The sequence below is a fragment of the Neovison vison genome, chromosome 12 (assembly GCF_020171115.1).
Source record: "Neovison vison isolate M4711 chromosome 12, ASM_NN_V1, whole genome shotgun sequence".
NCBI lineage: Eukaryota > Metazoa > Chordata > Mammalia > Carnivora > Mustelidae > Neogale > Neogale vison.
In genome coordinates, this window is record NC_058102.1 from 327,846 (window position 1) to 449,970 (window position 122,125).

Below are 122,125 nucleotides of genomic sequence, written 5' to 3' on the forward strand. Positions count from 1 at the left end.
GCCACACCCACAGCTCCTGTGGACTCAGGGCCTGGGCTCTCTCAGCTCCTTCCCGCGGGACCCTTGATGCTTCCTCCAGGCAGCCTTTCCTGCCTGCTGTGCTCTGCTTCCCACCCTCCCTGCAAGGCCGCAGCCCGCCTGAACTGTCCCCTTGCCGCCTAATGGAAGGACAACGATGCCTTTTCTAGCCAGGCGACTCCCAAGCCAGGAGAGCCAGCGCCAGGTGGGAGCCCAGACGGGCGTTTCCAGGAGCCGCCCACCCTCAGGGGGCCCAGGGTCTCTGAGGAGCAGGCCCGCCGGCAGCCCTGAGCACCCGTGACTTCTGTGACTGTGGCTTCTGCTTCGAGAGGTGGGAGATGCTGGTGCTGTCCTCTCTGGGTGACTGACAGATGTCACAGATGAGGTGCGGTGACAGTGTTTGCTGGTGCGGAGTACTAGAACCCCCCTTTCTCCAAGACGCCCCCGGGGTTAGCCCTGGTGGTTAAGCATCTGCCTTCTGCTCAGGTCATGATCTCAGCATCCTGGGACTGAGCCCCGTGTCGAGTCTCATGTCGGGCTCCGTACTTGACTAGGCATCTGCTTCTCCCTCTCACTTTCCCTCTGTGCGGTCTCCTCTCTCTCTCTCTCTCTCTCTCTCTCTCAAATAAATTAAAAATACTGGAAGAGAAAAGAAAAGAAACCACCTTTCTGAACCCTGGGTGATGCCTGCCTGACGGGAGCGGGGCGGGGGCGGGGGATGGCTATCAGTGATACGGAAACAGACGAACAAAGAAAGGCTCAGGAATCACGAACCAAACCTAAAGGCCCAAGCTGGGGTGAATATACGCCAATGCGCCAGCGATCTTGCTCAAACCTTTAAAGATTTTATTTATTTATTTGACAGACAGAGATCACAAGTAGGCAGAGAGGCAGGCAGAGAGAGGGGCAGAGAGGCAGCTCCCTGCTGAGCAGAGAGCCCGATGCGGGACTCGATCCCAGAACCCCGAGATCATGACCTGAGCCGAAGGCAGCGGCTTAACCCACTGAGCCACCCAGGCTCCAACCTTTAAAGGGCGGTCTGCCTCCCGAAATCCTTGAGAAGCCTGCTCCAGCCTCCCCTTGGCCCCGTGCCTGCCCGCCGTGGGTCCCCAGGCTGGGCAGGGTGGGGTCAGGGAGACTCTGCTGCCTGTGTGCCCCCCACCTGTGTTTGGCCATCCTACCCCCAGCTGAGGTGGTGATGGTTCCGACTTCGTGGACCTTTTTGGGTGGGGAGAGCATCCCCCAGCCCCGCCCTGCCCTGAGGGATGGGAAGGGGCCTTCGCTGGGTGCTGCCCTGCCCGGGAACGCCCCAGTGCACCTCCAAAAACTCAATGCCTTCTCCCAGGGTCCCCAGCTACTGGGCTAGAGATCCAGGGAAGGGTCTCCATTTTCACCTCGAGCCCAGGCCCCAGAGTCGGCAACTGGAGGAGCACAGTTCCCAGCAGGGCCTGACCTCCCTTTACCCTGGCCCTGGGGATGGGGACCCCACTGTGGGGTCCCAGTCTCGAGGGCACAGGGAGTGGAAGGGCTGGGGACCTGGGACAGTCAAAGTGCGTGCCCAAAGTCAGGGTTGAGTCTGATGATGTCAGGATGCGGCGGGGGGTGGGGGACACCCTGGCTTCTGCTCCACATCCTTGGGCAGACCCTGCCCCTCTGAAACCCTCTTTAGAGGTACAGACTCTGCCCGCAGATCCACTTGGGTCCACACACGTGCGTGGGTTTCCGCATCCGAAGCTGTTTAAGGGCGCTCGCTACAGAACCTGGTGGGGTAGGGTGGGAGTTGCCTTGGCGCACCGTTCTGGTGACTGGGGTGTGCAGGAGGTCCAGGGGCTGCGGGGGCTGGGGGGGACAGGGGGCCCAGGCGCAGCTCTGGGACGGAGGTACAGCATCCTGGCGGGGCCAGGCGTGGGGATGGCCCTCTCCACCTCAGCCATAGCTGTGGGGGCTGCTGGGGTCCATAGGGGCTGAGTCCCGTGGGCCGGCTGACCCAACCAGCTGCCATAGGCGGTGGCTGAGGTTCTGCACTTGGCAGGTGCCCAGCACACAGCCCACCCGCAGGAGCTGGGCTCGGGACCTGCGGGGGCCCAGGTGCCGGGGGGGGCCGCCCCGGAGAGGCCGCCCCAGAGCGGGGGCTTGGCTGGCGCTCTTCTCCGGATGCAGGGCCTGCTGTAGCCTCCAGACCACACGTCGAGGTGTGGGGTGACGAAGCTTCACGCCACTGGAAGGGGTCCTGGCTGGGGGCGCCCTGCAGAGGGGGATGGAGGAAGTAAACCTGGCGGCCCAACTTTTCTGAGACCCCCACACCCACCAGCTCTCCCCTCCACGCAGGCCTGGGGTCATGGGCAGGGGAAGCCCAGTTTCCCCAGCAGCCTGGAGCGCGGCCAGGGGAAGCCCACAGCACCCCTCCACGCACACACACAGCCTGGAGCCCGGCCAGGGGAAGCCCACGGTCCCTCGGGAGCTCTGGGCTTGGGTCCTGTCTCCCAGCCACCTCAGCAGCCCGGGTCACAAGGTCATTCACCTGTGCAGGGCACATGCCTCCCTGGGCAAAGGGCAGTGCTAGCCTTTATGGGCCACTGTGTTCATGACCCGCATGACCGCCCACCTTCCCAGCCCTCCTCTCGGGGGTTGGGGAAAGGTGGGCAGTCCTGGGGATCCCTCCAGCCTCCCCTCTCTTAGCCAACCTCTCCTTGAGAGGGTTGCTCTACCAACGGGGTAAGGGAGCGCCCTTACTCTAGAAGGGAGGGACACAGAGGGGCCTCTTGCCCTGCTCAAGATTTGCTGAAGGCTTGTTTTCTGGCCCTTGATTTGGGAGGTAAGCCCTAGCAGCAGGTGGGGGGTTTCCCCAATGGAGTGGGAGGAGGGGGGTTCCGGGGAGGGTGATGGAGGGTCCATGCCGGGGCATTCTTGTTTCCTTCCCTGTGGGCTGCGGTTTGGGCTGGTGCGAACCCCACTCACCTGGGCGGGGCAGGCCGCTGGGTCCTGCCTGGGCTGCGGGGCAGGGTGCCTGGGAACAGCAGGTAGAGGAGGCTGATGCAACCGAAGGCAACAGTCAGGAGCCGGGCCATGGCGGGCGGGGCTGGAGGGAGTGTGAGCCAGGCAGGTGTGGGGGACTGATGGCCCTCACCTCCGCCACCCCTTTCCCCAGCCCCGCTGGGAAGCCCTGGTGACCAGGCGCACAGGCGTGGGGACTGGCAAGCTCCTACCTGAGTCCGGTCAGTGGCCAAAAGGGATCAGGAGAGAAGGAGCCGGTGGGTTTGGTGTTGGCTGGTCAGGGAGCACCTGGCAGGTGGGGAACCTCCCCAGTCAGTGTGTGGTCTGCGGTTGGTGGGTTGGTCTGGGGCTTGCCTGGGACCCGGCCTCAGCACCTCACGAACTAAATAGTTTTTCCAGGAGGAGGCGGAGCCGGATGCCCCAGCTGGGCAGGAAGCCCGGCCCTCCAGCTCCCTACTCCTGCCCAGCCCGTTGGGCAGCATGGAGGGTGCAGACAAGGGGGCAGACTGACAGAAGCCCCATCCCGCTGGGAAGGGCTTCGACTGGCCAGGGCCCCCACGGCGACCAGCCTCTGGTGCTGTCTGGTGGAGAGGACTGTTCGGGAGCCTGGGGATCTCGCCCATGGAAGGAGTGGGTGTGTGTGCCCTGCCTGGCGGCCTGGGGATCTGGCTAGAATCACAGGAGTGGACAACAGCACTCTAGCTGGTCAGTTCCGCACCAAGGTGATTTGGAGATCCTCCCTCCAGACGCCCCACAGCTGTGTTCTGAAAAACCCCCACCCTCTTTCCCTATTACTGAAGTAGTAAATGGGTTTTGTATGAAATTTAAACATTGCCTTTCTCTTCTGCACACTAGTGTGTTATGCGGGGGGCCGGTGGTGGTGTGTGTGTTACACAGTGTTTGTGAGTAAAAACATACGTATGTAAAGAGAGAGACCTCCAGGCCCTCCTCCTGTATGTGGGTGTTCTGTAACTTTTTTTTTTTTTAAGATTTTATTTATTTATTTGACAGAGATCACAAGTAGGCAGAGAAGAAGGAAAGCAGGCTCCCCGCTGAGCAGAGAGCCTGACGTGGGGCTCGATCCCAGGACCCTGAGATCATGACCTGAGCCAAAGGCAGAGGCTTCACCCACTGAGCTACGCAGGTGCCCCTGTTCTGTAACTTCTTAATTGATCTTTTATTAATGAAGAATTAGGCGATGTCTGGTCTTTTCAAGAGCAAGAACCCTTCTGTTAGGAGCTCAGAGAAGTGTCTAGGATCCTTTCCTAGGAGGGGAAATTCTGCTCGAAGGTGAAGGTGTGTTTGTGTTGACAGATAGTGCCAAGCTGTTCTCCACAAAACTTGTGCTGTCCACTCAACTTATGATGGGCGTGGTGTTGGCCGTTCTTTGGGCCTTTGTCAATCTGAGAAGGGACAGTTACCCCATCCCCCCCCCCCAGATGTTTCTTTGATCATCAGAGCGTCTCTGCGTCCATTCCCATTTCCTCCTCTGTCTTAGCTGCTCCAGTCCTACTGCCTCTGTCAAGTCGCCACGGATGATGTGGTCACTCTCTGTGCCTCCTGCTGCGTCCACTGCGGGAGCTCAGTAAACATTTGCTGGGTGAATAAATCGACAAGTGTTGAACGCATGGCGTGTTGGAGAGTTTGGTTTACATCCTGAAGAAGGTAGGGAAGCATCAGCAGCCATTCTGCTTATTTATTTATTTATTTTTGCCACCTGGGGGAGGAGAGAGTGAAACCATCACCATTACAGTAGAAAAGTGCCATAGGGCAGGAGGGGTTCCTAGGGGCAAGCAGATGGGTCTGAGAGAAACTGAGTGACACTGGGGGCAGGCAAAGAGGGTAGGCCCTTCCATTTGCCGAAACAGGAAGCCCCTAGTGAGATAGGGTGGGTTTGGCCGCCTGGGGTCATCCTGGCAGAGGGGTCTGGCTGCCCTCTAGCCTCGTGGGCCTGGGGCTGAAGAGAGAGCAGAGCTGGATGGAACACAAGTCTGGGGGTTTCATAAATGGCAAGACTCTGGGAGGTGAGAGGTGTGGTGAGCTCTGCCCCCAGACAGCGCAGAAAGAGGACAGAAGCCACATGCTAGCTCTGGAGGGACAACCCGGGAAGGGGGGAGCAGAGGACCCCGGGACAGCCAGCCCCTTCCCCACAATCTGTCCGCTGCAGTCTGCCATCTTTCCAAAACTCAGAGGTGATCGTACCACTCACTCCTCCAAGAAAGAAAAAATTAGATCAAAATTCCTAGCCTCTGGGAGATTTTTTTAATCCAGGAAAGTGAAGGTAAACTCAGCTCACAGGCCTGTGGCTCCGTGCATTCTCTCTTTCAGAGTACTTGCTGCCACCGTGGGCGTGTGCTCCCATCTCCCCCCAAACCCCAGATGCATGGGGTGTCCCCCTCCCCCAAGTCCCTGCGACTGGATGAGAGGCCCCTCTGTGGCCCCACAGCCGTCTGGACAGCACATCTCACAGTCCTTGCTGTGTGTAACGGTGCGTGTCCTCCAAGGCCAGACCCGGGGCTACCTTCAGTTCGCTCAGTTGCAGGAGCTGCTTGCCTGTGGAAATTCGCAAGATGCCCAGAGGGGTCCCCAGTGAGTGGGGGACTGACGGGGCCACAGGAGGCAGGTGGTGCTGGTGACCCTGGCAGGATGCTTTAGAGAAGCAAATTGGGTGGGACAAGGAAAGCTAGCGTGGAGGCTGGCTGGGGGAAGTGCTTGAAAAGAGCTTTTGCTTGAATGTTTTAAGGTGGGGAGGTTGAGTGTAATCCTCATGGCCAGGATCCGTAGAGAGGGCACGAGTGAGGAGGGGGCCACTGAGAGGGAACGGCAGGCAGTGGGGAGGTGGGGGGGTAACCACGGAAGGAGGAGTTGGGGTGTGAGTGGGCAGAACTGGGGTTCGGTGCTGCAGCAGAAGGCCTCCCGTCTGACAGCTTTGTTCTCTCTGTGAAGGAGGGGCAGTGGGGTCGTCTGAGACATAGCAGGTGGGGTCAGAGGCTGACCAGACGTCAGCAGGCTGGGCAGTGGGAGGAGTGTCCGTGATGTCATCATGGCCACTCTGCACTATAGGGGATGCGGGGCTGTGCATGGCTGGGGTTGCCAGATGGGGACAGTGAAAACAAAGTCAGAGAGGCGGGGGCTGTCGAGGACATGGGCAGGATGACAGGCGATCAGAGCCGCAGTGGGTGGGAAAAGGAGTGAAAGAGGAAGCCAGGGAGAGTCATTCCCTGCAGGAGGGCTTAACCTGCTGGAGAGAAGAGGTAAGGGGGGGGCACAGTGCCCCAGAAGAGGGGGAAGCAGGTAGAAGCACGTGCCTCTGAGGGTGACATGGACAATACAGTGGTCAGGAGACTTGGATGGTGAGAAACTCAGTGGGGGGTAGCATGGTCTAGAAGGGACCCCAAACCTACCCTGGACCCTATATAACCTATGAGACGGCAGCAAGGAATGGGCTCCTTAGGGCCTGAGGTGGGGGGGACTGGGGCGCAGGGTCTCCACAGTCTCTGAGGGACAGCTGGCCCTGGGCTCAGGCGCCAGGACAGGGGACTTTCCAGGGACCCTGCCTGCCCATGCACAGCTCCCTGGTGTGGTAATGTGGAAGTGAGGACCTATTTGGGTATAAGTGACAGAAACCAGCTCAAGCCACCTGGGGCCAAAGGGAGGGTTTTTCAGCCTGTGGACCCAATACCCAATACCCAACAGAAGCAGAGGCGTGGCAGGGCCCCTGGCCCAGGCAGGGGAGCAGGGGGAGCTCCTCAGACCGTCTCACGCCCTCTCCAGCCGGCTCCTGCCGGGGAGCGGGGAGCGGGGAGCGGCACGTGGATGGGGGCGGGGGCTGCCTCCCCGGGTTCCTGCGCCCCAGGCACCAGAGAGCAAGCCCAGTCCCGCCAGCCCCACATCTCCAGCTCCTCTCCCAGCACGCCCTGCCCGAGACCCCGCGGCCCCCTCGGCCACCCCTGCGCACTGCGGGGAGGCCCCGGCCGGCCCTCGCCCTCGGGGTGGGGGGGGGTGCGGCCTCCTCCCAGGCACCGCACCGGCCTGCTCCGACGCGGGTCCTCACAGCGGGACGGGCAGCGCACCTCTTCAAAGGACACCCCACCCGGATGGGGCTTCCAAGTGGGGCCCGAGCCCTCCTCGGGCCGCGAACCCCAAGGGCGAGGGCTGAGTCCTCCCCCGCAATCGCCAGGCTGTCCGCTCCTCAGGGGACCGCCCCGGGCTCGTACTGTGCCCTGGGCTTGGGAGATCCGGGGGCAGGCCGGGCCCTTCTGCCGCCCTCCAAACTGACCACGCCGGGATCCCCGGCGCTCACAGGAGCGAGGCCCGGCCCGTCTCCACCGCCGCGTAGGAGCCCGGAGCTCGAGACCCGCTCGGATCCCAGCCGCGCCGGCCGCTGACCCGCGCGAGCTGCCGTCGCTGTCAGCGCCCGGGGGGGCGGGGCCGGTAGGGTTCCCGCCCCCCGGGAACCGAGCCCGCGCCGACTGGCCCAATGGGAGCCGGCAGCTCCGGGCCCCGCCCATGACGGGGGCGGGGCGAGGCCGCGCAGGCGTACGGCGCGGCCGGGCGGGCCGGCTGGCTGGGAAGATGGCGGCGGGATCCCTGGCCGCCGCCGCGGAGCGGGCCCGGGGTGTCCGGGGAGAGCGGGCCAGGGCCGGGGCCGGGCCATGAGCGCGCCGCCCTCGCGTCCCCGAGCCGCGGAGCCCGCCCGCGCACCTCGCCATGGCGCGGCTCGCGGACTACTTCGTGCTGGTGGCGTTCGGGCCGCACCCGCGCGGTGAGTGCCGGGCCCGCGGCCGAGGGCTGCGGGCGGAGGGCCGGAGCCGGGAGACCGGGAAGGGTCGGCCGGGGCGGCGGGAGACGCGCGCTGGGGCAGTCGCGGGGACATGTGAGGCGGGTGGGCCGCGGCCGCCGGGCCAGCGCAGGGGTCGTCCGGGGCACCTGCCGGGCTGGGGTCCCGGGTCCCGGGTCGGGGGTCGGGGCGGGGCGGCCTCTCTGAGGACAGCAGGGCAGCGCCGCACGGCGAGCCGAACCTGCGCGCCACACGCGGGACAGAGCCGGGTCAGGCAGAGCTTTGGCGTGGGCCTGGGAGGTGGGAGGGCCCCGAGGCGGCTCGGCCCCCGGTTGGGTGGGATGGGCCGTCTGTGCCTCGGCCGACTGCCGGTAGCTGTGCCTCCAGGGGCACGGATCCTTCGGCTGCAAGCCCCTCCTTGGACCCCCGGTGCCTCTGGTCTGGAGCCCGTCCTGTGGGGTGTCTCAGGTCCCGGAGGCTTGGTGCGATGCAGCAGAGGGGTGGGATGCAAGGGCCGCTCTGTGAAGACGCGGTGTTGGGGCTGTAAGTGGGGCTTCGGGAGGAAATGTGCCTCCTGAAGATGCATGGGGTGTCCTCTGTCTGTCCGGAGGTAGAGAAGAGCATTCCTGGCAGAGGGCCTGCGGTCCTCATGCCTGCAAGCCGAGCCTGGGTGGGGGATCCTTGTGGTGACTGGGGCCGATGTCCAGGAGGTCCCTGTCTAGGGCCGGCGCCTGTGTCTGAGAGCCCTTCAGCCCAGGGGGTAGGAGAGAACAGAGCCTGACAATGACATCAGCAACAGTCATGGAGACCGGGCTGGGGAGCGTGCTCTGTGTGCCAGGCCCTGCACGGCCCTTTGTATGTGTGATCTCATTTCTTCCTCCCAGGAGCCCACCAGGGTTTCCCTGCTCTCTCCCTCACCCGTGGAGCGGAGTTGGGCAGAGAGGTTGATTGTCTGGTCCGAGCCCCCACAGAGGCTGACGCACTACCAGGCTGTGGGCTCAAATCCCAACTGCAGAGAGGCAGTACGTGTCCTCGGGGGTTCTTGTGTGGTCAGGCTGGGGCTTAACCTTGAGATTGAAAGTGGGGTTGAGCCCCCAACCTGCTGCTCATTGTCAGCGCGGTGCCACTGTCATCCCCCAGGAGCCAGACTTCCTCTCCTCTTTGCCTTTCTTGCTGTGTTCCACCTGCTGGACCCTGCTCTCCAGACCCTCTTCAGTGCCCTCGTGGGACTCGCTCCTGTCTGTCGAAGGGTCCATCCCCTGACACCCTCAGGGATGAGCGTATCTTCCTCTAGAGAGGGAGGTTTTGCAGCAGGAACCAGTCTCTCAGTCTCCCAGTCTGCATGAGGCGGGCTCACTCTCAGTGTTGCATGGGCCCCCAGAGGGAGGACCGTCTGTTCCAGGGTGCACGTGGGGGACAGTGAGGACGCCATGCCACCTGGAGCAGAGGGCTGCATGCGATCTTTGGGAACAAGGTTGGCCGAGGGGCTGCTCCAGCATGAGGGGCCCGGGGCTGGAGCTGCGTGAACAGAGTGGGCTTGGAGGCTGACCGTGCTGAGTGGTTTGGGAAGGGTCTGGGGAGGCAGAGACTACAGATAGAGGCAGGTGGTAGCAGCAGGGGTGGAGAGTTGAGGGTGAATTAGGGAGGTGGGAGGCGGCATGGGTGGGCTCCACGGCAGTCTGGCCATGACGCTCAGGGGATGGGCACCCCTGGCATTTGTAGCCTCTGATAAAGACAGAGGAGAAGGCTGGAGTCCATAATGTCTGCTTACCCCGAGTGTCCCTTGCAGTAGGGGGGCGGGTCATGGAGCCCCTCACCACTGTCTCCCAGGGCAGGAGCTGGTCGATGCAGGCCGGTCACCCAGTTTCGGGGTCTTGGTTGGCAGGACTCCTCCATCCCCGTGAGAAATAAGCCCACAGGCTAGGTCCCTGGCCATAGGGCTGAGGGCAGAGCCAGGTGGTTGGGGGGAAGCCTGAGGCAGAGGAGCACTGCAGGGGGAGTCAGTGGTACCTGCTTTGCCACTTGATAGTTCTTGACCTTGGGCCAGTCTTCCAGCTCCCTGCACTTCAGCTTTTTCATCTGGAGTTGGAGTGAGTCACACAGACCCCCCAGGCTGCCATGGGCATGAGGTGGACCCAGACGTGAAGCTGTTCACACGGGAGGCTCCAGGAAGTAATGGGTGTCTTATTAGTGATGAGCAGCAGGTGTGCAGACACCCATGGGCACTGATACAGTGGGCAGCGCTGCTGGAGGGGGGACCCTGTGGGCTGGCAGGCCTGGGACATCGGGACTGGGGTGCAGGGTCTTCGGGGTTCAGTGGAGCAGGTAGGAGAGGGGGATGTCTTGTCCTTGGCCTGGATAGCGACACCCTGACGGGAGCTGGTGGATGCAGGGCCGGGGTGCCGGAGCGCCGCCTGGGGGCATCTGGTTTTAGGGTTACCGTCTGGTGGACTTTTCCAGGCAGGAGCGTGGGGAGGGGGCTGAATGGGACCCCAGTGCAGATCCTTCCCCTGGTGAGTGGGGGAGCTCCTTCACTCAGGATGTGGGTTCGGCACCTTCTGGACCCTGGGACCAGCTCTGGAGACACTGTGGGGGCCCGTCGGATCGTACCTGCCCAGCTTCTGGGCTGGAGGGCCCTGACAGTGGTCAGCTGATTGAACACAGCATGGCCAGTGCCAGGGCGTGCCTTTGGGAACAGGAGACACACTTGACCTGACCAGGGGGCTGAGTGCATGGGAGGAGGGGCTGGACCCCTCCTGGTGCACCACCCCCCCCACGCCCAGCCCCTCCCATAGCATTTGAGAAGACCTTCTGTCCTGTGGTCTGGCCTCTCAGACCTGACTCTGCTGAGCGGGCCACATTCCTGGGCCCCATCGACTCTCCCCACCCATGTTCCTGCCCTCTGGAGCAGGTTGGGGCTGTTTGGAATGGCCTCAGCTGGCTTCCAGCCCCCACCCTGGGAGCCGGTCTGGTCTGCCTGGGGGAGAGCTGGGGAGGACCCCTGCGGAGGCTGCAGCCCCTCCGCACACATCCTGTTGCTGTGGCTGGGGCTGGGTGGGTGGAGCCGCAGGGAGGTCCTTCCTTCACCCTCTTCCTGTAGCTGAGCGGGTCCCGGTCCCAGGGCGTCTGCGCTGGAGTGTGTGGAGGAACAGGAGGGGCAGGCAGAGGAGGCTGCGGCCTCCCTTGCCTCCGCTCACAGTGTGTGCTGGCCTGGGCTGGCCCTCCAGGCGTCGGAGCCTGGCACTGGTGACGGCCACTGCCAGCAGATGACAGAACGCGTGCTCTGTGTTCTCCCGCCCTGCGTTCAGGCCTGCAGCCCACACAGGGCTGGATGTGGGGACATGGTTGCAAGAGGAAGTGCTTGTCCCCATCTGTGTCTCAGGGGACTTGGGTGCCTTTCCTCCAAAGGCCTCCCCAAGAGTCCTGCCCTGGGACGTGGATGGTGCAGGCTAGACTAGTTCTACCCCGGTGGGCTGATAGGGGGACCTTCCTCCTCCGAGGTGGGGGAAGCTCTGATGGGGCAGGTCACCTTCATCGCCGCAGGGGCTCAAGTGGGTGGGGAACACAGGGAGGCGTGGCAGAGCCCCCATCTCTCGCAGGGTGCCTGCCAGCCAGCAGCCAGATTGCAGCCTAGCCCCTGCTAGCACGGAGCTGGGGTGTGGGCCGGGTTTCAGAGAGAGCTGGGAAGAGACCAGGAGTCAGGCCCTCTCTATGGTGTGCCCTTCCCGGGAGGGCTTGCCTGTCCTGGAGCACCCCGGGGCCCCCAAAGCTGTCCTTTACTTCTGATTAAGGAACCTGTTTCCTTGTGGGGTGTGTGTGGGGCTGGGCGTGGGAGGATGGTAGTGTAGCTAGCGGTCTGCATTCAGGAAGCCTTGATGAGGCCGGGGTCTGTGCCAGGCACGGGTGCGGTGATGGACACAGAGACGTAGCTCTTGCATATGGAGTTCCCGTGCGGCCCAGCCAGCCAGCAGGTGCACCAGGAATCACAGAGGGGTATAGTGGAGGGAACGAGGTCCTGGGGGGTCCTGCTGTAGGCCCCAGGCTCAGGCAGGGTGCAGAGGGCTGCCTGGAGGAGGGGGCACTTCTGGGGCTGAGACCCGAAGGCCAAGTTTGGGACGTCATGGCCCAAAGAAGGAGCTGGGCGTGATGAGGGAGATGCTTACTGCCACAGGCTGTGGGGGCAGTTGAAGGAAAGCCTCCCGTTGGTTCTTCAGAGGCGGAGCCATACAAGTGGGAGTTGATGTTTCACAGGATGAATGGGGTGGGGAGGGCGGGTGGTGGCCAGTGGCCAGTTACCTTGTCTGCTTCCCCGTGGGGAGAGGCTGCTGAGAACAGCCTTCTGAAGGCTGTCTGGCCTTGGGAGGGAGGCTGTGGGGCAGAGGCTGCTGTCCCCGTCTGCACACACCCCCTCTTCTTCCTCCGCCCGCTGCCTCGTGGCAAGAACTGGGTGAGCCCTGGGTGCCAGCCAGGCACCAGATGGTGGTTTGGGGCTACGCACAAATCAGCCCTCGGGGGAGTGGGTGGGGAGGGAAGCTATGGCTCGGGGTGAGCTGGCCTGGGCCTGTTGAGGGTGGCCCTTGGGAGTGGGCCTAGAGGGACCCCAAGGGGCTTTGTCTGAGTGGGCCCTGTGCGTATGTGTGTGCTCGTGTGTGAATAGATACGGTACCAGCAGACACCTGTTCCTCCTCGCCGCCTCCTCTTGTCTTTTCAGGGCGTCAGTGTGGGAGGGGGAGGGGAACAGGAAACTGAGGTTTTGTGAGTCAGAGTCATGGCCCCTCCTCGCCTCACCGGCAGCAACCTGCCTGCTGCCGACCTCCTTGACCTGCCCTCCATGATCGCAGAGCGGGGGGTGGTCTCCCGAGCTTGTTGCCGGGCTCCTCCGTTGTCGAGTTGCCGGGCTCTGCTCACCGGTGCCCGGGCCCCTGGCTCTGTCCGAGGCTCCTGTGCACATCGGGGTGGACCAGGCTGTCTGCACAGGGGCGGGGGCGGCTGTGTCGGGCAGGTCCTCAGACGCGGTGCAGCTTGGCTTTCTGGGCTTTGGGGTGAACCTGTAGAGAGGCTTCATGCTCAGTGCCCACTCCTTCCCTATTTGCTCCCCCTCTTCTACCGGTGCGGGCAATGCTACTGAAGCTGGTTCGAGCAAAGGGTGGGGACGTCTGCACTCAGGGACCTGCCTGTCGTGTGTGGGAGGTGAAGGTAGGGAGGTTTCTGTCTCACTTGCTTGGCCCTGCTGCCATGCTGGGTGGGAGCTGGAGGTGGGACAGAGACCTGTGTCCATCATCTGCTGGTCTTGTGGGGTGAGTGGTCCCCTGACAGGGCCCTCATCATTGCCTCCTAGTTTGGCTCGAGGGGGTGAGCAAGAGGCAAGGGCCTCTGACTCCACCCATGTGGCCCAGAGCTGGGAATGGTGCAGAGCAGCCCTGAGCCTCCCGCCGCGGCCCTCCTGCCCAGCCCAGCGTCCCCAGTCCGTGTGGCTGTGCACAGTGCTGGGTGCAGACAGAGAGAGGACGGGCATGGATGCACCACCTTCAGTGGTCCTGTGGCCGGATCCCCAGCACTCAGGAGGGTTCTCCTTCTGTGGGTGTCCCAAGACCTGGTCCCTATCCTTCCCACCAGTTACCACTCCTCTCTGGGTCTTGTGCCGGGCCTGACCATCTCTGAGGCGATGGGGCTGGCAGCGGTCTGGGCCTGGGTGTTTGCTCCCCAGGCACAGACAACAGGTGTGAGACTCTGCCTCTTGAGGGTGCTCAGAGCTGGCTGGTGAGGTGAGCCAGGGACTGGGGCTGGTCCTCGTGGTGCTCCCTGCCGGGCGGGGGCAAGCGCTGAAGCTGGCCTTCGGCTGATGCCACAGTCCAGAGCTGCACTCCGCTGGCTGGAGGTGCCTTCTGGCTGGGGGTGTTGGCGTGTTGGGGAGGGGCACGGGAGTGGCCCCAGCCCGAGGCTTCCATGCTTTTGGTGCCTGGTCTAGCCAGAGGCTTTCAGGACTCCCTATCCATACTGGGGGCTTCTCTGTGTGCCCTCTGGTGGCCCTGGGGTCCGTGGCTGTCTAGTAGGCACCCCTCACAAGACGATTTTTAGGGAAATGATAGGTCTGGGAACTGAGGCTGGTCTGATGCCACACGAAGTCCAGGCTGGGTGAGCGCTTCCCATCTAAGACCCTTGAGGCTCCTGGCTGGGTGGGGGCTCTGCGGGGTGGGAGGCTCCCTGACTACCTGTTCCTGTCCTCAGGGAGTGGGGAAGGCCAGGGCCAGATCCTGCAGCGCTTCCCAGAGAAGGACTGGGAAGACAACCCGTTCCCCCAGGGCATCGAGCTGGTGAGTGTGGGGGGTGCTCATGCCCGGGGTGGGGGGGGCGCAGGTGGGCCCCGGTTTCCCCAGGACTGTGAGGAGCCTCTGCGGTGCCCGGTCCCCGGGGTGGGGGAAGGAGCTGTCTGCGCCGCTACAGGGGATGGAGGGGGGAGATGGCAGGCTTGGCTGGCGGGGTCCAGTGCGCACATCACAGCACGTCGTCTGTCCCTTGTGATGGTGGAGACCATGTCCTGCATTACAGGGTTCTCCGGCCACACAATGAGACCAGAGGCTGTGACTCCCTTTTGCGGGGGAAGGGCCGAGGCCGGGGAGGCGGGATGCACCTACGCTTGCAGACCCCGATGCTGCCTACTACACTGGGCCGCGGTGTCCCTGCCCTGGGTGAGGGCAGGGAGCCAGAGGGAGCAGACTGCTGACCCCTTCCCCTGCCCCACCCGGCCCTGCAGTTTTGTCAGCCCAGCGGGTGGCAGCTGTGTCCCGAGAGGAACCCACCCACCTTCTTCGTTGCTGTCCTCACTGACATCAACTCTGAGCGGCACTACTGCGCCTGCTTGACCTTCTGGGAGCCGGCAGAGCCCACACAGGTCACTGGGGATCCTGGGGTCCAGCCTGCATGGGCTTTTGGCTGTGGCCCACTCCCTCTGCCTCTGTCCTTGGGTGTGTCCCTGTCTGTGGCTAGTCCCAGTGCCTCAACCCCACCGAGGCTTGAGTTCCCAAAGGGCTGCTCCCGTCTGAGTCACCTGCATCCTCCCCCTGGGCCCGTGGGACTTGTCTGAAAGCGAGGCGGATGGGGCTTCTGTCCACAGGAAGCCGTGTGCACTGAGGACGCCACCGAGCGGGAGGAGGAGGTGGACGAGGGGGGCCCTGCACAACTGTCACCTGCGACACCTGGCCCGCCTGGCCAGCTGTTCGCACCGAAGACACTGGTGCTGGTGTCTCGACTGGACCACGCGGAGGTGTTCAGGGTGAGGCGGGCAGCCAGGGTTCGAGGCAGGACGTGGGGTGCCCCTGCCAGTGGGGCCACCATTCCGCAGTCTGTGGTCCTTGCAGAACAGCCTGGGCCTCATTTACACCATCCACGTGGAGGGCCTGAACGTGGGCCTGGAGAATGTGATCGGGAACCTGCTCACGTGCGTCATCCCCCTGGCTGGGGGCTCCCAGGTGGGTCCTGCGGCGGCTGCCGTGCGCCCACAGCCATGGCCCTCCTGCTGTCCCAGGCCGTGAGGGTGGGGCCTGTGGGCCCTCAGAGTCCGGCGGGGCTCGGCACGGCCCGGACCGGGGACACTGTACTGCGTCTTGGTGCCGCCGTCCCCTGTCTTCCCTTCTCGGCCCTGCCTGCTCACCTGCGCGTCCATGTCTTGCCTGGCTCCCTACCTGGCACCCTTCTGTTTCTCTGTTCTCTTGCTCCTTGGGTGTGCCTGTCTCTGGATGTTGGTGTCCGCGTGTCTGTCTGCTCTGCTCCCTGGTCAGTACCCCCACGTGTGGGTGCGTCTAACTGTGTTTCTCTGCCCGTCTGTCCTGTGCAGCTGGACTCCGTGGAGGACGGAGTGGTATGGATTCTTTGTTTCTTCTGCCTACCCAGGCCCCACCTTGCCCCAGGTCAGAGGCCCTGAGTCTCCTCTGCAGTGCTGCGTGGGCCGGCAGGCCAGGAATGGCCGTTCCCTCCCGTTAGCAGGCCTGCCTTGGCCAGCTCACCTCGGCTCACGGAGCTCTGGGCTGACGCGGGGCTGGCTGGAGCCGCTGAACGCTGGTCCCTCTCTTTCCACAGAGAACCATCTCTTTGGGGGCTGGTGACCGGCAGGTCATCCAGACCCCACTCGCCGACTCGTTGCCCGTCAGCCGCTGCAGTGTTGCCCTGCTCTTCCGCCAGCTGGGTGAGCCCGGCCGTCCCCACCCCGCGCTCGCCGCCCTCTCCTCCGCCCGGGGGCTGCTGGTCAGAGTGGGGTCCTTACTCCGCCGGCCCTGCGAGCCCGTGGTCTCCCCCGCAGGCATCACCAACGTGCTGTCGCTGTTCTGCGCTGCGCTCACGGAGCACAAGGTGCTCTTCCTGTCCCGAAGCTACCAGCGGCTCTCAGACGCCTGCCGGGGCCTCCTGGCGCTGCTGTTCCCTCTCCGATACAGGTGCCCCTGCTGCCGCCTCGCCCCTCCTCCCAGCCCTTCCGCTCTGGCTGCCCGCACTGAGCCCTTGCCCGTTGCAGCTTCACCTACGTGCCCATCCTGCCGGCCCAGCTCCTGGAGGTCCTCAGCACCCCCACGCCCTTCATCATCGGTGTCAACGCGGCCTTCCAGGCGGAGACCCAAGAGCTGGTGAGGGCTGTGGCCTGTGCCTGCCTCCCTGTTCCAGGCCGCGCTGACTGGCTGGTGCCTCCCTGACCGCTTGCTCCCTGTGGTTCACAGCTGGACGTGATCATTGCTGATCTCGACGGAGGGACGGTGACGGTCCCGGAGTGTGTGCACATCCCGCCCCTGCCGGAGCCGCTGCAGAGTCAGACTCACAGTGTGTTGAGCATGGTGAGGCGGGGCCGGGGGCTCCAGGGAGGCTGAGAGGGGGGTCACTTGGCAGCCAGGGGAGCCCCAGGCCCTGGGTGTGTGGCCATCCCCACTCCTCTCTGCTTACGCAGGTCCTGGATCCGGAGCTGGAGTTGGCGGATCTTGCCTTCCCACCGCCTTCGACGAACGCTTCCTCCCTGAAGATGCAGGTGGGGGTCCCTGCGGTCCCAGCACAGGGCGTGCGCCAACCCTATGCCCTCTCATCAGGCCTGCTGCCCCCGACGGCCTGCGGGCAGTGCCAGTCACACTGTACGGCCAGCCCTCCTGGGCCAGTCGCTGGGGGCCGTTGCGGGGGCATTGTGAGTCTCTGGGGTCCTGTGCAGGAGTGGTTGTCGGCACTGAGCCTCAGAGGGATGGCTGTGGCTTTGTGTGAAAGAAGGTTGGAGGGGCAGGACGGGGCGAGGCGCCCAGGAGGCCTGGGCAGGGCGCGGATTGGTGTGTTTGTGTGTGGGGGGGGTGGAGCTGGCGAGGGGCGGGGGTTTGGAGGGCTGAGGCGTGCAGGGGCCGGGGCAGGCCTGTGGCCTGGTCCTCACCGGCACCCCCCGGGCCCAGGACAAGGAGCTGCGTGCCGTCTTCCTGCGGCTCTTCGCTCAGCTGCTGCAGGGCTACCGCTGGTGTCTGCACATGGTCCGCATCCACCCGGAGCCCGTCATCCGCTTTCATAAGGTGCCCCGCAGGTAGGGCTGGGGGTGGAGGCGGGCAGGGAGTCAGGCTGAGGGGCTGACCCCCTCGTGTTGCCCCCAGGCAGCCTTCCTGGGCCAGCGTGGGCTGGTGGAGGACGACTTCCTGATGAAGGTGCTGGAGGGCATGGCCTTTGCAGGCTTCGTGTCGGAGCGTGGGGTCCCTTACCGAGCCACGGACCTGTTCGACGAGGTGCACCCCCGCCCCAGTTGGGAGGAGCCCCTGCCACCACTCCCAGCTTCGCCCCGCCTGCCTGACCCTGCCTCCTCCCACAGCTGGTGGCCCATGAGGTGGCGCGGATGCGGGCAGATGAGAACCACCCCCAGCGCGTCCTGCGTCACGTCAGAGAACTGGCAGAGCAGCTTTACAAGAACGTACGGCGGGTGACGCGGGGGGGGGCCCTCCAGGCCAGGGCACGGTGCCGCCTGGCCCCGCGCGGCTCGCCCACACTCGCCTGTGTCCTCTGCAGGAGAACCCGTACCCCGCCGTGGCTATGCACAAGGTGCAGCGGCCCGGGGAGGCCAGCCACCTGCGGCGGGCGCCCCGCCCCTTCCCCCGGCTGGACGACGGCGTGGTGCAGTGGATCGTGGACCAGGCGGCAGCCAAGATGCAGGGCGCGCCCCCGGCCGTGAAGGCTGAGAGGAGGACCACTGTGCCCTCGGGGCCCCCCATGAGTGGGTGACGGGAAGGGGGCCAGGGCGCGGGGCCCAGGGTGAGCGCGAGTCCGAGACGAGCCTGTCGTCTTCCTGCAGCCGCCATCCTGGAGCGGAGCGGCGGGCTCCACGGCAGCAGCGCGCGCCGGCTGGAGGTGGTTCGAAACTGCATCTCCTACGTGTTTGAGGGGAAGATGCTTGAGGCCAAGAAGGTGAGGGCAGCCGGGCCCAGGGAGCCCCTGTGGGGGGTGCTGACCCTGGGGTCCGCGTGCCTGCTGGCGGCTGGAGGGGCGGGTGACACCGGGTCTCGGGCCCCTTCCTCAGGGCGGCCGGACAGAGCCTGCGGGGAAGCTCGCAGGAGGGATTTACTTCATTTTCGGGACATCAGAACCCAAAGGTTTCCGCCGCTAACTTTCTTCTCCATTCCTCCTGACCGAAGTGCCAGCCCGCACAGCGCCGTGCGTTTGTGGTCCTGCCCTACGTGGTGTTGGCCCACGCCTGCGGCCCCCCCAGCAGCCAGCTTGAGTCCCGGCCGCACGGTCTCCCGGGAGGGGCCTGCAGGGCTCCTGCTGGTTTTGCGATGAAAACCAATGAGAGAACAAGCACACGGCCCTTTGTGCACCCTGCTCGGTGCCCAGCCGGGCAGCAGGGCTGCAGCCGTGGGAGGGGGCGCCTGCTGGGGCTCAGGGCCAGGGAGTACCCCCTGGCTGTGGGTGGGCCGCGTCTCCATCTCTGCCGGCTTTTGCACGTACAGAGGGCAGGGTCGGCCAGAAGTCAGTCTGTGGGGCAGTGAGCTCCCAGAGTCTGGCCCAGACTGTTTCCAGATCCCCTCTGTGCTTACAGCCTGGGCTCTGGCCTCTTGGGGGTCCCTGGCCCTTCCGCTCCCGGGCTCTGTGCCCTGGCCTCCCTCCTCCCCTCCCTCCAGGGCATGTTTGGATGCCCCCAGCCCCATGTTCCCCTGTCTCCAGCTGCTCCCAGCTGTGCTGAGGGCCCTGAAGGGGCGCGCGGCCCGCCGTTGCCTCACGCAGGAGCTGCACCTGCACGTGCAGCAGAACCGGGCAGTGCTGGACCACCAACAGTTCGACTTCATTGTCCGCATCATGAACTGCTGCCTGCAGGTGAGGCCTGCCTCCTCCTGCTGCTGCCTCAGCCCCGGGCTTGGCGGTGGGCGGGGCGCCCCGTTCCCCCGCGGGGATGCGCCTTCTGGCTGTGCCCACGGCTGGGGAGGTCCTGGGTGGGGGGGACTCTCACTGGAGGGCGCCTCCTGCCCGGAAGCTCTGGGCGGCTCTTGTGGCCCCCGGCGGGCCGGGCGTGAGGGGGCGGCTCCGAGTGCTCCCCGCTCCCACAGGACTGCACCTCCCTGGACGAGCACGGCATCGCGGCTGCTCTGCTGCCCCTGGTCACGGCCTTCTGCCGGGTGAGTGCTGGGGCCGCCCCGCTGCCTTGCCCCCGTCCCCTCCTGCTGCGCCTGGTGACCCCTCCGCACCGGCGCCCCCCCATCCGGCCTCTGCAGAAGCTGAGCCCAGGAGTGACCCAGTTTGCGTACAGCTGCGTCCAAGAGCATGTGGTGTGGAGCACGCCGCAGTTCTGGGAGGCCATGTTCTACGGGGACGTGCAGACCCACATCCGCGCCCTCTACCTGGAGCCTGCTGAGGACCGGGACCACGTGCAGGTGCGTGGGGGCTCCCGGGCCTGGGGGGTGTGGCGGCGAGGGCCGGCCCGGCCGGGGCTCACCGGCGGCGCTGGGGCAGGCGGGGGATGTGTCGGCGCCAGAGGACGAGCGTTCTGCCCTGGACGTGGCATCTGAGCAGCGGCGCCTGTGGCCGACCCTGAGCCGCGAGAAGCAGCAGGAGCTGGTGCAGAAGGAGGAGAGCACAGTGTTCAGCCAGGCCATCCACTACGCCAACCGCATGAGCTACCTGCTCCTGCCCCTGGACAGCAGCCGCAGCCGCCTCCTGCGGGAGCGCGCAGGGCTGGGCGACCTCGAGAGCGCCAGCAACAGCCTGGTCACCAACAGGTGCGGGGGCGCCTCGTGGGCCCGGACGGGGAGCTCTGGCGGGCGCACCTTGACCTACCGTGTCCCCTCCCCGACCTAGCATGGCCGGCAGCGTGGCAGAGAGCTACGACACGGAGAGTGGCTTCGAGGACGCAGAGACCTGCGATGTGGCCGGGGCCGTGGTCCGCTTCATTAACCGCTTTGTGGACAAGGTCTGCACAGAGAGTGGGGTCACCAGCGACCACCTCAAGGGGCTGCATGTCATGGTGCCAGGTATGGGGGGTCTGGGGACGCAGACGCCCTTCTCAGCCTGTCAGGCAGGGGGCCAGGGTGTGAAAACGACTGTCTCCCAGACATTGTCCAGATGCACATCGAGACTCTGGAGGCTGTGCACCGGGAGAGCAAGAGGCTGCCCCCCATCCAGAAGGTGAGCGGGGGGCCGGCCAGGGGCGGGGGCCTGGGTGGGTGCCGGGCAGGGGCCTGAGGGGCTGTTCTTGTCCCTGAGCAGCCCAAACTGCTGCGGCCACGCCTGCTGCCCGGCGAGGAATGCGTGCTGGACGGCCTGCGCGTCTACCTGCTGCCAGATGGCCGTGAGGAGGGGGCGGGGGGCAGCGGGGGCGGCCCCGCACTGCTCCCAGCTGAGGGCGCCGTCTTCCTTACCACGTACCGGGTGATCTTCACGGGGATGCCCACCGACCCCCTGGGTGAGCCTCCAGACCCTTCGTCCGTCCCCACCCGCCCTCCCCCATCCAGGTCCTGGGAGGGAATAGGACTTGCCCTCCTCAGGGGTGCGGGGTCTTGTGCAAGATAGGTCACATCCCCCCTCACCTGCCCGGGACCTGTATATAGCTCTGGCACCCCCAGACTCTGTGACCCGCCCCCCCGACTCTGCCTGGCCTGTGCTTAGTCGGGGAACAGGTGGTCGTGCGTTCCTTCCCGGTGGCCGCGCTGACCAAGGAGAAGCGCATCAGCGTGCAGACGCCTGTGGACCAACTCCTGCAGGACGGGCTGCAGCTGCGCTCCTGCACGTTCCAGGTCTGCCCGGGGCACGGCGGGGCACGGGTGTGCGGGGTGGGGGGTGCCCGGCTCTCCCAGGTCCACAGGCATCCAAGCCCCTGGTCTCATGCTCGCGAGCTGGCGTGGGGCCAGACCTCACCCGCCGCGCCCGTCTCTGTTCACGCTCAGTAGCTCAGTGTCATCGGCGTGTGTGATGTGCTGGCCTTTAGGGCTCCCGTGTTTGTTTGGGGGGGTACCCTGACCCTGGCACCGGTGTCTGGAATGTGCCCTGTGCCCCGCGCCTGAACATCACACCAGCGCACGTGACACTTGGTGAAGGACCAGGTGCCTCAGCCTGGAGGTCACACGTGGCGTGAGGAGGGCCCTGTGCATGCCCACCACTGCTTGGGAGGATGCCCCCTGCCAGGCCCCGGGGGGTCCCCCGCTTTTGCCCGCAGGCCTCTGTGGCTGGGGCCAGACCCAAGGGTGCCCAGACCTCTGAGGACCTCTTGTCTGGCACAGTTGCTGAGGATGGCCTTTGACGAGGAGGTGGGGTCCGACAGCGCCGAGCTCTTCCGAAAGCAGCTGCACAAGCTGCGGTACCCGCCGGACATCAGGGGCACCTTCGCCTTCACCCTGGGCTCCACGCATGCGCCCGGCCGGCCACCCCGCGCCACCAAGGACAAGGGCCCTTCCCTCAAGTATGGAGCTGGGCCCCAGGGCTGGGACCCCCACCCCTCCCCGTGTGCCTGTCCCTCTTGTCCGTCCTGCTCGCCTCTGCTGACCCTGTGTGCACACCCTCTCCAGGACCCTGTCCCGGAATCTCGTGAAGAACGCCAAGAAAACCATCGGGCGGCAGTACGTCACCCGGAAGAAGTACAGCCCTCCCAGCTGGGAGCACCGGGGCCAGCCTCCTCCTGAGGACCAGGAGGATGAGATCTCAGGTGGGAGCACGGACAGCCCCAGGTGGCCTTGTGCAGGGCAGGGGGTCCCGCAGTCTGTGGGTGACGCCCCCGTGTGCCCGGCCCGCCCCAGTGTCGGAGGAGCTGGAGCCCAGCACGCTGACCCCTTCCTCGGCCCTGAAGCCCTCCGATCGCATGACCATGAGCAGCCTGGTGGAGCGGGCCTGCTGCCGGGACTACCAGCGCCTGGGGCTGGGCACGCTGAGCAGCAGCCTGAGCCGCGCCAAGTCCGAGCCCTTCCGCATCTCCCCGGTCAACCGCATGTACGCCATCTGTCGCAGGTGAGCGGGCCGGGCCTGGGGGACGCGGGCGCTGGGTGCCTGTGCCCCGCGGCTGCGCCCTGACGCCTCCGGCTCCTCGCAGCTACCCGGGGCTGCTGATCGTCCCGCAGAGCGTTCAGGACAACGCCCTGCAGCGCGTCTCCCGCTGCTACCGCCAGAACCGCTTCCCCGTGGTGTGCTGGCGCAGCGGGCGCTCCAAGGCCGTGCTGCTGCGCTCCGGTGGCCTGCACGGCAAGGGCGTCGTCGGCCTCTTCAAGGCCCAGAACGCGCCTTCCCCAGGTACCCTCCGGGCCAAGCGCGCGCTCCCCTCCCCTGTGCCCCGCGCCCCCCACCCCGCCTGGCTCCAGCTCCGCCTCCCCCCCCCAGGCCAGTCCCAGGCAGACTCCAGCAGCCTAGAGCAGGAGAAGTACCTGCAGGCCGTGGTGAGCTCCATGCCCCGCTTCGCGGACGCGTCCGGGCGGAACACGCTCAGCGGCTTCTCCTCCGCCCACGTGGGCGGCCACGGTGAGGGGCGCTTGAAGGCTGGAGGACTTCGGGGGGAGGGGGGCTGTGCTGGCGTTTGGGGAAGGCAGGTTAGCGAGGGGGCGGCAGGAGGGGTGTGGGATCTCGTGAGCACCCTGAAGCCCCGCTCTGGTCGGCCTTCTGCCTGGGCCCAGCGGCTGCTGCTTTTAAACATTTTATTTATTTAATTGACAGAGGCAGCGAGGGGGGGAACACAGCAGGGGGAGTGGGGGAGAGGGAAGCAGGCTCCCCGCTGAGCTGGGAGCCCCATGCGGGCCTCCATCCCAGGACCCTGAGATCATGCCCTGAGCCGAAGGCAGAGGCTTAATGCGCTGAGTCCCCTGGGTGCCCCTGGGCGGAGCTTCTTGACCTCCTCATCTTCCTGCCTGTGGCCTGCCTGCAGGCCACAGCTGACCCTTGAAACCCCCACCTGGGCCGCATCCCTGCTCTGTCCCCTGCTCTATCCTGTCCTTCCCACCACCGCTTTGTCAAGGCCATCTGACTGCTTGGGCTACATCCGCCATCTGTCCTGGTTCCTTCGGTCTTGTCTGCGTGGGCCTCCCCGTCCCGGTCCCCATCCCCAGCATGGGCGCTCTCAGCACCCCAGGCCCTGCTGGCCCCACATGGATCCAGGCCCTTAGGGCCCAGCCCTGCCTTCTCTCTGGCGTGGCAGGGTCTCACTGTCAGAGGTGGCAGAGAAGACACCAGGCCTGGGAGGTGGGGGCCGTGAGTGGGCCCTGCCCCTCCCTGTTGGGGCCCTGGCGTAGGGCGGCCACAGTGGGGCTCAGTGAAGCGTGTGTGTGTGTTGCTGCCCAGGGGGTACACGGCCGCTGTGGAGGGCTGGTCTGACCTGGTTACAGGCGGGGACCTTGCTGGGGAGGTCAGGTCTCTTTGTGCTGGGTTCCTGGACAGGCTTCAGGTGGGAGAGGAAATCCGTGGGGGCCATGTGAGGGTGGGACCGGCCTCCTCCAGGGCCCTTGCTCTGAGGCAGTCACTTCTGCATCACACGTACCTCCCAGCTGACCCCATTTGCTTCTCCCTGACCCCATCTTCCCCCATTTCACCCAGGTCTCCCCATCTCCCCTACCCCCTCCACCCTGTCACCCCTGTCTGACTCTGAGCCCCCCTCCCCCCCACCCCATCTCCTCCGGGGGCCCCGTCCTCCTTGCCCTGTCTCACCCCAGCTGATGCCGTCTCCCCCCACCCTCCCCCATTGCCCCCAGCTCCCCCTCCCTCCTGCCTGGATCCCCACAGATGCCCTGTCCCTGTGTGCCTCATCCTCTGGGTCTGGGTGATAGACTCTCAAGGGTTAATCCTCCGACCCAGGACCCAGGGAACGGGGACACCATTCCTTCTTTGTTCCTCGTTCAAGTGGCTTTGGGTCTCCGAGACATCCCCGGACATCTTTGAGTGGGGTTTATGGTTCCACCACGGGAGGGAGAGTCCGCGCTACAGGCGGCCCCTCCCCACAGGATTCTTTGTCCCCAGTGTGGCCTGGACATCCTTGACTGTTCCCAAAGCCCCCTGGTGCTGCCTTCCTGTGTTCCCCAAGTCCAGATCAAGTCCTCCCTGCCCCCATTGCCTGGGGGCATCTGGGGCCTCTGCGAGGGGCAGGTTCTAATTGAGACAGACCACGTCCTGGCTGTGAGTGATGGTGTGTCCTGCCTGCAGTGTGGCGGGCTGGGGCCCTGCTTGTCTGTAGCCGCTGCTGTGGCAGGAAGGGACGGTGCCGGACTGCCTTCTGCAGAGGCGGCTGAGCCCAGGCAGTGGGGAACTTCCTCCCCCAGGCTCCCTGTGCCTCCAGGCTCCCTGTGCCTCCAGGCCTGGCCGTCTCAGCCTCTAAGCCGGGGGTCTGGCCCTCAGACAGGTGGCCTTCTCCGCCAGTGCTGCCCCTGGGGCTCAGGCCCGCCCGTGTCCACGGTTCCAGGCTGGGCGCTCTGGGCTCCAGGCTTCCTCTTCTCCAGGCTGTACCTGACAGCCCCTCTTGTCGGTGGGCGGCTGCAGGCAGTGCCGTGGGGGCTGGCGAGGCAGGGACGGGCCTGTGGGGGAGGTGCTAGATGGAGCGCCCAGGGTTCTTGTCTCTCTTCGGATCCTATTTGCAGCTGGCCCTCTGTTCCCTGGCCTGCCCCGAGGGCCAAGAGGGCTCAGAGGGCCTTGGTGTTGCCCCCCACTATCTGTGGGGCCCCTGGGGGCTTGGCGGGAACCCAGCCCTATAGTCGTTTTGGACCACAGGCCCTCCATGCTGGGCAGACCCTCGAGCCTGGGGTCAGGCCTGAGGCTTTTCTCTGCTGTGCCCCCAGTGCCCAGCCCCAGAGCCAGGGTCACCACGCTGTCCAACCCCATGGCGGCCTCGGCCTCCAGACGGACCGCTCCCCGAGGTACCGTACTGGCCACACAGGCTGGCTCCCCCCACCTGGCACTGACGACCCCCGTGCGACTGAGTCGTCGGGGCACTAACGTCCCCCCCACGTCTGGCACTAACAGCCCTGGTGATGACCAGCATAACCCAGCCCTTCCCACAGCCCTGGGCACTAACAGCCCGAGGCCCCGAGTCCCACCCCAGTCCCCCGACACTAACGCAAATGCAGGCCCAGCTGGGGTCCCTTTGGCCTCCCCGCCTTGCCTGGGGAGCTCAACCCCAGGTTAAGGGGTGCCCCAGGCCTGCTCAGGCGCTCACGTGGTTTCTTTGTGCAGGGAAATGGAGCAGTGTCCGGGCCAGTGGGCGCAGCGGCGGGCTTGGCGTTGATGTGGGCTCCCGGCTGGCAGGCAGAGACATGCTGAGCCCGCCCCAGGCTAACGGGGCCCCCCCTGACCCAGGCTTCTTGCAGCCCCAGCGCGCAGCCCTCTACATCATTGGGGACAAAGCCCAGCTCAAGGTGACTGGAGTGGGGGCCCAGGGCCTGGTGGGGGGCCCAGGGCCCGGGCGCATCTCACCGCGGCTGGCCTTCTTCAGGGCGTGCGGCCGGACCCTCTGCAGCAGTGGGAGCTGGTGCCCATCGAGGTGTTTGAGGCACGGCAGGTGAAGGCCAGCTTCAAAAAGCTGCTGAAGGCGTGTGTCCCGGGCTGCCCTGCCTCTGAGCCCGGCCCTGCCTCCTTCCTGCGCTCGCTGGAGGACTCAGAGTGGCTGATCCAGGTGTGTGAACCCCTGCCCCTGCTGCGGTCTGCTGTGCCGTGGGGGGGCCCGCTTACCTACAGCCACGGACAGATGGGGTCCCGGTTTGCTTGTTGATGGCGCCGGGCCCCTGGAGAGGGCGATGGGCCTTTTCCACCTGGACGGCAGTACCGTGTGAGGGAGGGAGGCTGGGGCCACCTGCTCTTGTTGGGGTGGGGCAGGCCATCTCCAGGACGGGGCAGGCTAGGGGAGCCCTCGGGGGCCTGCACGGCTGCGGGAATGCGAGGGCACTGGCTGCGGAGGCGCTGAGGGGCTGCCCGGCCTTGCAGATCCACAAGCTGCTGCAGGTGTCGGTGCTGGTGGTGGAGCTGCTGGACTCGGGCTCGTCCGTCCTGGTGAGCCTGGAGGACGGCTGGGACATCACCACCCAGGTGCGTGCGGGCCGTGGGGACAGCAGGGCGGGGCGTGCCCGCAGCCCCCGTGCTGACAGGCAGGCGGGGCCGGCAGGTGGTGTCTCTGGTGCAGCTGCTGTCTGACCCTTTCTACCGCACGCTGGAGGGCTTCCGGCTGCTGGTGGAGAAGGAGTGGCTGTCCTTTGGCCATCGCTTCAGCCACCGCGGGGCCCACACGCTGGCCGGGCAGAGCAGCGGCTTCACGCCGGTCTTCCTGCAGTTCCTGGACTGTGTGCACCAGGTAGGCGGGGCCCACGGCGGGGGCGGAGCCTGCCGCCTTCCGGCCCTGACCGGTCCCCCCCCCACACACGCACAGGTCCACCTGCAGTTCCCCATGGAGTTCGAGTTCAGCCCCTTCTACCTCAAGTTCCTTGGCTACCACCACGCGTCCCGCCGCTTCCGGACCTTTCTGCTCGACTCGGACTATGAGCGCATTGAGCTGGGTAGGGGGCAGGGCCGGGCTTGGGGCAGGGCTGGGCGGCGGGGCCGGGCCTGGAGGGTGGCGGGGCTCAGCACTCCGCCCGCAGGGCTCCTGTACGAGGAGAAGGGGGAGCGCCGGGGCCAGCAGGCGTGCCGGTCCGTGTGGGAGTACGTGGACCGACTGAGCAAGAGGACGCCCGTGTTCTACAACTACATGTACGCGCCCGAGGACACGGAGGTGAGCCGGGGCCTGGCCGGGGCGGCCGGGCGCCCTCCTGCGCAGCTCCTCATGCCAGGCCCGCCCCCAGGTCCTGCGGCCCTACAGCAACGTGTCCAACCTGAAGCTGTGGGACTTCTACACCGAGGAGACGCTGGCCGAGGGTCCCCCCTACGACTGGGAGCTGGCCCAGGGGCCCCCCGAGCCCCCAGAGGAAGAGCGGCCTGAGGGGGGCGCGCCCCAGAGCAGGCGCCGGGCGGTGTGGCCGTGCTATGACAGCCGCCCCCGCGCCCAGCCGGACGCCATCTCTCGCCTGCTGGAGGTGAGCACCGCGGGGCTGCCGGACGCTCCCGTGTGTTCCTCAGGCCGGGGGCCCTGCCCCTCTCCCCCTCGCCCCAGCTCGTGTTTGTGGGCGGCGGTGGCCAGAGGCTGCTGTCCTGGCCCCCTGGGACCGAGGAGGTGGCCTCTTTACTCTAGGCACATGTACCGTTGGCCCTCAGGGAAGACAGGGTTTTCCCGGGGACTGCCCCGGGCCTCTCCCAGACCACCGCCCCTTTGCCTGGGTGCCCCTGGCTGTCGGCCACCGTGAGGCCCCTGGTGGCCCTGGGCCCAGCTTGCCCCCCGCCTCCATTAGAGCGAGATGAGCCTGTTGGCCTGGAAGTTGGGGGTTGCCGTTTAGGCCTCTCTGGCCCTCCCTCTGCCGTCCTCGGGGGGCACATGGGTTCAGCCCCAGGAGTCAGGGTCCACCGGGGCAGAGTCCCGTGCATGGTGGCTGAGCTGGCCAAGTCTCCACGTGGCCTCAGCTCCGGAACACGGGGGCTCCGCTCCCCCTCCCGTCCAAGGCCGTTGGGCTTTGGGAGGCTACTTAGGCCCTTTGGAGCCTGTTCCTCAGCGGGGGAAGAGGTGCCGGCGTCCCGGTGTAAACACAGGATGTCCATGGCGCAGTGCCGGGCCTGGCCGAGAGGCACCCGTTACCCAGGGCTTCCGGGGGGGGACGGGTGACCCACAAGCTCAGAGGGCCAAGGAGACCCTTCGTCTCTGGTGGTTCCGCCTCGGAGTCCGACGGGAGTCGCGCCGCTCAGCTTCCTGCGGGGCCGTGTCCGTCTCACTGGCCCGCGGCTTCAGGTCCGCGCTGAGGTTCTTGCGCTCCGCACGCGCTGGTGCTTCCTCGGTCTGACGCTTGCTTTCACTGGGTATGTAGTACCTTTAGGCTTAGCTGTTGACCTGGCGGGAGGGAGTCCAGCTTTTTCTTTTAAGTCCTCCAGGTGCCCACCGAGCTCATGACCCGGGACGCGGAGCTGTGCCCCCCGCTCCGGGCTAGCCGCGGCCCCGGAATCTGGCCCCTCGCTGTTTGTTGACTGCGGTAGTGCTCGCTCTTTCCTTCCTTCTCGCGTGCTCCCCGCTGACAAGGGAGCGTCCCGCCGCATTGACCCGAGCGGCTCGTCCCCGTGCGAGTTTCGGGGTGGTGTGGACGGCAGTCACGCGCCCGCCTGCTCCCCCCACATCTCCCGCGTGTGACGGAGGCTCTGTTTGGGAAGAGCCCCGGCGGGCGGGGGGGGCTTCTCTGCGCGCGGTGTCTCGTGACCCCCACCTTCGTTTCTCGCCTGAAGAACTTGCAGCTTCTGGGAGCGCAGGTCGCCAGCGACAGACTCTCTCCGTGTCTGTTCGCCCGACAGTGGCTTTGCTGGGCCTGGGCCTATTTTGCAGGTTTCTGGCGTTCTCTGTTTTTCCCGTCCTGCCGCGCTTTTCCTTGGCATCACTGCGGAGCTGGTTTTGAAACAGCTCGGGATCCCGCCGGCTAGGACCGTTCCCAGTCCCTCCGTTCCCCTGGGGTGACCCTGCCGACCTGGGGGGCCGGTCCCGTGCTGTCCGCCCCGCACGGCCCCACGGACGGCGGCTGCGCCGCTGCCTGACCAGACTAGTCAGGCACTCGGGTGCCCACTTCGGGGGGCCCTGCCTTGCCACTGTTTTCTTGGTGCTTTGACCTTGGAGACAACTTCGTGTGCTTCAGGCCAAGGGAGACGTCATGAGGCTGCAGACGTGTGGGGCCGCACGGCTGGTTTGCTGCGACTTGGCATCCAGTCCCACGGATTGCCCCGGAAACACAGTGGCTTCTGGCTGGGCCAGTTGTACCCTTTTATTTTTAGTTTTATTTGTTTAAGGAATCTCTACACCAACATGGGGATTGACCCACAACCCTGAAATCAAGAGCCGCACGCTCTGCTGACTGCTCCTGCCAGGTGTCCTGTGCCTTCATTTTAAATTATTTTTATTTATTTATTTACTTTTTAAAAATTTTATTTATTTGACAGAGAGACAGTGAGAGAGGGCACACAAGCAGAGGGAATGGGAGAGGAGGAAGCAGGCTTCCCGCTGGGCAGGGAGCCCGATGCGGGGCTCGATCCCAGGACCCTGGGACCATGACCTGAGCCGGAGGCAGGTATTTAAGGACTGAGCCATCCAGGCGCCCCCTTTTCTAAAGATTGATTGATTTGAGAGATGACAGCATAAGCCGAGGAGCAGCGAAGGGAGTGGGAGAGAGAATCTGAAGCAGACTACTCACTGAGCACAGAACCCGACCTGGGGCTCAATCCCATGATCCTGAGATCCTGACCTGAGCCCAAACCAAGAGTCGGACCCCCCAACGGGATGTACCACCCAGGCACCCCAGTGCCTTTATTTTTTAAAGGCTGTTTTCCGGATGGCTGGGTGGACAAGTTGGTGAGGCGTCTGCCTTTGGCTCAAGTCATGATCCTGGGGTCCTGGGATTGAGCCCCACATCAGGATGTCTGCCAGTGGGGGCCTGCTTCTTCCTCTGCCCCTCCCCCTGCTTGTGCGCCACCCCCGCTCCTGTCAAATAAATGGCCTTTTAAAAAAAAATGAAGGGTTTTCTCTTAGGATATAGAATTTTAGGTTGACAGCTATATATATACATATATATATATATATATATTTTTTTTTAATTTGACCCAGAGAGAGGTCACAAGCAGGCAGAGAGAGAGGAGGAAGCAGGCTCCCCGCTGAGCAGAGAGCCCGATGCGGGGCTCGATCCCAGGATCAAGCATCTCTGACGTGAAGCCTCAGAGGCTTCACCCACTGAGCCACCCAGGGGTGCCCTAGGTTGACAGCTTTTTACATTCAGCAGATTTTTTTTTGTTTTTTAAAGATTTTATTATTTATTAGAAAGATGGAGAGAGACCACAAGTAGAGAGGCAGGCAGAGGGAGGGGGGAAGCAGGCTCCCCGCCGAGCTGGGAGCCCGATGGGGGGCTCGATCCCAGGATGCTTCGAGCCGACGACGCAAGCTGAAGGCAGACGCCTAGTCGAGCCACCCAGGCACCCGCGTGGTTTCTGATTGAAAGTTGGTGCTTTTCCTTGTCCTTGTAAACTGCGTGACATGTCACCCTTTCTCCACCTTTAAGATTTTCTCTTCACGTCTGGTTTCAGCAATTTGACCATCATGTGAGGTTTTAAAGTGTTTTTAAGAAACCTCTACACCCAGCATAGCGCTGGAACTCAGGACCCCCGAGATCGAGAGTCACGTGCTCTTCCAACTGAGCCAGCCAGGTGCACCTCTCGGGCTTTCTGGTCCGTCCTGCTTGGAGCTTTCTCAGCTTCTTAGATCTATAGGATGAGGGTTTTCATGAAATTTAATGCAATTTTGTCCAAAATTTCTTTTAAAAGTTTTTTTTTTCTACACAGTCTCCCCCTCCTTTCCTGTGGGACCGGACTGACCCATGGGTCCTGGAGGCGAGGTTTCTTCTCTGCAGCTCATCGTGGATGATTTCCAGGACCCCACGTTGCAGCTCCCTGCTCTGCTCTTCCGTAGTCTGATGAAGCTTGCATTTTAGATTCCGGATTTTTCAGCCCTAGAATTTCCGTTGGTCTTTTTTAAACGGTTTCCATTCTTTGTGGAGAGCCTCCATCCGCTTGAACATTCTGTCCGTCCCTGTCTTTACATCTTAAACATATTTAGAACCAGTGGTTTGAGTTTCTCGCCTGCTGGTTCCAATGCCTCTTTCTTTTCTGGATCTGTTTCTTTTAACATTTCTCCTAAGCATGACTCTCATTTTCCTGCTTTCTTGTTTGCCTAGTAATTTTTAAAAATAATCGACATCGTGGGTTCTGCATTGTCGAGGGTCAGGATCGTGTTTGGGTTTTTTCCGCACACGGTTACAGGTGCGTCCACTCCGGCCGGCTGGAAGCCCTGCACCTCCCTGCATCGCGCCGATCCGGCTCGCAGCGGCTGAGGAGCTGCTCCCTGCCAGGCTTGTGACATCTTGCCTGGCCCGTGGCGGTTTACTCCGGGAGGCCTCTGGCTCTCTAGAGCTCCTGCTCCGTACCACCGCCCCTTCCCTGCGTCTCTGTGTGTCCGCAACCCCGAGCTCCACGTCTCTGCCCGGTGCTCCTTGTTTGTTTTGCACAACTGATTTCTGTTCTCTCCAGATAGTTGGGTTTTGTCCACCCCTACCCGCACCCACCCGTGTTCCAGCAGTACCAGCCACTGCACCTTCCTGCCTGCCATAGTTTGGTCTTCCCGCGTTTTGGTCTGGATATTTTCTTTCCGAATGATCTTCGTTTTCCACTTCTCCCCCAGGAGCTGCAGCGGTTGGAGACGGAGCTGGGGCGACCCCCGGAGCGTTGGAAGGACACCTGGGATCGGGTGAAGGCAGCACAGCGCGTGGAGGCCCGGGCAGATGGACGTGTGAGCAGACCTGGGTGTGGGTGGCCCGGGTGAGCTCGCCGGCAGGAGGGGCTGGAGGCCACCGGCCCTGACACAGGCCCCCCCTCCTGTCCCCAGGGCACCCCCAGCTCCCTGCTGGTGTCTAGCGTGCCCCACCACCGCCGCTCGCTAGGTGTGTACCTGCAGGAGGGGCCTGTGGGCTCCACTCTGAGCCTCAGCCTGGACAGCGACCAGAGCAGTGGCTCAACAGCGTCCAGCTCCCGGCAGGCAGCACGCCGCAGCACCAGCACCTTGTACAGCCAGTTCCAGACGGCCGAGAGCGAGAACAGGTGTGAGGCCTGCCCCGCTGCGCGGCATGGACTCCTGAGCTGGGGGACTGTGGGTGCGGGATGGCTCAGAGGTTGGGGGCCAGTGCCGTTGGGGAACGTCTGGCCCTCTCGGGTGGAAGGATTTGTGGGGGAGGCCATCATGCCACAGCGGTGGCCTGAGCGTAAGCCGCCCGTGGCTGGGGAGAAGCAGGAGGGCTCTTCTAGAAAGGTTTGGGACGTAGAAGCAGTGACCAGAGCCAAGCCACCAGCTGAGGTTGGGGCCTGGCAGGCTGGAGAGGGGCCATGTAGCCACGATCGCCTCCCCAGAGCGGCCTGCTGCGTGTTCCTCGTCCCAAGACACCTGCCCTCCAAGTGGGGCTGCTTCCAGGAGACCCTGAGACCCTGGTGTTGGGCCCTCTCCAGTGTCCTGGCACGTGAGGGGTGAGGGGTGAGGGCCTTGGAGGAGAGTCCCAGGGCTGTTTCGTGGCCCCCTGGCCAGTCCAGCCTTCGAGTCCAGGGTCTGGTTGAGGGCAGGGGCTGGGGTGGCGCTGACACCAGCCTGGCCCGGGGTCTGCGGTCCGTGCAGGTCGTACGAGGGCACGCTGTACAAGAAGGGGGCCTTCATGAAGCCCTGGAAGGCCCGCTGGTTCGTGCTGGACAAGACCAAGCACCAGGTGAGTGGTCGGCGGCCAAGGCGAGGAGGTTAGAAGCTGGGGTGGGGGGTGCGGCCCTGACTTCCTCGCCTCCCCCGGCCCCCCCAACTCAGCTGCGCTACTACGACCACCGTGTGGATACGGAATGCAAGGGCGTCATCGACCTGGCCGAAGTGGAGGCCGTGGCCCCCGGCACTCCCACCATGGGTGCCCCCAAGACCGTGGATGAGAAGGCCTTCTTTGACGTGAGCTGTGGCCAGGGCCCGGGGATGGCAGGGTGGGGGGCTCCACGGGCTGGGACCGTGGAGTCAGCGACCCGCCATTCCCAGGTGAAGACGACGCGTCGCGTTTACAACTTCTGTGCCCAGGACGTGCCCTCAGCCCAGCAGTGGGTGGACCAGATCCAGAGCTGCCTGTCGGACGCCTGAGCCCAGCTCTGCTCCCGCTGCTCTGCGTCCAGTCGTTGGAGACCACTAGGGGTGGGCAGGGCCCCCCGGCCATGTTTACAGCCCCCACCCTCGACAGTATTGAGGTCCCACCCCCCCTTCTGTGTACAGCCCCTGCCAGCTCCCACGCCCTGCCCACCCCCGCCCGCCCGGCCAGCTGTAACTTATTTTGGAGTTATGGGGGAGCCCCGGCTGGCAGGTGGCCATGGTACAGCCCTCTCGGTGGGCCTGTAAATAGACCCCTCCCGCCCCGCCCTCCGCCCCGTCAGCCCACCCGTCCCGTGGCCGGCCATCGGCCGCCCGTTCCTAGAAGCAGAGTCTATAAAGAGAGAACTAACAACACGCCCGCGCTTGTGTCTCCTCGGCCCACGCCCCACCCCTGACCACTCTGCCCAGGACCCACATCCACCACGTGGGGCCCAAGCTCTGGTGCCGGGGGCATGGGGAGGCAGCTTCAGTGGGCCCTTGCTGGCGCCCGGCCACCCTGAAGGGTCGTCTTGGGCCTGGCACCCACCCTCCTGCCACACCCCCCGAGCACCGCCTGGACGGTGGCGGCCATCTGCAGGGGTGCTGCGAAGCGCGCAGACAGGGCCGGACTGTCCGGAGGATGGTTCCGGGTCAGAGGGAATCTGGGGGTGCTGAGGAGGGCGGGCCCCCCAGGGAGCAGGGGTGACAGGTCAGGCTGGGGGTTCCTGGAAGTTTGCTCCAAACGCCTCCCCTCCCCTTTCCCTGGAATCCCACGTCAAGCCGACCGTCCTCCACACCCCGGCCTCTGCCTGGGCCGTGACAGGTGCCGCTACGCTTACTCCTCTCCCACGCCAATGTCCCACCTGCGTGAGGAGCCGGCCAGGTGGGGTGTGGGGGGTGCCTAGCCGGTGGTGGCACCTGTCAGGGCAGAGGTGAGCAGTAGGTGTGGACACAGGAAAGACCCACAAGTGAATCAGGTGAGTGATGAGGAGAGCCCCCAAGTTCTCTCTGGGCCACACGGACCACGACTGGGCCGAGGTTCTCAAGGCCCAGGAAACGCACACCTGGAGTCGTCTACCTGCCCGAATGCGCGCAGGGGCTGGGAGGGTGTCCGTGAGGCTGTCCCTGGGGGAGGAGGTCAGAAGTCCCCAAAGCAGGGGCCGCAGAGTGAGTCAGTGCAGGCCAACACGGCTAAGGAGGGACAGGGACTGTTGAGTGCCCAGGGAGGCCCTGCTGGCTGCCCTCCCCCACCCCCCCAACCCCCGCCCAGCCAGTGAGGACGGTGCGGCCCTGGGGACAGCACCGGCTCGCAGGCCCCGGGCAGAGCTCATTTAAGGACAAGAGCTCAGTGCCTGCTCCCGTCTGGAGACTCCCTGCTGCAGCCGTGGGCATGAGTGTGGGGCAGCAAAGACCCCCCCCCGCCCCCCACTGCCCGCCAGGCTGGGTCCGGGACCCGCAGCTTCACGATACACAGGCTTGTCAGTAAGAATAACACAACTTTTATTGGGAGTTGGGGTCTTGGGTGCCCTGTCAGATTCTCAGAACATTAAAAATGGACTCAACGCAAAATAACCCTACAGACCCCTCCAGGAGGACGGGGCCTGGCCCTGCCCTCCCCGACGGGTGCCCTGGCTCCGCCAAAGCCGGTTTCTGCGCCCCTGTGCCCCATCCTGCGCACACAAGGCCAGCCCCTAACCAGGTGCCCCAACTGCCCACCAGGCCACGAGGGTCTCATTTTAAGGCAGTCAAATGTTGCAGCCTGGCTCAAGGCCAGCTCCCAGGGGCACCGGGCAGCTAAGACCCTGTCTGGCCAGTCCGGCTCCAGACCCGCATTTGTCCCCAGAGCCAGGGAGACCCTTCGCTGTGGCTGGACACAAAAGTGCAAACACGTGGCTCTTTCCTGCGTTTGTTGGAAGGAAAAAAAAAAAAGTAAAAACTGAGGCTCGGAGCCTGTGGCATCCACAGCCATCGCGGCCCTCAGTCCACACGGTGTCTCGGGGTCACGGCCCCCCGCTCCCACCGGCAGAGCGCGCGCCTGAGGCCTTATTGCTGTGCGCGGAGCTGGACTCGAGGCCCCCTCGGGGTCAGGCAGGAGAGGCGCAGGCTGGGCTGTCCAACTGGGTCCAACTGCCAGCTTTACCAATGCAGCATTTATTTTAAAGTTAAATTAAATTAAATTAAAAAAGACAAATTGCATCACCAGGTAGTTTTCTCGATGAAGGGCGCGCCGTGGCCGGGCAGCAGCAGCGTCACACGGGGCCGTTCAAGGCGGCTCCGGCAGGTGGTGGGGAGTCCGTCTTCCTGTAGGAGGAAGGGTCGGGGGTTGGAGCCCTCGCAGCCCGAGAGCCCCAGCCACCCCCACCCCCCAGCCTGACCGGCTCACTTGTCTTTTGTCACTGTCCCCAGCATGGCTGCTGTGCACGTGGCTGGGGCCGCAGTGGGGACGGCCACGGCAGGTCCTGGGGGGCCTGCCATGGTGGCTGGGGTGGGGCCGGCCTTGCTTGGCGCTGGGGGGGCCGCCACGGCAGCCTCGGCAGGGACGGCCACAGCCAGGGTGAAGGTCGCTTCTGCAGGTGCGGGGGAGGTGGGGTCCGACAGCGGGCTGCCGGCACTCTCGGCCCTGTGTGGCAGACAGGCTCCAGTGTCCTGGGCCACCCCCGAGGTAGCCCAGGGACCCACCTGGCCAAGGCAGCTCTGCTACCCCAAGTGCTAGAATCACCAAAGACCCCCTGCCTGCCCACTTGAGGCCTCGGACCTTCCAGGAGGCGCATCCCAAGCTGGCCCCGGACCTCTGGTCTCTCTCCAGACGGCCTCCACCCCCACCCTGTTAGGGGAGGGCCTGCAGGCCCTGTGCCCAGAAACGCTCCCTCCCACGCCTGGAGAGGGAGAGAACAGGTGACCTCAGGACACCAGCCCTGGCACTGGGCGCTGGTCTTCATGGCCCTCCTGTCCACAGCCCGGGAGCAGAGAGCCCACGGCTCGCCCTTTCAGCCCACGCCTGCCCAGTGCTTGCTTCGGGTCCACGAGACCACCTCCAACCACACAAGACCCCTGGGAGCCAGCGACGAGCAACCCCGGGCGGCGGAAGAAACGGACCCTACACTGAAGCCCGGTGACCACGTGTCGGCCCAGATGGGCACAGACCAGGGGTTCACCACGGGTGGCCGGAAACACTCCCGCGGCCAGCCCTGGAAATACACGGCTGGCTTTAAGGAGGACGACACCTGCTTTCCAGAGCGGAGGTGGTTTTCAGGCAGGGGAGTCAGGAAAAGAGGAAGAGGTTTTAAGACTTGCCGTGACTGAGCTTTGAGAAAAAGTTAAAGCCTTTCAAGAACCCAGCGTGTCCCTGTAACCCGAAAGCCACCACTCGTGGCCCCCATGCCTGATCCACGCTCATAAACGAGGCCCCGCTGGCTCCGGGCTAGGTCCCCCAAGGGCGGGGGCCAACGAGGACACGTGTTGTCTGGGGTCCCGGGAATGAGTGTGCTGTGGGCCAGAGCTGAACCCCCACCAGTGGGACGGACCAAGCCGCAAAACCATTTGGGACCACCAGGGCTTGGGGCAGTGGGCTATGGGGGAAGGAAATCCCAGAGGCCACCATGGACTGGTCCTTGTCCCCTCCTGCTGGATCCTGCTGCCCCCCCCCCACGCCACCACCACCTCTCAAGTGCCCACCAGCCCCCCCCCACCCCGTTCCCTATTTCCACAACTCACAGCTCCTTACACGGCCCCCCACACCCCCAGGCCCGGCCAGGGGTTTGTCCAAGGAGAGACCCCAAAGGCCTAGACCCTCGTCCTGCGTGTGAGGCAGAGACACCTGCAGCCAGGCTTCGTGACCCAGAGAGGTCTTTGGACACCCCAGCCCGCTGTCTGAGCACGAGGGACAGCAGACGCGGAATGACGTAAAGGCCGTCATGCCCTCCCCCCACCATCCGGGGCAACCCCAGGTCCTGGGGCGGCAGCTCAGCCGGCCAGAGACCCACAAACCGGGCCACTGTCCTCAGTAAGACCCAGGGTGAGGCAGCCCCATCTCCTAGCCCCCAGGCCGGGACACTCAGGTCCTGTGCTCTCATCTCTATGAAAATGCCTGAGCCCTGGCTCCCACTTGGCCGCCTTGGTCATGGGGCCATCAGGGCAGCAGGGTCAGCCCACTGTCAGGTGAGCAGAGTGCTGGGGACGGCCGGAAATCCGTGTGCCCTAGGGACCCTGTGCCCGCCGCCACCCTGCACACCTGGGGACTGACGCGGACGGCGGAGGGGCCTCCCGGCTGGGCCCCGGACTGACAGCTTCCAAGGCACCAGCCGTCTTCTGCTGGTCCTCACCGTTGTCAGAGGCCACCAAGGGGGCCTTCCTGGTGACACAGGCGCTCCAGGCACACGGGGAAGCCGGGCCTACGAGACAAAGCTACGGATGTCCAGGGAGAACAGAGGGACCTCAGAGTCTACAGCCGTCTGCACGCGTATATTTATAGGAACCGGACGAAGAGACAGTCCTCCCCGAGGCAAGACGGGCCGCCACCCAGCCCTGTGGGGCTTCCGAGCCTGTCTGATGAGGGGCTCAGGGTCAAGGACACTAAACAGGGCCTAGGATGGCCAGTCAGGGGGCACACTGCACCGGGGTGACCTGCCCAGACAAAGCAAGGCCTCAGAGACTGGCCTGGGCTGTGAAAGCCCTCACTGCCTGCCAGAGCTCCCAGCAACATGGACAGGGCAGCCGGCCATACCCACACCCCAAGGACTGCCGGTTTTCCCCTGGGAGTGATGGACCGTGGGACCTGGCCACATCCCCCCCACTCCCTGTGCTCAGAGCCCCTCCTACTCACGGGCTCTCTCTGGGCCCTGGTTCGGCCCCTCCTGGGTATCGCCGTGGCCCGTGTCCACCGGGGAGCTACACCTGGGCCCTGATTCAGAGCTGTAGAAGGCAAGGGTGAGGTCCCCTCTGGGGAGATGTCACCCCCAAGGGCAGATGGGGTGACCTCCTGGCCCGCCCCCCCTTACCAGCAGAAAGGCTGGAAGTCGGTGAACTTGGCCCAGCCTTTCTCCTCCGAAGTCGAGGGACTGTGGGTGCTGGCCGCCCACACGCTGGAACCGACATCCACCGCCACTCCTGGGGCCGGCACTGGCGAGTTCACCGGTTCATCAAACACTGCCCACGAGGTACCTTCTGGGAGGGACACAGCAGTCCAGGCACCCTTGACCCGCAGGTCGGCCCCACCTGCCTTCTGGGCCCTGAAGACCGGGCGCTGCGGGGGTCCCACGGGAAGTGGACCAGTGGACGGACACAGGCCGCTGGCTGTGACGGCGTGGCTGGGTAACCTCGACTGGTGGCAGGGGGCAGCCGGGGGACAGGCCGGAGCACCGGCCACCAATCCTGCGTCATCGTGGCTGGCGGCACGGGAAAGCCACCACTTTGGGGAACATGGCTTGAAAGCTCGTGTATCCCACCATGCACAGGCCAGGTGGGGCCTGTGTCCCCGTCTAAGTCCCCTCCCTGGCCAGCCTGAACCCCGTGTCCCCAGCATCTACCTTCTGAGCCACCCTCCAAGCGAGGACCTTCCTTCTGGGTAGAAGCCAGAGAAGCACCTGCCCGAGCGGCATCCTTGTCTGCTTCCAAACCCTCCTTCCTGTCCTGGCCCCCACGCTGCAGGCCGTTCTTGGAGCAGCTCTCTGAGGTGTGAGGACCCCCAAACCTGGGGAAAGACACAAGGTCAGAGCAGCCACCAGAGGGCACCACATGGGGACCCGCACCGGGCGCATCTCAGTCTCAGGGGCCCTGGGGAGGACCCGTGGCCTCACACCTGGCCCTGGCCGTCACCCGGGCGGCGCGGTGCGTCTCCTCGTCCTCCCAGATGTCATCCTCCTCGTCGTCGTCGAAGGGCTGGATGCGGTCGCTGCAGCAGGCCTCAAACAGAGCTGCGCTGGGCTGCGGGCAAGAGCAGCCACGCAGCTACACGGGCGCCCGGAGAGGCTCAGCCGCGCGAGCGGCTGGCAGGACGGGGCCCGGGCGCCACGGAGCAGCCCTGCCCCCCACTACTGCCCAGCCGGCACGGCGTCCCCCGCACCCCCCGCACGCGAGGAGCAGGGCACTCACGCTGTCCTCGTCCGCGTCGATGCTGAAGTCGATCTCCGCGATCCGATCGAAAGGAGCACTGTGGCGACAAGGGCGGGACTGAGCACCGGGCTGCCCGGGCCCCGGGGACTCCCGCTCGCACCCTTGGGGGACGCCAGCCGCAGCTGCCCCTCCCAGGGGAGCACAGTTGAGTCCAAGGGTGTAGACGGCTCTGCAGGCAGCGACCGGCCACATGGGTGTAGGCAGATGGGGGGCCTCGGACGAAGGGGGCAGCGCTCCATCCGCCTCCCTCCTCGCCCCCACGTGCCGGGCCCACTCCGTCCCCGGTCTGCACAGGGACAACCTGACACCCCTGAGGGTGTCTGAGCCCGGACCCTCCCACAGAGACGGGGCTTTCAGCTGAGAAAGGGGCAGGTCAGCCTCCAGGGCCAGGCAGGACAGGGGACAAGGTCGGGGGAGATGCCGAAGGCTCAGTGGGGGCCACGGGGTCCGTGGGAGGCCTCCCAGTGAGAGGACCCCAGGGTGGACAGCGCCGCGCACGTCCCGGGCGCTCACTTGACGCTGTCGTCCTGGTCAGCAAACTCCTCGTCGTTGAAGCCAAACTGATCCACGAAGGTGGCCGTCATCTGCTGGACCTGGTACTCGGAGAAAGCCTGGCAGGGGGGTGACGCAGGGCAGGCCTCAGCCCGAGGCTGCGCCCAGAAAACCCACTGGTGCTTCGCGGTTTCTCCCAACCTAACCTCTCGGGATAACACGCACGCGGGGTCGTGTCCAAAGAGCCTCGTTTCCTTTAGGTTTCAACACTGTCCACCAGGTCCCCCAGGGTTTACTGATGGAAGGTGGCTGAGGGGGTCCCCCCCCCGTTCCAGGGGCTGCACGCCTGGCCCCACCCCTGCTTGAGCCTGGTGCGTGGGGACGAGCACGCTCCCCTGGGCTGTGTCCCGCAGCGGCTCAGCGGGGCTGGAGGCCCAGGTGCTGCCGAGAGCGGGTCAGGGCTGCCCGAGGTGGCAGAGCGGCCACACGCACCTGCTGCAGGGACAGCTCATTAGGGAAAACGCCCTCCATGTCCTCATCCTCACTCGAGGGGTGAAGGTGGTGGGTGCTTACCTGAAAACAGCCAGAGTGGGTGGACGTGAGCCCCACACCCCCGGGGCTCCGGCCCCCTTGCCCCTCCCCTCAGCACAGGGCACACTGGGCTCGGCATCAGGAGCCCCCGAGAGCATACTAGGGCTCCTGGTGGGACAGGGAAGGGGCTCTGCTGAGGCTTTAGGGGGCCACCGGGGCCTGAAGCAGGACAGCGCTGTGTGTGGGACATGGGGCCACATGGGCGCGCACCCACCCACTCCTGCACGCAAACCCGCACGAGCAGCAGAGGGAAGGCAAGGCCACAGCACCACGGGGCACCCCGAGCCCCTCACCAGGTCCACGGCGTTCCTGCGGTTGGTCTCCGCGAGCGTCTCCTCCACAAAGTTTTCCCAGCGCCCTCGGCAGTCAGCGGGCAGCCCTGGAAGGGGGCGGCGCTGTGAACCAGGGGCCGGCGCCACCGCGCACGGATGGGGAGCGCCCGGAGCGGACCTCAAGGGCTGCCTGCTGGAGGGGAGGGAGGCCGAGGCAGCCAAGAGTCCTGCGGGAACTCGAGGTGCTCACGGGGACAGAGCCCGGCCCCAGCAGAGCAGGACTGCCGAGGAGACGCAGCCCAGCTTCCTTCTCGGTCCGCCGCCTCACTCCCCCCGGCCCAACCCACGTGCCTGTGTCCCCGCTCTGCGGACAGGTCAAGCCCCAGAGAGCCACGGTCCGCAGCCGGTGACAGAAGACCATGGCAGAGAGCTCCTGGCTCAGGTCTCGCACCCCAAACTGTACCCTTCGTGGGGAGACTCCCCGGGCCACATGCCCTGGTCACGGGTGTCAGTGGACCCGGGAGCCAAACACACCCCCCCGCTGCGTCCATCCTGGAGGGCCACCCAGAGCTTCCTCAGCTCACCTCTGGCCCTGGGCCACAGGGACCACAGCTGAGACCCTCCGAGGGGGTGGCCAGGCAGCCAGCGCGGCATGGCCACAGGTCCACACGGTGCGGCCCGCGGTGGGGGACGAGCCCCGGCCCCTCCCTGTGCCTGCTCCCGGCTCACACCCCCGAGTCCCTGCCTCAGCACACCCAGGCAGGCGTGCGACGTCCCAGCTTCGCACGCGCCCTGTGGGGCCTCCGGACAGAGCTCACTGCTCTCTGCAACCACCAGTCCCTCCGCACAAGCCTCCAGCACGGGGCTGAGGAAGACAGTCCTGGTCCCGAAGCTGGTGGGAACACCGGCCCCCGCACCTTGCGCGTCCTGGCTTCCGTCCGCCCTCAGCCTCCCGGACTCACGCGTCCACTCCACCCAGCCGTCCCCCTGAGCTCCGGTGGCCCGGGCATCGTCCGCCTTGGCAGGGATGCACAAGCCCCTCTGAGCAGCCCACTTCCTGTCTGAACCAAGAGCCCCGGGGCCTTCCCTGCTCAGCTGGGGAAGCCCGGTGCCCGGGAACTGAAGATCACGGCGGGACAGCAGAGGGCCAGAGAGGGGCGTGAGGGGTTAGGGCCCCAGGTCGGGGGCGTGGCAGGTGTCTCAAGCCCCACAGTCTCTCTTTGAGCACAGAGGCCAGCTCCCCCAGCTTCCCTAGGTCCCCAGACTTGTGCTGGAAAGGTCTGCAAAGCTGCCTGAGTCAGAGAAGGAGCGCGGCATTCAGGCAGCCCACGGGTGGTCCCTTCTGAACGCAGGCGCCTGCCAGGGCCTGGGGCACAAGGAGACCCCCCAAAGATGTCTGTTCAAAAGCACGGACACGTGGGTCCCAGGCCCACCTGAGAGAAGGTGGGGAAGCAATCAGACTGTCCCAGTTCCGGCTGCACTTGCTGAGGGGCCAGAGCGCAGGAAATGGGGTTGCAGGAGGCGGGTGAGGGTGGGGGTGGGGGGGTCGGGGGTCAGAGGCAGCCTCAGGCAGTAACACCCAGAACAGGGCTCCGGCTGCCAGGAGGCAGTGAGGACGGGAAGGGCTCACCTCGGAGGACGTCGCTGATGTGCGCCCGCACGGGACCCTTCTCCAGGTTCTGCGCCACCGCGTTGGCGATCCGCGTGAGGTGGCCCATGTTGCCGCGCCGCGTGCCGCCCGCTGCCCTGAAGGCGGAGCAGCGGCGTCAGGGGACCCCTGGGCTTTCCCCACTGGGTGTCCACCAGGGCCCTGACCTTGCCACGCACGGCCTTCCCTGTGCCCACTCCGCGCCCCCCGCCCCCGAGAACCCTTCCTTGCAGCCTGACCTGCCGGACACTCGCTCTTGCAGAGCGCCTGCCGCGTGCCCATCACCCCGGTCTCACCACCGAGAGGCGCTGACTAGGCGGACGCTGCCCCCACCTCCACCATCCGGACAGGACCTCCGCACCGTAAGGCCTGATGGGCCAATGCCACGTCCCTGGGCTCACACCCTGACACCTCTGACCTGTCCTGGCCCCAGACGCCCTCCCGACTCCACCCAGAGCTGGCTGACCTGAGGGAAACACCCAGTGGGGCAGAAGACTCTGAAAGACTAAAAGGTAGTGTCCCTGTGTACGTCCTGACCCAGGGACGCTCAGGAACAGACACACGGGACCCAGAGCGGGCAGGCCAGGGCGGGGGCTGCTCCAGGGGGCCGGGCTCCCAGCGGGCCTCACTCTACCCGGCTCTCTGGGTCTCCACGCTGCCTCCCCCTCACTGAGCTCTGCACGCCCTGGGGCCCGCAGCCTCGCTTCGGTCCGCTGCTCCACCCCGCACTCTCGTCCGTCACAAACAAGACCCAACGGCAGGGCCTGTCTTAAAATCCGTTCTGTGTTAGGAAGGTGTAAAACGTTCACACATCTAGAATCACAGCACTTAAGTCCTAGAGAGGCCCGAGTTTTGTTTCTGTCCATGTTCTCTGTCCTAAAAGCCTGACGGCAGCCCGGAGAGAAAGCACAAGCGAGCTCCTGAGCCAGGGGGCCCAGCCTGGCAGAGGAAGGGGTCTGGAGAGAAGCCGGCGCGACAGGCCCACAGGGAGGCCTTTGCACCTCCGGGCGCAGGAGGGCTGGGCCAGGGACAAGGCCACGCAGACGGCCATCTTAACCTCTGGGGTGTCACAAACCCTCAGTGACAGCAGCGAAGTGCCCCCCCGCCGCCAGCAACAGGCGCCCACGCACAGATACACAGAATGCGCGAGGGCAGACTCCGCCCAGGGCTTCAGTGGGCACGGCACGGACCAGGCCCCAGGAAGGACAGAGGGCCCCGTCTTGTATGCTCTACGTATGCTACAGAAGACACAATCTGGTGGGTTCTGTACCAGCAAGATGTGAGCTATGAACCAGCTGAGGTCAGAGAGACCCCGAGAGCAGCCGCCGGCAGGGCTGAGGGAAGGCAGGGTGAGGGCCGGGCCTGGGGCTGCCCACACGGGGACCTGGGTGGTGGAGTTTGGCAGGCACGGGGGAGACCCCCTGTGCGTGTCAGATACAAGCGGGACGGGGCAGGAAAGCCAGCATGAGCAGGCTGGATGCGCCTGGTGGGTTTCAGGGCTCAGTGAGAACTGGCTGGTGGCTACGGTGGGGAGATGGGGGGACTGAGGACACACTGTGGGTGTAAGGTGGGGTCTGGCTGACAGACGGGGAGGGCAGGGATGGAGCACAGCTGCTTGGCCCGTCTCCTCCAGCACGCTGAGCCCTGACCTTCCTGAACTGGCCATGCCATGGCCCCGCCGGAGCCCCGTGCTGGGCCCTTCAGGGGCCCCCGCCCCCAACCCCACCGCTCCCCCATGGCTTCTTACTGTGCGTGATCATTTGCTTCCCAGGCCTCCAGGATCCTCTGGACCAGGCAACACTTCTGGAACAGCTAGAGGCAGAGGTGACACCAGTCAGGGCCTACAGGGCTGCACACACCCCTCCGCCGGCCCCTCCACGGTGAAGCAGGCACATCAGCACCAAGCTGTGTCCTGTGGGTGGGGACACCGTTAGGGGCTCCCTGCAGTCCCCAGCAAACAGCAGGGCAGCCGCTGCCCCAGGCCCCACAGGGCTGCCCGGGGCCGCTCCTTCCACCTGGCTTCCTCCCACCTTCTCTGTGTCCAGAGGCAAGGACTGCGCCCGAGTGCGGTTTCCTGTGCCTGCACGTTTGTTCTGGGACTCAACTCGCCCCCCACCCCTCACGGGGCCCCCCACACCCTCCCTGGGTGGACCTCACCACTGCGGCTGCCTGTCCGCAGCTGTCCACCCCAGGGCCGCCGTCCAGCTCAGACCGGCTCGCTGCAGGACTCGCTCAAGCCACACACCCTCTACGGGGACTGTCACCAGAGACCCAGGCCTTCCCAAGCCTCTGCTCCTCCTGGGTGGGCCTCACAGCCTGAGGGTAGGAGCAGCCCCTGCAGAGCCCCAGGCCTTGGCAGGAAAGCTCTCCGAGGCGGCTCCTTGGCCAGGGCAGGGCACTTGCTCCCTCTCCTCAGCAAACACCTGCTGAGGCCAACCCCCCGCCAGATGCAGACTGTCCAGGGCAAGGGAGACCGGGCAGTGGGGGTGCACTCGCTCGAGGACCCAGAGCCGTGGGCAGTCCTGGAGGTGGGCGTCCGTCACGCACTCACGGGGGAGCAAGGAAGAGCCAAGGAAAAGAGAGAGAATGTAGTTTCAGAAGGTCCATTATCCAAGAACGTTTTCTCATGAGACTCAACATTCTCTCTCTTTCCCTTGCATGTTCCTTGGACAGCAGAAGACGCGACAGGACACGGCACACTGGCCTGGAAGGAGCAGACCCTGGGGCAGCCTCCCTGTCTGCTGACTGCAGCCTACCACGGGGCCTTGCCATCGGCTCCCCCAGGTCAGGGGCCCTGGCAAACGTGGACACTTTCTTTGTGACTGTCCGTCTCATGGGTGGAGGGCGGGCAGGGCCTCCACATCCCAGGGGGGTTACGGGGCAGCCGTGGGCAGCCCATGTTAGTGCTGATATCCACACAACTCAGGATGGGGTTCAGCGAACAGAGACACGGGGGCACACAGCAACACACACGACACTGGCTGGACTTACATGGGTCACCATTGTGTTCTCGGGACAGCTGGCGGCAGGCTGGGGGGTCTCAGGGTCCCCATTCCCGGGCAGAAGCTCCACCCCACTGTCCGGTCCACTGGCTCCTGCCCTGTCCTCCCGGGCGGCGTGGGACAGGATAGCGGCTATGCACAGTTCCACTTGGAAGTGCAAGAAGTTATTCCAGGTGTATTTAAAAAACAGGTCCTGGGGTAAACAGAGGACAGAGGAAAGTCCACGGACTGATTTTCTCCTAGCGGCAGGACCACAGAGGCGAGGGGGCCGCTGCCCGCTGACCATCTAGGTGGTCAGGGGATGCTGAAGGCTCTTCCCCAATGTGTTCTCTCCGCGCCACCTGCCCTCCGTCTGCGGCTGCTGCTGTCTCACTCGCGTTCAACTCTGCTCTCCTCTGACCGCGTCCTGGGGTGGGTTTACCCTTCTGTCCTTAAGTTAGAAGCTTAACTCCTTCATTTTTAGCCTTTTTTCCTCCCCCAGGTACCCTTACACATTTTGCTCTATGGCATTTTTACCGTTCTTCCTTTAGGATTTTGTCTTTGACCCACGAGTTACTGGAAGTACATTAAATTCTCAAACATCCGGGGACTTCCTTCAGGAGGGGACACGACACTGAGACGCGCACCCACGGACGCTCCCTGAGGGGACCCAGCGGGGCCCACGCCTCAGCTGCACAGGCTGAAGCCCAGAGGAGGCTGGATGAGGGGGCTGCCTCCCTCCCCTAGAACAGGGCCGGGCGCGGCCGCCTGCCTCGGACCCTCTGGCCCCGCATGCCGGCAGCAAGCAGGGGAGACGCAGAATGGCCACCCACACCCCGCAGCGGCTACGGCAGCCCTCTGCTGTCCGTGAGGGATGGCGAAGGGCGCGCAGCGCGGGAGACAGGGCAGGAGGACGGGTGCAGACCTCACCCTCCTTCACACCAAGGATCTGGGGGATGGCTAAAGGCAGGAAGCCACGTGCCTGACACAGTTCTCAAACCTCAGCTTCACATGCTCTGCCCGTGTGGCCTGGGGTGGCCCTGGAGGTGACTTCACGATGTTACTGATGTTCCTTCCTCTTCAACAGAGCCAGACCCACCCCCCAAGAAAGGAAAGCGCAGGCCAGACGGCTTCACTGGTGAATTCCAGCAAACACCTCAAGAAGAACCAACCGCCCCAACCGTTCTCAACCTCTTCCCCCAAAGAGAAGCAACACTTTCTAGTTCATTTCCTGAGGACAGTGCTACCTAGCTCTCAGAGCCGGAGGAAGACATCCCAAGGCGACCACACACCAGTGGCCCTTATGAACATCCACGCAAACACCCTCACCAAAATCCGAGCAAACCAGACCGGCGGCACGTCAAGGGACGGCGCTCCAAGGCCCATGGGACTTACTCCTGGGACGCAGGGATGGTCTGACTCCGAAGAGCCGTGGAATGCACCTTGTTAGCACAACAGAGGAAAAACCCACATCATCATTTCAGCTGCTACTGAAAGCACATGTGGCAACACAGAACACGTTTTCTTGATAAAAACACTATGTAAGAAACGAACAATCAACGGAAACCTCCTTGGCGTACCAGAGGTCGTGCGTGGCCAGCCCACAGTACACACCGCCCCTAGGGGTGAAGGACTGAACGCTTTTTCTCTGGCAAGAACAAGGCCAGCACGCGCACCTTCGATCGGATCGCGCACTGGGAGTCCCAAACAGAGCAAGTAGGAGCAGGAACAAACGGGAGAGAAAGAAGTAAAACTGCCCTTTCACAGACGCAGAGAACGTCACAGGTTCCCCGTAAACTGTCAGAGCCCACAGACAGGTTCAGCATAGTCACAACACAAAATCAACACACAAATCTGTGTACTTCCGCACACTAACAACTAAGATTTAAAAAATTAAGAAAACAATTCCATTTATGGTAAGATTCAAAAGAATAAAATACTTGGGAATAAATTAAACCTAGAAAATGAAAGACTTGTACACTAGACACTACAAACACCGCTAAGTAAATAAACGGAAAGACATCCACGTTCATGGATCGGAAGACTTAATTTCGTTAAGATGACAATACTCCACAAAGTGATCTACGGACTAATATGTACCAAAATCCCAATGGCACTTTTTTTTTTTTGGCTAGAAATAGAAAACCCATCCTAAAATTCACTTATTTTTCTTTCTAAGATTTTATTTATTTAGTTGAGAGTGAGAGGGAGAGACAGCATGTGAGAGGGCAGGGTCAGAGGGAGAAGCAGACTCCCAGCTGAGCAGGGTCGGAGGGAGAAGCAGACTCCCAGCTGAGCAGGGCGCCTGACGTGGGACGTGATCCGGGACTCGGGGATCATGACCTGAGCTGAAGACAGAGGCCTAACTGCTGACTGAGCCACTCAGGAGCTCCCATCCTAAAATTTATATGGAATCTAAAGGGATCTCAAAGAGCCAAAATAATCTTAAAAAAGAACAGGGTTGGGGAACTCACACTTGCCAACTTTAAAGCTTACTACACAATGACAGTAATCAAAATAGAGCGGTACAGGCATGCAGACAGACATACACAGAAAAAGAACAGAATGAGTCTAGAAGAACACCCTCACATATCTGGCCAGCTGATTCTTTTTCTTTCCTTTCTTTCCTTCCTTCCCTCTTCCCCCAGACCCCTTTCCTCCCTCCTTCCCTCTCTTTCCTTCGTTTAAGGGCTCTCTAACCCCAGCCTGGTGCTCAAACTCACAAGCCTGAGATCAAAGGCCACATGCTGCACCCAGTGCGCCAGCCGGCCCCGTGTGCTCAACTGATTTTCAGCAGGTGTCCCCACCATTCACGTGGGAAAAACCAGCCTCCCAGCAAACGGTGCTGGGAGGAATGGACACCCGCCTGCGGAAGAACGAACTGGGACCCTCACCTTACACCGCATATAAAAATTAACCGGAATACATCAAAGCCTAGTAAAGTAGGACCATAAAACTCTTCAGAGAAAACATACAGGGAAAACTTCACGACAGTAGATCTGGCAATGATTTCTTGCACGTAACACCCAAAACACAATCAATAAAGAAAAAAAATGGGTTAAGTTAGCCTTTATCAAAATTTACAACTTTCATGTCAGAGATACTATCAAGAGAATGAAAATAATCTACAGAATGGGAGAAAATATTTCACATCATATATCTGATAAATTTTAATACACAGAATATATAAAGAGCTCCTACAACTCAACCATAAATAATGAACCCAATTAAAAAACAGACAAAGGACTTGAACAAACACTTCTCCAAAGATAATCGTTAGGGAAATGCAAAGCAGAACCCCCCAAATCCCACAAAATACCACTTACAGCACTAGGACAGCTATTATTAAAAAACAAACAAACAAAAAACCCAATAAACAGAAAACAGGTGTTGGGGGGGATGTGGAGGAGACTGACGGGAACGGAAGCTGTACAACCACCGCTGAAACCAGTGTGGAGGTTCCTCAAAACCTTAATCCCCAAAATTCGTTCTGACCCAGCAATTCCACTTCCGGGATACACCCGAAGGAAGTGAGAGCTTCAGAGAGACACCGTCCACCGGGACTCAGAGCAGCGTTACTCACGACGCCCAAACGTCCCCTGCCGGAGGAAGGGACGGACAAAACGCGGCCCGTGGGCGTCGTGGAGGAGTCCTCGGCCTTGAAAAGGAAGGAGCCGCGGACACCTGCCAGGACCTGGGGGACCCCCGAGGACACGGTGCTGAGTGAAACCAGCCAGACACAGAAAGACGAGTCCTGGCCCCACTTCTTGGAGGCACCCGCGGTGGTCAGACCCGGGGACAGAGTCGACGGTGGGGCAGGGAGGGGGCTGCGGGGGGACACTGCTTACTGGTCAGAGTTTCTGTCTGAAAAGATGAGAAAGTTCCAGAAACAGACATTGGTGATGTTTATATAACACCGTAAATATACTTAATGCCACTGAACTGTACACTTAAAAGTGATAAAAATGCTCAATTTTAGGTTATATATATTTTCTCACAATAAAATAAAAGCAAAAAGATGGGTGGGGGAGAGGAAAAAGGAAAGCAGGCCTTTCATAACCGCATCCCTGATCCGTAGCTCGGCTCACAGTCCAGACACTGGAAGAAACTGATGGTCCTCCGGGCCTGCTTCCAAGGCCGGCCCCTCCCGGGGCAAGGACTCGAATGTTAGAAGATTCCCACTCTCTGGGAGTAGCGGCCCTACTGCAAGGCAGGAGACCGGACTGGAGACTGTCTCTGCTCACGGCTGACACCCAGGGTGACGCCCTGTCCGGTCAGCACCCCCCGGCCACAGGAGCTGCCCACAGCCAGCCCTGCCTGCTGGCCCCTCTTCCTCAGGCACCAAGGCTGTCCTGGGGCTGAGAGACATCTGCAGAGGGCAGGACCACTTCCCACCGGCTTGGCCAAGAACCGCTAGAGGACCTTTGACAGTGGATGACCAGGAGCTGATCTTTTAGGACGTTTTATATTGAACAGCCACTTGAGTTCCATCTTCCGCAGAAATCAGAAAGGAGGGGGACGGTCATTTCTCCATTCCCTCAAACTGCATTAGAAATCTGCCCTGTGCTTCCAGAGCAATTCTCCCCGAGCCTACAGCAAGGCCTGTCCCGCTGTCCCTCAGCTTCCCAGCAACCGGTGCCAGCAACCCTGGGGCAGGCCCGGGAACCAGTCTCTCTGCACAGACCACACCCGTTCTGGGTCGGCCCGAAGCCTCTCCTCGCCCTCCCCCGGGTCCGCAGCCCAGGTCCCGCCGGCCGCCTCTGACGCGCCCGCCCGCTCCGCCCACCCGCACAGAGCAGAGAGCGGCGCAGGGCGGCCGCTCACCAGCAGCAGGCCCATGGTGTCGAGCCGGCAGAGCTCCCGGTTGATGCCAGGGGTGTTGGTGTGCAGCAGCGCGGCCATGAGGCGGGCCCCGTGCAGGCGGGCGTTGCCCAGGGGCTCCTCCAGCACGCCGATGGTGGTCAGGATCGCTTCTTTCTACAGACAAAGAAGCGCCGCCTGGTTAGAGCCTTGCCACCAGCATGACCACTGCCGGCTTCTCTCGACTCTGGTGCTACCTGCTCAAAGGCACAGGGCCACCACCCCACAGTGTGGCCCAGCCCGGCGACGCGTGGGATGTGTGCGTGGAGACCGGTCAAGGCAGCACTGCCTGCAAGAGGACAGGAGGGTCAGCGGGATTAGGGACCCACCCCTCCCCCAGGGCCTCACAGAGCAGCGAGCAATGGTGGTCCACGGCCCCCAGAAGCCCAGGGCTCTCCGGTCTCAACAAAGCAAGCAAAGAGATGTGCACCTCAGCTCACGAGACATGTCCAAGATGGGGCGGCTCTCAGGACACAGAGCTCGCCCCACGAACACTCTCGGAGGCGGCGGCTAACAGTGGCCTCACCACACTGGACGCAGGGGTCTCCCGACCCCACACATAGCAGCATGACGTATCCACCTTCTCCTTAACCCAGGGTTCCAGAATCCCACCTTCAGGAAGCTCACTTTCTAGTGGGAGAGGCGGGCAGCAAGTTCACAGCTAAGAGAAGCCAGGCCGCAGAAGCCAGGCCGAGCGCGCCCGGGAAAGGGAAAGGGGCCGAGACGGAGGGGCTCCGCGGTGAGCTGGAGGGCGGCTAAGTGACGGAGCCCTTCCCTGTGTGACCCAAGTGGTGCCCAGAGCTGCTGAGCTGAGCAAAGGGCTCCCCTGGCCTGGTGTCCCGGACTTGGAGGCCAGACCTACGCTGGGCAAACTCGGACTCTCGGACGGCCCGACTTCAGAGCACAGGAGTCATGTGCGCGGGGGCTACGAACTGCTCAACCCCCAGGCCGGGCGCCAGAGCAGAGCTGGACACTGGGCAGCTGAGAGGGCGGAGACGCGCTCCTGGCTGGTTCTCCCGCCGGGGTGCGGTGCCCTCCGGTCGGCAACCGCAGCGCAGCGGCCTCGACCCACTCAGGGTCACCCACCTTGGGCGGGCAGAGCAGAAGCTGGTGGAAGTCCTTCAGTCGTGGCTCAATGCCGTGCAGGACGCTGCTGCTGACGGTGCACAGCCCCTCCAGTCCCTGAGAAAAGGAGTCCACCAAGCCCTCTGTCCTGTGGACGAGGACAGGAGATGGAGACACGGGGGGGACGCCCCCCTCTGTCTCACCTCCCTCCCCAACCTCTCCACTCGCTGGCTCAGGAGGGGTCTGGTGACCAGCACAGAGACGAGAGAAAACTGCCGCTGGCCTCCAGAATATGCTCCCCGGTGATGACCGAGGGCAGCCCCTCGCCCCTGCTGGGCTGGCGGCACCTCACGCTCACTGGACCACCTCCCAGTTAGAAAAGTAATGTGTCACCGTGATAGGAAAACACTTTAAATACAAAAAAAAAAGAAAGAAAGAAAGAATAAAAAAGAGAATCAGCAAGCTCATCTCTGTTTTGTTTTTTTTGTTGTGGTTTTAAGACTTTATTTATCCATTGAGAGAATGCAAGCGGGGAGAGGAGCAGAGGGAGGGGCAGGACTCCCGCGCAGACTCCGTGCACTGTGGGCCACCCCCACCCCTCCACGGGCTCGAGCCCAGGACCCTGAGATCACAACCCCACCCGACACCAACAGTGGGTGCTTATACGGACAGCCTCCCTGAGGCCCCTCATCTCTGTTTTCATGTGTCATTTCCATGCTGTCCCTTCACTGCAGCCAAAGCGGGGAAAGGCCCTCAGAAGAGCCCCCGCTTCCTACAGAAAAGGGCCGGGCTTCCTGGGCGCGCGAACAGAAAACAATCAGTCCTCTGGCGGCTAACCGGAGTAGGCGGGGACAGCGTCCTCATTCCGGCTTTAGGTACTAAACTGATGGATACGTGCGGGGTCCCGCAGAGAGAGAGAAAAGTCCCCAAGAGTCTCACTACCAACATTAAGGCAATTTCCTGTCACTTCCTCGTTCTTCTGTTGTTGCTGCTAAGTCCAGCCCCTCCGTGCCGAGGCTTCGACGAAGCTCCCCCAGAACGCGGAAGTAAGAGAACTAGGGGCCCCAGGAGCCAGGGCAGGACAGGACAGCGCACAGCAGACAGGCGCACAGACGTGCACACCTCACCCCCCCCACGGGGCCATGCACACCAGACCCACAGCCCACACGCTGGGACGGTCCGCAGGGCACGCTCACTGGCCACACCTCTCCTACAGACCCATGTAGGAACACTCTGGAAGCCGGGGGCGCTCGGTGCCTTGGGACTGGGGCGGGAACATGATGGATGCCTCCAGCAGCGGAGTCCAACCCTCCGATCGCTCACACGGTTAACGTGCGCGGAACACACGCCGCGCCCAGCACCCCAGCGCTCACTGGGCGCTCAGCCACGCAGACACTCACCCAGCCCGCCGCGTTTCCAGCAAGGTGAGTAACACCTGAGTCCCGCTGACGAGGCAGCTCTCCGTGCGGTCTCCGTCAAACATGTTCTTGAGGAGGCGCTCCACGCAGTCCTGCCTGTCGGCACACACGCGGCTCGCTGCTGCGGCGGCAGACGCGGCGCCGCCCGAAGCCCAGGGCACCGCCTCTGCTCTCCGTGAAGCGGGAGCACCCTAAAGCTCACAGGGGCTCTGCTCGGCCCCCAGAGCTCTCACGACGCTCCGGGGGAGCTCTCCCTGCCGGCCTGGGGCCCATGCACCTGCCCGGAGAGCCCCGCAGCCGGGCCCGGGAGAGGCAGGCCTCTCAGCGCACGGGCGGCGTGGCGGAGCCCACTCCTCCGAGTCTGAATCCGAGCGCCGGTACCCGCCGGGGCTCAGGGCAGGGCGCGCAGACTCCCTAGTGACGGACAGACCCCTGCCCGCCCTGCCGGGCCGCCAGCACTCACGACTCCAGCACTGCGAGGAGGGGGTCGGGCTCCGGCGCCTCCTGCAGCTGACTGCCCTGCTCGCGGCCCAGCCGGATGATGTCACAGAGGGTCTGCGAGGCGTTGGACTGTCTCTGGAACGAGAAGGAGATGCGGCGCTGCCCTCAGGGCTGAGGAGAAAGGCCAGCCGCCGCCCGGACCGCGGGAGCTGCCCCCTGCTCAGGGCTCGGAAGGACCGCGGGCTCTCTCAACCGGCCGTTTCAGAGAGCACTGGCTGGCCTTTCTGACGTCAGGATGCTAGTCTGTCCAGACCTTCTCGATGAACTGAACGATCCCCAAGAGTCCAAACGGGGCTCTCTCAAGGGTCAAATACACCAGACGCTGCTCCACCCCGTGGGCCCCTTTGAGACAGACAGTGGCCGCGTCAGTGACACTGCATTTTAAATTCCTACTTAAAATAGGAAGCGTTAAATCGTAGCTGCTAACATTCCGAGTGAGTCCTGGATGCTAACGGAACCAGCAAGTGCTACAGAGGAAACAGGAGACCTCGACTCTTCCGGGGCAAGACTACCCTTTAACCGGGGAAACTCCGGGCAGCGCACTGCGGCGGCATGGGGTGCTCGGTGATGCGGCGCGCCCCGGGCTGCTTGCCGGGAGCGTCAGAACACGCAGCCCTCACGGGCACGCCAGGGGCACTCTGGGCTGAAGGGAGTGGGCCCGTGACTATTTAAGGGAGAGATGAAAGCAGCCGGGAGGTCCCTGTGGCCTCGCCCCAGCCTCTGGGCCGGGGAACAGGCCAGTCAGCCCAGTGTCCCCGCGCCTCAGCCTGGAGCCCAGGCCCTCCTGCCCAGCTGTCTGCCGGCCGCAGCAACGGCGCGGCCATGAGCCTGCACTGCCGTCCAACTGCTGAGGGCAAGCAAGTGTCTTTACTTTTGTCATGCACAGAAAAAGGCCTGTCAGGATCTACTCCAAACTCAACAGCGGTTCTTGCAGGGAGCGGGCAGAGGCCAAGAGAGGAAGCCCCGCTGCCATCCCACACGCCCCTACGCAGCTAGCGGGAGCCTTCCTCCCAGAGCTCACGACCCTGCAAATCCCACCTCCTCAAGCGTGGGCTGGACCCAGCCACTGCCTTCGAGAAAGCAGAATACAGCCACAGGGCAGACTATCCATTTAAAAAAAAAAGGATTTTATTTATTTGAGAGCGCGCACGCACGAGAGAGAGTGAAGGCGAGCAGGGCGGGCCAGAGGGAGAAGCAGGCTCTCCACGGAGCAAGGAGCCGCTGCAGGACTCGACCCCTGAGCTGAAGGCACCCGAGCACGCCAGACTGTCCCTGCTAAGATGAATGTGCAGAAGAATGGCTTCCGTCTTGCTCACTCCAAAGGAAGCAAGCAGCACACTGCAAGCTGCCCTGCGGACAGGCCCACCTGCCCTCGAGGAACAGAGTCCTGCTGAGCCGCTGGTGACCCTGGAAGCGGGCCCTTCCCACGCTGAGCCCTGACATGCCCACAGTCTTGTGACAGACCCTGTGCAGAGCACCCACTAAGCCATGTCCAGGTCCCTGACTCACAGAAACAGAAATAAAAAACGCTTTCTGTTATAAGCAACAGAGTAATCTGTTACTCAGCCAGAGATAACTAATTCAGCTCCTTAGTTTTTTATAAAATGTAGTTACTATTATCATTTTTAAAAGATTTTATTTATTTATTTGACAGGGAGACAGAGAGGGAACACAGCACAGGGAGTGGGAGAGGGAGAAGCAGGCTTCCCGCCGACCAGGGAGCCCAATGCAGGGCTCGATCCCAGGACCCGGGATCATGGCCTGAGCCAAAGGTAGACGCTTAACTGTTTGAGCCACATGGGCGTTCCTGGTTATTATTTTTTTTACTGAAAAGAAATAGTCTAGAAAGTGCTTGATTAAAGGAAGAAAGGCATCTAACGGGTCCTCATCTGAGGACCCAGAGCAGGGCACATTCCCCAGCAGCCCGAGCGAGGGGCGGGCGCCGTACTCACGTCTTCATCCTGACTCGGGTGGATCAGCTGCACGAGTCTCTGGATGATCTTCTCTTCGTTGAGCCACTGAAAGGGAAAAAGAGGCCCGTCACTGACGTTCTTCACATCTAACTCAACAGAAGGGAAGTCGTTCAGTACAGCAGAAATCCGTGTGCCAGCTTCCAGGGACAGAGGTTCTTGGCCCAACATGTGTGTCCAGAAAAAATCGTGATCAGATTCTGGAGTGACTCAAACTCTGTGAAGAAGGGAACCACAGTCCTTTTGCCCCAATGGTGGCCTCTTAAACATACGGTCTCAGGCTACCTCAGAAGACAGAAGGGGCTGGAGCCGGGGCTCTCTCTGCAGTGTGCAGCCTGGCTGCATGTGGGGCCCAGCTCCCCTCTCTGCGCCACCAGGGCCTTTCCGGGAGTGGGAGAAGCACAGAGGCCTGTTGCGGCAGCAGGAGGGCGCTGCGGACTGAGCGCCCAGCACGGCTCCAAGCTCAAAGGCGGTGGGCGCCCAGGGAAGACCAGTGCATTTCCTTCTCCCAAACTGGAAGGTCTGCCTCCATGGCCACTCAGCCGTGAGTCTGCGCAGGCTTGCTGGTAACAGCAGACGTGTCCGCTGCGCTCACCGCCTACCGCTAGCCACTGTGATCAATTCTTTGTGGAGGGCAGCGTAAGCCCAAGTGTGAGAACCGCCACCTTGATGACAGCCGTCACCGGATGTCTGGGGCTGGAAAATGGGCAAGAAAGGCCAGCACTTCATCTTCAACTGCATCACAAACAAAGCCTGCCCGACGACAGTGAACAGCTCAGCCAGCACGGACTTGCTGGTTTCTCGGAGAGGAGAACCCTCTTTTCTGGGAAAGCCCTCCGGGAGCTCCGAGCAGCAGCTCGTCCGGCGAGCCTGTCCGGACAGACACGTGCACAGGCTTTACATAGAACAAACAGGCCCGCTTTGGCCCGACCGCTGCCTCCGCATGAACGTTGGCGGCTAACGGTTCCCTCTGGGCAGCCTGCCGGACAGAAAGCCAGGCCCTGACAGGACCGCCGCTCTGAGGCCGCGGGGGCACTGGGATCTCGGGACGGGAGGCCAGAGCGTGTCGGAGGCAAAGGAACACTCGGCTCTTTGCCTCCGAGCAGCCCGAGGCCGGACAGCAGACGAGCTCAGACCGCGGACCCGGCGTCCAGCACGAGCGCGGGGGCGCAGCCCCAAGGAGCCCGCGGCGGGGAGTCGGGCCGGACGGCAGACAGGGGCCCTGACCCTCCCGGCTCGCTGACCCTCCCGCCCCGAGGCGCCGCAGGACGCGGGGACGCGGACCGGGAGGCCGCGGAGAGCAGCGGCCGCACACTCACGTGCAGGACGTCGCGCCTGAGCCCGGGCGGCTCCACGCAGCTGACCAGCCGCAGCAGCAGGTCCATGAGGGCGGAGGTGCCCAGGTGCTCCAAGAGCAGGCCCACGAAGCCGTCCTTCTTCTTCAGGAACTGGACCACCTGCGGCCAAACATGCCTGAGAAGCCAGACCCCCGCGGCGCAGAAGCGTCCCGGTGCTTTCCGGGGGCGCAGACGCCAGGGCCGGGAAGACCAGAGAGCGCGGTCAGAGGGGCCTCTCCAAGGGCAGCAGGGAGCCGGCCCCGGGGAAGGCCCGTGAGGCAGCGGCGGAGGCCCGCCGAGCCCGGGGCCACCAACACCGCAGGGAGGGGCCGCGTCCCAGGCCGCCCGGGTGCTCCTTCCGGGGCCCGCGGCAGGAGACGCGCCGCCAGCAGCCCCCGAGCGGGGCAAGAGCCCGACAGCGCAGAGCAGCTGAGACAGCCAGCGGCCGACGGCCAGACGCGGTGGAGGGGAAAGAGGGCTGCGGTGTGGCGGGGGAAGAGGCGCGCCGCACCCCTGGCCGGCCCCGATGCCAACGAGACGCGGGCAGCTGGCCACGAAGGCAGGCGGCGGCCGGGAGCGGCGGCGGTTCCGGGCCCGCCGGCTCGGCTCAGCCCTGCCACGGAGGACGGCCTGCGGCGTGCGGCACGGGGCACGGACGAGGGATGGGGGGGGCATGGGGGGGGCCATGGGGACGGACAGGGAGGCCCACGTTGCTGGGAGACCCAGTCACACTCGTACTGAGAAAGAAGGAAGAGGAAGAGGGAAGGAGGGAAGGGGCAAGGAGGCTCTGTGAAGGGAATGACCATTCGCCTAGGAAGGCGCCACCGAGAACGACATCGGGAACAAAATACGGCGCATCACAGCAGAGCCCACGGGCATCACCAGGATGAGGTTACGAGAAATAATATTATGACAATTTAAATAAATTTTTAAAAATGAAAAATTTCCTTGAAAAACACACTCATCTAAACTGACAAGAACAAAGAGAAAATCTGAATATTTCTAGAGCATCAAAAGAAACAAAATCTATCGTTTAAAGCCCCACATATAAAAAACCCAAGCTCGGGGCTCCTGGGTGGCTCTGTTGGTTAAGTGTCTGACTCTTGATCTCAGGGTTGTGAGCTCAAGCCCTCACTCTGTGTTGGGAGTGCATGGAGCCCATTCGGAAAAGAGAGAGAGGGAGAGAGAGGGAGGGAGAGAAGGAGGGAAAGGAAAGGAAAGGAAGAAAAAAAAAAGGGAAAACTCCAGGCTTTAGTGACCTTTCCAATGAATTCTACCAAACATTTAGAGAAAAATAATTCCAGTCTTAATATACACTCACCCAGGGAATACAAGATGAAAGAATGTGTCCCATACTGAGAACATAAACTTTGATTCTAAACACCTGATAAGGACATTATAAGAAAAGCAAATTATAAGCAAATCTCGCTGATGATCGCAGATGTAAAAATTCAGCACATGAAATCAAGTACCGCAATGACAGGGGTGGCAGACCACGAAACCAAGGACAGTTTAACATTAGAAAAACAAGCAACAGAACATGCCTATGAGAACAGAGAAGAAAAATCATATGATCAACTCAAGAGAAAGTAAAAACATTTTTAAAGATTTTATTTATTTAGGGGCGCCTGGGTGGCTCAGTGGGTTGGGCCTCTGCCTTCGGCTCAGGTCATGATCTCAGGGTCCTGGGATGGTGCCTCACATCGGGCTCTCTGCTCAGCAGGAACCCTGTTTCTCCCTCTCTCTCTCTCTGCCTGCCTCTCAGCGTTCTTGTGATCTCTGTCTCTCTATCAAATAAATAAATAAATAAATAATCTTAAAAAAAAAAAAAAAAGATTTTATTTATTTATTTGAGAGAGAGGTAGAGGTGCAAAGGGAGAAGGAGAAGCAGGCTCCCCACTGAGCAGGGAGCCCTACATGGGACTTGATCCAGGACCCTGGGATCCTGACCTGAGTCCAAGGTAGCCGCTTAACCCACTGAGCCACCCGGGCGCTCCCAAGAGAGTAAAAACATTTGATAAATTTCAACAACCATTCATGTTATAAACTAAAAAGACTAGGAATAAAGAAAATTCCCTTAATTCTGATTTTAAAAAAGTGTCTGTAATCACCCCACAACAAACATCATAATTATAAAATGTTGAAAGCTGGGGTGCCTGGGGGGCTGTTATTCATTACGCATCTGCCTTCGGCTCAGGTCAAGATCCCAGGGTCCTGATCATGATCAGTCCCGCATCGGGCTGCCTGCTCAGTGGGGAGCCTGCTTCCCCCTCCCACTCCCCCTGCTTGTGCGCCCTCTCTTGCTGTGTCTCTGTCAAATAAACAAAAAAATCTTTTTTTTATAAAGATTTTATTTATTTATTTATTTGACAGACAGAGATCTACAAGTAGGCAGAGAGGCAGGGAGAGAGAGAGGAGGAAGCAGGCTCCCTGCTGACCAGAGAGCCCAATGCGGGGCTCGATCCCAGAACCCCAGGATCATGACCCGAGCTGAAGGCAGAGGCTTTAATTAACCCACTGAGCCACCCAGGCGCCCCTAAACAAAAAAAATCTTAAAAGAAAGTGAGTTGAAAGCTTTTCTTCTCAGGGAATAAATAAAACAAGGAGGCCCACCATCACACTGCAACTCAACATCGTACTAAAGGTTCCAACTACTGCAATTAGGCAAGAAAAAGAGATAAAAGGTATAAGACTTAAAAGGAACAAAACAAAATTGTCATTAATCACAATGATAAAATCCTGTACACAGATAAAACAAAAGAACAGAAAGGTACATTGTTACAGTATCAGCTTTACCGACAGTCACCAGAAGCAGAGTCACCCAGGACAGACCGGGGCGCACGGCAGGTGATGCACCGGGCCCAGCACGGGACGGCCCTGTGCGAAACAAGGGAGACGCGCAGACATGCCCGGCAGCTTGAAGGCTCTGCAAGGGATTATGCTGGAAACAAGCTGCCTGAAGGCTTTAATTTGTATGCTTTAGTTTATAACTTGTTTTAACGATTTTATTTATTTGACAGAGAGAGACACGGCGAGAGAGGGAACACAAGCCGGGGGAGCGGGAGAAGCAGACTTCCCACTGAGCAGGGAGCCTCATGTGGGGCTCAATCCCAGCACCCCAGGATCATGACCTGAGCCAAAGGTGGATGCTCAACGACTGAGCCACCCAGGTGCCCCCATATGTTTTAAATAACACTTTGAAATAATAAAGTTTTAGAAATGGAAGTGGAGGGGCACCTGGGTGGCTCAGTGGGTTAAGCCTCTGCCTTTGGCTCAGGTCATGATCTCAGGGTCCGGGGAACGAGCCCCGCAGTGGGCTCTCTGCTCAGGGGGGAGCCTGCTTCCTCCTCTCTCTCTGCCTGCCTCTCCGCCTGCTTGTGATCTCCGTCTGTCAAATAAATAAATAAAATCTTTAAAAAAAAAAAAAGAAATGGAAGTGGATTAGTGTCCGGGGCTAGGGACAGGTGAGGGGGAGACGGGAGGAGCTGGAAGCAGCTACACATGGCAACAGAGGGACCCGCGCTGTTCCGGAGCCGACCCGTACCCTGATGGTAATGGTGGATACATGAACCTGTACAGCTGATCAACAGTACAGAACTTAATACACACACACACACACACACACACACAACTACAAGCAAAACCGAACCAACAAGTAAGATCAGCGGACTGTATGAATGTCGATAACCTGGCAGTGATGTGCTACTAGGTATTTTACAGAATGTCACCACTGACAACACTGAGCAAAGTATACAAAGGAGTTTTCCAAATTATTTTATACAACAGCATGTGAATCTACAATTATCTCAGTCAAAAACTTCAATAAAAGATGCCACTTAGAATACTACGAAAATATCAACCCTAATCAAACTTGTGTAAGACGCCCTACCCCACAGAATTATGACATGTTATCAGGAGAAATTAAAGAAGCCCTCGTTATCCGCTTTGTCACCGTCACACAAAGACAGTCACAGACAACACGTAAGTAAATGGGAGGGGCTGTGCTTCAGTAAAATTTCATTTACAAAAATAGGTAACAGGTTGGTTTTGGCCTGTGGGCCACAATCTGCCAACTCCAACCTAGAGCCAACGTAAGCCTAACCACAACTCTGACAGGTTTTCTTGGGGGAGAAGGTTGGGGAGAAGGTGGAAACTGACAAATTCATTCTAAAACAATGCAAAAGGTAAAAAACAGTGGTAAGAAATTCTGAAGAAAAACCAAGCGAGAGGACTATCAAATACCAAGACTTGTAAAGCTACATATATTAGGACAGTACAGCATTGGTGCGCTCCCAAACAGAACAAGAGAACAAAGTCCAGGAACAAACGTGCTACATGGGAGTCTCTGACGCATGACAGGCCCATGAGTGTAGAACAAGGGAGAGAAGGGCCCCGCCGGGAAACGGTGCTGGGCTCACTAGACACCCATACTAAAACCCAGAAAACCCCAACCTTACATCCCTTACAAGAATCTGTCTCAAGTAAATTATAGATAGAAATAGGAAAGGGAGGGCGCCTGGGGGGCTCTGATGGTAAGCCTCTGCCTTCGGTTCAGGTCACGATCCCGGGGTCCTGGGACTGATCCCGCATCGGACTCCTTGATCAGCAGGGAACTGCGTCTCCCTCTCCTGTTCCCTCAGCTTGTGCTCTCTCTGCCAAATAAATAAATAAATAAATAAATGAAATCCTTTTTTAAAAGAGAGAGAGAATTCCTGCAAATCACAGAGAGACAGCCTAACAGAAAACGGGCAAGAGGCTTCACAAAAGAAAACATCCAAATGGTCAGTTAATACATGAAAAGGTATTCCTCCTCATCGGTCAGCAGGGAGACTGGACATCCAGACCTCGACGCTGTATTATGTCCCAGAACACATGCCCGGAGAGCGGGAATGTGTTAGAGGAAGGCTCGGTGAGCGACAGGAACCGGGGTCTTCTGCCGGTGGGATTGAGAACTGACTCAACCACTGCCACTGGGTCGGCTCAAGATGACCACAGGTGTGTCCTAGTTACGACGAACCCCTAGCATAATGCGACACCCACAGCAGCCACTAAAAACCTAAACAGACACGTGAGAAAACACTCTAGATAAGTCAAAATGGAATTTTTTTTTTAAAGATTTTATTTATTTATTTGACAGACGGAGATCACAAGTAGGCAGAGAAGCAGGCAGAGAGAGAGAGAGAGAGAGAGGAGGAAGCAGGCTCCCCGCTGAGCAGAGAGCCCGATGCGGGGCTCGATCCCAGGACCCTGGGATCATGACCTGAGCCGAAGGCAGAGGCTTAACCCACTGAGCCAACCAGGCGCCCAAAATGGAATTTTTTAAAATTATCAAATAACACAAAGGAGTCAGGAAAAAGAACGGAAAAATGAAAAATGTGATCAGAAAACTACAATAAAATGGAAGCCCTGGGGTGCCTGGGTGGCTCAGTGGGTTAAAGCCTCTGCCTTCAGCTCAGGTCATGATCTCAGGGTCCTGGGATCGAGTCCCGCATCGGGCTCTCTGTTCGGCAGGGAGCCTGCTTCCTCCTCACTCTGCCTGCCCCTACTTGTGATCTCTGTCTGTCAAATAAATAAATAAAAATCTTTTTTAAAAAGGGGGGGGAGCCCTGATATATCAACAATTACATTAAATGTAAATGGCCCGAAATACGCCAATTAAAGAAGAACAGAGCAGGTAAGAACACGTGACTCAACTATGCATCGTTCACAAGAAATTCACTTCAAATAGAACAATTCACACACACAATGCCGTAAAATTATCCCTCCTTATCCACGGGGTATACATTCCAAGACCCCCAATGGATGCCTAAAACCACGAACAGTACTGAACCCTACGTATACTATGCTTCCTCCTACGCATACACACCTGTGATAGAGTTTAATTTATAAATCAGGCATAATAAGAGATCAACAACAAAAGAAACTAGAACTGTAACAATATACTAAATATATGTGATGTGAATGACGCTCCCTCCCTCCCTCTCTCAAAACACCTTACTGTGCGGACTCAGTCTCCCTCCTACAGTGTGAGATGGTGAAGTGCTTATGGAATGAGCTGAAGGTAGGCTTCGTCTGACCTTCGGACGCGACGTCAGGAGAAGGGTCACCGCTTGTGCACCATGACTGACAGTGGTCACTGGAACCGTGGCTAAGGCAGGACTACGATACACAAATGCCCACAGCAGCTCGATTTGCAACAGACAAAAGTGCAAACACCTCGTGTCCTTCAACAGACGAACAGTCAAACTGTGCTCCAGCCCAACTCCTCAGTAATGAAGGGACCCGAGGATCATGCTGGTCGAGTCCTCCTGCTGTAGAAACATACAGGAGGGCACCTGGGTGGCTTCGTGCACTAAGCCTCTGCCTTTGGCTCAGGTCCTGATCCCAGGGCCCGGGGGTCGAGCCCCATATGGGGGTGCTCCCTGCTCAGCAAGGAGCCTGCTTCTCCTTCTCCCTCTGCCCCTCCCCCTGCCCATGCATTCTCTCCTCCATTCTCTCCAAGTAAATAAATAAAATCTTAAAAAAAAAGAAAAAAGAAACACATATGGGAATATCTACATATAAAATGATACAATGTCTGGGATTTGCTTCCAAATAATCTGGGATGGGGTTTGGAAATAGGGGCTGTAGAACAATAAAACTGGTCAGAAACACATGATTGTTGAAGTTGTGTGACAGAAACACAGGGGTTCATAAACTGTTTTCTCTACAAATGTATGAAATGAAGGATTAAGAAAATGCAGTACACCTGCTCACTGCAGCCCATGTCTCTGTGGAAACACGTTGCATCGAACACTGTGGCCCTGTCCCAGCAGCGCCTAGAAACGAGGCAGCTGCGTGCTTACTGTTCCAAAACTCTGGTACGGCAGTAACGCGGCCACTGCGTCTGCGTCTGCTGGAAAGAACGAAGGGGCTATACAGGAAAAGACATACCAAATCCATTTCTAAGTGGAAAAAAAAAAAACAACAATTTGCAGTATTCAGAGTATGATACCATCACGTGAAAATAAGGGGCGCCCGGGTGGCTCCGTGGGTTAAAGCCGCTGCCTTCGGCTCAGGTCATGATCTCAGGGTCCTGGGACTGAGTCCCGCATCGGGCTCTCTGCTCAGCGGGGAGTCTGCTTCCCCCTCTCTCCCTGCCTGCCTCTCTGCCTGCTTGTGATCTCTGTCTGTCAGATAAATAAATAAAATCTTTTAAAAAAAAAAAAAAAGAAAAGAAATAGTGAGTGTACGTCAGTGTGTCTTACAGGAGAAGAACTGGGGAGAGACAGGAACTGAACAGTCCACAGCCGCCACCTCCGGAGTACACGAGAGACTGTCCGTGTATTTCTACCTTGTCTGAAATTCATATAAATATGTCACATCTTTGCCAACAGAAGAAATATTTTTAAAGAGTGCATTTCATATTTTTTGATGCACTTAGCAAGGGAAGAAGATGGAAATATTTACGAAGCAGTAAGACGGAGCAAACATCTGAAAGTGGCGGAGAAATGTGGTCAGGCTGCAGGCGACTATGAACCAGGCGTGGGCCAGAAACAAAGCTTTTTAGAAATTCTAGCCGTGCCCCACAGCCACACTGACCCCCCCACTGCCCACATCATACGGAGACAACACTTGCCCTCATCACTGGCGTGCGAGGCCGCACCGTCGTGTCCCGGAGCCGGCGCCCCCCCCACGAGCACACTCTTTTCCCACCCGCATCCCCTCTAGTCTTCACGTACCCCCTGACTGGGGCAGAGAAGTATCTGAGGTGAGACGGTCCTCTGAGGCCCCGGACAAAGCGAAGATTCAGGATTCTGGGAAACGTATGTTCCACTGAACACTCCCAACAGGCCAAGAATTTCTTCACGGGAACAATGATCTGCCTGGAGGCTGCCTCTCTCCACAACTCTCTGCGCATAAAATAGTGGTCTGGTCCCTCAACGGATATTTCACAATACTGAACACGTAAACGGTGAGTATTCTGGGGGTATGATCATGCAATCTGCCCGACAGTTTTGTCCCCTCCTAGAGTTAGAACTGAAAGAATTTTTAGGGGCGCCTGGGTGGGTCAGATGGGTAAGCCGCTGCCTTCGGCTCAGGTCATGATCCCAGGGTCCTGGGATCGAGTCCCTCGTCGGGCTCTTCGCCCAGTGGAAGAGAGCCTGCTTCTCTCTCTGCCTCTGCCTGCCACTCTGCCTACTTGTGCTATCTCTAAATAACATCTCTTAAAAAAAAGAATTTTTTTTTTTTTTTAATTTTATTTGTCAGAGAGAGAGAGAGGGAGCGAGAGCGAGCACAGGCAGACAGAGAGGCAGCAGAGGCAGAGGGAGAAGCAGGCTCCCCGCCGAGCAAGGAGCCCGATGTGGGACTCGATCCAGGACGCTGGGATCATGACCTGAGCCGAAGGCAGCTGCCCAACCAACGGAGCCACCCAGGCGTCCCAAAAAAGAATTTTTAAAAGTCCTTGTATCTTAGAGGTATACGCAGTACCGTGAACAATAAAATCTTGCAACACCTGGCGTGTGTTCTGAAATAATGCACTGGGGACGGTGGGAAGGGATAAAGGTGAAAGACTCGCCAGGCCCGGCTGCTGGGGCCCCCGCTCCGACACGCCCTGTCTCTGCGTGTCCACAGCGTGGCTGATGCAGAAGCAGGAACGGACTCCAAGGCTGTGCCCCAGCGAACGAAACGAATTCACTCTTCGCAGAGGCCTGACGCTACAAGCTTTCCTTTATCTGCTTGACACATGCGTGTCTAGACACCAATTCCGCCGCCCCACAGAGCCCCGGATCTCGGAAGGCGGACATCCGCAGAACCGGTCATGACGCAGGCCGGCCCCTATTCCTCACGCCCCCGCCCCGTCGGGACAGAGCCCGCCAGCCGGGTTTTGTGTCCTGGGCAGCTGTCAGGGGCAGGAAGAGCCGGCCAGCAGAAGCCCCTCTCCTTATCCAAGTCCAACTCACACAGCAGCTGCGCAGCCCGCCCCGCCTGTGCCCTGTGGAAGGGTCACAAACAGTGCGCTCCGAGCCCCGAAGCCCGGGTCGCGCAGTGACGGCCGACCGCCAGCCGCGTCAGCGCCGGCCACGCCGGCCACCCCGGCCACGTGGGCCTGGCAGTTTATTTACCTGTTCCGTTTTTCGTGCGATGAGATTGCCGATGGTCTTGCTGAAAAAACTGGCGAGCAGAGGATTGAGAGGCGGCTCGTGGTCCAAGAAGTCATAGAGAAGGTTCAGCAGAGTCTCGTCCCCTCCGAGTCTGTCGTTGATCTGCGGCACGTCACACGTCAGGAGCTCGCAGGCTGTGTTCGGGTACCTGAGAGAGCACAGCGCGAGCGACTGCAGGGAGACTGCACTTCTTCAGCTCTCGGCAAGCTGCGGACGTGACAGCCTCTCCGGAAGCAGGTCCACGGGTCGGGATCCCGTGACCCAGGGCACTCTTGACTACAACGAGCCCCACGGGTACCTTCTCCTCCCTCCTCAGCCCCCACCGGGGAAGCCCTCTCTTCCGCCTCCGCCGCGGTCTCTGAGACGCGCGCGTTCATCTCTTGGGATCCCCTCTCTCAAGACCTGAGGCCAGGTCTCTTCCTTCCTGTGACAACACAGCGAGTGACCCCAGGTCCGTGACATACCCTCCCTCTCCTCGCCCTCCCCGCCCCTACGCACCAGCAGCACAGACCCCAGCGTGTCCCTGGGCTAACGGAATGCCAGGTCAGCCGCGCACGACGCAGGGCCAGTCACGGGCATCGTGTGGCAAATCATCAACACCCGGACACATAGAATGACCAGATACAAAAGAGTCTTTTTTTTTTTTTTAAAAAAGATGTATTTATTTATTTATTTATTTGAGAGACAGAGAGAGCACAAGCAGGCAGAGAGGCAGGCAGAAGGAGGGGGGAAGCAGGCTCCCCACTGAGGGAGGAGCCCAATGCAGGACTCGATCCAGGACCCTGGGACCATGACCTGAGCTGAAGGCAGAGGCTCAACCCACTGAGCTGCCCAGGTGCCCCTCAGACACGAAATAATCTTGATCCCACCACATGGAACCCCCTGACATCCCTGTGCTCCCTGCCTTGACCTCTGACACAGCGTCACTGCCATTGCCCTGGGACAGGCACAGCTACCCAGCAAGCGGACGCATCCAGGACAGGGCCCACAACAGCAGGGCCATTAGCAATGCCTGGTGCCAGGGCGCCTGGGGGGCTCAGTCGGTTGGGCGTCCGACTTTTGGTTTTGGCTCAGGTCACGATCTCAGGGTCCTGGGATCGAGCCCCGCCGTGGACCCTGTACTCAGCAGGTGGTCTGGTGGAGATTCTCTCCCTCTTCTTCTCCCTCTGCCCCTCCCCCTGCTCGCTCTCTCTTGCTCTCTAAAATAAATAAATCTTTAAAAAAAAAAAATAGTGTCTGGTGCCACACCCAGCTATACCTGGGAATGCAGGGAAGGGCGGCTGGGGCCAGAGCAGGAGTATGGATTGTCCCAGCGGGGCTGACTGCCCTGGAGAGCGTCTGCTAGTCCACGGGACACGCTCTGCAGCTTCAGGCACGTGACCTAACCTCTCTGCATCTGGGCTTTCCCATCTGAACAAGGAGATGCAAGTGCCCAGCCACCCCACAAGGCTGTGCATGAAACAGCAAGCCCAGGGTCAAGGTCAGCCCCCACGACCCTCCAGCTCCTGGCAGCCACCAACCTAGGCCCTCACATAGGCCTAAATCATGCTGGGCACTGTGGACTGGCTACAGAGGCCGGGCTGGGACTCCAGAGGAAGCAGCAGAGCACGGCAGCCAACTCATGTGGAAGGGGGAGGAAACCGACAAATCTAGGTCTGACTACGGGACAGGCGTTTCTCATCAGCCCAGAGAACACAAAGCACCTTCTAGAGCTCGGAGCCACCGTGCCAGGCGGGCAGGCTAGGCATGGGGCCGGCTGCGCGCACACAGAGCTGGCCCAGGCTGCGGGCAGGGGGCGAGAGGCGTAACCCGGGCCCACCCACCTCACGGGATGGCCACCAGGATCACACGGCCACCTCAGCACCGCAGTGTACGCTATGAAACCCGCATGGAGGAAGACACACAGCTGCCAGGGACAGGAGGTCCGAGCGCAGGGCAGGAGGGCCAGGCCACAGCAACCCTGAAAGCCAGAGCTAGACCTTACATCACACGGCACCCAGGTGTCCACCGGAGAAGATGTACCAATGCTACAAAAGAGCCAAGGCCCAGAGGAAAGCACAGACTATTCCTTCAGAAATGTTTCCAGAGCACGTGGAAAGGCCCCAATCTTTCCCCAACCTGGTTTCCACACACAAGCAAATGTGCACACATGTGGCAAGACAAGCTATAAGGAACTGACCCTCAAAGGTTACATCTAGGTACAGGGACTGAGGTTTTCTTTATTGGTCTTTTATAATTATTCTTCCAAAAAACAGGTAGGGGCGCCTGGGTGGCTCAGTGGGTTAAGCCTCTGCCTTCGGCTCGGGTCATGATCCCAGGGTCCTGGGACTGAGTCCCACATCAGGCTTCCTACCCAGCAAGGAGCCTGGGTCTTCCTCTCCCTCTGCCTGCCACTCCGCCCACTTGTGTTCTCTGTCAAATAAATAAATAAAATCTTTAAAAAAGAAAGGAAGGAAAAGGAAAGGAAAGGGGAAGTGACGGCTGGCAAGGCCCAGAGGATGGTGGGTGCGCCAGGGAAGTTCGCGTCAGGCGGGAGCGCCCGCTAGAAACCACTGCAGAGAGGCCTGGCCACAGAGGCAGCGGCTAACCGGGCAGGTGGGAAGGCGCGGCTCAGGAGAGCAGCAGGCTTCCCGCCCGTCCCTTGCCGGTACTCAGGGCTCACAAGTTGCCCCTGGAAAAGACAGGCCAGAGCAGCCCCTGACTCGGAGACATCAGGCACAGCTGAGGGACTGACGACACGCTGGCCAGAAACAGGGGGCCTGGTAAAAAGCAAAAACAAAACAAAAAACGAACACAAAAACAAAAGCTTCCTGACTGAGGCTGCTGTCAGGTCCTCACCCCGCAGCTAGGAGCGGGGAGGATTACTTTCTGGAGAAACCGTGGGACAGAGCGAAGTCAACCGGGCACAGCCTACCCAAGCGGTGGGCCACCTGTCGCCCACATGCGCGCACGGCGAGCAGGCCCCATCAGACCCCACACGGCGCCGGCGCCTCTCTGCCAGAAGGAGCCAAGGGCTGACCAAACACGCAGCTGCCAGGAGACGAGACGTGCGGGGCAGTGGTGGAGAGTGCCGGGACAGACGGAAACTCCCGGAAACGCTCTGCCCCAACACAGAGTGGCCACGAGCAGGAAATGGAGGCCTGGAGTTCAAATGCCTGACGGTAAGAAAGACCCCCTCAATCAGAAATGTGATGGAAAGCTTACAAATCAGCAGGACAGGAAGACAGCATGTGAAGAGGCCTCTCAGACGTAGACAAAAAGGCAAAGACAAGACATCAAGAGTGAGAAGAAGAGGAAAGCACTAATTCAGGTGGTCTAACGCCCGATGACCAGTCCCAGGAAGAGAAAACAGAGGGCAAACCGGTGGGGAGAAGGTTATCAAAGAAACAACACGGGAAGCTTCCCTGTGGGGAAGGCCATGACCGACAGGCCGAAAGGGCCCAGGGGCACCTGCACCGTCAGTGACCAGGAGCCCGGACGCAGCGTCTCAGTGCTTACGGCTGACACTGCACTCTGAAACCTGCCCGGTTGAAACTGTCCTGTCCAGACCCCGGGGGTGATCTCCCAGGACGACGGAACCACACAAGGGCCCAAGTGCCCCCTGGAGGAGACAAAACCTGGGAGCCCTGTTGCATCTGGCATGTCCACGACAAGGCCAGAAGAGGAGCCGACCGCGGCGGTGTCTAAAGCACACCCAGGGGTGTCTGTGCAGGGTCTACACCAGAGGGAGTGGGTGCGCAGTCAGACCCTCCCACGGTCCTCCTCCAGAATCGACTAGAGACAAGTCCCCGCAGGAAGGAAGCCAGAGATGAAGGCAACGAGCTCCTGGAACATGGAAGGTGGGCCCTGGCTTATCAGAGGGAGGATGGAGGGAACCCTCTTGCCCCTTCAGACACCTCCCTCTGTGCCAAGAAGTGCTGCCCCCCCCAGGGGGGTCATCAGGCGACTGGGCTCAGCCCTCCTTCCCGTAGGATGGGTCTTCTGGAGGGTGTCCTTTCTGCGGGGCTATCCTGCTGCAGCCCCATTTCCCGACAGGTGAGCACTTCTAACCCTGCAATCTGGATTCCAGAAGCCCAAGGCCCAGAGCCACAGAACACCCTCCCCCACAGCCCCTTGCAAGTAACGGCAGCACCGTCTTGGGGTCGGTCTGCTGACTTCCTGTTCCTCAAAAGGCTGAGAACTCAACAGGCAAACGGGACAGGAACTTTCAGAAAAAGACCAGCACCTCCTCGTGGCTGTCAGGCTGGACCAGGGAGACGGCGTCTCAGCCCAGGGCTGCCGCGCAGAGCCCTCACCGAGCCCTCACCGCCTGCAGCAGCCTCGGGCTGTGCGCAGGAACAACGGCTGCTCCCTGACCTCACGCCACCCACGGGCAGCTTCTCCGGCACCGGCATGGCTCCGGCGCATCCCCCACGATCGGGAGAGGGGTCTCCGCGTAAGCCAGCCTGTGGTCAGGCGGGGGGAGCGACCAGTTACGCTGCTCAGAGCCGCCGCCCAGAGGCACGACGGCCAGGCCGGCGGAGGTGGACGATCCCCCGGGGTGGAGAAGCAGGCCAGCGGCTCCCGGGAGGCACGGGTGAGGCCAGACCTGCTGACTCGACTTCATTCTTGCCTCCTCACTGTCTATCCGTCCGTCCTACTCCTTTACTCAAAAAGGAATCTTCAAATTGATTTTAAAATGAAAAATCTTAAGTTTTGATTTGGGCTACAGACACACCCTTTCAAACTCAGTTCCCGGGGCTGGGGAAGGGCAGCCTCCCGCCCCGCGTCCCTGCGCACCCCACGCCTGTCCTCAGCTCTGTGGTCAGCCTCCAGGTGTCCAAGTAAAACAGAGACGTATGTCTTCACTTGTCCCCTTCCAGCGTGAAAACCGATCTCCTACAATGGAAGGTGAAGACGGAGCTCCCCTGTCGCCCGCCCTCACCCTCCCTCTATAAATCACAGCACAATTCTTGGCTAAACACAGGGCTATGCTGACCTTGTATGGACACGGAGGCTCCGTTCACAGCGGAGCGGACGTGTTCACTCTACTTACATCTGTACTTATGTAAGTCCCCCCGGGGACGGTTCCCTCACTGTCTTGTTCGCGTGGCTCCATACCCACCCACTACTCAGTTTCCCCAAACTCTGTGACGATGACCATGAACGTCTCCTGGCTCGCTGATGCCACTCTGGGACCCTTCTGCCCTGATGCAGAACACAGTGCCCGCACCCCAGCTCTCCATCCTGCTAACCAATGCCCTCTCTGCAGGGAGACCACATAACTTAGCACCAAACAGGACACGTTTGGGGTGAGAGGGTAAAAGGGATGGCGGCCATCCGCAGTGATGCTGAGGGGCACTGACCAGGCATGTCCCGTGCCCAGCGGCTTCAATCTGACTTCTCAGACGGCCAGCGTGCCCCCGCACCCACAGGCTCCTCTACAAACAAGCTCCCGCCTCCATCTAGGGCTCTCCTCTGCCAGCAATGACATGGCTCCCCCGTCAGAGGCCATGACTGACCACCCTAAATGGGTGTCCCTAAATCAAGTGTCCCCTGCAACAGGCACTTCTTGCCCTCTCTGGCATTCTCTTCCCTCAAAGAGAAAGGGCAACAAAGACTTCTGCAAAGGTCCAGAGTGTAGATATTTTAGATAGTCTATGTTGTAACTGTCAACTCTGCCCTTGTAATCACCAAAGGCTGAGTGTGGCTGCCTTCCAACAAGACTTTCTTTTTTTTCTTTTCTAAGATTTTATTTATTTATTTATCTGACAGAGAGAGAGAGCGCGCGCACGCGCGCACACAAGCAGGGGGAGCAGCAGAGGGAGAGGGAAAAGCAGGCTCCCACCGAGCAGGGAGCCTGATGTGGGGCTTGATGCCAGGACCCCGAGATCATGACCTGAGCAAAAGGCGGACACTTAATGACTGAGCCACCCAGATGCCCTTCAACAAGACTTTCTTCATGGACAATTGAAATGTGGATTTGATATCAATTTCATGTGTAACAAAGTATTACTCCTTTGATTTTTTTTCAACCATTTAAAAATTTAAAACTAGGGGCACCCGGGTGGCTCAGTCGTTGGGTGTCTACCTTCAGCTCAGGCATGTGTTGCAGGGGACACATGATCACAGGTCCTGGGATCCAGCCCTGCATCAGGCTCCCTGCTCAGCGGGAAGCCTGCTAGTCGCTCTCCCGCTTCCCCTGCTTGTATTCCCTCTCTCGCTGTGTCTCTGTCAAATAAAGAAATAAAATCTTTTTAAAAAGTGTAAAACTATTCTTAGCTTGCAGGCCACACGAAGACAGGATCTGACCTGTGGGCCAGGCAGCCAACCCTGTTCTAAGACTTTACCAGCGCACGGTGTGTGACGCTCCGCGGACACAGGAGCACCCGTGGGCCACCCTGTCTGCCCCCATCCCTGTGCCACCAGTCCCAGGTACTGCTGCTCTGCCCTGTCCCCCTCATTCCTACCCTCTGTTCTCATCCCCAGTCCTTAACCACACCACCACCTCCCTCCTGCCATGTCCTAACACCCTCACCAACTGCTGAATGGAACATTTTAGGGAAAACTTTGAGAATGGTCAGTACCACCAATGACATGGCCTCTCTCCTCTGACCCCAAGACCCCACGGTGGGGCACTTCCCATGGCCAAGAGGTCACGTGCTGCCCATCCCCCCAGGAGGCCATGCAGCAGCCCGGGACCTGCTGCCCACTGGGGCACAGCCCGTCCGCCGCCGTCCGTCCGCCTCTGGCCTGGGGTCAGTCTGCTCTGGGCACCTTTTCACCCGGGACGCGCCGACACAGTCACTCCCCAGAGCTCAGATGAGAAATCCACACACAGGAGATGCCAGATCTTAACCCTCACGAAAACAAGCCCCCGGAGAGTGGCCTCCTTACTTCTCGGACGGGGTAAGTGTTTACAGGGGCTCTTGGTCAGAAGCCCTGGCTCCGGCCGTCCTCCAGCGCCGCCCGCCGCCTCCCCGCAGCCCCGCCCAGCTCCGGCCGGCCGCAGCCTCGGTACGTACTTGAAGCGGACCTTCTCCTCCATGTCCAGTGGCGGGTCCCGCGTGATGAGGCTCACCAGCTCCTCCATGCACTGCTGCCGGCACAGGAAGCCCAGCAGCTTCTGGTTCTGGGCCTTGCACTCCTGCAGGACGTCGTCCTCGTCCATCAGCTCCCGCAGGGTTACATCCTCCCTGTCCAACAGCTTGTCGACGTGGGACGTGCTGTTCAAGTCAAACTTCCAGAACATGGTGACGGCCAGGAAGCTGCAAGCAGAGACAGAAGGGGTCACGTCTCTCCGCAGCGTGAATTCACCGTCAGCGAGTCTACGGCGAGGTCCGGCAAGGCCATCCCCAGCACACGCCTGCGCTCGACGGCACTCTCCCCAGCAACGGCCTCAGACGGTCTCTCCAGGTCTGGCTCCAGAGCTCGCAAGGACTTCCCAGACCCTCTACTGCGCAGGCCCTGCAGCTTCTCTCGGGGCCCTCCGGCTGACCCACCCGCAGTGCTCTCACCCCCTCCTCGGGTCCCCGAGGCCAACGCACCCCCAGTGTCCCCGGTGTCAGCCCTGGGGATGCATCTCCCACCCAAGAAATGTAACAGCTCTACGACCCACCCGCCCTCTCAGGGTCCAACCCCCGCCCAAGGGACCACTAGGCACCTCTCCCCAGACGTCTCTGTATTGCATACATTGTCTGTAGATCATGTCTGACATCTTAAGAAGCCTCTTTGTCCAGGGCCAGACCGTCCCTCCCAGAACGAGCCAATCATCAAAGACGGCAAAGGGCCGAGCCGAGCGCTACGATGATCTGCAAACTAATCTGTCCAGAGCAACGACTCTTCCTGGGCCCACACATCCCAGGAAACCATCCTCCTCTCCCTTTATCAGCCCAGGGCCAGGGGCCAGGCAACTAGGGACCACCCATATAGCTCAGAGTCCACCAAAACTATTCAAATTAGGGTGCCCTAAGCTGCCCATCCTGCCCTGCCTTATCTTTCCCATGGAAACCCCAATAAAGCTCGTGGCTTAAGTGTTCCCCCACCCCCTCTTCTGCCTCCTGACTCCCCTGGGACTTCCCCATGTGGCCCTGCGTGAGGCCCACACCTCCTGTCTCTAGGACTGTACCTATAACAAACTGTTTTCCTGAGCCTCCCCCTTGTCTACGCTCCTGACCGCACCTGACTGACCATCTCATAAAAGAACGTGAAACCCGAGCAAGTCAATCTCCTGACAGCTCACTTTGCTCGTCTGGCCTTCCGCAACTCTGCCAACCCCTAGCCGGGCCCCTCCTCCCACCATCCCCATCGTGCCAAATGATCCAGGCTTATCCTGGTGCCACAGGCACCCTCACACGCACACCCCCTAGAAGTCGCCTTTTTTTTTTTTTTAAGATTTATTTATTTGACAGAGAGAGATCACAAGTAGGCAGAGAGGCAGGCAGAGAGAGAGGAGGAAGAGAGAGCCCCATGTGGGGCTCGATCCCAGGACCTGGGATCGTGACCTGAGCTGAAGGCAGAGGCTTCACCCACTTAAGCCACCCAGGCGCCCTGGAAGCCGCTCTTGACTGCCCCCACCCCTGCTTCTCCCACACACCACCCTCTCCAGGCTCTTGCTGTCTTGGCCTGGACTACACACGGTTTGTCCTGCTCAGTGAGTATCACAGGACAGGCTCCCAGGGCCTAGGCTGTTTGCCGCAAAGTTTTCACTGTTTGATACAAAATGAAGACTATAAGGCCTATATCCTTAGCAAAGTGAAACCTGCACTTTGAAATTATTAAATCTCTTCAATGTCATACCATTAACATGAGATGAGATTTCTCTTCTCCAGTATTTTTATTCAGAAGAGTAAAAGATCCCACACAATGCGGGAGCCCCGACTTGTCTATGTGGGAAGCCCGGCTGCCGGGGAGCCCCTCGGCCAGCCAGCCAGCCCCTGTCCCTGTCGCTTCAGAGCCTCTGGCCTTTGCTGCATCACAGTCATTTTTTCCAAGCACAGAATCTTCAAGCTCCTCCCATGGGGCGGCAGAGCTCGCCCGCACTCACCAGGCCCTCACCAGGCCCTCACCAGGCCCTCCGGCACTTCTGCTGTCTCCCCAGGCCCACCCTTGCACAAGGACATGGTTTTCCTCCGGCACACACAGAGTGCGGGCACTTTCCCACCCTCCCCAGCCGCACGGGGTCGTGTGCTCAGAAGGTCTCGCTTACTCAAGCCCACTGGCCTCGCCAAAGCCTCGCCAAACGGAGCTCACAAAGGGCGCGCTGGGACCCTGCTAGTGCCGGCGCCCGCGACAGGGTCGGTGGGGCCTAGACCGGCAGCGCGGGGCACTGCACAGTCTGACCCGACCTCGGTTTCTTTCTGGGTCCTAAGATCTTCCTATTTCTCTTGTGAGGAGTGTGGATGGGTATCTGTGGGTGCTAGCAACATACTTTGGGAAAGCAGAAAGAATTACCAGAAGTCACCTCAGGAGAGGCTGGCCGTCTCTGCCGAAGGCCCAGCAGAACGACTCCAATGCTCGGGTAACGGACAACGCAGGCAAACGCCAACTAGAGGGAGACGCCCACCTCGCCAAGGCTCTCTTCCCAACTAGAACCCGCAAGACACGGCGACCCGAGGCAGCGTCTGTGTCCTGCTCTCGGCCACAGAGTGAGCAAGCGGCTGGGCGGAGCACAGGATCCCAACCAAATGGACACGTTTTTCTAGCGGGACCCTAAAAAAGGACTGGATAATCCAAACGCAGATCAACAAGAAAAAGAAAAAGGAGAAAGAAGCAACAAATGGGAAAAGATGGCAAGAGAGCTAAGTCAACCGCGCCAACAAGCCAGAGAAGACAGAACGGCCCAGACTGTAAAAGCAAGAACTAACTACACACTGAGTACAAAGCTTACATGAAGTATAAAGATGCAGGGGTTCTTGGGGGGCTCAGTAGGCTAAGCCTCTGCCTTCGGTTCACGTCATGATCCCAGGGTCCTGGGACGGAGGCCCTAAGTCTCTGGGTCCTGGGATCGAGCCCCTCCCTGCGTTCCCTGCTCAGCGGCCAGTCGGCTTCTCTCTCTCCCTCTGCCCCTCCTCCTGCTCTTGCATGCTCCCCTCCCAAATAAATTCTTTTAAAAAAAAGAGTCTCTCTCTCCCTCTGCCCCTGCCCTCCTTTCTCCCCCTCCAATAAATAACTATTGTTTAAGAAAATAATAAATAAATAAAGATAAAGATACAGGTTAAAATTTCTTAAAAAGGTCGAACAAGCGGAACAGCAAGCAGCAAGCAAACATCACTCGGCAGACGGAAGCAGCAGTGGCACCAACCCCCGCCTGCTGTCGGCACCGCCTCGGGCATCAGGGTTCACTCTGCACTCATGAGGTACGCTGGGGAGTCCGCTCTTCGCCTCCGCTTACAGAGTTTCCCTAAAGCTGGTATGACCAGGGCGCATGGGGGGCTCAGCGGGTTGAGGCCTCTGCCTTCAGCTCAGGTCATGATCTCAGGGTCCTGGGATCGAGCCCCGCATCGGGCTCTCTGCTCGGCGGGGAGCCTGCTTCCTCCTCTCTCTCTGCCTGCTTGTGATCTCTGTCAAATAAAAATCTTAAAAAAAAAAAACAACACTGGTATTACCTCTTCCTAAAACATTCAGCAGAGTTCAGCAGTAAAGCCAAGGGTCTAAAATTTTCTTTGATGACATTTCAACTTATGAATTCCATTTCCTTAATAAGTATTTTCTATTTCTACTTGTTTTCATACTGATAATTTGCACTGCTGAATGAATCTGACCATTTTACCAAAACCGACTAAATTATCGGCATAAAGTTATTCATTTATCGGCATAAGTAATATCTGTCCTGTCTTTTTTCTTCATCAGTGAAAATAAAGGTTTATCAATTTTTTTTTAAGAATTTTATTTATTTGGGACGCCTGGGTGGCTCAGTTGGTTGGACGACTGCCTCCGGCTCAGGGCGTGATCCTGGAGTCCCGGGATCGAGTCCCACATCGGGCTCCCAGCTCCATGGGGAGTCTGCTTCTCTCTCTGACCTTCTCCTCGCTCGTGCTCTCTCTCACTGTCTCTCTCTCTCAAATAAATAAATAAAATTTAAAAAAAAAAAAAAAGAAAAAAAAGAATTTTATTTATTTGACAGAGAGAGATCACAAGTAGACAGAGAGGCAGGCAGAGAGAGAGGGGGATAGCAGGCTCCCTGGCTGAGCAGATCCCAGGACCCTGGGTCATGACCTGAGCTGAAGGCAGAGGCTTTAACCCACTGAGCCACCCAGGCGCCCCCCAATTGGTTTTATTAAATGATTCATGAATCGGGCAGCTTCCCATCTACCAGACAGAGGGGAACTCCCATCTCTTTTTTGTTAATATATAATTTCTGTTGTGATCAGGTAACAGGCTTATATTGTTTCATTCCTTTCAAATTGTTTTATGGCCTAGCATAGGGGTCAACGAACTGGGTGGCTCAGTGGGTTAAAGCCTCTGCCTTCAGCTCAGGTCATGATCTCAGGATCCTGGGATCGAGCCCCGCATCGCATCAGGCTCTCTGCTCAGCAGGGAGCCTGCTTCCTCCTCTCTCTCTCTCTGCCTGCCTCTCTGCCTGCTTGTGATCTCTGTCTGTCAAATAAATAAATAAAATCTTTAAAAAAAAAAAAAAAGCTATAAAGACATAAATAGCCCAGATTTTTTAGCAGGATTCTATTTTCAGCTTTGTAGGCCATATAGGGTTTCTGTTGCACATTCTTTTTCTTTTTCTTAACAACCCTTTAAAAACAAGAAACCCCTTCTTCTGTAAGCTGTACAGCAATAAGGAGTGAGCTAGATACCCCCCCAGTCTGCTGGCGATGACCCTGCCGATGACAAGGTCCATCCTGGTGAATATGGCTGTGTGCCGGAGAAGTTTTCCTTCTGTGGCTGTGGGTCAGTTAACTCAAGCTGGTGGACAAGGTTCCAAGTCTCCTGCACACTCACGATCCGTCTACTTGCTGTGACACCCTGAGAGGAGGCTGGGACCCTCACCTCTTAACTGCTGAGTTATGTAACTCTCCTTTGGATTCTGCAAGTGTTTGCTTCACGTATTCTGAATTTCCTTTATTATGTGGATGTATATTCAGAATTGTACGTCTTCTCAGTGTATTGCCTCTTTGTTTTGAAACATCCCTCATCGTATCTGGCAATATACCCCGTCTTACGTCTGCTCTGTTGGACATGAACACGGCACACGCTTCTGGTTCGGGTCACTATATCCTTTAACATCCTTCTACTGTCAACCTATTAGTGTCTTTATTTTCATTCTTATTAAGATTTTATTTGTCAGAGAGCAAGCCTGAGCAGGGGAGCTGCAGGCAGAGCAGGCAGAGGGAGGAGCAGGCTCCCCGCCAGACTCAATCCCGGGACCCCAGGATCATGACCTGAGCCAAATGCAGACACTTAACCAACTGAGCAACCCAGTGCTCCAAATCCTAGCAGATTTCTAAAATGTACATGGAAATTTAAGAAAATTAAAAAACAAAACAAAACAAAACAACCTTGACTAGGCAAAGCGATTTTAAAAAGGAAGAACAAAGCCAAGTACCAGCGCCGCCCGACGTGGAGACTCACAACGGCGTGACATTAATCAGGATGGCGCTGGTGTCTCAGAAGAACAAACCAGAAAGCACAGAACCAGACCGACATGGGTGTGGCCGACGGACTTTCAGTAAAAGTGCAACTCCGTGAGGAAAGTACTGGAAACTGCACATCTACAAATAAAATGAAACTCAACCCCTACCTCACACCACACACAAACACAGCCGTAGCCATAAAAACTAAAACTAAAATTTCTAGATGAAAACCTGAGGAAAGAAAATCTTTACAGACTTGGGACAGAGAACACATAAGAAAACATAAACTGGGGGCAGGGGGCTCCATCAGTGAAGGATTCAACTCTCGGTCTCAGCGCAGGTCCTGATCTCAGGGTCATGAGTTCAAGCCCTGTGCTGGGCTCCTTACTGGGTGTGGAACCTACTTAAAAGAAAAATTGTTAAAAGAAAAAACCTAATAAACAACACTTCATCAAACTTTAAAACTTCTGCTCTTTGAATGATACCATTAAGAAAATAAACCAGTAAGTCAGAGTGGGAGAAATATTTGCTCTCTATAGCTGACAGAACATTCATATCCAAAACATATAAAGAACTTTTAGGGACAACTGCATGGCATAGTGGGTTAAGCTCACAGAGTGGGTTAAGCCTCTGCCTTCAGCTCAGATCACGATCCCAGGGTCCTAGGATCGAGTCCTGCATCAGGCTCCTTGCTTAGTGGGGAGCCTGCTTCTCCTCCTGCGTGCCGCTCCCCGTTTATACCCATATGTGCTCTCTCTGACAAATAAATACATAAATCCTTAAAAAAAAAGAAGAAGAAGAAGAAGAAGAACTTTTACAATATAGTAAGATAAAGTATCCAATAAGAAATAGGCAAAAAAGGGGGGGGGGAATATTTGTATAGACACTTTATCAAAGATGCATGAATACCCAATAAGCACATGAAAAGATGATAAACACTCTTATCAAGGAAATGCAACTCAGAACCACAACGAAGTACTACTACACACCACTAAGACGGCCAAAATTAAAAAGCGATCACTGCTGCGTGCTGATGAGGTACTGAACTAAATCCCCCCAGACTGCCCAGAGGACCATAAAACAGCTACTTTGGCAAACAGTCTGCCGGTGTCTTATGAAGCTAAGCTCACACGTGCCATGTGATCCAGCAGTCCCAAACCCAGGCACTCCCCGGCAAAAAGGAAACCCTATGTCCGAAGACCTCTCACAAATGAATGTTCAGAGCCACCTCCCTCACAACAGCTAATGCTGGAAAGGGCCCAACATCCATCAAAAGGCGAACGCAGGGACGCCCGGCCAGCTCAGTCAGCACAGCGCGACTCCTGACGCCGCAGTTTGGAGTCTGAGCCCACGCTGCGTGCAGAGATTACGTTCCAAGTGAAATGCAGAAGGGCACCTGGGTGGCTCAGTCGATTCAATGTCCAACCCCTGATTCCAGCTCAGGTCATGATCCCGGGCTCATGAGACAGACCTGCATGTCAGACACCAAGCTGGGTGTGGAGCCTGCTTGGGACCCTCCTCTCTCCCTCTCTGTCCACCCCCCCAACCTCATGCAACCTCGCTTCCCCCCAAATAAATAAATACATGAAAAGAGAACAAGCAGAAACGCAAACGGCGGTGCACGGCCGCCACAGAGCGCCCCCCCACGGAGAGGACCGAGCACAACACAGCGGCATCTCATCAGCGCGGCTGGTGAAGACGGGGACACAGGGTGCGCCGCTGAATGACCCTCCATCTGAGCTTCTACACGAGGCAAATGAGCCTGTGGTGACAAAGAGACCAGGGAGGCTACGGCCAAGGGCTGCAGGAGGGAGTGACCCCAAATGAAATGAGGAAGTTCTGGTGCAAACGCCGATGGGATAAAGCTGTCAAGCTTCACAGAATCACAGACATAAAATGGATTTACTCACTTACACCTCACTAACTTCTTTAAAAAGATTTATTTGTTCATTTGAGAGAGAGAGAGGGCGTGAGCAGGAGAGGCAGAGGGACAGGGAGAGAGAGAATCCCAAGCAGGCTGCACACTCCGCACAGGGCCCGATGTGGGCTCTGTCCCAGGACCCCGAGATCGTGGCCTGAGCCAAAACCAGGACGTGGACACTTCACAGACTAAAGCCACCCAGTCACCCCCTCAGTAACATCTTTAAATATGATAAACAACAGAGAGAGGTAAAGAAATCAGCAAAACAAATAATTAAGGCTAAAAGGTTGCTGATAAGCTGGCTCCAAAGTCGAGAGCAGGACTCAGAAAGAATTCATAAGCCAGAGAGGCCTGCGGCAAAATAATCTGTAATCTTAAGTCTGTACGATTTCAACGACAAAAACAGCCTGACCCACTTTTCTCCCCTCAGCCACTGTTTGCAGACCCCCTCTGTCTTCTCCCACACCTCACTGACCTCCTGGACAGCTCCACACCCCCCCTCCCGACTCCCATTCAATATCCCTCTTCTGCCTTCAGCATTACTGCTATTAAGAACCTTTAAGTGCTCTGTTAACACAGTAAGGCACTCTAATAGATCTTAAAATCACTAATCAAAAAAAATGTTTTAAGTGGGCTGCACCCTCAGCACACAGCCCACTGCAGGGCTTGAATCCAAGACCCTGACATCAAGACCGGAGCTGAGGTTGCGAACTGGATGCGGCAGCTCTCGGAATCCGTGGAGTGCCGTCAGCACCTCACCCTCCTTCACCACCAAGCGGACGATGGAGCGGCTCTCCTTCCTTCCACAGCTACGGAACTTTCTAGGGTCATACCCGGTAGACACCTCTTCGCCTGCTGATACGACAAAAGGAGAAGGGAGGGCATGAAAACATAGTTCTCTTATTTGAAGGAAAGCAGAGATATCATTAAGCTTAAAAAGTCAAAAGGAGGGGGTGCCTGGGTGACTCAGCAGGTTAAGCCGCTGCCTTCGGCTCGGGTCATGATCCCAGGGTCCTGGGATCGAGTCCCGCATCGGGCTCTCTGCTCAGCAGGGAGCCTGCTTCCCCCTCTCTCTCTGCCTGCCTCTCTGCCTGCTTGTGATCTCTGTCTGTCAAATAAATAAATAAAATCTTGAAAAAAAAGATAAATAAATAGATCTTTTTTTAAAAAAAGGAATAAATAAAAGACTGGAAAATATGCACAAAGCGAACATTAACCAAAAGAAAGCTGAGCTAATTCCTTCTATCTGACAAACCGAAACTTCGGACAGAGACGCAAGGAGCGACAGACAGGTAAAAGGGACACGGAACTACGCGTCTGTCACCACCACAAACGCGCACACACATGCTCTTCTTCAACCTCCGTAACTTCAGGGCAGCACCTGACAGAAGTCCCTAAATGAAAAACGGTTTGGCCTTGGGCAGTTACTCAAAAGAAGTAACACCCTGAGCTCAAACAAAACTCTGCACGTTAGTGCTCCCAGCAGCTGTGTCTGTAAGGGTCCAGTCCGGAGAGCCCCGCACGAACGCTTAGCCACACCGCGGCCCCCTAGCCCCCCTACGCAGGGACTGGCGCTCAGCAACAGAAAGAAAGAGCAAGAGCCTGCTGATAGCACAACAACCTGGAGGCGCCTCTAGAGGAAGAAACCGACCCCACAGGCTACTTACTGTGCGATTCCAGCCACATCTAACATTTTGAACTGACAAAATGTTAGAAACGGAGGACATATTAGTGGCTGCCGTGGCCAAGGATGGGGGATGTCGTCTGGGGGGAAGAAGTGGGCAAGACGGAAGTGACTGTGGTTTTTATAAAAGGGAGCATGAGAACCCTTGCAGCTGTGGAATCAGCCATGACAGAATTCACACGGACGACACACTGCACAGAAACACACACACAAACAGAACTGAGCACGTGTGAACAGGATCAGTGGGCTATTTCAGTGTCAATGCTTGGTTGTGGTACTCTACTGTAATTCTCAAACTGTTACCACTGGAGAAAACTAGAGGAAGTGAAGGGGCACCTGGGTGGCTCAGTGGGTTAGGCCTCTGTCTTCCGACCTGGGATCGAGGCCCGCATCGGGCTCTCTGCTCGGCAGGAAGCCTGCTTCCCCTCCGCTCTCTGCCTGCCTTTCTGCTGCTTGTGATCTATCTCTGTCAAATAAAGAAATAAAATCTTTAAAAACAAACAAACAAACTAGAGGAAGTGTAGAAGATATTGCTACTATTTCTTAAAGTTGAAACGTTAAAAATGGGAATACTATTAATAAGGCCAAGCTATTAAACAGATAAAAAAATTCCACACCCAAAGAACAGACAATACAAATTCTTTTTAAGCACACAATGAGACATTTACAAATATGAACCACACGTTAAATCAACAGAGGAAAGCTTAATATACTCCAAAGACTACTATCTCACAGACTGTGTTCTCCAAACACAATGAAGTCTAGAAATTCCAATTTTAGTATATGTGCTGCCGAAGCGAGCACTGAAGTCTAGAAATTAATAGCTAAGAGACAGGTTTTTTTTTTTTTAAATCCTGTATGTCAAATAAGCTGATTCTAAATTTCACACAGAAATGCAAGAGATCCAGGATAGACATAAGATCTTGAAAAGAAACAAAGTTGGAGGACTCACACTCCCCCGATTTCAGAACCGACCACAAATCTACAGGAATCAGAGCAGTGTGGTGCGGGCACAAGGACAGACACACAGACCCACAGAGCAGAAGAGAGTTCAGAAATCAGCCTCACATTTACAATCAACTAATGTTTGACAAGGGCACCAACGCCATTCAATGGGGGTAAGACTGGTCTTTTCATTATACAAACTAGATATTTGCATGCAAAGTAATAAATGTGGACCCTTACCCATACATTATATACCAAGATCTACTCAAGATGAATCAAAGACCTAAATTTAAGAGTTTAAATAATAAACTCTTAGAAGAAAACAGAGGCAAATCACGACCTTGGATGTGGGGACAGTTTCTTAGACAGGACATAAGAGACAACAAAAGAAAACACAGACACGGGGCTTCTGGGTGGCTCAGTCAGTTAAGCATCTGCCTTTGATTCAGGTCATGATCCCAGGGTGCTCCGTGGGGCGTCTGCTTCAACCTCTGTCAGCCCCTCCCCCTGCGTGGGCTTGCTCACGTGCTCTCTCTCAAATACACAAATCTTAAAAAAACACACACACAGATCAATTAAACTCCATGCAAAATAAAGCTTCTGTGGGCGCCTGGGTGGCTCAGTGGGTTAAGCTGCTGCCTTCGGCTCAGGTCATGATCTCAGGGTCCTGGGATCGAGTCCCGCATCGGGCTCTCTGCTCAGCAGGGAGCCTGCTTCCCTCTCTCTCTCTCTGCCTGCCTCTCCATCTACTTGTGATTTCTCTCTGTCAAATAAATAAATAAAATCTTAAAAAAAAAAATTAATAAAAATTAAAAAAAAAAATAAAGCTTCTGTGCTTCAAACACCACCACCAAGGAAGTGTAAAAACGATTCACCCAAGGGGAGAAAGTTATTACAAAAGAAACTATTGCAAATCATACCTGTAATAAAGGACTTATATCTGGAATATACAAAGAATTCTTACAACTCAGTAATAAAAAGACAAATTTTAAAATGAGCTAAGGATCCAACGTGAGCATAGAAAGAGACATTTCTTCAAAGAAAATATCCAAACGGCCAACAGTACGTGAAAGATCCACAACGTCATTGGCCACCATCACCCAAAGCTAACATGAGATACAGCCTCACACCCACAGGTAACCCAAAAGACTGATTACAACAAGTGTTGATGAGCGTGTGACAAAACTGGAGCCCTCATATGTTGCTGGTGGGAATGCAAAATGAAAAAGAGTCTGTAATTCCCCAAATGCTGAAGCACAGAGTCCCCACAGGAATAGCAATTCCACTCCAAGGCATGTACCCAAGAGAGATGAAAATACGCACCCACATAGAAGCCTGCACACCAATGTTAACCACGCATTATTCACAATAACCGGAAAGTGGAAGCAGCCCAAATGTCCAATGAAGGGAAGAATGGATTCTTAAAAACACGGTACATCCACATAATGGAATATTACTCGGTACCTAAAAGGAATTAAGTACTGAAAGATGGATGAATCTGGAAAACACGCTAGGTGAAGAAGTCAGTCACAGAAGACCACACGGTCTATAAGGCCATCTCTATTAAAGGTTAAGAACAGGCCAATCTGGGGACGCCTGGGTGGCTCAGTTGGTTGGACGACTGCCTCCGGCTCAGGGCGTGATCCTGGAGTCCCGGGATCGAGTCCCACATCGGGCTCCCAGCTCCATGGGGAGTCTGCTTCGCTCTCTGACCTTCTCCTCGCTCATGCTCTCTCTCACTGTCTCTCTCTCTCAAATAAATAAATAAAATCTTTAAAAAAAAAAAAAAAAAAAAAAAGAACAGGCCAATCTGGGGCGCCTGGGTGGCTCAGTTGGCTAAGCACCTGCTTTCAGCTCAGGTCGTGGTCCTGGAGTGCCGGGATCGAGTCCCGCATCAGGCTCCCTGCTTGGCGGGGAGTCTGTTGCTCCCTCTGACCTCTCCCCTCTCGTGAGTGCTCTCTCTCTCAATCAATAAAAAAATCTTAAAAAAAAAAAAAAAAAAGGAACAGACAATCTATAGAGACAAAATGCATATCTGTGGTTGCCTAGGCAGGGGGATTGGTCAAATTTCTACATCATCACTGTTCCTAGGTGGCTGGGGTTTATGCTCATTTTTGCTTTCCATGTTTTCTTGTTTTTTTAACTTATTTTGGGAAATCTCACACATGCCAACTGCAGCGAGAAGTGTATATGAACCCTCCCACGTCCTTCCCTCAGCCTCAACACAGATCAGTTCAAGCCCATTCTCTTCCCTGGACTGTCTCCTACCCAGACCACTTGGAAGTACCCCAGACATCACCCATTTCACTGCCCAGCCTAGTGAAATATCAATCCAGTATTGTTAACTTTGCCATTAAGTTTGTCCTGGTGTCCCGGAGGTCCGCTTCATGAGAAGTTGGTTTTTGTTTTGTTTTGTTTAGTTTTAAAGATTTTTCCTGTTTATTTATTTGACAGACAGAGACCACAAGTAGGCAGAGAGGCAGCAGAGAGAGAGAGAGGAGGAAGCAGGTTCCCCGCTGAGCAGAGAGCCCGATGCGGGGCTCAACCCCAGGACCCTGGGATCATGACCTGAGCCAAAGGCAGAGGCCCATCCCACTGAGCCACGCGGCGCCCCGGTTTGTTTTCTCCGTACCAGAGACACAGGCAGCGTCTCACTGGCAGCACCAGGCACAGATGCACTGAGGCGCGCAGGGCACACTCAAGCACCGATCAGAGGCGCTGCTGGTGTTGCCCTGCGCGAGGCTGGGGCTGCGTGAGCCAGCCCACCATCACACACCCCATACAGAACAAGTCAGAACCAAAACTAAACCCAAATCCTGGGGCACCTGGGTGGCTCAGTGGGTTAAGCCGCTGCCTTCGGCTCAGGTCATGATCTCAGGGTCCTGGGATCGAGTCCCGCATCGGGCTCTCTGCTCAGCAGGGAGCCTGCTTCCTCCTCTCTCTCTCTCTGCCTGCCTCTCTGCCTACTTGTGATCTCTCTCTGTCAAATAAATAAATAAAATCTTTTAAAAAATAAAAAATAAATAAAAAAAAATAAACCCAAATCCTATTACCCACTTACTCGTAACTTATGATTTGAAACAATCTAGTTAATGCTCACTTATTTACCCCGAAATTATAAAACAGAAAGTTCAGAAGAGTAAGACATCCAAGGGCTCCTGAGAACCCACCCCGTTTACAGAATCAAGTGCACCATCTACTCATAAATCAAGCCCAAGAGGCCTGTCTGTAAAAGCTGGCCCACTTCAACACTTACACGACACAGAGCTTTTCTAGGCCAGCAGATCTTCTTCTTTTAATATAGAAAACCAACAGAGGGCTGCCAACTCTTTAATTTGGCCAAACCAGGAGGGAGGGGAGAGAGAGAGAAGATATAAAGGAGGAAAGGATTAACTATATCATCCATAATTACCTTAATTTCAAGAAACAATAACTTTTTAAATATTAAAAAAAGGGAAACCACAGTCCCTGGATTAAGGATAACATTTCACTCTGAAAAAACAATAGTTTTAAGAAAAACTCACCTCACCACACTTATTTGGCTCATGCCGCCAATATAAAGGACTAATGCTGAAGAACATCTACTTACATTTCCACTAACACTAGAAATAAGACCATTAATTTAATTTAGACTCTACGCCCCACTGACTCCTATCAGTACACTTTGCTATGACCTTAAATTTAAAAATCTCTGCAACGATATTTATATCCCTGTCACTATCCACACATTAAAAATGTTTTGAAGGTTTTATTTATTTATTTGACACAGAGAGAGAGCACAATCAAGGGGAGTGGCAGGCACGGCGAGAGAGAAAATCAGGCTCCCCACAGAGCAGGGGGAGCCGATATGGGACTCGATCCCAAGACCCTGGGATCATCACCTGACCCAAAGGCAGTCACTCAACCAACTGAGCCACGCAGGTCCCCGCTATCCACAGATTTTTAAGAAATACTTAAATGGAGACAACTTGGGGGCTCAGACCGTTGGGCGGCTGCCCTCGGCTCAGGTCACGATCCCAGGATCCTGGGATCGACACTGCATCGGGCTCCCTGCTCAGCGGGGAGTCTGCTTCTCCCTCTGCCGCTGCTCCCCTTACCTGTGCTCTTTCTCTCTCTGACAAACAAGTAAGTAAAAACATTAAAAAGAAGAAGAAGAAGAAGAAGAAATACTTAAATGATCACAACAGCGGCATCCTTCGAAGGGTTTGTCAAGCACCTGCTCTAGCCGGACTCTGACACTCGCCTCCAGGTGACCGCACGTATCTGGCTTCCAAACGTCTCTTGTATCCCAGCAACGTGCACTGCCCGGCACAGAGACGCTAGCGTCGCCTCAGCAGGGCCCCGCCTACAGAGAAGGCTAGCATCTGACCCAAAGGCCCACCGCCTTTGGGAAGAGTAAGGGGCTCATGAGCTGGCTTGAACGCCTCTGGTGCACCAGAGTACCCGCACAGCACGGGGGGTCCCCACACCCAGCAACACCCTGTCTGTCTGCAACACCCAGCAAACTAGGACCAACATCGTCTAGACGTTCATCCAACAGTCGCATGAGAGGAACCTGTTTACTGAGCATGACTATCACATGGAAGACAGACTCTAAAGAGAAATGCTGCCCACAACAGCACACAGTTCCATGAATGGAGCCCTTCAAAAAAGAACATTCTGTGGCAGAGACTGTTGCTAAGAGAAAACGAGAATCGGGAACGCACCCTGATACCTGCCCAGCTACAAACCGGCTGGGGTTTTGCTGGTGTAGTTTACGATCCAAGCCCTGGCTTTGCCATGTGACCTGGGGCCAGTTACAACATCTCTCCCGCCTTGGCTTCCACCGCAGCAAACCAGGGACAACGAGCATCCCACAGAGCTGCTGACAGTTAAGCCCAGAACCGTGGCTGGCACATTGTGTCCTCATGGATCCTGACAGCAAAAGGAAGGAAACAGATGAGGTCACCCGCCCTGCCACAGAGCACAGGCTCAGTGGTGGCCGGAGGGGCACACCTCCCCCAACCCCGTCTTCAGCGGCGTCACATGGTCACTTAAGCCGGACATGGTGACAGTATGTGCACCACGGAGATGAACAAATCCTTCAAACCACCACGTGTTTTACTCTCCCAGAAAGTCAGTTATTAAACATTTACCAATGGGCCACCGGAATTCGATCTGACATGAAAAGAATGGCAATGTGAATCCAGAGAGAGCAGATTTTTGCCTGATCAACCAACAAGTGCGCCCCTGTCTGTATCGGACACAGCGCACTGGAGGAAACACCCCAAAAGGGCGTCACTGTAAAACAGGACTGGGGTGGGACGAAAAGATCAGTAAATATTGAAAATTAGAAGTGAAAAGAAAACATAACCACAAAAGTAAATTAAAATAACTGTAAAATTGGTGCCCAGATGGCTTAGTTGAGGGTCTGCCTTTGGCTCAGGCCACAATCTAGGGGTTCTGGGACAGAGCCGCTCGGCAGGGAGCCTGCTTCTCCCCCCGCCCCCGTGCACTCCCCTGCCTGTGTGCTCGCACTCTCTCTGACAAATAAATAGAATCTTTAAAGATTTTTTTATTTATTTGACACAGATAGAGAGAGATCACGAGTAGGCAGAGAGGCAGATGGGGCGGGGGGAAGCAGGCTCCCTGCTGAGCAGAGAGCCCGATGCGGGGCTTGATCCCAGGACCCTGAGACCATGACCTGGGCCGAAGGCAGAGGCTTAATACTCTGAGCCATCCACACAACCCAATAAATAGAATCTTTAAAAAAAAAACAAACAGGGCGCCTGGGTGGCTCAGTGGGTTAAGCCTCTGCCTTCGGCTCAGGTCGTGATCTCAGGGTCCTGGGATCGAGTCCTGCATCGGGCTGTCTGCTCAGCAGGGAGCCTGCTTCCTCCGCTCTCTCTGCCTGTCTCTCTGTCTGCTTGTGATCTCTCTCTGTCAAATAAATAAATAAAATCTTTAAAAAAAAAACCTATAAAAGAATAATTTACGTAGTTCTATGCAATGTGATGAAGTGCTTGAACCTCGGTGAGGTTCGGTGGGGTGAGATTCGGAGCCGACGGCTAAGAAAGAATTCTTAAGACGTCTTTGGTGCAAAAAGGTGGTTTATTAGAGCACGGAGACAGGACCCGTGGGCAGACGGAGATGCTGCTGCACCGGGCATGTGAGGAGGGGCTGGTTACATACACAGGAGTTGGGTAGGTGAGGACAAAGGGGTGTTCAGAAGGGCTGTTGGGGTAAAGTAGACCGTCAGGATATTGAAGGCCTGGTTACGATCAAGCCAAGGCCGCTTTCCCTCTAATGCGGCACTAACATAAAGACAATTGGGAGTCTCCTGGTGGAATGTGACATTCCTGCTATCAAGCGTCATTGGTAGGGAGATTTAGGTTTAGAAGAAATTTAACTTTATTTACTGTTCCTTCTACCTCAGCCTCCTTCAGTTTTTATGGAGGGGAGGGTGACTTTAGGGCTTGAGGAATTGAGTTATGTGCCTTTGGAAACTGGGCTATTGATAAGGTAACTTCTTTGTTGTAAATCTCAAGGACATTTGTAAACCAAGGGAGACTCCCGCTTTGCAGGATTGTAATCTCTGCAAGTTAACTATTTGTTTTTCTTTTAGGGCAGTCGGGGTGCCTGAAGAATGTGACACATATGACTGAGGGGAGCGGGTGGAGAGGGGGTGCAAGGTGCCAGCTTCTGCTTTGTCCTCAGTGTAGTGAGTGTGAACCTTTAATTAATAAATACAATAAATAAATAAATAAAAACGGAGTAAGCCTCCCCTACTCCAGCTAAACATAAGCAAGTAAAAAACATTTATAGCAGATAAACAAGCATAGCAAGTAAGCCTAGACCAATGTGTGTATAGTGATAAGACTAATGTGTGTGCAGTGATAAAGATGAACGTAGAGCAATAAGCTGCAAATATTTTGACCAGTAAAATGATATTGCAAAAATGTTGCAGAAACATGTTTTCGTGTTTATGTGTGTTTTGATGTACAAGCATGAGAAAAACAAGTGATGTAACATGTTCATGAAGGAGACTTAGCACAGCACATAAAAAGAGGCATCGGTTGGACTGAGCGAAGCGAGTTCCCTGTCGGGAGAACATCATCGCCGGTGCTGCCGACGCCCCGACAGTCTCGTGGCCGACCACTCGCTGGTTCCCAGTCGCAATGTCTGCGGTGACCTCTCTGTCTAGATTGTGAGGCCACGTCTCCATATCGTGACAACCTGACGAGCTGCCAAACCACGACGATTGTGGTGCGGACCTCGTCCCAATAAAGATCAAGTGAGTTACATCGCATCCGTCTCTCTCTCGCTCCCTTTCTTTCATTTACGTTGCGACCCCCTGGCGGCATCACTCAGCCAGCCTCCTGCGCCCTCATCATAGGCACTCAAAGAAGTCATGGCCACCTAAGACTGTCAAACACACTGTCCAGGGACGCCTGGGTGGCTCAGCGGGTTAAAGCCTCTGCCTTCGGCTCAGGTCATGATCTCAGGGTCCTGGGATCGAGCCCCGCATCGGGCTCTCTGCTCCACAGGGAGCCTGCTCCCGCCACCCCAACACCGGCCTCTCTGCCTACTTACGATTTCTGTCAAATAAATAAATCTTTTTAAAATTTTTAAAAAATAAACAGCATGATTGTGTTATAATTTATTTCTAATAATTCCAAAATCTGAAGTCTTAGACTAGGGTCTGTTTCTACTGGTTTTCACTCTGATGTCTTATTTCCTTGTATGCCTGGTCAGTTTTGTCAGTGTACAAATCAACATCCATAAAAGTATCTGTAGGGGCTTTTTTGGTGTTTTAGGATAAAGGTAACTTCCTCCAGAGAGGTTTTAAGTTTGCCCCTGCAGGATGCCTAAAGGCATTCACCAAACCAGAAAACTTTAAATTTGTGCTTGATTTCCCTGAAGCACCAGGCAATGTGAACCGAGGTTAGAAATCCTCACAAAAGCCAACCCACAGCCACAGGTACTGCCCCCGCCTTCTTTCCCGTGGTATTTAAGAGTAAAAAGACAACCAGGGGGCAAGGATGGAGTGACACAGGGGAGCTGCTCCTTCACTCCTGCCCTAAGGATGGAGGCCCCTTTTCACATGCAGAGATTCCCCTTGGGCTCTGCACCTTGAGAGGACAGTGGATCTTAACTGACCCCTCTTCCTATCCTAAAAGACCTCTAAAATCAAAGTCCCACTTTGTCCCAATCAGCAAATGCTCTCAGGGCAAATGCATCCAGAGGTATTTACTCCCACTTCCTGGTTTGTTCTTCTGGTTTCAGACTAGAATTTCCTTGTCATATTGTCAGCTTTGGTTTTTTTGTTTTTGAATCCAACACTTTTAGTTGTTTTCCGTAAGGTAGAGGGTAGGAGGTTAGAAGACAGTCCAAATAACCTAGTTCAACCTTTATTGGAAACATTTACTAATCAAAATGCTGCAGTTTTCTGCCAAATAAACCTGACAAACAATTCTATACTGAAATTTATATTTTCTTATCACTTTGAGGAATGATTCCACTCTCTATTCATGCTAATGTGACATCTGTTGTAGGTAATCTATCCCTTACCTGTGACTTATAAGTTCTTCTCTCTGTTGCTAGACGATTTCAAAGTATGGACATAGGTTTCTTTTTTTATACCACCTGGGACATAGCGTGCTTACTAAATTTGTGGATTTATGCTTCTTACTAGTTTCCAAAAAGGCAAAGCTATTAATATTTTGAATAATGCCTCTCCTCCATGTTTCCTATTCTTCATCCCAGAAACTACACAATTAGGACCCAATTTTATTTTATCCTCCATTTCTCTCACCTCGTTTGCCATCCCCCATCTCTCAGTGCCGCAGGCTGGTCATTTCTTCAGACTGCTACTTCAGTTCACAAATTCTATCTTCAGCCCCATTTTAATCTGTTTAACCCATCTATACTGAGTTTTTAATTTCAACATTGTTTCTACCTCTCAAAGTTCTACTTGGATCATTGTGCTACTTTGCTTTTCATTACTAATTTGCATCCTGCTTTGTATTATCCAGTATCTGCAGGCCTTGGGGCATGTAATCATGCTAACTCTTCCTCTCGGGGGTATTTATATTCTTTTTTTTTTTTTTTTTTAAGATTTTATTTATTTATTTGACACAGAGAGACAGCAAGAGAGGGAACACAAGTAGGGGGAGAGGGAGAAAGTCCCCGCTGCGTGGGGAGCCAATGTGGGGCTTGAACCCAGGACCCTGGGCTCATAACCTGAGCCAAAGGCAGATGCTTAACGACTGAGCCACCCAGGTGCCCCATGTGTTCTGACTAGAAGTTCAAGTCTGCTTAAATTTACTCTACAGAAATTCCAAGGGCCAACGCTCAGTACGCCTCCCTCCGAAGAGGATTTATTTTCTTTAGTGAGGAACAAGGGCGTCCTATCACAATTCCTCACTGTTTCTTTTCTTAAATTTTTTCTTTTTTGGCCTTTGGAGAGTTACCTTAGTTGGGTTTTCTTTGAGGGGGGGTTGGTGTTTGTTTTTTTTTTTTAAGATTTTATTTATTTATTTGACACAGAGAGAGAGAGATCACAAGTAGGCAGAGAGGCAGGCAGAGAGAGGGGGAAGCAGGCTCACCGCTGAGCAGAGAGCCCGATGTGGGGCTCGATCCCAGGACCCTGAGATCACGACCTGAGCCGAAGGCAGAGGCCCAACCCACTGAGCCACCCAGGCGCCCCTGGTGTTTTATTTTTTAAAGATTTATTATTTATTTATTTGAGAGAGAGAGCATACACACTCGTGCATGGGGGAAGGGACAGAGAGAAAGAATCCGGAAGCAGACTCCCTGCTGAGTGTAGAGCCCGACTCGGGGCTCAATCCAAGGACGCTGAGATCATGACCTAAGCTGAATCAAGAGTTTGGCCGGCTTAACTGACCTGAGCCACCCAGCTGCCCCAGGTTTTTGTTTTTGTTTTGTTAAGCAGGCTCCGTGCCCGGCGTGGAGCCCAACATGGGCTCAAACCCATAACCATGCGATTAAGACCTGTGCTGAGGTCAAGAGTCCGAATGAGGGGCACCTGGGTGGCTCCAGTGGTGAAGTCCTAGGATCCATCGGTGAAGTCCTAGGATCAGGCCCTCCATCAGGTGCCCTCCTCAGTGGGGAGCCTGCTTCTCCCTCTCCCTTTGCCCCTACCCCTCTGCTCCTGCTCTCTCACTTTCTAATAATAAAAATCTTAAAAAAAAAAAAAAAAAAGACTCCAATGAGCCATACAGGTGCCCTGAGCATGTTAGTTCTTAATACACTGAAACGCTCACGAGAAGTCACTTTTACTGTCACCTACGCAGCATGTCACTGAACCGTACCGGGTGAGCCTTCTGAGAGCATCGAACACTGCAGGAAGCCGTGCCCTTCCCTGACTTTCATCCTCTATGGGGAGTGTATGCTCTGGATGGCGACCATGACAGCATCGGTGCCCTGTTTCACGTGCTCCCCACAGGTGAGAAAGAGAATGTGCCTCATTACATATGCAGGACTGGCCCTGTACTTCTGGGTTAGGGAGACCAAGTAACTTTTCCACAACAAAGTGTCTTAAAACCAGATACAGAAGGATCAAAAAACAGCCGAAAGACAATAAACCATTCATACACCTTCCAAACGAAGCATTTTGCGGTCAACCATTCTGAACTTCTTCAGTATATTTGCATAAATTACAACAAAGAAGAATTACAAAGGAAAATTATCTTACCTTCTATGGAAAGTTCTTGCTTAATTTTATATTCAAACAAAATATAAAAACATTTGGGTTTTTTTTCTCGGATTGTATGTGACTTTAAGAGAGATTTTTTCATTCAGGACATTTATAATCTCTTCACCTGAAAAAGAAGAAAAAATTTATTTTAAGTTCTGCCTGTGAAAGCTAACCAAAATAGTAGAGAAAAGGCAAAAAAAATCAGTATCTTAACTTGGTACTCAAAGTCTCAGACTATTTTATGATTAAGGAATAAACATTCCCTTGCCTTTGCTCATGCCAGAGACAACAGTACTGATGACGTACACCCATGCCATATCTGGGTAAGCAGCTCAATGGCTGGAATGTCACATGAGAAAGGTCCCCATGACGCTGTCCAGTTCTGTAACTATATGCCATCACCACTGGGACAGGCATGTCTCTGGGCACACCAAGACAACGACTGGAGAACTCACTGATAAGTCATCGCAACTTCTAGAAAAGCATTAGAACCGGGGACTTCTCATTTTCTATGTGCACAAAAGCCATGATTTTACCTTTTGAAAATTACACTTTAGCAAACGAGACAGGGGACTGCTCTGGAGTACAGAGACTTAAGAAACATGATCACCAAATGTAACATGCAGACCTTGAGCCCGTCCGAACAAAGCAAAGGTGATCACTTCCCGTCAAGTGTATTTTCTGTTCTTATCAGTTTAACATCTAACACAAGTCCACTTTCGAGGACAACAGGTTACATGTCACACAGATTTTCGGAACTGGAGGATGGGACAGCGGCTGGCTCCATCCATCCCGTGTGACAACCTAGGGCTGCAGCACCAGGAACCGCGCTCCCACCTTGGGGGAATTTAAACAAAAAAAAAAGGACAAATCAAATGTAAAAAGGTTATATTTGAAGCTATTGGAGAAATCTGGATATGGACTACCATTAGATCATACTGGGAATTACTATGAATTCTTAGTTGTGATATGATATGGTGGTTATGTTTTTAAAAATAAAAACCATTCTTATCTGTTAGAAAAAGTGAGTATTCATGGGTAAAATGGTATTATTTCTGGGATTCACTTCTAAAATACTTCACCAAAACACAAGAACCAGATTTTTAAAGTGTTAAGAGGGCAAGGGACAAGACGGGGAAGAAGCTGGGTGGGGAGTATGAGTGCTCCACTGTCATGTTTTCTGTGTATTTGTGTATTTTTAAAATTTCATATAAAAACCAAACAAGGGGCACCTGGGTGGCTCAGTGGATTAAAGGCTCTGCCTTCGGCTCAGGTCATGATCCCAGGGTCCTGGGAACAAGCCCCGAATTGGGCTCTTTGCTCAGCAGGGAGCCTGCTTCCCTTCCTCTGCCTCTCTGCCTACTTGTGATCTCTGTCAAATAAAGAAAGAAAATCTTTTTAAAAAATAAGTAAATAAATAAAAATAAAAACCAAACAAAGACAATCAAAGTTGTGCTAGTGAGCCAGAAATAAGTCAGTGTTACTGTTGGCTCCCCCAATGTTGGGTCCCCCAATAGTGGGTCCATGGTCAAAGGAGCAAAGGTCAAGCAAAGCTTTATTTCGCACCAAGCATCAAGAATCAAACCGACCGTCCAACAGCCCGGTCGGGAGCACCCCTTACAGAGAAGGCGACGACCTCCCGGCCTCACAGACTAACTTTTAGAGAGCAAAGACCTGGTGGGGCCTGGCCACACACAGGTGGCCAATGAGATGGTAACACACGGAGAAAGCTGCACAGTCATGCTGGGTCACACACGGGCGGCCAACTGAATTCCCATCCACCCCACAGTAGCTATCTGCACTAGCCTATCGCCTCAGTCACAACTGGAGCCCAAAATGCGGGGCCCACACTCCTTGGTAGCTACGGAGACAGGATGCGCGACTGGATGTCTCCACCTGGCCCGACTCTTCCCGAATCCGGGCTGTTATCTCCACCGGGCCTGACCCACCCTCGTATTTGGGCTTTGTTACCCGGGACTGGTTTCCCCGACTTGCTTCTAAGTAAGTTGGGGGGGTGTCAGTTCAAGTTCTACTGCACGAACACCAAAATGGCTGTTGAACCAGGGTGGGGCCTCTCTGGCTAAACAGGCCCTTACATTACCATCTTCTGAAATAGCCCAACTCTTCTTAAAACTAACACTTCATAATCAAAATTATTAAGTTGAATAGTTCAATACTGGCTTTGCAGCACTTCATACCGTTTTCTTTTTTTTTTTTTTTAAAGACTTTATTTACTTGACAGAGACCAGCAAAAGAAGAAACACAAGCAGGGGGAGCAGGAGAGGGAGAAGCAGGCTTCCAGTGGAGCAGGGAGCCCGATGTGAGGCTCGATGTCAGGACCCCGGGATCATGACCTGAGCCGAAGGCAGACGGTTAAGGACTGAGCCACCCAGGAGCCCCCATACACAGTTTTCAAAATAATGAAGTATTTCTATAAGAGTGACTTTAGGCCTGTTTATTCTGATTTTAAACTAATGTTCATTTGTTTGTATTTATGTTCAACTGGGGGAAAGGGGATTTCTAATTTGCTATTGTTTATTTATTTTTTTTTACTTCTGTAAAATATGTACAGGTATCCAAAGTCAAAGGTACTTAAGAGGTGTCCAGACCAACAGAACCCATCAATGGAGGGCAGTGCGGCGGAGAGCGGACCAAAGACACCACGTGTCCCGCAGGCTGGGAGGTGCCGGGCGCTCCAAGCTCTGCAACTCGGCACAACAGCGGAACCAAGGCCCTCCCAGAGCACCTGAGGCACACAGCAAAGACCCAGGTATTAACAACCAGAGCAAGGCTACACCAGACAGAGCAAAACCAAGACTGAGAGGACCAAAATGATCTTCCAGTCATCTATCTGCCAGAACAAAACTCGAGATCATAATCCAGATACCAATATATAAAAAAAGTTGTGCGACATACAACGCAGCAGAAATTTTAACTATGATTTTTTTTTCTTAATTAAAAAGCCGCTGTGGGTTTGTGGGCCCGCCTGGGTAGGTCCGTTAGTTAAGCATCTGACGGGCTCAGCTCATGATCTCAGGAGCCCCACATCGGGCTCCTTGCTCAGTGGGAGTGTGCTTCTGCCTCTCCCTCTAGTTGCTGCTCCCCCTTCTGCTAGTGCTCACTCTCTTTCTCTCTCATTCTCCATCAAATAAATAAATAAAATCTTAAAAACAGAAAAAGGCAGCCAGTGGGGAGGGGCACGTGTGTCTGTGGAGCCTCTAACTCCTGATCTTGACTCTGGCCGTGATCTCCGTGGGATCGAGCCCTGCACGGGGCTGCACGCTCCGCAAGGAGTCTGCTGGGCCCTCTGTCTCTCTGCCCCACCCTGTTCAGGCTCTCCTTCTCTCTTTCTCTCTTTAAAAAAAAAAAAAGCCGCTGGGGCGCCTGGCTGGCTGGTGGAGTGTGCTACCCTTGATCTCAGGTTGCGGGTTGGAGCCCAGGCCAGGTGCAGAGATTACTGAAAAAATCTCGGGGGGGGGGGGCCGCAGTCCGTTAAGAGGCTGACTTGTGGCTTTGGGTAAGGTCATGATCCCAGGGCGGTGAGATCGCGCCCCGTGCCCGGCTCCGCACTCAGGGCACGGTCTGCTGTGGACGCCCTCCCTCCAGCTCACACGCTCTCGGTCTCTTTCCAATAAGTGAATAAAATCTTTGAAAAATAAAATCTTTAGAAAAAAAAAATTTTTTTTTAAAGCAGCTATTAGAAACAGACAACAGGATGTCTCAAATGGTAGAATTAGCAGAAACAGACCTTAAGCAGCTACAATAAATATGTTCAAAGACTCAAAGGAAAAGACAGTGATAATGAGTGAAAAAAATGGAGTCGCAGAAACAGAGATGGGAAAAAAATGGACACCACGTAGAAAGACAAGTGACTATTCTAGAATGGGGATGAAATACCGGATACAAAGACATACACAGGAGAGACAGCTGAGAACTGGGAGACTGAAGACAATGTCAGTGAACCGAAGACAGAAACTACCCAATCTGACTGAAGAGGGAAAAAACGTTTGCTTTGTTTTGTTTTTTTAGAGAGGGGAGGGGGAGAAGAGAGGAAAAGAGAGAGAGAGAAGCACAGGGAGAGGGAGGATCTTTTTTTTTTTTTTTTAAAGATTTTATTTATTTATTTGACAGACAGAGATCACAAGCGGGCAGAGAGGCCAGCAGAGAGAGAGAGAGAGGAGGAAGCAAGCTCTCCGCGGAGCAGACAGCCCGATGTGGGGCTCGATCCCAGGACCCTGGGATCATGACCTGAGCCGAAGGCAGAGGCTTAACCCACTGAGCCACCCAGGCGCCCTGGGAGAGGGAGGATCTTAAGCAGGCTCACCCCCCCCGAAGAAAAGGACTTTTCAAAAAGAACAGAGCTGGGGCGCCTCGGTGGCTCAGGGGGTTAAGCATCAAGTCTGGACTCTACTTAGGTCATAATCTGGAGTCCGGAGCCTCAGAGGGCGTCCGCTTGGGATTTTGTCTCCACCCTCCCCTCCCCCACTCATGCTTCTGCTCTCTCTCTCACCATTTAAAAAAAAAAAACTAACAGAGCCAAGAAAGAAAGGAAGGAAGGAAGAAGGGAAGACCAGAGCATTGGTGACCCATGAGACCTTGTCATGGGTGGCGCCCACCATATCTGTAACTGAAATCACCGAGCAGTGGAGCGTAAGAACACATGAAGAAACCAAAACCAAATTTTTTCCAAAGTTTTTAAAAAAAAAACTCTCATAAGAAAAAACCTTACAAAAGTCTCACCCCATTCCTTCAACCTGTTTCCCTCCTTTCAATCTGGCTATTTTTATTATTTTTCTGATTTACTGCTTCGCTGCAAATATATACTTTTTTTCATATTCTTTCCAATATTTCTTGTACAAAACTACTATTCTGTATCTTGGTTTGTTTTCTTTTTTCTTTTTTTTTTTTTTTAAGATTTTATTTATTTATTTGAGAGAGAAAGACAGTGAGAGAGAGCACGAGCGAGGAGAAGGTCAGAGAGCGAAGCAGACTCCCCATGGAGCTGGGAGCCTGATGTGGGACTCGATCCCGGGACTCCAGGATCACGCCCTGGCCGAAGGCAGTCGTCCAACCAACTGAGCCACCCAGGCGTCCCTCTTGGTTGGTTTTCTAGTTTTTTTTTGTTTTTTTTTTTTTTTCATAAAACAATTCCTGGGGCACCTGGGTGGTTCAACAGACTCTTGATTTCAGCTTAAGTCATGACCTCAGGGTCCTGGGATTAAGCCCCATGTTGGACTCTGCCCTCAGGAGGAAGTTTGCTTGAGATTCACTCTCCCTCTCCCTCTTTGCTCACAAGCCACCCCCCCATAAATAAATCTTAAAAAAAAAAAAAGGCCTCTTCCTTGCTCTTTTTCTATTTTTTAAAGATTTTATTTATTTGAGGGAGAGAAGGGGGGGGAGGGCAGAGAGAGACAGAATCTCAAGCAGACTCCATGCTGAGCCAGAGCCTGATGCAGGGCTCGATCCCACAACCCCGCGATCATGACCTGAAGCAAAATCAAGAGCCGGACACTCAACTGACTGAGCCAACCAGGTGCCCCACCTTACTCCTTTCTTTAAGTGAACATTTTCACTCATTTTAAATATAGTATAAAGGAAAGCACACAAGTCAAAAATGAAGAGCTCCCTAAATTTTCGCAAAATAAACCTATTTGGGGACCCAGGTGGCTCAGTCAGTTAGGTGTCTGCCTTTGGCTTAGGTCACGATCCCAGGATCCTGGGACCAAGTCCCACATCAAGTTCCCCACACAGCAGGGAGCCTCCCTCTCCCTCTCCCCTCACCCCTGCTTGTGATCTCCCAATCTCTTTCTCGCAAATAAACAAATAAACTCTTTTTAAAATAATAATAATAGGGGCGCCTGGGTGGCTCAGTGGGTTAAGCCGCTGCCTTCGGCTCAGGTCATGATCTCAGGGTCCTGGGATCGAGTCCCACATCGGGCTCTCTGCTCATCAGGGAGCCTGCTTCCCTTCCTCTCTCTCTGCCTGCCTCTCTGCCTACTTGTGATCTCTGTCTGTCAAATAAATAAATAAAATCTTTTAAAAATAAATAAATAAATAGATAAATAAATAAATAAAATAATAGGGGTGCCTGGGTGGCTCAATGGGTTAAAGCCTCTGCCTTTGGCTCGGGTCAGATCTCAGGGTCCTGGGATGGAGCCCCGCATTAGGCTCTCCACTTGGTGGGGAGTCTGCTTCCTCCTCTCTCTCTGCCTGCTCTGCCTACTTATCTGTCAAGTAAACAAATAAATTAATAATAATAATAATAATAATAAACCCATTCATGCAGCCACACCATCCAGTTTAAGAAACTGGATTACCAGCACCCAGAAGTACCCCTCATGTCCCCAAAGGTGCCAACCACTGTCCTGACCTGAATCATATCACCCTAGATTCATGCCCCTAGTGATAAATGCACACCACTCCTTCATGCTGACTTACCCCTAGTGAGAGACATGTTGTTTGCAGTATTTTGTTTTTTTTTAAGATTTTATTTATTTGACAGACAGAGATCACAAGTAGGCAGAGGAGCAGGCAGAGAAAGAGAGAGAGAGAGGAGGAAGCAGGCTCCCCGCCGAGCAGAGAGCCCGATGCGGGGCTCGATCCCAGAACCCTGAGATCATGACCTGAGCCGAAGGCAGAGGCTTAACCCACTGAGCCATCCACATGCCCCTGCAGTGTTTTGCTATAACAAATAATTCTGCAATGAGCAGTCTTTTGCAAAATCATTTCCTATTTCTGCCAACATATCTTTAAGACTGATCCCTAGATGTGGGATTGCTGGGCCAAAGGGCAAATCCACACACAACCCTGCAAGATACAAACCCCTCCAGAGGCACCGCACCATTCTGCGTTTCTACTGGGAAGAGGGCAGTTTCAACACAGCTTTGCCTAAGAACATACAGTTAAAATTCTGGATTTCTGCCAATATGTAAAATGATCAACTGTCCCAGTCTGCTAAGAACCGAGAGATTTCCCAAAACAGAGGACTCTCAGTGTCGAAACCAGAGACGTCCGGGGCAAACCAGGACAGCTGGCCACTCTACCATTATGGTGGGAAGTGGTGTCTCCGTAGAGCTTCGATTAGTATTTTTATTACAATGAATAGTGAGCATCTATTCAGTTACATAAAGTCCATTTTTATTTATTTTCCATAATCTATTCCCATCCTTTCCCCATTTTTCTCTATCAGGTTATTTTCTTTTCTTTTTTTTTTTTTTAATTTTTTGTTTATTTATTTGACAGACACAGCAAGAGAGGGAACACAAGCAGGGGGAGTGGGAGGAGAAGCAGGGTTCCAACAGAGCAGGGAGCCCGATGTGGGACTCGATTCCAGGACTCTGGGATCATGACCTGAGCCGAATGCAGACTCTTTTTTTTTTTTAAAGATTGTATTTATTTATCTCACAGAGAGAGATCACAAGCAGACAGAGAGGCAGGCAGAGAGAGAGAGGGGGAAGCAGGCTCCCCGCTGAGCAGCGAACCCGACGCGGGACTTGATCCCAGGACCCCGAGAGACCACGACCCGAGCCGAAGGCAGTGGCCCAACCCACTGAGCCACCCAGGCACCCTGCAGACTCTTAATGACTGAGCCACCCAAGCGCCCCTATCAGGTTATTTTCTTTTTCTTCTCAGTTTCTATGACTTCTTTTATTATTATTATTTTTTTTTTTAGTAACTGCTACACCCAATGTGGGGCTCAAATTCACAATCCCGAGATCAAGAGTAGCAGTCTCCTCTGGCTGAGATAGCCAGGAGCCCCTCTATGAATTCTTTTTTTTTTTTTAAGTTTTTATTTAAATTCTAGTTAGTTAGCCTATGTGTGCTAGCTTCAGGTACACAGTTCTTTCAACTATTAGAGATAAAAGCTCTTGGGGCGGCTGGGTGGCTCAGTGGGTTAAAGCCTCTGCCTTCGGCTCAGGTCATGGTCTTGGGGTCCTGGGATCGAGCCCCGCATCGGGCTCTCTGCTTGGCGGGAAGCCCGCTTCCTCCCTCTCTCTCTGCCTGCCTCTCTGCCTACTTGTGATCTCTCTGTCTGTGTCAAATAAATAAATAAATAAATACTTTTTTTTTTTTTTTTTTTTTAAAAAGGCTCTTTGTTATGACAGAAATTCAACATCTTTTTTTAATGCCATTTGTCTTTTGACTTTGCTTATGGTGATTTCTGCACGGCACTAATGAATGAATCAACCTGACCAGTCTTCTTTCACTGTTCTAGGTTCTAAGTCATAGAGAAGTCTCACTCCTAAGGTAGAAAGAAGCGCGCCCTGGTCTTCTCTCGGCACTCATCCAGTTCACTTCTCACCCTGTAACCCCGGGTCTATTTGAAGTAATTATTCCATTATTTGTTCCGACGACACAGGAGTTAAAGAGAATAAGATAAAATGCCCTAAGGTCCACGATAAACAGGACGACAATCTACGTAAGAAACCGGTCTCCAGGAACAGCATAAGCGAGCACATGCCACCACTCTGTACTGCCAGATTTGGGGTTTGTTTTCTTTAAACATCTTCTATTCAGTTTGATATACTGTCTGCTGGGAAATAATAAGCCAAAGAGAAGCAGTTCTCCCATTTTCCAGCAGCTACTGGAGGAAGTCCTGTGAAGAAATGGAGGCAGAATGAAAACAATGTTTTAACACGTAAGCAGACATCACACACTAAGAATCAATCTATCCTATCGGAGAACTAAACCAAAATCTGAAGGAAGAAACTGCTATCTGGACAGACATCCCTAGAGTTTAATGACAAAAGGATAGTCAACACCGCCCAGGTCAAAGTGTCTTTTCACATCTTGAAAAAGAAAAGTTCTGAAATGAAATGTATATAAAACGGAAAGAGAATGTTTTCAAATTCAGGTCTCCTGGGACACCTGGGTGGCTCAGTGGGTTGAGCCGCTGCCTTCAGCTCAGGTCATGATCTCAGGGTCCTGGGATCGAGTCTCGCATCCGGCTCTCTGCTCAGCAGGGAGCCTGCTTCCCTTCCTCTCTCTCTCTCTGTCAGCCTCTCCGTCTACTTGTGATTTCTCTCTGTCAAATAAATAAATAAAATCTTTAAAAAAAAAAAAAAATTCAGGTCTCCTGTGGATAGTACATTAAAATCCATCAGATCACACCTGTTCCGTTTTTCTACCTAAAAAATTTGTACCTAGGGCGCCTGGGTGGCTCAGTGGGTTGAGCTGCTGCCTTCGGCTCAGGTCATGGTCCCGGGGTCCTGGGATCGAGTCCCACATGGGGCTCTCTGCTCAGCGGGGGCCCTGCTTCCCTCTCTCTCTCTCTGCCTGCCTCTCTGTCTACTTGTGATCTCTGTCAAAAAAAAAAAAAAAAAATTTGTACCTAAACCTAATCACCTTGTCAATCTCTTCACTGAAAATGTGAGAGAAATAACAAGTTAAATAATATAAAAAGAGCAACTAATGAAATCCAGAATGTGGGAGCTTACGGGACAAATAACCAAATTTCTCCAACCAACCAACAACACAGGAAGGGCAGTCAGCCCTAAGAACAAAGGATTTAAGAGACATTCAATAAAGTGAAACACTTTAACTTCGATTCAAACCAAGCAACTACAGAAGGTACGTTTTTAGGCTGAGCATAGATCAGAGATCAGCAGGCACGTAAAATGCGTGATTTCACAATTTCTACAATTTGCTTTTAAATATACCAGGAAAAAAAAAAAAAAAGATTAGGAGGAGTACAGAGAGGCAAAACAAGATGGGCAAATGTCACAACTACTGAAACTATAGGAGTCAAGGGCAGGGCTGCCCCAGGATGGGCCACTTTGTCATAAAGATTATTCTGAGTTAAAAAGCCATCAAAACCCAGCAAATCCAGGAAAAGCTCTTTACCTCCCCCTCAACTGCCTAAAAAGAATTTAGGGAGTGCCTCCAAGAAGAATCCTCTCACCATAGATGACTACATCATACTACGAAGGAGGTAAGCCAGATGGGGAGAAGTCTAGCAAGGCCTGTCTGACCCAAGTCCTCTCTGCATCCCTGAGTGGCAGCAAACATTTGTTTATTGAACCTTTGCTCTTCTTCACCTTCCCGTGAATTGCATTCCTTCGGAGTCCCAGACCCCCACCCCTCACCTTAGTTCAGAATGAGAATATATACTATTTTGCCTGTCTTTGGAATTTCCATATCTGTTTGGATTCCCCATACATACAAAATTAAATTACATTTTCTCCTGTTTTTTTTTTTTAAAAGATTTTATTTTATTTATTTGACAGAGAGAGATCACAAGCAGGCAGAGAGGCAGGCAGAGAGAGAGAGAGGAGGAAGCAGGCTCCCCGCCGAGCAGAGAGCCTGATACGGGACTCGATCCCAGGACCCTGAGATCATGACCTGAGCCGAAGGCAGTGGCTTAACCCACTGAGCCACCCAGGCGCCCCCATTTTCTCCTGTTAATCTGTCTCACGACAATTTGATTCTTAGTTGGGCTGGACCTTGATTGGGACAGGACATTCTTGCTCCCAGACAAAGCTGAGTAATGGGCACCTAGAGATTTGTTGCATGATCATCTTTACCTGTGCCTATGGGTAGGTGTGTAATTACCCATCAGAAAACTCACACCTAGGGGCACCTGGGTTGCTCAGTGGTTAAGCCGCTGCCTTCGGCTCGGGTCATGATCCCAGGGTCCTGGGATCGAGCCCCACATCGGGCTCTCTGCTCAGCAGGGAGCCTGCTTCTCCCTCTCTCTCTGCCTGCCTCTCTGCCTCCTTATGATCTCTGTCTGTCAAATAAATAAATAAAATCTTTAAAAAAAAGAAAAGAAAACTCACACCTAGAGTCTTTGTCTCATTCGAAGCGTCTCAGGGGACCTTAAAAGGAGAACACCAAATCGAAGAGAAGACGACTACTGCCCTGGCTACACAGACCAGTCTCTGTCAAATGTCCAAAGGTAGGACTTACCCCGGATGTGGGAGGCCACGTTCCTCCCGCTTAAGATGGAGAATGTCCAACCAGTCCCTGGAAACAGGGGTGTTTTGAAGGCTGTCTGGGACAAGTCACCCAGACTGCGTGGGGTTCCTCGGTGAATCAATCCTAGGGAGGATTTTCATAGACCATCCCCAGGAAATAATGAGACAGTAGAAGTGTCAGACAGCAGAGGAACGGGAGAGATGTGACTTCATGACAACAGGTAGTCAGGCTGTCTAATATTAAACTGACAGGAACACACAGTACAGTTGACCTTAGCCAGAAGGCCAAGAAGCAATCAGGTTGTCTAGCAGCAGATGACTCAGCGAGCCTGGCTTGGCCGCCTAATGGAACCCCCACAATAGTGCAAAGGCTAACTAACAGCTGAGCTTCAGAGTCTGACCTTCTAAGAATGATATCCTCTTCTCCCTGAGCCAGGTAGAGGGCCGCGGGCATCTATCCTCAGTCACATCCGCAGCCTTGAAAAGGAAGGAGCAGCGGACACCTGCCAGGACCTGGGGGACCCCCGAGGACACGGTGCTGAGTGAAACCAGCCAGACACAGGACAAATCCTGTCTGGACCCACTTCTAGGAGGCACCCACAGTGGTCAGACCCGGGGACAGAGTGGACAGTGGGGCCGAGGAGGGGGCTGCGGGGGGAGAGTGTGTGATAGGGACAGTTTCAGTTTGGGGAGACAGAAAAGTTCTGGATAGAGGCAGGGGTGACGAGGGCACAGCCAGGTGAATGTGCTTAGTGCCTCTGAAGTGCACACTTAAAAATTATTAAAATAGTAAATTTTGGGGCGCCTGGGGGCTCAGTGGGTTAAGCCTCTGCCTTTGGCTCAGGTCATGATCTCAGGGTCCTGGGATGGAGCCCCACGTCGGGCTCTCTTCTCAGCGGGGAGCCTGCTTCCTCCTCTCTCTCTCTGCCTGCCTCTCTGGCTGCTTGTGATCTCTGTCAAATAAATAAATAAAATCTTCAAAAAAAAAAAAAAAAAAAAAAGAAGGAAGGAAGGAAGGAAGCTCTACTCAGGCATCTACTCAGATAACAGCCTGACTTACACTTCCAGACCAAGAGCCGTCTTACGGCGGCAACAGGGAAGGGCCCAGTCTCCAGATTTCCAGTTCTTCAGCCATGTCCTAGCCAAGGGCTGTGGTGCAAAGGGCCGCAGGGTGAGAAGGTGTTAAGGGGAAGGAAGCAGCCGGCCAGAGACCACAGCAGGTGAGGCAAGGCCTGCAGCAGGAGCGGATCCACGGCAGCCACCTACACCCCTGCAGGAACACAGGGCCAGGGGACACATCTGCCAGAAAGGCAAGAAACCCAAATTCTCTTAAATCTCCAAATCTTCAAATGTTAACTCATTTAAATTTTTTTATTTTTATTTTTTAAAATATTTTATTTATTTATTTGATAGAGATCACAAGTAGGCAGAGAGGCAGGCGGGGGGGTGGGGAGGCTTCCTGCTGAGCAGAGAGCCCGATATGGGACTTGATCCCAGGACCCCGGGATCATGACCTGAGTTGAAGACAGAGGCTTAACCCACTGAGCCACCCATGGGCCCCCTAATTTAAATTTTTTTTTTAAGGATTTATTTATTTATTTATTTGACAGAGAGAGATCACAAGCAGGCAGAGAGAGGAAGAAGCAGGCTCCCTGCTGAGCAGAGAGCCCAATGCAGGGCTTGATCCCAGGACCCCGAGATCATGACCTGAGCTGAAGGCAGAGGCTTTAACCCCCTGAGCCACCCAGGCGCCCCCTAATTTAAATTTTTAATCCCATGTGCGCCAAGACTATGAAGAGTAAGGGATCTTCAGCTGACGGTGTCTCTGCTGGAGAGGTGGCCTGCCTCTGTGTCCCCGCTGGCCCCAGCCTGGGAGCTGCGAGGCTGCGATGGGACCCACACGGACAGAGAGTATCCAGCTCATATCTGGCCTTTCGTGAGAACTCAACAACGGCCCTGCCCCGGCAGCAGCAGCTTAGGCGGCCACACAACCCTGGGGCTTCCAACTTCCAGCTTCTCCCTGCCACTGATGGAGCTCAGCAGGTGTCCCACCAAAGTCTCAGAAAGGGCCTCCATACGGAGCCTCACCAGACACCTTGAACAAGAGCTTTGTCTGGCCCAAGCAGGTTCTCCCCTTCTCCTGGGTTTCTCAAGAGCTCCCTCCTAGCTGTTGAGTGTGAGGAAGAGAAGACTCAGAGCAAAAGCTGAACACCTCTCTGCTCGCTGCTAGTGATCGCGGCTGCTCCGCCAGGTGAAGGGCAGGGCCCGCTGGCGCTGTCAGCACGGACCCTCCTCTTCACTCCTGGAGACACACACGGAGCCCCAGTCCCAGAGCCCATCAGCACGACAGACCTGAGCATGGGGGTGGGGGAGGCTCTCTGGCGTGAAATCCAGCTTCCATCACGGACTAGCCTACAACCCTGGGCATGGGCCCCGTGTGTGTGTGCGTGTGCAAGTGAAAACGTGACTCAGCGACAAGGAGCTGTCATGACTGCCCCCACCGGGTCTAGAACAGTGGCCAACACCAGATGCCCGGGGAGAAAAGGAGGCGACGACAGATCCTCCTCCACTCCCAGTAAGCGTCCAATACCTCGTGTAACGGACCGCGCACCGTACTCAAGGGGAAGGACGGCGGGGCTGTCAGGGTCTCGGCTGTCCACCCCGTGATCGCGGGCTGACTGGGAACTGTGGCCGCGGCCCAGCAGCACGAGGGATCGTACCACAGATCGCCAGCACGGAAAAGATCCAGATTCGAAATGCCAAGTACAGTTTCGGCAGAACGCGGAGCGCTCTCGCACCCCTGTAAAGCTCAAAAATCAAACGCTGAACCGTTGTTAACCTGGGGCCGCCTCCACAGAGAGCCAGAGACATACCACGGCAAGGCCCGGCCGTGCCTCTGCCCCACGACAAATGACACCAGACAGTGCCCGCACCGCATCTGTTCTCGTCCCCATACTCCTGGGAGAACCAGGAGGCGGGCAGGGCGTACCCCGGGCCGGGGCCCCCGGAAGGACGGAGAAGTGGGCACACGTGTGTACCAGGTGTGCGAACCTGGGATCACGCCCAACAAGCGCCGCGCAGAAGCCAGCGCGGCAGCCCGAGCGGAGCCCAAACCAGAGCACAAGACAGGGAAGCCAAGGGAGCGGGACTGCGGGGGCCCCTGCCAGGGGAGAGGGAAGCAGCAGGGGCTGCCGGCAGCAGGCAGTGGCCCGCCGGGCCCAGCCCGCACGGCGAGCAGCGGAGGCCTCGAGCGTTTCAGGACCAGCCACGGCCGCGGCCACAGGTTAAGGAGTGTCCGCTCCGAGCTGGACGCCCGGCTGGCTGACAGCAGAGTCCATATTCCCAATCTCCGGGTGACACGGAGTCAAGTCAAGACAGACAGAAAAGGAGGCATCAGAGGCGCTACAGAAAGGGTTATGAAGATGCAGGGAGAGGACACGAAGGTCCTCACCAGGACTGAGCCAAGAAAGGGACAGAGGAGGGTTTCACAGGCTTGAGGGAAACGACACCCTGAGGAGGGAAGCACACGTCTTCGGCAGGGAGCAGTCGGCGGGTTTCTCCTCGGGGAGCCGAGCCCGCTGGGACCAGCAGTGCCACCGCCGCTAACCGCGCACGGGAAAGGCCGGCTCTGTCGTGCCTGAGTTCCGTCTCAGGGACAGAAGGGGGCCTTCGGGGCTGCCAGGTGGCAGGGACATGTGCAGCCGGCGTCATGCTAGTGCCAACAGCAGCCCGCAGAGAGGACACCGGCATCTTCTGCTCGGCCCCAAATGGAGAGGGCGCGACGCGCAGCCCCGCGGCGGGGAGCCCGGCCTCCGGCAGACCTTGCAGCCCTCTGCCCAGACCACGTCCTGCCTTCGGGCCTGAGGACAGAGCCACCGGTTCCCTGTGCCCTGGGGCGTCCTTACTGCCGGGGACAAAAATGCTACCTCCCAGGGCGGACAGCAGTGCTGCCCGGGGCAGAGTTCAGTGCGCGGGAGCCGGGACACGGACGGGGCCATGTGCGGTAGCCACGGTTACGAGTGGAGGAAGCGACTGCGTCCTCGGCCCCGCGTCCGGCGGCCTGGCCCGCAGTCAGCCTCTCCACTGACCGCGCCAAAGCACGGTGGTTAAGCCCCGGGTGTCGGCGTCCGCAGCCACACAGCAGACGACAACGGCGCGGATCTGGCGGGGCAGCGCGAACAGCGAGCAGGACCGCGTGCGCAGCGCCGGGTTGCGGGGGGCGGCTGGGTCGCACCTGCCGCGGCCGCCGTCGCCGTCGGCAGCGTGGCCGCAGCTGAGGCCGCTCCCGTGAGGAAACCGGGCGGGGGCGCCACTCACTTCCCAGTTTAAAGACTTGATCTCTTTACTTGGGAGAGACAGAGGGCAGGGGCAGTGGGGGCGCGGACTCCCCCTGAGCAGGCAGCCCGGGATACCCGCGCACCCACACTGCCGTGGCCAACGTGGTGGCCCAGCAGACAGGGAGAGCGCTCACATCACACACACCAGATCGCCACAACGTCCCTTAAACAGCATCGTTTTGTCTGTCCGTAAAGCTGAAGAAACGACAAGCACAAAGCAGGAGCTGCGAGGAAAAAGAGCCAAGCCAAGACGCCCGCCGCTGTCCGGTCCTGGCAGGAGAGAACCCAGAGGTTCAGTTCAGCCAAATGAGAAAGGTTTTCCATTAAAACCTAGTCAGGCCACACCTCAGAAGAATGAAAACCACGTTCCAGAATCCAAAGGCTAGGTCTGAAAACTTAGGGCCAAAACAAAAGACCCAGCCTACAGGCTACATGCTTCTGTAGGATCCAGATGATCTCCCCAAACTGCACCAGTCTGCCTGCACAGAACTCAACACTCTCTACAGGAAAATACCCGAATCGCAGTCTCTAGAATGTCCCAGCCATAATGTTCATCATGTAATTAAAAATTACTAGACATACACGGCAGAAAACTGTCAAATGACCATATGTTCAAACTGGCAGATGAGAACTATAAAAACAGCAATTATAAATAAATTAAAAGGGCGCCTGGGTGGCTCAGTGGGTTAAGCCGCTGCCTTCGGCTCAGGTCATGATCTCAGGGTCCTGGGATCGAGTCCCGCATCGGGCTCTCTGCTCAGCAGGGAGCCTGCTTCCTCCTCTCTCTCTCTCTGCCTGCCTCTCTGCCTACTTGTGATCTCTCTCTGTCAAATAAATAAATAAAATCTTTAAAAAAAAAAAAATTTAAAAAAAAATAAAATAAAAAAAATAAAAAATAAATACATTAAAAGATTTGGGGAAAACATCAGAAGGAATGAAGAAGAAATGAGTATTACCAGAGAAATGCAAACCTGATCAAAAAAAAGAAGTTCTGGGGCGCCTGGGTGGCTCAGTGGGTTAAGCCGCTGCCTTCGGCTCAGGTCATGATCTCAGGGTCCTGGGATTGAGTCCCGCATCGGGCTCTCTGCCCAGCCAGGAGCCTGCTTCCCTCTCTCTCTCTGCCTGCCTCTCCTACTACTTGTGATTTCTCTCTGTCAAATAAATAAATAAAATCTTTAAAAAAAAAAAAAAAAAAGAAGTTCTAGGACTGAAAAATACAGTATCTGAAATTAAAATGTTACTGAATGGGGTGCCGGGGTGGCTCAGTAGGTTAAAGCCTCTGCCTTTAGCTCAGCCCCGCATCGGGGTCTCAGCTCAGCAGGGACACTGCTTCCCCTTCTCTCTCTGCTGCCTCTCTGCCTACTTGTGATCTCTGTCAAATAAATAAATAAAATCTTTTTAAATAATTAATTAATTAAAATAAAATAAATGTTACTGGATGGAATAAACCACACAATGAACACCAAAAAGAAAACAATGACTGTGAAGACAGAATAGAAAACATACAAATGTAAACACAGAAAAAGGAATATAAAAGGACAAAATATTCAAACCTATGGGACGACATCAGTCTAAAATAATTATCACTGGGGTCCCAAGGGGAGAGGAGAAAGAATATGAGGCAGAAGAAATATTTGAGGGCGCCTGGGTGGCTCAGTGGGTTAAGCCGCTGCCTTCGGCTCAGGTCATGATCTCGGGGTCCTGGGATCGAGTCCCGCATCGGGCTCCCTGCTCAGCAGGGAGCCTGCTTCCTCCTCTCTCTCTCTGCCTGCCTCTCTGCCTATTTGTGATCTCTCTCTGTCAAATAAATAAATAAATAATATTTTAAAAAAAAAAGAAGAAATATTTGAGAGACAACAGCCAGAAAGTTTCTAATTTGACTAAATATACCAACACACAGATCCAAGGAACTGAGTAAATACCTAAAAAGAAAAATACAAAAGCACACCTAGAACATTATAGTCAAAATGAAAGAGGAAAAATCCTAATAAAAAGCAAGTGTTTATAATAATAAGCAGGGACACCTGAGTGGCTCCGTCCGTCAGGTGGCCGGCTCTTCATTCTGGCTCAGGTCATGATTTCAGGGTCATGGGGCAGAGCCCAACATGGGCTCCACACCCAGTGGGAGGGAGGGAGTCGGCTTGACATTCTCTCCCTCTCACCCTGCCCCCCACACCCCACGCACGCACATGCACACTCTTTCTCTAAAAATAAATAAATAATCTTTAAAAATATTTATTAAAATACTTCAAACACAATAGGAAAAAAGGTTAAGAAGGATAGCAGACTTCTCATAAGAAACAACAGATGCTAAGACACAACAGCACAAATTCTTCAAAGTGCCGACAAATAGAAAGCTATCCACCCAGAATTCTATATTCAGCAAAAATATCCTTCAAAACCAAAGAATAAAGACCTTCTCAACTTCACTACAGAGAACAGACCGGGCCACCAGAAGGGAGGCGGGTGGGTGGACGGGGGAAAACAGAGGATGAGGACTGAAGTACACTCACCATGACGAAATCAAGTAACACAAAATGATACAAAAACAAAGCGCTTTCCAGACAAAAGCTGAGGGGCTCCGTCCCCAGCACACTCACAGCGTAAGAGACGCTGAAGGAAGGAAAATTAGCCCATATAGAAAACTGATCTTCAAAAAGGACAGAACAACATCCCGACTCATCTAAAGGGCTGGTATTACCAAAACCAATGACTTCCCGTGAAAAGAAAGTCATAGCTCTCTTGTGAATACGCATAAAGAAAACCTCAACAAAATACCAGCAAACCAAATCCAGCCACATAGAAAAGCATTACACACCACACCAAGGGAACTTATCCTAAGACTGAAAAGTTACTTTAACACATGAAAATCAATTAATACAACACACCGTACTAACAGGATAAAGGACAGAAATCAAATCATCTCAACAGACGCAGAAACGCCATTTCACAAAATCCAACACCCTTTCATAATTAAAAAAGGAAAGACATTCCACAAAATAGGACTAGAAAGCAACACCCTCAACCACTGAAGGCCCACTACCAGCACTTCCATTCAACACTGTATTAGAGGTTCCAGCCAGTACAATAAAGCAAGAAAAAGAAATAAAAAGCATTAGAACTGGAAGAAAATAAACTGTCTTCCTTCAAAGGAATGAAGGAATTATCCTTCATATCCTAAATAATCCTGTATATGATTATACAGGAAGAAAAATCTGAAGGAATATATAAAGCCAGTATGAAAACTGAGAAATGAATTGAGCGATGTTGCAGGATACGTAAACCAGCAAATAATTTTATTAACAGCAAATAACTTTAAAAAGTAGAAAATTGGGGGGGGGGGGCGGTGACTGGATGACTAAGCCAGTCGGTTGAATGTCTGTCTGCCTTCGGCTCAGGTCATGATCACAGGTCCTGGGATTGAGCCCCGTGTCGGGCTCCCTGCTCAGCATGAAGTCTGCTTCTCCCTCTCCCTTTGCCCCTCCCTCTCCCATACTCTGTTTCTCTCTCAAATAAGTAAAAAAAAAAATTTTTAAGTAAAAAATAGAAAATGGGGCACCTGGCTGGCTCAGTCAGTGGAGCTTGTGACTCTTGATCTCAGAACTGTAGATCTGAGCCCCACGCTGGGTGCAGAGATTACCTTCAAATAAACAAAATATTCTAAGTAAATGTTTTAAATAACCAAAAATATCAAATACCTACAAATACACTGAATGAAAAAAGTGTATCTGTAAAATACTGCTGAGAAAAATGCAAGGAGATTTAAATAAAAGGAAATAGACCATCTAGGGCGCCTGGGTGGCTCAGTGGGTTAAGCCGCTGCCTTCGGCTCAGGTCATGATCTCAGGGTCCTGGGATCGAGTCCCGCATCGGGCTCTCTGCTCAGCAGGGAGCCTGCTTCCTCCTCTCTCTCTCTGCCTGCCTCTCTGCCTACTTGTGATCTCTCTCTGTCAAATAAATAAATAAAATCTTTAAAAAAAAAAAAATAGACCATCTGTACAAATCAGGAGACTATGTTAATACTTCAATTCTAACACTGATGTACAGAATCAATGTAATCCCAACCAAACTTCTAACAAAAACTTCTGTACATATTGAAGAGCTTCTTCTAAAGCCGGCAATCCAATTTTGTTGAAGAATAAAGGTGGAGGACTTACACTACCTCATCTCAAGACTTATTATTAAACTACAGTAATTAAGACAGTGTGATGTTGGCATAGGATAGAAAAATACACCAACAAAACGTAACAAAAAGCCCAGAAATAAGCCCGCACACGTATGTTTAATTTATAACAAAGGCTCCCCAAAAAAGCTCGGATGATTTTATAAACCACATGGGGGGTGAGGGAATTACCCTGATTTCAGCTCACATTAAAAAATAATGAGGGGCACCTGGGTGTGTCAGCGGGTTAAGCCTCTGCCTTCGGCTCAGATCATGATCTCAGGGTCCTGGGATCGAGCCCCGCATCGGGCTCTCTGCTCACCGGGGAGCCTGCTTCCCCCCTCTCTCTCTGCCTACTTGTGATCTCTGTCTGTCAAATAAATAAATTTGAAAAAAAAAATAATAATCAGAGGTGCCTGGGTGGCTCAATCATTAAGCATCTGCCTTTGGCTCAGATCACAATCCCAGGGTGCTGGGATCGAGCCCCGCATCGGGCTCCCCGCTCAGTGGGAAGCCTGCTTCTCTTTCTCCCACTCCCCTCTGCCTGGATTTCCTCTCTCACTGTCTGTCAAATAAATAAAATCTTTAATAATAAATTTTAAAAATATATATATTGACCAGTTTTTTTACTTCACCCAACTTAAAATTTTTTGTTATCAAAAGACACCATAGGGACGCCTGGGTGGCGCAGTTGGTTAAACGACTGCCTTCGGCTCAGGGCGTGATCCTGGAGTCCCGGGATCGAGTCCCACATCGGGCTCCCAGCTCCATGGGGAGTCTGCTTCGCTCTCTGACCTTCTCCTCGCTCATGCTCTCTCTCACTGTCTCTCTCTCTCAAATAAATAAATAAAATCTTTAAAAAAAAAACAAAAAAAAGACACCATTAAGAGGACGCCTGGGTGGGGTGCTTGGGTGGCTCAGTGGGTTAAACCCTCTGTCTTCGGCTCAGGTCACAATCCCAGGGTTCTGGGATCGAACCCCGCATCGGGCTCCCTGCTCAGCGGGGAGCCTGCTCCCCCTCCACCCCCTCCCCGCTGTTTCCCTCTCTGCCTACTTGTGATCTCTGTCAAATAAACAAATAAAATCTCTAAAGAAAAAAAAAAACAAAAACCCAGAGTAGAGATACCTGGCTGGTTCAGTCAGTCAGCACATGACCCTTGATCTCGGGATCACAAATTTAAGCCCCATGTTGTATGCAGAGATTACTTTTTTTTTTTTTAAAGATTTTATTTATTTCTTTGACAGAGAAAGATCGCAAGCAGGCAGAGCGGCAGGCAGAGAGAGAGGGGGAAACAGAGAGCCTGCTGAGCAGAAAGTCCAATGTGGGGCTCAACTCCAGGACCCTGGGATCATGACCTAAGCTGAAGGCAGAGGCTCAACCCACTGAGCCCCCACGTACCCCGTAAGCAGAGATTACTTTCTAAGAAGTAAATAAAATCAGGACAGCTGGGCAGCTCATTTGGTTAAGTGTCTGCCTCTGGCTTAGGTCTGATTCCACAGTCCTGGGATCAAGCCCCACATCAGGCTCTCTGCTCAGCAGGGAGACTGCTTCGCCCTCTGCCCCCAACCCCCAACTCATATTTGCGTTCTCTCCGAAACAAATAGAATCTTGGGGGAAAAAAAAAAGTAAATAAAATTAAAAAGAAAAATAGGCAAACCATAAAATATTTAAAAATGTACTCCTTACACAGAAAAACATACACACACAAAATCATAAAGGATTCGTTATCAGCACATACATATTTTAACTCCTAAATGAACAATAAACAATCTGGGGCATCTGGGTGGCTGTCTGTTGGCCCTTGGCACTCCTGGGTTTCAACTTGGGTCTCAGGGTCACAGGATCAGCCCGCAAAGGACTCTGCAGTCAGAACAAGTCTGCTTAAGGCTCTCTCACTCCCTCTCCCTCTGCTCCTACCCCCACAACTAGAGCATGCTCTCTAAATAAATAAAAATCTTTAAAAAACAATCCAATCAAGGGTGGATTAAAAACCTGACACTTCACAAGAAAAATATAAGGGGCCAATGAGCATATAAAAAGTTGTCCACCAAGGGGCACCTGGGTAGCTCAGCAGTTAAACATCTGCCTCTTGATTTCTGCTCAGGTCAGCTCAGGTCATGATCTTGAGGTCATGAGATCGAGCCCCATGTCAGGCTCAGGCCCAGCTCGGAGTCTGATTGGCCCTCTCCCTCCTTCTCTGCCCGTCCCTCCAATGAACTTGGGAGCATGCACACGTTCTCTTACTCTCTGAAATAAAATAAAATCTTAAAAAAGCGTTCACCAAAAATAAAACAAACAGTTGTTCACCGTCATTCATCAGAAAAATGCAAATTAAACCACAATGAGATATCACTATCACCGGAAATAACTAAAATTAAAAAGACTGACGATACCAAGTGCTGGTGTGGATATGGAAAAACTGGAACTCCCATACATTACTGGTGGGAATGTAAAGTGGTACCAGTTTGGAAAATGGTTTGGCAGTTTCTAAAAAAGTTAAACATATATTTATACTATGAACCAGCAATTCCACTCCTAAATATTTACCCCAAAGAAATAGCAAATATCCACAAACTTGCATAAGAATCTTGACTTTAGTCGTAATATCCAAAAAAGTGACAGCAACCCAAATACCAATACGAAAAGAAAAATATATTTTCATGCAAATTACTACTACTCAAAAAGCAAAAACATACAGATACAAGCATTTTTTTTTTAAAGATTTTGTTTCTTGGGGTGCCTGGGTGGCTCAGTGGGTTAACGCCTCTGCCTTCGGCTCAGGTCATGATCCCAGGGTCCTGGGATCAAGCCCCGCATCGGGCTCTCTGCTCAGCGGAGAGCCTGCTTCCTCCTCTCTCTCTCTCTGCCGGCCTCTCTGCCTACTTGTAATCTCTGTCAAATTAAATAAATAATATCTTAAAAAAAAAAAAAGATTTTGTTTATTTATTTGAGAGACCATACCAGCAGGGCTCGAAGGGCAAAGGGAGAGTAATAAACAGATTACCCACTAAGGGGGAAACCTGACGTGGGGCTCGATCCCAGGATCCCGAGACCTTGACCTGAGCTGAAGGGAGATGCGTAACCAACTGAGCCACCAGATACAAGCATTGACATCAATAAACCTCAAGGGGCACCTGACAGCTCAGTCAGTGGAGTGTGGAGCTCTTCATCGCAGACTCAATCTCTGCTGGACACAGAGATTACTTAAAAACTAGGCAAGCAAGTAAATAAATATATAAATAAATAAATCTCAAAAGCATTACACTGGGCAAAAGACAAGACACAAAAGAGCATCCACTTCATGATTTCATTTACAGGAAGTCCAAGGACCTGCAAAATCAATCTGTAATGACAGAATCAGAACAATGGTTGCCTGATTTGGAAGTTGGTTGCAGTAACTCAAGGGACACAAGGAAACTTTTAGGAATGACAGAAATGTTCTATATCTTGACATGAGTGATGGAGACAGGGGTGTATATACATCTGTCAAAATTCAGCAAACAGGGGCGCCTGGGTGGCTCAGTGGGTTGAGCCTCTGCCTTCAGCTCAGGTCATGATCTCAGAGTCCTGGGATCGAGTCCCACATCGGGCTCTCTGCTCAGCGGGGAGCCTGCTTCTCCCTCTCTCTCTGCCTGTCTCTCTGCCTACTTGTGATCTTTCTCTGTCAAATAAATAAATAAATAAAATCTTTAAAAAAATTCAGCAAACATATTTAAGATCTGCACATTTCACTGGGTGTAAAATATTCTTCAATAATTTTTAGTGGAGTATTTTTTTTAAGATTTTATTTATTTGAGAGAGAGCAGAAAGAGAGAGCACAGGCCGTGGGGGCAGGCAGAGGGAGAAGGAGAAGCAGACCCCTGCTGAGCAGGAAGCCCAACTCAGGGCTCAATCCCAAAACCTGGGATCATGACCTCAGCAGAAGGCAGATGCTTAACTGACTGAGCCATCCAGGAACCTTATATTAATTTTAAAGAAATGAAAAGCTAAAAAAATAAAGAAATAAAAGACATCCTGTGTTAAGATATTGCTGTACCCAGATTTGACAGGATTTCCAAAAAGTCAATGGCTGAGGATGCTTAGGAATGCAGTGCATGGGGTGCCTGGGTGGCTCAGTGGGTTAAGCCGCTGCCTTCGGCTCAGGTCATGATCTCAGGGTCCTGGGATCGAGCCCCGCATCCGGCTCTCTGCTTGGCGGGGAACCTGCTTCCCTTCCTGTCTCTCTGCCTGCCTCTCTGCCTACTTGGGATCTCTGTCTATCAAATAAATAAATAAAATCTTTTTAAAAATAAATAAATAAATAAAATCTTTTTTTAAATAAATAAATAAATAAACAAATCTTTTAAAAACAAATTGCGGTGCAAATGAGACTGACTTCAGGACGCCTGCTTTGGAATCGGCCGACTTTCACTCCAGAGCTCTGACTTCCCGCGCAGGAGGAACCCACAGGGGGCGAGAGTGAAAGGCACAGGCTCTGCTAGAGTCTGACCAGCCCAGCTGAGCCCGGGTCTCCCTTCGATTTACTGTGATCTTGGACACTTTCCTTAACTTGTGCCTCAGTGTCTTCACATAAATAGGAATAGGAACACCGGCAGTAACTGTGTCATTAAGTGGTTTTAACCCACTGAGCCAACCAGGCGCCCCCCCCTTTTAAAAGACTTATTTATTTATTTATTTGACAGGCAGATCACAAGTAAGCAGTCATTAAGTTGTTTTAAGAAATGTTTAGGAGGGGCGCCTGGGTGGCTCAGTGGGTTAAAGCCTCTGCCTTCAGCTCAGGTCATGATCCCAGGGTTCTGGGATCGAGCCCCACATCAGGCTCTCTGCTCAGGGGGGAGCCTGCTTCCTCCTCTCTCTCTGCCTGCCTCTCTGCCTACTTATGATCTCTGCCTGTCAAATAAATAAATAAAATCTTTAAAAAAAAAAAAAAAAAAGAAATGTTTAGGAGATGGACAGAAGGGGCAGGGAAAAGTGTAAATGCTTACTGGTTTAGATGTCAAAATACAAAATTTAGGGGCACCTGGGTGGCTCAGGGGGTTAAAGCCTCTGCCTTCAGCTCAGGTCATGATCCCAGGGTCCTGGGATCGAGCCCCGCATCTGGCTCTTTGCTCGGCAGGGAGCCTGCTTCCTCCTCTCTCTCTCTGCCTGCCTCTCTGCCTAGTTGTGATCTCTGTCAAATAAAATAAATAAAATCTTTCCAAAAAAAAAAAAAAAATACAAAATTTAGATCTGCTTTTCACTCTCTGGTTCATGGAAAATTCTGCACAAGTCATGAACCCCCTTTCGTCAAAATGTCTGTTGCATCTCACAAGGATATAAGCATAGAAAAAGGTAAAGCACTTTGTTTAAAAAAAGAATTCAATAAGATGATGTATGTGATGCGCTTTAAAAAGGGCCTGCGCTGCTCCTTCTAAATAAAGCTTTATTGGAACACACACATGTGTACACAGAAATGCTTGGTACATAATCAGATACCATTCTAATGCAAAAATTTAAAACAGGGTTTTGAAAGTTAGCCTTTTCCTTAACTGAAAGGAAAAGGAAGGGGAGGAGCTTTAGTCAGCCCTCTGAGATGTAGATCCGGAGTCAATCATCTCTTGGCTGCACACCTGTTTTCTCATCTGTAAAATGGGTGGTAACAGTTCCCACACCCCCGAGGTCCTCCGAGGATTACGAAATTCATACAAAGCATCCCGAGCTGCCGCACACAGTGAGTGGCCAGATGCTGCGCTGTGCCCTCACCAAGACTTGACACACTACCCCGTGCTGAGGTCCTGTTTACCAGCACCCTGAGCTCTCCCAGGGGCTTCAGATTCTTCTGCCCAGACGGCTTCCTGCTTGACCCTTGGAAGTGTCAGACGTCTCCCGCCACTCCAAGCCAAAGGAAAACCTCACTTTCCAACCCAGAATGACACCCTGCTTCCCCAGCTCAGTAAACGGAGCCACAGTGCACCCATCTGTGCCACCAAGCAGCCTAGACAGCACCCTGCGCCCTCCCCAGCCGCCGCAGGGGCCACCACTCTGCCCGCACACATCTGAGCGGACGGGTCTGAGCACCCCAGCACCACACCCAACACCCCACCTCTCCTCCCTCCGCTGCAAGGCCAAGAGCCCACCCTGGCCACACGCTCGGATCATCTGGGCTCCTGGAGAAGCTCCACCACCAGGCCATGGCACGTGCGGCCCTCCCGGCCTGGCAGGCCCTGCCCGCCCCCCCAGCTCTTCTCACGGCTCCGGAGCCTGGCTCACAGGGGCCAGAAAGGCCCAAATGCAGGAGGAACTAGAAAGCAGGGAACGTGGGGAAGAGGTAAGAGCTGAGTGCCGGGGAGGCCACAGGAGCAGGTGACAGCAGGCTGAGAAGGCCACAGGGACAAGGCCGGTGGGCAGAGCGACAGGGGGCAGGGCTGCAGGGAGAGGCAGGGACCGCTGGGGAGTGACAGAGCGGGGGAGCTGGGGTGACAGCGGCAGGCTCAGAGCAGGCTCAGTAGCAAGGGGGTGGACGACGCCAACAGGCTGCCAGGGCACCAAGCGGCAGGCTGGGGGTGCGGGAGGCGACCCCGACAGGTCAGGGCCAGTGACGGGCACGAGGGAAGGCAGCGCTGATGGGGCCGGAGGAAGACACGGGGCAGGCCAGGGAAGGGAAGCTGCGCGCCCCACAGAGGGGCAGCGGCAGAGAGCGGCCAGGGCAGGGACGAGCGTGGACACCGGGGAGGGAGAGTCCCGCCGCAACAGGTAGAGAGGGTAGCGCCGGCGGGTGCGGAGCGCGGCCCAGTGGTCAGGGTCCCTCCCGGGCGGGAGAAGGGCGGGAGCCGTGCGGAGACCCGGGCCGTGGCCGGTGAGGAGGGCACTTGGGGGTCAGGGCCGGGAGGGCACCCCCGCCCGGGGTGGAGGCGGACACTGCCTCGGGGACGGGGAGGAGCTGGCAGGGGGAGGGGACGGGGGGGGACACTGTGCGGGGGCGGACAGCGTGCGGGAGGGGACACCGTGCGGGGACACCGCCGAGGGGGGCAGTGCGGTGGAGGACACCGACGGGGGGAACACGGACGGGGCGGACGATCACCGGCGCACCCACAGCGGGGCGGTCACAGCGGGGCGGCGGCGGGCGCGGCCGGAGCGGCGGACCCGGCTGGGAAGAGCCGCGGCGGGCGGCCGCACTCACCTGCCCCGCGGGCCGGGCGTCGCGGCGGCTCCTCGGAGGCCCGGGTGGAGGCCAGGGCGCGGGCGGAGGCGAAGCCCGGGCGACCTGGGGCTAGCCGCACGCACATGGGCCCGGCCGGGCGCGGCGCCCACGGACACGGCGCCCACGGACACGGCGCAGGCCGGCCGGCGGCTCGGGACCGGCTCGGGCCGCGGGCGGCGCTGAGGTCGCTCCAAAATGGCGGCGGCAGCGGGAGCGCGCGCGCACGCCGGGGGCGGTGTCTGGCGCGAGGGCGCGCGCCGGGGCGGGGCCGAACCGGGGGGCGGGGCGGGGCGGGGCCGAGCCGGGAGGCGGGGCGGGGCGGGGCGGGGCCGAGCCGGGAGGCGGGGCGGCGCGGGGCGGCGCGCCTGCGTGGACGCGGGCCGCGCGGGGGCAGCCGTTGCTCGGCGGCGGCGGGAGCGCGGCGCGGTGGCGTGCGGCCCGGCCCTGTGGCCCGCTGCTCGGAGGCACGACCGCGTTTCTGAGCGAACTTCATGAACTTGCTCTGGGGTTGGGCCACGGCAGCTGCAGAGCCATCCCTCCCGAGGCCGGACGCGGCCAGAGGGCGCCACCCCGGGGCGCGCGTCCTCCTGCGCGAGGGCGTCCCCCCCGGGCCGTGTCCGGAGCTCCTCGGCGCTGGGGAGGGCCCGGCCCAGGCCAGCGTGAGCGGCGGTCCGCCACGGACGCGCTCCTTCCCCGGCGCCCCGCGGGGGTTCGCGCCGGTTCGCGCGGGGAGCTCGGCGCCGCGAGTTCCGTCACACCCACCTGCACGGCGCGATGGATGGGCGCCCCGGGGGCTCCGTCGGCGATGCGTCTGCCTTCGGCTCAGGTCATGGTCCTGGGATCGAGTCCCCATGGGGCTCCTTGCTCGGCCGGGGTCTGCTGCTCCCTCTGCCCTTCCCCCTGCTTGTGCCCTCTCGCGCTCTCTGTCAAGTCAATAAATAAAACCTGTTTTAAAACAAAAACGAAATAAAGCAAAATGAGAGCTATCATTTCGGGAGTCAGCGTGGAGCGTGGGGAAATGCTGGAAATGGAAACCTAAGGGAAGTCTAAGCCAAGGTCCTGCCTCCCCTCCCAATCCTCCGGGTCGCGGGAAAGCCGTCTGGGCCGTTGCTGTGCCGAGCGCTGTCCGCAGGGGGGCCCGCAGAGCCGCTGGAGCACGGCCTCCGTCGGGGCTCGCCCTGCAGGTCCAGCACCCCCTTGGGTCGCTTCAGAGCAGGATGTCTCCGGTCCTTTCAACACTTCTCCCTGCATCCTGCAGGGCAGACGTCTGGCAAGTTCTGTAGGGTCAACTTCCAGGAATTAGGTTTTTAAAAAAAAGCATCCACTAGGGCGCCTGAGAGGCTCAGTGGGTTGAGCGTCGAACTCTTGGTTTGGGCTCAGGCAGCGATCTGGTGGTTGTGGGTTGACCCTTGTGTCTGTACTCTCTCCCTCTCCCTCCTACTCACTCTCTCTTAAAAGAATAAATAAAATCTTTTTAAAAAGGGGAAAAAATAGGGCACCTGGGTGGCTCAGTGGGTTAAGCCGCTGCCTTCGGCTCAGGTCATGATCTCAGGGTCCTGGGATCGAGTCCCACATGGGGCTCTCTGCTCAGCAGGGAGCCTGCTTCCTCCTCTCTCTCTCTGCCTGCCTCTCTGCCTACTTGTGATTCTGTCTGTCAAATAAATAAATAAAATCTTTAAAAAAAAAAAAAGGGGGGGGGGAATAAATGGCCCTACAAGCAAGAAGAGCAGCGCCCTGCACGTCCAGCAGTGAAGGCCCCTTAGGGCAGATGCTGGCAGTGCCAAGGATTGAGCTGCAGAATGGGGGCTCAGGGGCAGGGAGCCGGATGCTACAAATGTTCCCACTGGTTTTTCTCCTGTGGGAGTGCCCATAACCCTCTGTCTATCTTGATGTTCTTCCTGTGCCCAGGCCACAGTGTCTGGGGTCAGCCTGGGCCCTTCTCCTCTTAGATTGCACACTGATTTATCAGCACTTCTAAATCCTGCGCTTCTATCCCTGCACTACTAAATACGGCCAGCTCTCCACAACCACACGCTGGGCCAAGACCAATTTCTCTCGCCTGACTCACAACACCAGCCTCCCAGTGAATTCCCTGCTTCCATTCCGACATTCTTGCTAGAGGCCTGCTTACACCAGCATAGCACCTCGAGAGAGCCAGTGAAAACAAGCTCATCAACTCCCTCCCTAGCTGTCCTCTCCCAGCCAGAAAGCTAAGTTCTTGTCACTTGCAAGGTCCCATGTGAATTTTTCCATTTCCCCTACTCTGCCCCTTGCTCATTTGGCTCAGTTGTGATAACCTCCTGCCACAGCCCACTTGCCTGTGCTTTCCTCTAGCTATTGCTATGCT

At 56.3% G+C, this 122,125-nt stretch overlaps 3 protein-coding genes and 1 pseudogene across 21 annotated transcripts; 2 read left to right on the forward strand and 2 right to left on the reverse strand.

Moving 5' to 3' along the window:
- Nucleotides 1-1,866: 1,866 nt before the first annotated feature.
- On the reverse strand, nucleotides 1,867-3,442 carry ADM2 (adrenomedullin 2). Its single transcript, XM_044227070.1, has 3 exons — nucleotides 3,225-3,442; nucleotides 2,977-3,097; nucleotides 1,867-2,263 (listed from the first exon to the last, which is right to left on the reverse strand). Exons 2-3 carry the CDS (start codon nucleotides 3,084-3,086, stop codon nucleotides 1,945-1,947), a joined length of 429 nt encoding a protein of 142 aa, XP_044083005.1. The 5' UTR covers nucleotides 3,087-3,097; nucleotides 3,225-3,442; the 3' UTR covers nucleotides 1,867-1,944.
- A 4,176-nt stretch (nucleotides 3,443-7,618) lies between these two features.
- Nucleotides 7,619-33,181, forward strand: SBF1 (SET binding factor 1). Of its 5 annotated transcripts, none has more exons than XM_044229002.1 (41): nucleotides 7,619-7,777; nucleotides 14,021-14,106; nucleotides 14,547-14,684; nucleotides 14,907-15,065; nucleotides 15,151-15,261; nucleotides 15,869-15,974; nucleotides 16,089-16,221; nucleotides 16,299-16,407; nucleotides 16,498-16,611; nucleotides 16,722-16,799; nucleotides 17,203-17,316; nucleotides 17,395-17,523; nucleotides 17,607-17,705; nucleotides 17,801-18,005; nucleotides 18,084-18,196; nucleotides 18,953-19,102; nucleotides 19,333-19,401; nucleotides 19,498-19,656; nucleotides 19,736-20,001; nucleotides 20,081-20,253; nucleotides 20,334-20,407; nucleotides 20,489-20,684; nucleotides 20,888-21,015; nucleotides 21,499-21,677; nucleotides 21,784-21,920; nucleotides 22,012-22,219; nucleotides 22,302-22,498; nucleotides 22,586-22,723; nucleotides 25,021-25,098; nucleotides 25,415-25,596; nucleotides 25,674-25,853; nucleotides 26,162-26,263; nucleotides 26,340-26,525; nucleotides 26,601-26,727; nucleotides 26,812-26,942; nucleotides 27,013-27,243; nucleotides 31,518-31,625; nucleotides 31,722-31,933; nucleotides 32,499-32,586; nucleotides 32,679-32,810; nucleotides 32,895-33,181. In XM_044229002.1, the coding sequence occupies exons 1-41, from the start codon at nucleotides 7,723-7,725 to the stop codon at nucleotides 32,991-32,993; spliced, it is 5,679 nt and encodes a 1,892-aa protein (XP_044084937.1). In that variant the 5' UTR covers nucleotides 7,619-7,722; the 3' UTR covers nucleotides 32,994-33,181. The 5 variants fall into 5 exon arrangements, with proteins under 5 accessions (XP_044084937.1, XP_044084939.1, XP_044084935.1 ...); XM_044229001.1 differs by lacking the exon at nucleotides 7,619-7,777 and adding an exon at nucleotides 12,801-12,988; XM_044229004.1 differs by lacking the exon at nucleotides 25,021-25,098.
- A 1,276-nt stretch (nucleotides 33,182-34,457) lies between these two features.
- Nucleotides 34,458-119,903, reverse strand: PPP6R2 (protein phosphatase 6 regulatory subunit 2). Of its 15 annotated transcripts, none has more exons than XM_044229011.1 (25): nucleotides 119,758-119,903; nucleotides 93,180-93,306; nucleotides 80,614-80,706; nucleotides 72,375-72,617; nucleotides 65,332-65,518; nucleotides 56,207-56,344; nucleotides 54,870-54,935; nucleotides 52,880-52,992; nucleotides 52,399-52,512; nucleotides 51,020-51,146; nucleotides 49,898-50,050; nucleotides 45,084-45,287; nucleotides 43,840-43,904; nucleotides 42,075-42,190; nucleotides 40,466-40,551; nucleotides 40,074-40,154; nucleotides 39,603-39,700; nucleotides 39,069-39,126; nucleotides 38,776-38,900; nucleotides 38,504-38,667; nucleotides 37,976-38,141; nucleotides 37,801-37,889; nucleotides 37,210-37,369; nucleotides 35,362-35,598; nucleotides 34,458-35,279 (listed from the first exon to the last, which is right to left on the reverse strand). In XM_044229011.1, the coding sequence occupies exons 4-25, from the start codon at nucleotides 72,599-72,601 to the stop codon at nucleotides 35,228-35,230; spliced, it is 2,826 nt and encodes a 941-aa protein (XP_044084946.1). In that variant the 5' UTR covers nucleotides 72,602-72,617; nucleotides 80,614-80,706; nucleotides 93,180-93,306; nucleotides 119,758-119,903; the 3' UTR covers nucleotides 34,458-35,227. The 15 variants fall into 15 exon arrangements, with proteins under 15 accessions (XP_044084946.1, XP_044084944.1, XP_044084951.1 ...); XM_044229009.1 differs by having other exon boundaries at nucleotides 80,614-80,709; XM_044229016.1 differs by lacking the exon at nucleotides 80,614-80,706 and having other exon boundaries at nucleotides 37,976-38,138; nucleotides 38,561-38,667.
- On the forward strand, nucleotides 93,840-94,020 carry LOC122892708 (annotated as a pseudogene).
- Nucleotides 119,904-122,125: the final 2,222 nt, after the last annotated feature.

What these genes read in the sequence shown, in the direction of transcription:
- SBF1 (XM_044229000.1), top strand. Translation starts at nt 12,856, where the DNA reads ATGCTCAGTGCCCACTCCTTCCCTATTTGCTCCCCCTCTTCTACCGGT. An exon ending in TGGTCACGGCCTTCTGCCGG is followed by an intron (nt 19,402 to 19,497) that starts GTGAGTGCTGGG and finishes CGGCCTCTGCAG; the next exon opens with AAGCTGAGCCCAGGAGTGAC. An exon ending in TGCGCTCCTGCACGTTCCAG is followed by an intron (nt 21,016 to 21,498) that starts GTCTGCCCGGGG and finishes TGTCTGGCACAG; the next exon opens with TTGCTGAGGATGGCCTTTGA.
- PPP6R2 (XM_044229005.1), bottom strand. Translation starts at nt 72,601, where the DNA reads ATGTTCTGGAAGTTTGACTTGAACAGCACGTCCCACGTCGACAAGCTG. An exon ending in GAGGAGAAGGTCCGCTTCAA is followed by an intron (nt 65,519 to 72,374) that starts GTACGTACCGAG and finishes GTGCTCTCTCAG; the next exon opens with GTACCCGAACACAGCCTGCG. An exon ending in CCGTCCGCGTCAGTCCCCAG is followed by an intron (nt 35,599 to 37,209) that starts GTGTGCAGGGTG and finishes TCTGCCACACAG; the next exon opens with GGCCGAGAGTGCCGGCAGCC.
- ADM2 (XM_044227070.1), bottom strand. Translation starts at nt 3,086, where the DNA reads ATGGCCCGGCTCCTGACTGTTGCCTTCGGTTGCATCAGCCTCCTCTAC. An exon ending in CAGCGGCCTGCCCCGCCCAG is followed by an intron (nt 2,264 to 2,976) that starts GTGAGTGGGGTT and finishes CCCCCTCTGCAG; the next exon opens with GGCGCCCCCAGCCAGGACCC.